At 41.6% G+C, this 144179-nt stretch overlaps 3 protein-coding genes across 3 annotated transcripts; 1 reads left to right on the forward strand and 2 right to left on the reverse strand.

Moving 5' to 3' along the window:
* Positions 1-25310: 25310 nt before the first annotated feature.
* LOC115458227 (olfactory receptor 5V1-like) lies at positions 25311-26249 on the reverse strand. The gene has a single exon (XM_030188086.1). It carries the CDS (start codon positions 26247-26249, stop codon positions 25311-25313), a length of 939 nt encoding a protein of 312 aa, XP_030043946.1.
* A 20549-nt stretch (positions 26250-46798) lies between these two features.
* On the reverse strand, positions 46799-77510 carry LOC115458229 (vomeronasal type-2 receptor 26-like). Its single transcript, XM_030188089.1, has 6 exons — positions 77326-77510; positions 66893-67184; positions 59578-60387; positions 54748-54975; positions 50727-50850; positions 46799-47718 (listed from the first exon to the last, which is right to left on the reverse strand). Exons 1-6 carry the CDS (start codon positions 77508-77510, stop codon positions 46799-46801), a joined length of 2559 nt encoding a protein of 852 aa, XP_030043949.1.
* An 8940-nt stretch (positions 77511-86450) lies between these two features.
* Positions 86451-87380, forward strand: LOC115458230 (olfactory receptor 24-like). Its single transcript, XM_030188090.1, has one exon. The coding sequence runs from the start codon at positions 86451-86453 to the stop codon at positions 87378-87380; it is 930 nt and encodes a 309-aa protein (XP_030043950.1).
* Positions 87381-144179: the final 56799 nt, after the last annotated feature.

The following is a 144179-nucleotide window of genomic DNA, read 5'->3' on the forward strand; positions in this document are numbered from 1 at the left end:
GAAGGGAAGAAGAATTCTTGTAGGGCTGTACTACTGTCCGCCGGGACAGAACAAAGAGACAAATGAAGAAATGTTTAAGGAAATTAGGAAATCTGGCAAATTGGACAACAATATAATAATGGGTGTTTTCACTTACTCCAATATTCATTAGATAAATGTTACATCACAGAGCACCAGGAAGATAAAATTAATAGATGAAATAAATAACTTCTTCTTGGAGCAACTGGTCCAGGAACCAACAAGAGGGTGATCCATTTTAGACCTAGTCCTTGGTGGCATGCAGGGAATAATTCAAGAATCAATAGTGTTGCGTCCCATAGGAAACAGTGATCATAACATGATCAAGTTTGAGTTACTATCTGGAATAAAGCCACTGAGGAAACATACTGTAGCAGCATTTAATTTTCAGAAGGGCAACAATAATAAAATGAAGAAAATTATATAAAAGAACCTAAAAGGGCTGCATAGGTTAGGACACTAAGAAAGGCATAATCGAACGGGGCGCCCAAGTTTTCCTGAGGGCGTCCTCGCAGGACGTCCCTGTGAAGGGGCGGGGAAACCCGTATTATCGAAACAAGATGGGTGGCCATCTTTCGTTTCGATAATTTGGGGACACCCAAATCTCAACATTTAGGTCGACCTTAGAGATGGTCATCCTCGATTTTCGGCGATAATGGAAACCGAGGACGGCCATCTCAGAAACGACCAAATCCAAGCCATTTGGACGTGAGAGAATCCAGCATTCATAGTGCACTGGTACCCCTGACATGCCAGGACACCAACCGAGCACCCTAGGGGGTACAGCAGTGGACTTCAAAAAAAGCTCCCAGGTGCATATCTCCTTGTGTGCTGAGCCCTATTACCCCCCCCCAAAAAAAAAAAAACCCACTCCCCACAACTGTACACCACTACCATAGCCCTTAGGGATGAAGGGGGCACCTACATGTGGGTACAGTGGGTTTGTGGTGGGTTTTGGAGGGCTCACATTTACCACCAAAAGTTTAACAGGTAGGGGGGGATGGGCCTGGGTCCGCCTGCCTGAAGTGTACTGCAGTACCCACTAAAACTGCTCCAGGGACCTGCATACTGCTGTCATGGAGCTGGATATGATATTTGAGGCTGACATAGAGGCTGGAAAAATATTTTTTTTAAATTTTTGAGGGTGAGAGGGGGTTAGTGACCACTGGGGGAGAAGGGGGAGGTCATCCCCGATTCCCTCCGGAGGTCATCTGGTCATTTAGGGTACATTTTTGTAGCTTGGTCTTAAAAAAAAGGACAAAGTAAAGTCAGCCAAGTGTTTGTCAGGGACACCCTTCTTTTTTCCATTATCGGCCGAGGACGCACATGTGTTAAGCACGCCCAAGTACCACGCTATGCTTCCGGCATGCCCCCGTGAACTTTGGTTGTCCCCGCGGCGGAAAGCAGTTGAGGATGCCCAAAATCGGCTTTCGATTATGCCGATTTGGACGACCCTGGGAGAAGGATGCCCATCTCTCGATTTGTGTTGAAAGATGGGTGCCCTTCTCTTTCGAAAATAAGCCTGTAAGGGCCCCTTTTAACAAGCTGTGGTGAAAGGGGGCCTGTGCTGGTGTTGGCGTGTGTTTTTTATGTGCATCGAGGCCCTGTTTTACCGCAGCGGGTAAAAGGGAAGTCTCTCTTTCATGAAGGAAATGGCCATGCAGCATGTAAAACCCTTGCCGCGTGGCCATTTTGGCAGGGGGGGGGGGACTCTTTCCACCACCCAATGATGTGGCGGTAAGGGTTTCCGCTCTAACCCAGCGGTAACCGGTCAGCACACAGCACTGTTCGATTACCGCTGTGTACACTCTGGCGCTACAAAATGAATATATTTTTGTAGCACCAGATATGACGGCATGCTAAAGGTGGAAAGTACCGCTGGGCTGCAGTGGTAGCCTGGCGGTACTTCCTGTTTAGCTAGCAGTAAGTCTGCAATGGGCTTACCGCTGCTTAGAAAAAGTGCCCCTTAACTGGATATATGACAATATTTAGCCCAGACCGGATGCATTCCACTTATTTACAAAGGTTGAAAGAAGAGAAAATGACAGACAGCATGGTTAAAAGGTGAAATGAAAGAGGCTGTTACGGACAAAAGAATGTCCTTAAAACAATGGAAAATGGACCCAAATGAAGAAAATAAGAAACAACATTAGCACTGGCAAATTATATGCAAATCATTGATAAAGAAGGCTAAAAGAGAATATGAAGAGAAACTTGCCACAGAGGCTAAAATTCACAGTAATAACTTTTTATAGTACATCAGAAACAGAAAGCCTGTGATGGAATCCATGGGGCTGTTAGATCATGAGGGAACAAAAGGGACTCTGAGAGAGGACAAAGCCATAATGGAGAAACTGAATGAATTATTTGCTTCTTTCTTTACAGAAGAAGATGTAAGAGACCTACCTGTATCAGAAATGGTTTTTAAGGCTGATTATATGGAGGAACTGAAAAACAAATATCAGTGAACCTGGAAGATGTAATGAGCCAAAAGACCAACTAAAGAGTAATAAATCACCTGAACCAGATGGCATACATGCAAGGGTACTGAAGGAACTCAATTATGAAATTGCTGATCTGTTGTTAGTAATATATAACCTTTCATTAAAATCATCCGCAGTACCTGATGATTGGAGGGTGACCAATGTTACGCCAGTTTTTAAAAAGGGTTCAAAAGGGTGATTCAGGAAATTACAGTCCAGTAAGGCTGATGTAAATTCCTGGTAAAATAGTGGAAACTATTATAAAGAATAAAATTATAGAATACACAAATAAACATTGTTTAATGGAACAGAGTCAGCATGGGTTCAGCCAAGGGAAGTCTTGCCTTACCAATGTGCTTGATTTCTTTGAAGCATGAATAAACATGTGGATAATGGTAAGCCAGTTGATGGTAGTGTATCTAGATTTTCAGAAAGCTTTTGGCAAAGTTTTTCATGGAGACCCTTGAGAAAATTAAAGAGTCATGGGATAGGAGGCAATGTTCTGGTGTGGATTAGGAGTTGGTTATTAGACAGAAAACAGCGGGTAGGGTTAAATGGCCATATTTTTCAATGGTGAATAGTGGATTGACACAGGTATATGTACTGGGACCAGTGATATTTAACATATTTATGAATAATATGGAAATTGGAATGACGAGTGAGATGATTAAATTTCAAGATGACAAACTATTCAAGTTTAGTAATATAAAGGCACACTGTGATAAGTTGCAGGAAGACCTTAGGAAATTGGAAAATTGGACAACCAAATTGCAGATGAAATTTAATGTGGACAAACGTAACATTATGCACATTGACTAAAATAATTCATATCATTGTTACCAGATGCTAGGGTCCACCTTTTGGGTAAGCACCCAAGAAAAGGATATATGTGTCATCGCAGATAATATGCTGAAATCTTCTGCCTTGTGTGTGAAGACAGCCAAAAAATAAACAGGATGCTAGGAATTATTAGGAAAGGAATGGTAAATAAGACTGAAAATACTAAAATGCCTCTGTATCGCTCCATGGTACAACCTTACCTTGAGTATTGCATTAAGGTATGATCGCCGTATCTCAGAAAGATATAGTAGAATTAGAAAAAGTTCAAAGAGAGACCAAAATGATAAAGGGGATGGAACACTTTTCATATGCAGAAAGGCTAAATAGATTAGAGTTAGCAACTTGGAAAAGAAATGCATGAGGGGAGTTATGATTGAGGTCTACAAAATCCTGCATGGTGTAGAATGAGTAGACGTGAATCAGTTTTTTACTCATTCAAAAAGTACAAAGACTAGGGGACACGCAAGGAAGTTTAATGGAAATACTTTTATAACAAATAGGAGGAAATATGTTTTAAAAATAGTTATGCACTGGAACTCTTTGAAAGAGGATGTAGTAATAGTGGTTTAGAAAAGGTTTGGACAAGTTCCTGGAGGAAAAGTCCATAATCTGCTGATGAGATAGACATGGGGAAGCTACTGCTTGCCCTGGAATTCCTAGCATGGAATGTTGCCACAATTTGGGTTTCTTCCAGGTACTTGTGACCTGGCTTGGACACTGTTGAAACAGGATGCTGGACCAGTATCCTGATGGACCAGTATGGCTATTCTTATGTTCTTAAATAGTAGCTTTCTAAAATGTATACAAGCATATGCAATATGCATTTCTAAATGCTTTCATTTACACATGGATATGTCTCTAAAATAATGATCATATTGTTCACAGAAGATAGTATAAAATATTTCATAAATGGTATATGATGAATTTTTCATGAATGTTATTGACCTCTATAGAAGGTAGGTGTCCAAAATTAGTCTTAAAAATAAATCAGATAATAGTCTTTGTGTCTATGGATTTTGTCTCCAATGAATAGATGCACCATCTTAAAGACTCCTAACTCATTAAGTGGATCATACTAGAGATGCAAAATCCTTTGGACAAAACGGTAAGAGATGGGATCAGTCCTTTCTTTACTTTAGAGCAGACCGTGTACTATTCTATTTTAATATAATGCTTCTTTAGATACAAATTGTGAGTGTGACTGTCATAATAATCTTTGTATAACTGTAATATTAAAGTATAAATTCCAACTAGATAATTTCTGATAATTTGTTTTGTCTAGTTAATCATTGTGCCTAGATATAAATGTGTCCCTTTCTTATTTGTAAGAGAAAAATAACTGTTTTTTTATTAATGGGTAGAAGCTCAAAAGGTGGTGCAACTACTTTAAAAATAAACACCATTAAAATCATGTTTGTTTTAGAGTTGAGAAATCTGAAGCAAGGCAAAAAGATTCACCCGTGACACGTTGGAACCCTCAATGAAAATCAGCTCACACCAGCTACCTAAGAAATACAGAAGGGGTTGAAAGCAGCTTACTGCTTTTACAATTTTTATACTTCATCAAAATAAATATTAGTGCAGGAATTATGATGATAAATCCTTGAAGAGAAAGATTTTCAAAATGCCTAAGTTGGTTATCAATGTATTTTTTTAATAAGGCTAAGCTTACAATTTATTCTATGGCATTACTACTACTACTACTTAACATTTCTAGAGCGCTACTAGGGTTACGCAGCGCTGTACAATTTAACAAAGAGAGACAGTCCCTGCTCAAAGAGCTTACAATTAGCTACAATTTATTTTAACATTCAATAGAGCAAGAGGTGCCAAAGAGAGTGTGTGTCTAGCTATCTCTCGCAAAGCACCTGTCAACTTACTTTTAGTATTAATTTGTTTATTAATTTTAAACTTTTAACAAGAGTACCCTTGTCATTTGCTATACAGCCAAATACATAACAGAAAGAAAGGAAAATTACAAAAATTTAAGAGAAATATTCTCATCAGAAAATTGCACTGCAAGAAAAATATTACTTTTCACTTTATAACATATTGTTCTGCTTTCTTAGACCACAATCTCGTGGGAGCGATAACGAATTAGAGAAGATTACAGGAATAACAGTTATAGCAAAACAAGGCTGCATGCCCCCCCCCCCCCCCCCCCCCCCTTAACAGTTATTATTTCAGTTGTTTCAAATCCAGAAAAGATTTCAGCTGATCAGGAAGATAGAAAACATACTTCGTCTGACCGAACCTTACAATACATTTACAGGGATAAGCGAGTAAAAAGGTTCCTCCCACTTCCATTGTCCTTGTTTTCATAGCCAAAAAGCCTTTCTCTTCTGTTGAGTTATCTTTGTTACATCAGGGTATATCCATGTTTTCTCACCTCCAAAATGAGAATTTGCATTGTTGAAGTAAAGTCTCAAAACAGAATTAAGATCTTGTTCAAAAGCAAAGGAGACTAAGAGTGATGTCCGCTCTGTTACATTATCTAAAGACTGTTCCAATATAGCAGATATGTTATTAACATCACAATTCACATTTTCTGCGTTTCTTATTTCTCCTTTTTCCCCTTTGGGGCTAATAGGTAGATAGAAAATCTTGTTTATTGGAGGAATAGCTTCAAGTGGTATGTTTAAATTAACTTACTTTTAAATGTCTCAACTCCCTCCCTACCTCTTCACTCCAGTGTACCCCAAAATATCTTTAATATCTTTTAATCCCCTCGCCTGCCATTCGAGACCACACATGTATCCATTTCTGCTATAAAGAAGATATTCAGATATGTCCCATTGCTGACTCTTCACCTATAACTCATCTGAATTCCTCCCTCTAGTCTGTCTCTTCCTGGCTGAAATCAAACTTAATTTTCCTTAACTCTTCCTAGTGTGAATCTATTCTCGTCAGCCATTGTTATGGCTTACCCACTCTTGTTCCCTCTCTTGATGACCTCATCTTTGACTCAAAACTCACTTTCAAGCCCCAGGTAGATGCAATAGTTTGTTCCTCTCTTTTCGCACTTCATTGCATTCATTTTGTTTGCCCTTTCCTCCCTCTTTCTCTCCTTCATCCTTTACTTGGCTCTTATCATGTCACTTGCAGACTACTGTAACTTGCCTAGTGCTGGAATTCCCTTACTACATACTCAAATAACTCCTTTACTACATACTCAAATAACTCCTTTACTACATACTCAAATAACTCCAACTAATTCAATCCATGGCTGTCAAACTCCTTCACAAACGCCACAGTTTTAACCATGTCACCCCAATTCTTCGGTCTGAACACAGGCTTTCTGCCATTTCTCAGTTCAAATATTAAATTATTCTGCTGGTATACAAATCCCATTTGCTTTCTGCTCCTTTCTATTTTAACAAGTTACTCATTCCCTATACACCTGTCCGTTGCTTGCACTCTGCTGACTGCAATCTGCTTTCAGTCTTCTCACTGTCAGCTTTCCATCTCACCATTTCATTCCTTTACCTGTGCCCCAAACTATGGAACAAACTCGCACTTCACATTAGGAATCAAACGACTGTTATAGCCTTCAACCAACTACTCAAAACTCACCTCTTCCTAGAATATTTCTGCTCTTCCTCCTAATCCCCTTTCATTTCTACCCTTTCCTTTTCTTCATTCAATCCCTCTTTCAATTTTTTCTCTTTTACTGACTTTCTGTCCTCTTGTATTTTTTAAAGTTTTTAAACCACCTAGATGCCTATCCAAGACCGTTGCAGTATATCAAATGGAATGTATAAACAAATAAATAAATAACTCCAAAGATGAGACATACTTTTGATGTGCCCACTTTTTACATGTATATACCCCAGGAAGATGTTAGAAAAGGCTTTTTTCTACTTGTACATCAGGCTTTACATATGGAAATTTTGCAATAATTTTACCCCCTTTAAAATCTACCTCAAAGAGAAGCTAATGTATATTTAATTTTCTATTTGATGTTACTACTACTACTACTACTACTACTACTACTATGTATCATTTCTATTGTCATTTCTATAGCGCTATTAGACATACGCAGCATTGTACACTTGAACATGAAGAAACAGTCCCTGCTCAACAGAGCTTACAATCTAATCAGGACATACAAACAGGATAAATAAGGGATAAGGGAAATACTAAGGTGGGAATGATAAAACGGTCATGGATACCGAACAAATGAATAGGGATTAGGAGTTAAAATTCAGCATCAAAATGGTGGATTTTTATTCTAGGTTGGAAGACAGCCAAAGATGGATCTTGGCTTACTGGCTCAGAAAACCTATTCCAGGCATATGATGCAGAAAGGTAAAATGAAAGGAGTCTGGAGTTAGCAGTGGAGGAGAAGGGTACAGATTAGAGAGATTCACCTAATTAGGGTTCCTGGGGAGGAGTGCAGGGAAAGATAAGAGTGGAGAGGCACTGAGAGGCTGCAAAGTGAATGCACTTGTAAGTTTTAACTGTATGCAGAAACGATTAGGGATCCAATGAAGTGACCTAAGGAGAGGACAAATATGAGCCTAATGACACTGGCAGAACATAAGTCATGCAGCAGAGTTTTGAACAGATTAAAGGGGAGCGAGATGACTTTGGGGTAGACATGTGAGAACCAAACTGAAATAGTGATAAGAGTGTGGATAAGGGTTTTGGTAATGTGCTCAGAAAGGAAGGAAACATTTTGGTGATATTATAGAGAAAGAAACAGCGGGTTTTAGTAGTCTCTTGAATATGTGCAGTGAAAGAGAGAAAGGAGTCAAAGATGGCTCAAAGGTTACGAGCTGATGAGACAGATAGAATGAGAGTGTTATACACTGAGGGAGAGAATGGGGGAAGAGGAGAGGTTGGTTTAGGGGAAAAGATAAGAAGCTCAGTCTTGGTCATGTTTAGTTTCAGATGGCAGTGAGACATCTATGCAGCAATGTTACACAGGCAGGCCTTGATTCCTGCTGAATTTGCTGGTGTGGAGAGGTAGATAACATAACATAGTAACATAGTAGATGATGGCAGAAAAAGACCTGCACAGTCCATCCAGTCTGCCCAACAAGATAACTCATATTTGCTACTTTCTGTGTATACCCTACTTTGATTTGTACCTGTGCTCTCGGAATCATAAGCATAAAAGTGTTACTGAAAACCATGGGATGAGGTCAGAGCACAAAGGGAAGAAGAGATCCCAAGACAGATCCATGAGGTACACAAACTAATAGTGGAATAGAAATGGAGGAGGATCCACCAGGGTATACACTAAAAATGCAATGGGAGAGATAAGAAGAAACCCAGGAAAGAACAGAGCCCTGAACTCCAAGTGAGGGCAGTGCATCAAGGAGTAGGTGGTGATCAACAGTGTCAAAAGTAGCAGCTAGATTGAGAAGGATTAGTATCAGGGCTTTTTTTGAGGGGCTACTTGGGGGTACTGAGTACCGTCACCTTTTTCTTTGTCTGCTAAAATTGACCCATGGTCCCCAAGTTTTAATGAAAGAGCTCAGGCTCTACACACCAATTCTGCCTTGTTGTAGATTCTGTGACTGGTTGCAAGGGGCCTGGCTATTGTGGGGTGGGTCCCTCAGTGATTACCCTACCCCTGAAGGGTAGCCTGGCATTTGAGTACCGGCACCTTTTTTGCTAGACAAAATGCACTGATTAGTATAGAATAGAAACCTTTGGATCTGGCCAGGAACAGGTCATTGGAGACTTTAGCAAGTGTTGTTTCAGTTGAATGAAGAGGGAGAAGGTCAGATTGAAGTGGATCAAGAATAGCTTGAGATGAAAGAAAGACAAGACATGGCTTTGTTGTCTGCAGTCTCTACCCCGCCAGATCTTTTGCTATTGGGGAAAATAAATATTTCTTAAATCCTATGATACTGGTGATGAACTGCATGAATGCACTTGAATCATTTTTTAGGAGCCATACTTAAAAAAAAGGTGTGTAATAATACTGATATTGTATAATCTAACGACCTATAATATAAATCCATAATTTTTACAATTCTGCATGTAATATTATATTTAGCTCAACATAGGAAACCTCTAACTCAAGACTACTTCTACTTCAGAACCATATACTCATTCTGTACCTGGACGTCCTAGTTACACACACTGTAACATAGGTCAGTTCCTTATATCTTTTTTTAACTGTACAGAGTACTTGCCTGAGTTTAGCCACCCATTTATTTATCAAAAATGACTCTACCACCCATTTTGTCCCTTTCTATATATCTGTACTTGGCCCCTCAGTTACATAGTAAACTGTATTGTAGAAAAGCATTAGTATCATAACTATGTTATTTGAATGTTCTAATGCGTGCTTATTAGATGTTTCATTAGTATTATGCTGACATTGTATTATATCTCTGTTAAATTGAATTCAGTGCTATTAAATCTGTATATTTTTTAATACTATTTCATTGCTGTCTTATTGTTAGGCTTCAATTTCCTCTTTTCAAGTATACCTTATTTATTATATTTATATTTGGTTATATTACTATTGCTATGCCATTAAGAAATTAATACATTTTACAATTGTAATTTAATTGTAAAGATAAAATGTACATGTTGTACAGCAACTTGGGTGAATATCTTCATAAAGATGTTTAATAAATCACAACAAAAACATATTGCATTTTTTTTTAAATATTCACCTTAGAGACAAAAGACTGGGTTTCCCACTGTCTGTTTCGCTACTGTTAGAAATCAGTCAGGAGGCATAATGAAAAGGGTTTCATGAGAAGTTTTAATAATCATCTATCAGAGCAAGAATATAAAGTTTATGTTTATCATCTATTAAGACAGATAGAAAAGAGAGTTATCCTGTTGCTCCAATGTCATATCATCCTGGTATATAAGTTTATATAGGCACAGACAAATAGGTGATCTTTAAAAAGCAGGACCAACATATGTGATGAAGTACCTTTTCCGACTAAATACTGTGTTATAAAACTAATACCAATATGATTTGTTCTCTGTATTGCTTGTTTTTTTTTCATACATTTTCCCTAATTCTACTCCTCCTACTCATTTTAGCAGCTCAGAGACTGTGAATACAGGGAAATGGGCAATCAAAGCAGTGTGACAGAATTCCTGATTCTTGGATTCTCAGAATTCCCAGATCTGCAGCCTCATCTCTTCACTCTCTTCTCACTCCTCTACCTGATGGCAGTGCTGGGGAACCTCCTCATTATCTGCATAGTTTGTGCTGATCGACATCTCCACATCCCCATGTATTTCTTCCTGCTCAACCTGGCCTTCATAGATATCTGCTCCATGACCTCCATTATTCCAAAGCTGCTTGCAATCCTAATAACAAATAATAATCACATCTCTTTCAGTGGATGCTTTTTGCAGATGTACTTTTACTTTGTCTTTATTGGTGCAGAATTTTCGCTCCTTACCGGGATGGCATATGACCGTTACGTGGCAATTTGCAATCCCTTGCGTTATACTATCATCATGCATAAGAGGTTCTGTGCTCTTCTGGCAGCTGTATCATGGTTAACAGGTGTATTCGAAACATTGCCACACATTATTGTTCTATCCCAGTTTTCATTCTGTAACTGCAATATAATCAATCACTTTTTTTGTGAAATCGCAGCCCTGAAGAAACTTTCCTGTACCAATACTGTAGTTATTTTAATTATGACTTTTACAGGAGGGATCTTTACAGTCTTCATGCCATTTCTCCTCACCCTGACATCCTATGTGTTTATCATCTCTACTATCCTGAAAATTCGTTCTAGAGAAGGGAAAAGCAAGGCCTTCTCCACCTGCTCCTCCCATCTCACAGTCATTATCCTTGCCTATGGGACTATGGTAGGAATGTATATGCAGCCTGGGTCATGGAACTCTGAGAATCCAAACAAGATGCCTATGGCAATGTATATAGTCACTCTCCCACTCTTGAATCCTCTGATTTATAGCTTAAGAAGCAAAGAATTAAAATTGGCTTTAAAAAAAGTTTTTTTTAAGAAAGAAAACATTTTGCATCCACTAAAAAATAATGGGAAGTTTTTTTTAAACTAATGTGTACTACGTTTTTCAATTATTGCACATTAACAACAAAAAATAATAGTGTGCTTTGTGAAAAGGCTGTGCACTAATTGTTGACTCAATAATTACAACAAAGGAAAGTTGATTAGCATGTGCAGATTTTGTCTCAATTAGTGTGAAGACACTTAGAACCAAATTTTATATATAGGGGGAGAATCTATATATGTGGATCTAAAAAAATCGGTACTGAGCATATTCTAAAATTGAAACTAATAAAAATAATACAAATATAATTGGTGCCTAAATGTAGGCGCTGATTAGTGAATACGCTTAGTTGATAATTCAGAGCCTAAATCTACATGCATCTATTTACACCAATGAAAATGTGGAATAAATCCCAACATGTAAATTTAAGCATATTGGGCCATATTCTATAAATAGGCACATACGTTTCAGAATGCCCATGAAATGCCCATTCCCCCAACCATAATCATGCCCCTTTTATGCCTGCACACAAAATGGATATGCGTAGATTTAGGTGTTGAAATATGAACTAAGCATATTCTCTAATCCGTGCCTAAATTTAGGCTGAAATTATAGAATACGCTTAGTCATCACTGATTTCATTGGTACATTCTAGGTGCCATATATTTATTTATTTATTTATTATCTCATTTATACCCCACATTTTCCCAACTGTGTCAGGCCCAATGTGGCTTACATCACACTGCAAAGGCTGACGCCAATGCAGTAAATTAAGCTAATACATCATGAAACCTACATAAGAAATAAAGGAGACGATGGGAAAGAAACGAAAGGAACAGGGAAATCAGGGGAGAGAAGGGAAGGGTGGATGTGTCCAAAATTGTCATTATATTGTCATTATATATAGAATCTCCCCCTACATATAGAATCCAGGGTTTAGCCCTGGATTCTATAAATGTCACTCAAAGTTGCATGCTGAAACTAATTAGTCAAAAAGGTGCCAACAATTATTGCAGTTAATTGGCAATTGATTGAGACTAATTATAGAGTAGGCACCACACAGCGAAGGTGACACAAACAGACGATGTCAATGCAAAATGTCCAAAGGACTCAGTTAGTTCAAATCAGATGATTATTCAAAAAATATAATGGGCTCAACACGAATCGTGTTTCGGCCACAAAGGAAATTAGGAACTGTGATATAGAATACTTAGATTTCTGCATTAAAGTACCATCAGTTGGGCGTGAGTATTTACACTAGATGTAAGTCCTCATGCCTACAGTTGTGTGCAGGAATCTGCTCTAAGTTAAGCAACCTTGATAACTGGATCTTAACAGTGCCTAACATTGGGTGCCATTTACTGAAATCAGCCTGTAGTGCCTCCTATTGAGGAGGTGCTAAGCAATCCCATGTTAACAGTGAAAGTGACACCACGCAGTAAAAATCAGGCACTAAGGGTCCCTTTTACAAAGAAGCACTGAAAAATGTCCTGCGATAGTGTAGATGCACGTTTTCGGTGCACACAAAATCATTTCTCAGCACAACTGTAAAAAATGCCTTTCTAAAATGTTTGCGAAAAATGGACATGCGGCAAAATGAAAATTGCCATGCGTCCATTTTGGGGCCTTAGACCTTACCACCAGCCATTTTCCTAGCAGTAAAGTCTCGCGCGGTACCCAGGCTGTAATGACCTACGCACGTCAAATGCCACTTGGTGCGCATCCAACACGCGCGTCCAAAAAGAAAAATTATTTTTTGCACGTACTTATCAGACACGTGCCAAAAATGACATTACCGCAAGAATCACACGTTAGCCAGGCAGTAACTGCATTTTGGCATGCGTTGGGTGCGCGTAGACACTTATGCAGTTTCGTAAAAGGGCCCCTAACTGTTATATTCAGTCCACACCCATTACCTGCTTACTTGCCACCTCATGGTGAAAACAACTTATGATCACCTAAAATTCAGAAAAATTATTAAAGACTCACCTATTCGGAAAGGCATATCCGAATGACCCAACGTAGGTGACTCAACCCTGCAACACTTCACTATCAAAGATCGTATTGAACATTGACAAACCCTTTTACCTCAAACCCAACTTGATTGAATCTTATCTTCCCTATCCCACTATAACATTTTGTACTATTCCCATACTGGACTTGGCGAATGCCTTCACGGTATTATGTAAGTCACATTGAGCCTGCAAATGTGTGGGAAAATATGGGATACAAATGTAACAAATAAATAAAATAAATGATAATATGTGGTTAATGCACTAACACGAAATAAGCCCTGTAGGAAAGAAGTTTATAAAAATGTTTAAATGAGGTACACCTAAGAAACATTCGTATTTTGAGTTGGAAATCTTTGAAGTGTTATACCGACTTGTAACTTGGTCAGGAAACTAAATGTTTGGTTAGTAAAGAAATTAGAGTGTATACTGGATCCAGTAGGGAGTCAGCAGTTCTACTGGTCTAATCCTGTACAATCTAACTAAAGAGTATTTCTTTCTGTTTACCAGTACAGTCAAATAATTCCATTCCACTTAAATAAATCAATAGAAATCAAACAAAATAAAACATGGAAAAGAAAATAAGATGATACCTTTTTTATTGGACATAACTTAATACATTTCTTGATTAGCTTTCGAAGGTTGCCCTTCTTCCTCAGATCGGAAATAAGCAAATGTGCTAGCTGACAGTGTATATAAGTGAAAACATTCAAGCATTACTATGACAGTAAAATAGATACCATTGGAGATTCTACATGGAATGTTGCTACTATTGGAGATTCTACATGGAATGTTGCTATTCCACTAACAACATTCCATGTAGAAGGCTGTGCAGGCTTCTGTTTCTGTGAGTCTGACGTCCTGCACGTACGTGCAGGACGTCAGACTCACAGAAGCAGAAGCCTGCGCGGCCACATTGGTGATCTACAAGGGCCGACTTCTACATGGAATGTTGCTAGTGGAATAGCAACATTCCATGTAGAATCAATAGAAATCAAACAAAATAAAACCTGGAAAAGAAAATAAGATGATACCTTTTTTATTGGACATAACAATACATTTCTTGATTAGCTTTCGAAGGTTGCCCTTCTTTGTCAGATCGGAAATAAGCAAATGTGCTAGCTGACAGTGTATATAAGTGAAAACTCCTCCAATTAAATAAATAATTTATTGTTATATATAAGGGAGTAGTATCTGGATTTATTGTAAATCAAATTGATTCCATTCACAGGAATTCATATTCACCTTTTTGCATTGATCCGGTATTATCTTTTAAGGATGATGTTGTATTTTATGGTCACTCAGTTTATGTTGTGAGCTGAGCACAGTTAGTTTCCTCGGCTGGCACGACTACAATCCAGAGGCATTTTGATACTGTGTGAAGTCTTACAACGGACAGGGTGACACTATTCTAGAAGGAAAAGTATATGCTTAATTTCCTTTAATGAATACTACTGTACCGGTGAAAACACTTACATATAATTTAGGAACAATTCACTTCAACCATCTGTAGAGTTGGTGTTAAATGCTTGTGCCCAGATTGCTAAAAATAAACACATAACTTATAGTATTCTATAAAGTACATGTGTTACTAGATGTCCCACCCACATTCTTCCCATAATCTACTCAGGTGTATGCCCAACTATGGGCACGGAATCAGCTCAAAGGGTTATTTTATAAATGCTCTTCAAATTTTTTGTAGAACAGTGCTCCACACCAATTTTTTGGGCACTAATTTTTCAGCATGTTTATAGAATTTATCCCTATATGTATGTTTTTCTCACATGATGCTGTTCTTTTTTTATTCATTTATATTTATAAATAGCCTTATCTCTTATGCTTTGTGTTAAATATATGAGTATTTTCAGCTGTGTTATAGATATTTTCTAAATGGCTAGCTGGGCATTTTATAAAATAGTTGTCTAGTTTTAAACAGGTAAACTACACAACTCATATAAAGTTTTCCTCCATACTTTAAGTATCAAATTTATTTCATACATATATTCATAATACAGGTTTGTTTCATAAATAATGGTGCAGTGTCTGATGAATTCAGAAGAGAGTTGTGGAAGGCAATGTTCCAATTTTTAACATGGCAGATCACGTGACCCTTGTGTCTTCCCAAAATTGTGGTTTTGTTTTCTGTGGCTATTAAGAATTCTTGAGAGAATGAAACCCATTTTTACTTAATTATTTAGATTTTTGGTCACACTTTTGCAGAAGTAGCTGAAGGTGAGTTATATTCAGGTACTCATGGGGGCCCTTTTACTAAGCTGCGTAGGCACCTATGCATGCCCAACATGCGTCAAGTTTGAGTTACTGCCCAGCTACCACACTATCACGCTTATTTTCAAAAAAGAAGGACGCCAATCTTTCGACACAAATCGGGAGACGGGCATCCTTCTCGCAAGGTCATCCAAATCTGCATAAACAAAAGCCGATTTTTTGACACCCTCGTCTGCTTTCCATCGCGGGGACGACCAAAGTTCATGGGGGTGTATCGGCAGGGTAGCGAAGGCGGGACTGGGCGCGATTAGGAGATGGTCGTCCTCGGCCTATAATAGAAAAAAGAAGGGCGTCCCTGAAGAGCACTTAGCCGACTTTACTTGGTCCAATTTTTTTCATGACCAAGCCTCAAAAAGGTGCTCGAACTGACCAGATGACCACCAGAGGGAATCGGGGATCACCTCCCCTTACTCCCCCAGTGGTCACTAACCCCCTCCCACCATAAAAAACAAGTTTAAAAATACTTTTTTGCCAGCCCCAAATGCCATACTCAGGTCCATCGCAGCAGTATACAGGTACCTAGAGCAGTTGTAGTGGGTGCAGTGTACTTCAGGCAGACGGACATGGGGGGGGGGTTAGGGGGCTCAGCACCCAAGGTAAGGGAGCTATGCACCTCGAGCAATTTCTGAAGTCCACTGCAGTGCCCCCTAGGTTGCCCGGTTGGTGTCCTGGCATGTGAGGGGGACCAGTGAACTACAAATGCTGGCTCCTCCCATGACCAAAGGGCTTGGATTTGGACGTTTTTGAGATAGGCATCTTTGGTTTCCATTATTGCCGAAAACCGAGGACGACCATCTGAAAAACGACCTAAGGATGCCAACTCTAAGGTCGACCTAAATGTCAAGATTTGGGCGTCCCCGACCGTATTATCAAAATGAAAGATGGACGTCCATCTTGTTTCGACAATACGCATTGCCCCGCCCCTTCACGGCACCGTCCTTAGATATGGGCGCCCTTAGAGATGGTCGTCCCCGTTCAAAAATGCCCCTCCACATGCGCCGGAAAAATATTTTTATTTTCTGGTGGGCGGGCAGTAATATGGTGGTAATCAGCATTTTACACATGTAGACCATTACCGCCGAGTTACCATGTGAGACCTTACCGCTAGGTCAATGCCTGGCAGTACGGTCACAGAGCCAAAATGGACATGCAGCAATTTTCATTTTTCCACACGTCTATTTTTGGCAAACATTTTTAAAAAGGCATTTTTTACAGGTGCGCTGAAAAATGATTCTGCGTGTGCCCAAAACATACGTCTACACTACCACAGCACACCTATGCAAAAGGGCCCCTATTTCCCTATCTGTAGAGGTACATGGGGAAATGAAGTAAGATTAAGGGGGTCATTTACAAAGGCTTGCTCCTGTTTTTAGCGTGTGCTAAAAATAGACACATGCTAAATGTTAGAGACATCAATGGATTCCTATGGGCGTCTCTCAAGTTTAGTGTGCGCTTTAGTAAAAGACCCCCTAAGTGATTTGCCCAACATCACAAGGGGGAGCAGTGGTATTTGAACCAGCCATCTCTGGATGCTAAGACCACTGCTCTAAGCAATAGGCCACTCCTCCACTCTGTGATTGGACATAACAACTAGAGGCTTACAAATAAAGCCACGAAGCAAAGTAGAAGCAAGAGGATAGTTATACTCTGGGCATCAGATAGTGAAACACACCCTGAAGGAACCCATAAAGAAAAACAATCTTTAATGGTTTATGATGTACTTATTACACCAAAATTTACATAGGAAATATTGTCATAACATGCACATTTCTGTATGAAAGATGAAAAGTACTTATATCATTTCATTAAATATTACGGTTATCGTCAGACTCACAGAAGCAGAAGCCTGCGCGGCCACATTGGTGATCTACAAGGGCCGACTTCTACATGGAATGTTGCTAGTGGAATAGCAACATTCCATGTAGAATCAATAGAAATCAAACAAAATAAAACATGGAAAAGAAAATAAGATGATACCTTTTTTATTGGACATAACTTAATACATTTCTTGATTAGCTTTCGAAGGTTGCCCTTCTTCCTCAGATCGGAAATAAGCAAATGTGCTAGCTGACAGTGTATATAAGTGAAAACATTCAAGCATTACTATGACAGTCTGACAGGGTGGGAGGATGGGGGTGGGTCGGAGGTATGCATGGGGACATCAAAGCATATCATTGATATTCTAACAGGATGGGTGTGGATAGGTGAGGGGAGGGTGATCAACAGAGACATACAGCTTTATGGTTTATAATGGGCTAGGAACCCCAGATCCTTGTTAAGTCCTTTCTGTTGGGTGTTAAAATATTCAATCATTCTGACTTCAAAGGTCTTACGTTCTTGTATGGTTTTAAAGTTACCTTTCAGTATTCTCACTGTGAAATCACTGGTACAGTGTCCTGGTCCTGTAAAATGTTGACCAACAGGCGTGGGAACCCTGCTGGCACCAGTATTGTTCATATGATGTCTACCACACGGCTACCACACTCCTCTATTAAATATTAACAACCCAATATTCAAAAGAATCTCAAAATATGGCAGCAATTTTAATTTTTAAAAAGAAAAAGTTTGATTACATATCATCTCTTTTTACAGAGTTTCATTGGCTCCTGCTATAAGCTTGCACTGATTTTGAATAGGCTTGTTTTTATCCCTAAATTTTTAAATGATATAAATCAAATATAAATTTCTTTCTTTGGTGACGTTTTCTAAAGGCATTAAAACAACCAGGTTAAAGCATAATTGTGACCTGGTATTTCCAACCTTCAAGGGGGTTTGTTTCAATAGGGCAGTTCAAAACGTTTTGTAAACATTTTGAAAACTGCTCTCTTTAAAAAGTTCCTAATTAATACTTACATTTATTGTAGTGACATTTTAAACTTTCAGAGGCATCTGTGGAGGAGCTCAATGGTCTGCTTACTGCTAGGGAAGTGCAGTTGGAAATCCATGTGTTGAAGCTCTACTCCACCCAGGTCCAGGGTGGCATAGAGCTTCAACACATGAATTTTTACAACTGCACTTCCCTAGCAGTAAGCAGACCATTGAGCTCCTCCACAGATGCCTCTGAAAGTTTGGGCAGATTAGATCAAGCCAAGTATTCAGCAATGGCCAGATCTCCTGCTGCAGGGGTAGCACGGGCAGAATAAACCTACTGGAAATGCTCCTGAAAGATCATCGCTTTGCCCTCCAACTTCATGGTTACTGGGCCAGCCCACATCTGGAGAATAGGAATGTATCTGGTCTTCCTCCAGGACTTTGCCACCTGTGCCAAAAGCTTACTAGCTTTGTTACCATACTGAAAATTTATATTTCCAATGAAGTAACATTCTAGAAGTTTGCTCATGGAGCAAACTATCGAGAGTGATCCTAGTGGCAGTAAGCATCTCATATAGATGGGGTAAGAGGGGGGTAGTTTTACAAGCTACTGCAAGCACAGTTAATTGGATCTTTAGTGCATTATTATGATCAAATAGTGGGGATGGGACAGTTTCCTCCTCATGAAAATACAGCACTAATCAGTCTCATACTAAAATTTGGTCAGTTCCCTGCCCAACTGAGTGCTTACTGGCCTATCTTCTTGATTAATGTGTACATGAAACTTTTATCCTGGATCTTGGCAGGCAGGCTGGTGACACATTTGCTGACCCTGATACTTGCTGATCAGGTTGATTTTGTTAAAAGCTGGCAGTCTGTTGTCAGCGTTTGGAAGCTGTGCGGGCTTTGAGTGAGCCCGGAGGGTCGGAATGCCTTTGCTGATGACTAGCTTGGACACAGAGCACACTTTTCACCAGGTCAATTGGCCCCTTTTATTCTACACATTGACACATATAGGATTAGAGGGATGGTTTCACAGGGTGGTTGCAGCTCTCTATGCAGCTCCCCAGGATGTATTGTTGGTTAATGGAGTGCATACTTCTCTTTTCTTGATAGCTCAGGGGTACCCACCAAGGATGCCCTCTTTCTTCCTTGCTTTTCATTCTTTCTTTAGAGCCATTGTTGTGCACATCGCGTAGTTCAATGGAAGTCTTGGGTATGCTGTTGCATGACTCTGCCATAAAGTGCTTCCCTACACTAATGACTTATTATTGGTTCTTCAGGACCACAAGCATTCATGTCTGTGGTATTGTGCTTGATTGAGCAATATGGACAGCTGGTGGGCCTCCATTTGAATCTGCAGAAGTCTACAGTGCTTTCCATGGACCCTCAGGTATGTCGAGGGTGGGTAGGGGATTTTCCATTGATCTGGGATGATGGGTCCCTACTCTACTGAGGGATTCATATCCCATCAGATTTGTCCATACTTTATGCCAGTAATGTCCCTCCTTTTTTGTAAGATACCAGTGGTTCGTTGATAGCCTGGTGCAGCTACCCCTTCTTTTTGTAGGTAATATTGGGTTGTTTAATGTAATGTTGCCTCCTCACTGGCTCTATCTTTTTCAGATGCTTCCATTATACTTGATACAGCGAGATTAATGGGCACTGAACAAAAATCTTCAACGCTTTGGAGGTAGCACCGCACCAGGGTGTCTAATGCTGTTCTACAGAAACCATGGGAGCATGGGGGTGGGGACTTTGTTTATTAAACTTGCATTATTTGACAGTTGCATGCTCCAATGTGACTTATTAATGACTGATAAAGAGCCTCTCAGGACTTCTCAATTACTCCATTGGAGATGGCCTTTCACTAGTTACTTCACATGATTCCTGGATCTATGCCTTACTCTTTACAGGGCAATATCTTGTTATGTCCAGCAAGAGCAACTTGGCATTGGTTCTGTAAATGTCAACACTTATGTGCCGCAACAACCCCATTTTATCTCTGCACCATAACCCAGATTTTCCCTCGGGTTCAGATTCTGCAGTATTTCATCATTGGGGCCAGAAGGGAATTTATTACCTTTATCAAGTGCTGACTGATGAGGGCAAGCTGTGATCTTTTGCAGATCTGCAAAGTGAATATACTCTTCCTGCTTCAGATTATCATGCGTATCTGCAACTGCATTATTATGTGAGCAGCTTAGGTTGGCAAAATTTAAGTGAGGATGTACAAGACACTCTGAATATAGCTCTTACCCTAGTGTCTCAGAACAAAGTTCCTCTGACCTATAATCACAGATGTCTCCAAGACAGAATGGAATATTTAGATTTTGCTAAGTTTGTGTTGCAGTGGATAGAGGAACTTGGCACAGAAATTACTGAGACTCAGGTTTGTCAGTGTGTCTTGGCCACTCAGTGTCACTTTCCCAACACTCAGCTATGGGAACTCCAGTATAAATTTGCACACTGATTATCCATTGCTCCAAGCTAGGCGTTCAAGGCAGCCTTCTGTTCTGCTCCAGAGTGCTTGAAATGATGGCTCTCTCTTGCACATCTGAGTCACATGTTCTGGCTGTGCCCCCAGATTAACACATTTTAGACACATATCTCACCCTATTTTTCAACAATTAGGTTGCCGGGTTTTACTTTCACCACATATTTTATTTGAATTACATCTATTTATGCAGATTGCATGTTATTGTACACAGCATCTGATTAAATTTCTGTCATTCTAGAAGTTATTGGTCAATATGCATTAATAACTGGATATAAATATAGTAACATATATGGGCTCATTTTTGAAAGAGAAGGTCGCCCATCTTTCGACATAAATCGGAAGATGGACGTCCTTCTCCCAGAGTCGTACAACGGTATAATCGAAAGCTGATTTTGGGCATCCCCAACTGCTTTCCATCACAGGGACGGCCAAAGTTCAAGGGGGCGTAGCGAAGGCGGGACTTGGGCGTGCCTAACACTTGGATGTCCTCGACCCATAATTGAAAGAAACAAGGATGTCCCTGAGAAACACTTGGACGACTTTACCTGGTCATGTTTTTCTTATGATCAAGGCACAAAAAAGTGCCCACAATGACCAGATGACCACCGGATAGAATGGGGGATGACATCCCTTTACTCCCCCAATGGTCACTAACCCCCTCCCACCCTCAAAAAATATATTTAAAAATATTTTGTGCCAGCCTACATGCCAGCTTCACATGTCATACTCAGGTCCATCACAGTAGTATGCAGGTCCATGGAGCAGTTTTAGTGGGTGCAGTGCACTTCAGACAGTCGGACCCACACCCATCCCCCGTAACTGTTACATTTGTAGAGGAAACAGTGAGCCCTCCAAAACCCACCCCAAACCCACTGTACCCGCATCTAGGTGCCCCCTTCACCCGTAAGGGCTATGGTAGTTGTGTACAGTTGGGGTAGTGGGTTTTGGGGGGTTGGGGGGCTCAGCACACAAGGTAAGGGAGCTATGTTCCTGGGAGCATTTTATGATGTTCCACTGCAGTGCCCCCTAGGGTGTTCGGTTGGTGTTCTGGCATGTTAGCTGGACCAGTGCACTACAAGTGCTGGCTCCTCCCATGACCACCTATGGAACTTTGTAAGTCTAAGTGCTTGGAAATGAGCCCTGATATAAGATAGTATATGACAATCCATCCAGTTTGCCCAACAAGATAAACTCATTACATAAGGTATGATGTGATACTCCGTATGTATACCTGATCTTGATTTGGCCTTGCCATTTTCAGGTCAAAGACTGTAGAGCTCTGCCTGGCACTGTCCATGTTCTAAAATTTCTGAAGTTGTCATTGAAGACCCACTCCAACCCATCCAAATCTACTCATCCACAATCAAGGCACAGACCATAGAAGTCTGCGCAGCACTGGCCTTGCTCTCCAACTTCTGAAGCTGAATATGTCTAGCCACGATCAGGGTGGACCGTAGAAGTCCTACTTCCTAATCTCTGTTAAGCTTCCATTATGTGTCCCCTTGCCTCATCAGCGGTCACCTAATGGAAAAAAAACTGTACTGCAAGGACATCCCCTGATGAGGTGAGGATGAAAAGGGTCCATGTTGGGATTGTCCATATTAAGATAAGTGCCTACCTTCCTGCATTGAAATATTTATTATCAGAAGAATCTCTATACTTTGATCACATATAAGAAAAATAATAAAATATAAATATTTAAACAAAAGTGGATGGTTTTATTGTTAATTACAACTGGACTCTATTGGAGATTTTTTACTGCTCATCCCAGAAATAGTGGATTTTCCCCAAGTCCATTTAATAACGGTCTATGGACTTTTCCTTTAGGAAGCCGTCCAAAACTTTATTAAACTCCGCTAAGCTAACTGCCTTTACCACATTCTCTGGCAACAAATTCCAAAGTTTAATTACACGTTGAGTGAAGAAAATGTTTCTCCGATTTGTTTGTAGCTTCATCGCATGCCCCCTAGTCCTAGTATTTTTGGAACACGTGAACAGACGCTTCACATCTACCCATTCAACTCCACTCATTATTTTATAGACCTCTATCATATCTCCCCTCAGCTGCTTCTCCAAGCTGAAGAGCCCTAGCCGCTTTAGCCTTTCCTCATAGGGAAGTTGTCCCATTCCCTTTATCATTTTTGTCGCCCTTCTCTGCACCTTTTCTAATTCCACTATATCTTTTTTGAGATACAGAGACCAGAACTGAACACAATATACGAGGTGCGGTTGCACCATGGAGCACTACAAAGGCATTATAACATCCTCATTTTTGTTTTCCATTCCATTCCTAATAATACCTAACATTCTATTTGCTTTCTTGACCGCAGAAGCACACTGAGCAGAAGGTTTCAACGTATCATCAACGATGACACCTAGATCCCTTTCTTGGTCCGTGACTCCTATCTATCTATCTGTCTATCAATATTTTAAGCGACTAGTGAGTGGGCAATCTTTTAAGGGAATATCTTCATTTAGGTGTCCCAATGCCATTCAGTGAATGCCTCTTCTACAATAACATCTGGGCCACCAGATTCCATTGTGTAATACTAGGATAACCCAGTATCGACGTGCATCACATGTATGTGCCCACACTTACACAAGTAATAGATCTTTCAGAACTGTGATGGACTGAAAATGGTAGATACATGTGTAACTGACAAATTCAGGGGTAATTTTATAACTGGGCACCATATATTAGGCATTTTAGTTGCAAACATTGACCACCAATCCTATAATGGCATCTTGGTGCCAAAATGCCATACAAATGGTAGTATAATACACAATTGTTATGCTAAACATTTATAAATTGTGTGCGTAACTTACCCCCCCCCCCTCAATAAATGGTCTGCCCATATTCAAACTATGTCTATGCCCCCCTTGACTTATGCATGATGTCACTTATACACAAGCTTAAATAATAGTGTTCAATACACTTATTTGCATTAGCATAAATTTTCTCAACATTTATGCATATAAACAGTGTATTAGTACCAGGGCCACCGAGAGACTGGGCCAGGCCCAGGGCAAGGCAGTTGAATGCAGAAATCCAACTATTCTATAACATGGTGCATAATTTCTGGGAACACCCCTGACTCGCCCAAGCCCATCCCATAGCAACACCCACTTTTGAGTTGCTCGCAATGAGATTTAGGCGGCCATGTTATAGAATATGGTATAGGGCAGGTTCGAGTCTAACCCTATAACTAGTGCCAATCAAGTGCCGATTAACTGCAATAATTGTTGACACCTAATTGACTAATTAATTTCTGCATGCATCTGGGATTAGCGCCCTGGATTCTATATATTGCGACAAAAGTTACTCATGCAAATTGGCATGTGTACCGAATTGCACATATAACTTAATTGAATGAGTCAATCAATGCTAATAATTCAATGTTAACAATCAATTATCAACATTAATTTGGCAAATTAGGATTTAAATGCACTACTTGCTAAGCGTATTCTATAAAGTAATCTGTGTAAATCCTACCATGCGGATCTCAAAAGGGGCAAAGCCATGAGAGGAGCATGGCAGGTTGTGGACATTTCTAAAATTTATATGCAGTGTTATACAATATGCCCAATCTGTGCCTAAATTAGGCGTGGGTATTTACATCAGGTAAACGTAGTCACAGGAATGACTGCTAAACATATTCTAAAAACCGTGCCTATCTTTAGGCAGAGTTTATAGAATACCACTAAATGCATTTTTTCCACGCCAATATTTTAGGAATTATATATATAGAGTATGTTCTTAAATGTCTTCACACTAATTGAGACAAAATCTGTGCATGGTAATGAACTTTTCAGTGCAGTAATTGCTGAGTCAACAATTAGCGGACAGCCTTTTCACTTAGCAAACTATTGTTTTTAGCTGTTAGGGGTCCTTTTACTAAGTTGCAGTAAAAGGATGCCTACACTAGCTTCAGCTCGGGTTTTGATGTGGCCTACTGAGGCCCTCTTTTACCGTTGTGGGTAAAAAGGCTGCTTTATTCTGGAAAGAAAATGACTGTGTGGAAAGTGAACAACTTATAGCGTGGCCACTTTTTTTTTGGGGGGGGGGGGGCACTAACTGCCATCCATTCAAGTGGCGGTAAGAGTTCCCATGCTAACCCACCGGTAAACAGGCAGCATGCGGCACTGCCTGATTGCTGCCAGGTAAGCACCAGCACTACAAAGATAGAAAATATTTTTGTAGCGCTGGAAATGGCACGTGCTAGGAGTGTGAACTACCGCTGTGCTCCTGCTGAAGCCCTGCAGAAGTTCTGGACTGGCGGGCAGCAAGACTGTTGCCACACGACAGCCCTTTAGTAACATGGGCCTCTTCATGCACAATAACTGACAAAAACACAGTGCACCCTAATTAAAAATAACCTCCCATGTAATGTTTTAGAGGATGCAAAATGTTTTCTTTCTTAAAACAGCTTTTTTCAAAGCTAACTTTAATTCTTTGCTTCTTAAGCTATAAATCAGAGGATTCAAGAGTGGAAGAGTGATTATATACATTGCTGTAGGCAGCTTGTTTGGATTCTCAGAGTTCCATGACCCAGGCTTCATATACACTCCTACCACAGTCCCATAGGCAAGAATGATGACTGTGAGATGGGAGGAGCAGGTGGAGAAGGCCTTGCTTTTCCCTTCTCTAGAACGAATTTTCAGGATAGTAGAGATGATAAACACATAGGATGTCAGGGTGAGAAGTAATGGGGTCAATGCTGAAAAAATCCCCCCTACAAAAGTCATAATTAAAATAACTGAGGTATCGGTACAGGAAAGTTTCTTCAGTGCTGTGATTTCACAATAAAAGTGATTGATTATATTGCAGTTACAGAATGAAAACTGGGATAGAACAATAGTGTGTGGCAATGTTTCGAATACACCTGTTAACCATGATACAGCTGCCAGAAGAGCACAGAACCTCTTATGCATGATGATAGTATAACGCAAGGGATTGCAAATTGCCACATAACGGTCATATGCCATCCCGGTAAGGAGCGAAAATTCTGCACCGAGAAAGACAAAGTAAAAGTACATCTGCAAAAAGCATCCACTGAAAGAGATGTGATTATTATTTGTTATTAGGATTGCAAGCAGCTTTGGAATAATGGAGGTCAAAGAGCAGATATCTATCATGGAAAGGTTGACCAGGAAAAAATACATAGGGATTTGGAGATGTTGATCAGTACATACTATGCAGATGATGAGGAGATTCCCCAGCAAGGCCATCAGGTAGAGGAGTGAGAAGAGAGTGAAGAGAGGGAGCTGCAGCTCTGGGAATTCTGAGAATCCAAGAATCAGGAATTCTGTCACACTGCTTTGATTACCCATTTTCCCATATTTACAGTCTATGAGATGCTAAACAGAGTTGAAAGAGTAGAATTAGAGAAAATTATTAAAAAAAAAAAACAAGCAATACAGAGAACACAACACACAGATACTACTTTTACAGCATAGTACTTAGGCAGGAAATGTACAGCTTCCAAAATGTTGGCGCTGTTTTTTTAGAGGTCACCTGTTTGTGCCTTTATAAACTTATACCAGCATGATATGACATTGGAGCAATGGGATTTATTTTAGTTACATTTGTACCCCCATGTTTTTCCCACTCATGGCAGGCTCAATGTGGCTTACATATACAGGTACTTATTTGTACCTGGGGCAATGGAGGGTTAAGTGACTTGCCCAGAGTCACAAGGAACTGTTCCTGAAGTGGGAATTGAACTCAGTTCCTCAGGACCAGAGTCCACCACCCTAACCACTAGGCCACTCCTTGTTTCTGTCTGCCTGTCTTAATAGATGATAACTGTAACCTTTATATTCTTGCTGTTGTACAGCTGATCACATTAAAGATATTAAAACTCCTCATGAAACCCTTCTCATTTGCACCTGCTGCCTGATTTCTAACAGTGGTGAAAGAGACAGTGGAAGACTAAGTCTAGTGTCACTCATGGTGAATATTTTAAAAAGTGCAATATTTATTAATTGGGATTTATTAACCACCTTTATGAAAATAAAATCAACCAAGGTGGTGTACAGCAGGTACAGTTTAACTGTACAATTAAATTAAAATGATTGTTAACAGCATAACAATAGTAAAATGACCAACTATAAACATAAATACGATAAGGGGGTCTTTTACTAAAGCTTAGCTCGAGATATATCTGCAACAGGACCCATTTTATTCCTATGGGCCCTGCTGTAGATAATGCGAGCTAAACTTTAGTAAAAGAGCCCCTAAATGAGGTAAATTTGAAAACAGCAAATTGAAGCCTAACAATAAGACTACCATGAAATAGGATTAAAAATATACACATTAAACAGCACTGGAATTCAAATAGCATCCATTCCACTTATAACTAAACTCATGGGAGATATAGTGACGAAACAACTCACTCACCGACTATCTAGATAAACACTCAATCCTGCATGAGTCTCAATCAGGTTTCCGGTCGAATCATAGCACGGAAACTGTATTAGTGTCTGTAATGAACTCCATCAAACAAACAATTGCCACTGGAAACAACATACTCCTCCTACAATTCGACATGTCCAGTGCTTTTGATATGGTTGATCATGGAATACTATTACATATACTAGAATACTTCAGAGTCGGAGGTGAATTTCTTAAATGGTTCAAAGGATTCCTGACCACAAGATCATACCAAGTAACAATGAACGCAGATTTATCAGCCCCATGAACACCCGAATGTGGAGTACCCCAAGGATCCCCCTCTCACCAACCCTCTTCAGCATGATGATGATACCTTTAGCTAAATTACTAGCTAACCAAAACCTTAACCCTTACATATATGCAGACAATGTCACGATCTACATCCCGTTCAAACATGACCTAAACGAAATCACCAATGAGATCAACCAAAGCCTTCAAATCATGCACTCCTGGGCAGACACATTCCAGTTAAAACTTAATGCAGAAAAAACACAATGTCTTGTACTCACCTCACAATATAATACAAACAACTTCACCTCTATAACCACACCAAACTTTTCTCTTCCTATCTCAAACAATCTGAAAATTCTTGGAGTCACCATTGACCGAAACCTCACGCTCGAGACCCACGTGAAGAACACAACGAAAAAAAAATGTTCCACGCTATGTGGAAGCTCAAAAGAGTAAAATCCTTTTTCCCTAGATCCATCTTCCGGATCCTGATACAGTCACTGGTACTAAGCCACCTGGACTATTGCAACACACGCTACGCTGGCTGCAAAGACCAAACCATCAAGAAACTCCAAACAGCCCAGAATACCGCCGCCAGACTCATATTTGGAAAACCAAAATTTGAAACTGCAAAACCCTTAAGAGAAAAACTTCACTGGCTCCCACTCAAGGAACGTACCACGTTTAAGATCTGCATGATTGTACACAAAATCATCCACGGAGATGCCCCGACTTACATGCTAAACCTTGTAGACCTGCCTCCCAGAAATGCCAAAAGATCATCTAGAAAATTTCTGAATCTACACTTCCCCAACTGCAAAGGATTAAAATATAAGCTTATACATGCAACTTCCTTTTCCTACATGAGCACGCAGCTATGGAACGCTTTACTTGCCAACTTGAAAACAATCAAAGAACTACCTAAATTTCGTAAATCCCTGAAGACGTATCTCTTCAACAAAGCCTACAAAGATGACCCATAGCTTAACTTTACATCCACACTAATCCTCACTAGTCTGAAACTCTTCTTTAATAATTATTTTCTTAGAACTCTTTCCCACTCTCAATCTCTTTACATCACCAATTGTATCTGACTCACTGGAATGGCATTGCCATAACAGACCTCTGTAAGCCACATTGAGCCTGCAAATAGGTGGGAAAATGTGGGATACAAATGCAATAAATAATTAAATAAATAAAATAATGCCATGTCAGCATAATACTAATGAAACATCTACTAAGCATGCATTAGAATATTCAAGTAACATAGATATGATGCTAGTGCTTTTCTACAATACAGTTTACCATATAGCTGAGGAGCCAAGTGCAGATACATAAATGGAGACAAGATAGGTGGTACAGAGTCAGTTGGCATAAATGGATGGGTGACTCAACTCAGGCAAGTTAAACAAGTTACAGTGTGTGTAGTCAAGGTGCAGAATGAGTGTATAGTTAGTTACCCTGGAGTCCTTTTACTAAGCTGAGCTGCAAAATGGCCTGCGGTACTGTAGGCATGGGTTTTGGGCATGCGCAGAATTATTTTTCAGCGCACCTACAAAAAATGCCTTTAAAAAATATTTTGCTGAAAATGGATGTGGGGCAAAATGAAAATCGACGTAGCGGAAACGTCTTACCCAGTAACAGGGTGGTAATGACCTATGTGCCAAATGCCACTTGGCAAGTGTCCAATATGTGTAGCTGAAAAACCTATTTTCCAAACGTGCATAATGGACGCGTGCCAAAAATGAAATTACCACAAGAGCCATGTGGTAGCTGAGCAGTAACTCCATTTTGGTGTGCATTGGGCGCGTGTAGACACTTATTTGGCTTAGTAGAACCCCCCCCCCCCCCCCCCCATGTATTAAATGCTTGGAAGAAGATCCAAGCTTTCACCTGTTTCCTGAAGTAGAGGTAGTCAGTTAGAGGTTTCCTATGTTGAGCTAAATATAATATTGCATGTAGAATGGTAAAAATGAAGATTTTCATTATGGGTTGTTAGATTATACAATAACTTAAAGTATTATTATACAACCTTTTGTTAAAGTGTGGCTCCTGAGAAATGATTTAACATTCTTGCAATTCATCAGTAGTATCATAGAATTTAAGTACAATTTATAATCCCCCAATAGCAAAAGATCTGGCAGGGTAGACAAAGCAGACAATATAGCATCAAAATGTAACCTAAACATGCATTAGCTTCTCTTTGAGGTAGATTTTAACGAGGGTAATATTATAAAAGAATACATTGATAACCAACTTAGACATTTTGAAAATCTTTCTCTTCAAGGGTTTATCACTATAATTCCTGCACTATTTGTTGTGCTGAAGTATAAAAATTGTAAAAACAGTAGGCTGCTTTTATTCCTTTCTGTATTTCTTAGATTGCTGGTATGAGCAGATATCCATTGAGGGTTCCCTGTGTCACTGGAGAGCCTTCTTGCCTTGTTTCAGATATCTCAATGCAGACCCTATTTCCTAAGCTGCGCTAGCAGCTGCCATGTGGGTTGTGTCGTCATTGCCACGTGGCAGCCGCTAGTGTGGCTTATTAAGCAGGGGAGACATTTAATTTTCTCTTAAAAATAAGAAAGGGACATATTAATATCTAGGCACAATGATTAACTAGTTTTAAAAAATTATCAGAAATTATATAGTTAGAATTTGTATTTACTTCAGCCTTACAGTGATATCAAAGAATATTATGACAGTCACACTCACAATTTGTATCTAGAGAAGCATTATATTAAAATAGAATAGTACACGGTCTGCTCTAAAGTAAAGAAAGGACTGATCCCATCTCTTACCGTTTTGTCCAAAGGATTTTGCATCTCTAGTATGATCCACTTAATGAGTTAAGAGTCTTTAATAGGGTGCATCTATTCATTGGAGACAAAATCCATAGACACAAAGACTATTATTTTTAAGACTAATTTTGGACACCTACCTTCTATAGAGCTCAATAAGATTCATGAAAAATTCATCATATACCATTTATGAAATAATTTACACTATCTTCTGTGGACATCATTATTTTAGAGACATATCCATGCATAAATCACAGCATTTAGACATGCATATGAGTTTCAGAAAGCTGCTATCAATAGAAATCAAACAAAATAAAACATGGAAAAGAAAATAAGATGATACCTTGTATTAAGTTATGTCCAATAAAAAAGGTATCATCTTATTTTCTTTTCCATGTTTTATTTTGTTTGATTTCTATTGATAACCTTAAGAGTGGACTAACACGGCTACCACACCTCTCTACGCTGACTAGGAAACAAGACTGTTTAGGAAAAGAATAATGTGCAAATTTGGGCAGAGTGAGGGAGAAGCAAAAGTGAATGGCCAAATGAACAGACCAAGGAACAGGGGTGAACGCAAAGGCTGATGGGGACTAGATGAGACACAGTTTGAAATGACTAGGTCAAGCATATGACTACTCTTATGGGTGGGGAAAGTGATCCACTGGCGGAGTCCAAGATCAGATAGCATTGAGAATAGGAAATGCGAAGAAGGGTGATACAGAATGTCAACATGTATATTAAAGAGCAGCACAGAGAGAGTCTAAAGCACAAAAGAAAGTCCAAAAAAATAAAAAAAAAGATATAGGAACCTTCAACAATGGGACAAGTCCTTTAATTGCACAGCATGAATCTTGTATATTAATCTTGCATCAAGGACTTGACACGGGCCATGTTTTGGCGCACAGCGTCTGCAACATGGGTCTACAGTAAACATGTAGATATAAATCATACATTATAAATCAAACATAATGAAAAACTAACATGAAGAAACCTTAAAAAACCAAAGTACATATATAACGTGAACATGCATATGAAACAACTTGAGTGGAGATAGACCAACGTGCTATAATTGACACGTTCATGAAATGAAAAGTGACGTGAATGCAATTTTGTAAGTGCCAAAATTATTACTTGTAATAGTTATAATACTTGGAATATATATATGGCACCAGTTCATCAGGACTTAAAAAAATTGAAATTAACTACACCAAGAAATATGTATCGTCACCTTTTCATCATTATGTAAGTGCCAAAATTATTTGTAATAGTATTTGTAATATATATTCCAAGTATTAAAACTATTACAAATAATTTTGGCACTTACATAATGATGAAAAGGTGACAATACATATTTCTTGGTGTAGTTAATTTCAATTTTTTTTAAGTCCTGATGAACTGGTGTCATTAATTGATTGATTGAGCAGTGAAGTTTCTTTCAAGAAGAAAGGTTTCTCAATAAAAATAGTGCATAGTACTTTGTGTAGTGCAGATGTGAATGATTTTATCCAAGTACCATAATTTGAATGAGGCAACAGAGAACTATCATAACTCACCATTCAATCTCTGTTATTTAGAGAGGCATTTTCAAAATAAACGTTTAAATCAGAATTTGGACGTTTTACAAAGACGTCCAAATTCCGAATAAGATCATTTTCAAAAAAGATGGATGTCTATTTTTTGTATTTGAAAATACTGTGGACGTCCTATGATTTGGACATCTTTGTGAGTTGAATGTCCTTTGTTTTAGTCCATTTTTGAATAAAAGACGTCCAAATGCAAGATGCCCAAAACAGAGGAGGAGTGACTTAATGGTTAGTGCAGCAGGCTTTGATCCTGGCAACATTGGTTCAACTCACACTGCTGCTCCTTGTGACTTTGAGCAAGTCAAATGCACAAGGGGCATTTTTGGATATGACATCTAAGTCTGAATTTGGACGGGTTTTTTTTTGTACCCTGTGCTTTCCCACTCATGGCAGGCTCAATGCGGCTTAGGTACTTATTTGTATCTGGGGCAATGGAGGGTTAAGTGACTTGCCCAGAGTCACAAGGAGCTGCCTGTACCTGCAGTGGGAATTGAACCCAGTTTCTCAGGACCAAAGTCCACCATTCTAACCACTAGGCCACTCCTCCACTCTAAAACTTCCAAAATCAGAGCAGGAAAGGTCATTTTCTACAAAAATAAGTCTATCTTTTCCTTTTGATAATGCTGTTTGGAAAAATGTTTTGTGATTTGGGGGAGTAAGGGGATGTTATCCCCAATTCTCTCCAGTGGTCATCTGGTCATTTGGGGCACCTACTACTACTACTACTTATCATTTCTATAGTGCTACAAGGCATACGCAGCGCTGTACACCATACACAAAAAGACAGTCCCTGCTCAAAGAGCTTACAATCTAGATAAGACAGGTAAACAGACAGAACAATAAGGGTAAGGGAATAAAGAGGTGAGGATAAAAGGACAGGGCAAGTGAGTAGTGGTTAGGAGTCAAAAGCAGTGGTAAAGAGGTGATCCTTGTATGTATGGTCTTCATGTTTTGCAGGGAAAAAAACTATTTTGAATCCATGTTTCTCCATAGACTAATATAGAAAATTACATTCGCACATGTTTTATCACAAGAAACATTCAAAACCAGTCTATAGTCCATAGTAAATCAAAAACAACCTCCCAGTACTTTTTTTCCAGATTTTTCCGTGCTGTAAGTTGTGTTCGCTCAGTTTCCATCAAAATATACTATGCATTTCATTTAAATTTTTAATTGTGATTAGTTGCGCTATTAAAAATGTTAATCACGTGATTAATCATTAGATTACAATTGGGCCATAGCCAGCTATTCATGGAAGGCAAAGGGATGGACTTGGGGGTACATATTTCCTTTCCCTCCCCACCCTACCCCCTGTTTATAGTGGCGTCTGTAATTAGGCTATGACACGGTCCCCAGAGAATGTCATAATATTCTTCCTTCTGATCCTTCCACTTGCTATAAGAGACATAATAGTTTGGACAGGTGAGGCAGTAGGGTTTCTACATCCTTACGCCCTCCCTGAGTCACAGTGTATAAGCCACCCCCAGGATCTGAGGTGACAGAGAAAACCAAGGCCAGGTTTCTTAGAGGAGGAAAGGTCTTTATTACTTACCAATCTTTGGATGATAATAAAGCAATATGGCAATATAGCAGTTAGGCAAAGTAATTAGAGTAATTAGATAGAGTAAAATAATTACACGATGAAGCAATTAGACAATAGAGCAATTACAGATAGCTATAAAGGCTTATGCTCTGTTGATCATCTGACCCCTCCGGGCTAATACAGTATCACAGTAGCATTATATACACTGGACCGAGCAGCAATCCCCCCTCCCAACTTGCAAGTTCAGCAAAATCATGTGTTACATCAGCTAATTTCTGTGTCACTCTATTGTTTATATAAGATGGCACCTACTATCTCAATGTTTATGAAATTCAGCATCTTAAAATAGGTTCTAGCTTTCTTTTACAGAGGGTTATATAGTGGGGGAAATAAGTATTTGATCCCTTGCTGATTTTGTAAGTTTGCCCACTGACAAAGACATGAGCAGCCCATAATTGAAGGGTAGGTTATTGGTAACAGTGAGAGATAGCACATCACAAATTAAATCCGGAAAATCACACTGTGGAAAGTATATGAATTTATTTGCATTCTGCAGAGGGAAATAAGTATTTGATCCCTCTGGCAAACAAGACCTAATACTTGGTGGCAAAACCCTTGTTGGCAAGCACAGCGGTCAGACGTCTTCTGTAGTTGATGATGAGGTTTGCACACATGTCAGGAGGAATTTTGGTCCACTCCTCTTTGCAGATCATCTCTAAATCATTAAGAGTTCTGGGCTGTCGCTTGGCAACTCGCAGCTTCAGCTCCCTCCATAAGTTTTCAATGGGATTAAGGTCTGGTGACTGGCTAGGCCACTCCATGACCCTAATGTGCTTCTTCCTGAGCCACTCCTTTGTTGCCTTGGCTGTATGTTTTGGGTCATTGTCGTGCTGGAAGACCCAGCCACGACCCATTTTTAAGGCCCTGGCGGAGGGAAGGAGGTTGTCACTCAGAATTGTACGGTACATGGCCCCATCCATTCTCCCATTGATGCGGTGAAGTAGTCCTGTGCCCTTAGCAGAGAAACACCCCCAAAACATAACATTTCCGCCTCCATGCTTGACAGTGGGACGGTGTTCTTTGGGTCATAGGCAGCATTTCTCTTCCTCCAAACACGGCGAGTTGAGTTCATGCCAAAGAGCTCAATTTTGTCTCATCTGACCACAGCACCTTCTCCCAATCACTCTCGGCATCATCAGGTGTTCACTGGCAAACTTCAGACGGGCCGTCACATGTGCCTTCCGGAGCAGGGGGACCTTGCGGGCACTGCAGGATTGCAATCCGTTATGTCGTAATGTGTTACCAATGGTTTTCGTGGTGACAGTGGTCCCAGCTGCCTTGAGATCATTGACAAGTTCCCCCCTTGTAGTTGTAGGCTGATTTCTAACCTTCCTCATGATCAAGGATACCCCACGAGGTGAGATTTTGCGTGGAGCCCCAGATCTTTGTCGATTGACAGTCATTTTGTACTTCTTCCATTTTCTTACTATGGCACCAACAGTTGTCTCCTTCTCGCCCAGCGTCTTACTGATGGTTTTGTAGCCCATTCCAGCCTTGTGCAGGTGTATGATCTTGTCCCTGACATCCTTAGACAGCTCCTTGCTCTTGGCCATTTTGTAGAGGTTAGAGTCTGACTGATTCACTGAGTCTGTGGACAGGTGTCTTTCATACAGGTGACCATTGCCGACAGCTGTCTGTCATGCAGGTAACGAGTTGATTTGGAGCATCTACCTGGTCTGTAGGGGCCAGATCTCTTACTGGTTGGTGGGGGATCAAATACTTATTTCCCTCTGCAGAATGCAAATAAATTCATATACTTTCCACAATGTGATTTTCCGGATTTAATTTGTGATGTGCTATCTCTCACTGTTACCAATAACCTACCCTTCAATTATGGGCTGCTCATGTCTTTGTCAGTGGGCAAACTTACAAAATCAGCAAGGGATCAAATACTTATTTCCCCCACTGTAGATGCCATGGGACAGTTCAGCAAACTGAAGAGCAGCAAATCTCCTGGACTGGATGGTATTCATCCTAGAGTACTGATAGAACTGAAAAATGAGCTTGCGGAGCTACTGCTAGTGATATGCAATTTATCCTTAAAATCGAGCGTGGTACCGGAAGATTGGAGGGTGGCCAATGTAACGCCGATTTTTAAAAAAGGTTCCAGGGGAGATCCAGGAAATTATAGACCGGTGAGTCTGACGTCTGTGCCGGGGATGGTAGAGGCTATTATCAAAAACAAAATTACAGAGCACATCCGAGGACATGGATTACTGAGACCAAGTCAGCATGGCTTTTGTGTGGGGAAATCTTGCCTGACCAATTCACTTCAATTCTTTGAAGTAGTAAACAAACATGTGGACAAAGGGGAGCCGGTTGATATTGTGTATCTGGATTTTCAAAAGGCGTTTGACAAGGTACCTCTTGAAAGGCTACAGAGGAAATTGGAGGGTCATGGGATAGAAGGAAATGTCCTATTGTGGATTAAAAACTGGTTGAAGGATAGGAAACAGAGAGTGGGGTTAAATGGGCAGTATTCACAATGGAGAAGGGTAGTTAGTGGGGTTCCTCAGGGGTCTGTGCTAGGACCGCTGCTTTTTAATATATTTATAAATGATTTAGAGATGGGAGTAACTAGCGAGGTAATAAAATTTGCTGATGACACAAAGTTATTCAAAGTCGTTAACTAGCGACAGGATTGTTAAAAATTACAGAAGGACCTTATGAGACTGGGAGACTGGGCAACTAAATGGCAGATGACGTTTAATGTGAGCAAGTGCAAGGTGATGCATGTGGGAAAAAAGAACCCGAATTATAGCTACGTCATGCAAGGTTCCACGTTAGGAGTTACAGACCAAGAAAGGGACTTGGGTGTCGTTGTCGATAATACACTGAAACCTTCTGCTCAGTGTGCTGCTGCGGCTAGGAAAGCGAATAGAATGTTGGGTATTATTAGGAAAGGTATGGAAAACAGGTGTGAGGATGTTATAATGCCGTTCTATCGCTCCATGGTGCGACTGCACCTTGAGTATTGTGTTCAATTCTGGTCACCGCATCTCAAGAAAGATGTAGTAGAATTGGAAAAGGTGCAGTGAAGGGCGACTAAAATGATAGCGGGGATGGGACGACTTCCCTATGAAGAAAGACTAAGGAGGCTAAGGCTTTTCAGCTTGGAGAAGAGACGGCTGAGGGGAGACATGATAGAGGTATATAAAATAATGAGTGGAGTGGAACAGGTGGATGTGAAGCGTCTGTTCACGCTTTCCAAAAATACTAGGACTAGGGGGCATGCGATGAAACTACAGTGTAGTAATGTAAAACAAATCGGAGAAAAGTTTTCTTCACCCAGCGTGTAATTAAACTCTGGAATTCGTTGCCGGAGAACGTGGTGAAGGCGGTTAGCTTGACAGAGTTTAAAAAGGGGTTAGATGGTTTCCTAAAGGACAAGTCCATAAACCACTACTAAATGGACTTGGGAAAAATCCACAATTCCAGGAATAACATGTATAGAATGTTTGTACATTTAGGAAGCTCGCCAAGTGCCCTTGGCCTGGATTGGCCGCTTTCGTGGACAGGATGCTGGGCTCGATGGACCCTTGGTCTTTTCCCAGTGTGGCATTACTTTTGTACTTATGTACATTTTGTTATAGGAATTTTCTAGTACCCAGGGCTTTTCAAAGTGTTATCTATATCCTCAACACTTCTCCGTCTTCAAACCTTGTGGAGCAGTCTCAGTGGCACCGACTCTGTCAGGGAGGGTGGAATAGTGCTCTTAAGGGTCAGAGTGACCTCGGATACACAGCTTTTCACAGCTCTCAGCAAGATTGCTGCTGTATTACACAGAATGCTGAAGTCAGGGCTTTCAAAAAGATTCAGCCCTTAGCAAAAGTATAGAAAAGTTTGATGCTTATAGCTATGCAGTTCATAGGTCATAAATGACCTGTCAGTGGTCAGAAAGGAGCAAATCAATTCACCCCTCCCCAGTGGCGTAGCCAAGGGTGGGCTTGAGTGGGCCCAGGCCCACCCACTTTGAGCTCAGGCCCACCAGTAGCAGCACACCTATGATGTGGCCGGCAGAGATTCCCAAGCTGAAAACTCCCAACAACTGTCCCTCCTGCATACCTTATAAATAGCAGATCTTCGCCTGCAGGAAGCAGCGACTGATACAAACTGCTTACATTGGCCCCACAGCCTTCCCTGTGACGTATTCCCGCCTATGCGGAAACAGGAAGCTGCATCAATGGGAAGGATGTGGGGTCTACATGAGTAGTGTGTATTAGTTGCACCTCACTGAAAATCTGAAATTTAAAAGGTGTGCAGGAGAGGAGGGATATTTGAGAGACCATATGGCATGCAGGCGAGAGGAGAAACCAAATCACCTATGGGATGGGGTGGGGTTCTTCTGCCCACCCATCTTGGACCCAGGCTCACCCAAAATTGGGTGTCTGGCTACGCCCCTGCCCCTCCCCATTAGATATCGTACCTTTGGCTAATGGGGATGCCGAAACCAGTCGATGAAATCTACTGCCTAAGTGTTCGCCTTCCTCCTTGTGCTGCCTCAGGAGCAAGGAAGTCAGCTGGGTGCCTCCAGCCGCTGATGCCAACACTCCCTGAGCATGCTCAGTTCATGCACAATCTGAGCATGCTTGGAGAGTGCAAGTGTTGGTGGATGGAAGCAGCCCGTTGACATAGGCGGTCGGTGGCCCAACTGTTTGGGGAGGCTAAAGGGGGCGGGGTTGGGGGTGGAGCTTAAATCCATAATTGTTTGATAACACACAGAAAAAATAAATAAAAATAAGTCACAATACCTTTTATTAAATTTAGATATTAGATATGTATCATATGTCAAAGGATAAAGTGATTGCTCAAAGCATATACTAACCACAATCGCTCAACTGCAAAACACTATGCACAACTTTGTGCAAAAACACACTCAGAACCTTACGGTACCATAAATATTACACTGGGCAGAACCTAATACACCAATATACCATCCATACGGAAAATGCAGACCGTCAACAATATGAAACAAGGGATCATGTAGAGCCACAAAACACCCTAATTCATGTTTAATGTGGGATAAAATGCCATAAGTAAGTAAATAAATATAAACTTTTAATGTTGAGCACCTGATCTGAAACTAGCAACTTCCAGTAGTGGTGAAAATCTGATCTTTCGGCTCAGCCTGTCCTTAAAGATCTAGTGAATAGAAAATGCCTACATGCACTAGTGAAACCACGCCCCTGAAGGGCCAAAGACGAATACCAGGACTCATCGAAGTAGGAAGAAAGCAGTTTTTTGTGAAAAGCCTCTCTGCAGCTGCTGCAGGCATACCCCCCCCCCCCCCCCCCCCCATCCTATCCTATCCTGCTTTTTAATTAAAATGAAAGTAGCGCTTCTGTGGCAAAGGTCGCTGAGCACAAGAGACACTATGCCACCAACCCTGGCACGACACAGAAGGATAGCGCCGGCACGACAGAGACGCACCTCAGCCACTGCGGAAGCGTTCACCGCATCACTACAGCATCATCACCAGGGCGGAGAGGAAATCGGCAGTCTGCCGCTCAGTGCTGCGCCCGGCCGTCCACTGCAAGCAGAATGTTCATGTCGTCCCCCGCCCGCCGGTTCAGTTCGCGACTCTTAGATTCTTTCTGCTCCAGCCGCCGCTATTAGAGGCAGCAGCAGGCTCCAGCCTGAGCCTTCCCTCGCATGGTTCTGCCCTCGCGGAAACAGGAAATACGTCAGAAGAAGGCGGAGCCATGCGAGGGAAGGCTCAGGCTGGAGCCTGCTGCTGCTTCTAATGACGGTGTCGCCTGCCAATATTTTAAGGTAGGGCGAGGGCAGGAAGGGAACGAGGGTGGGCAGCAGACGTGACGTGAGATGATTGACGACGGGGAGCGGGGGGAGGCTGGAAAAAGGCAGGAAATGGCAGCTGAGAGCAGACGGGGAAGTCTGCAGCTCGCGGGGTGGGGGCTGCAGTTGGGCTGGGGAGGCTTAGCCTCCCCAAGCCTCTTATACCGGGCGCCTATGCCCGTTGACTTCCTCACTCCTGAGGCAGCAGAAGGAGCTTTGCTAATTGTATTTTTAACAGAATCAGACTTAGGGCGGAGGTACTTACTCTCTCTTTCCCTCTCTCTGTCCAGACTCTGTTCCTTACCTTGGCAATATCATTGTACTAAAGAGTGAATAAATCAATTACATTGCTGACTTGTTAGGCTCATTCTTTGTTTCAACAGCATTATCACCGAAGATTCTATTCTGGGTTCCACAAATTGGTTCACCAGCCTGTAGGAATTCACTCAACTCCGCTACTCCATACAATTTCCACTAACTGTCTCTGAGGCTCCTGGATCAAGGTAAGCACTTGTTTGCTTATAGCAGGGAGGAAGTGTAGTGAAGTTTGTCTGTAGCTTAATGGTACATGGATTGAACCAATTTTTTCTTCTAATATTGCTGTGCCAAGTCAGTCTGTGATTCTTTTACTCTTTCATACAATGAGGGAATTTCCAACTTGTGGCAGTAACTTTCTTTTGGCTTGCTTAAGTGTTTGTTCTCTTATCTGGTTCCTTTTGCTTGTCCATTTTCTTCTCTATACTTTTTCTTTCCTTTTCTGTGTTTTCAATCGGTTTCTGCCACGTTAATGCTGCAAATGTTTTGTACCTAATATGCTGCTAGTTGATGTTTTATACAACACTGTCACCTTGTGTCCAAGTTGAAAACTGCAGTTTAATTTTTCATTCTTGTTGTAGCCATGCAATATTAATGTGTTATAGTTGCTGAACACAAATTGTAAAGGAAATGCCAGTTGTTTCATACCAACCTGTTGAAATTTGGTAGTCCTTATCTCCTGTTATTATCTTGATCATTGAGGTTGTTGATTCTGCTGAGGACTGATTGTTTTTTTTGGTTTTTTTTTTAAGGGTGGTATTTAAAGTCAATTTAAACATTTGACCTGATTATAGTGTCTTTGTGGAATTCTTATTTTCTCAGTGCAAGACCATTTGTATTTTGTTTATGATATTACTGCACATTTTCTTTAGCAGTAGTACTCTATCTCCCACCTTATCTTCCTCTCTCTATCACCTGTCTCTACCTACCTATCCATCCTATTATTATGTTATACTTAATTTCCTACTTTACATAACAAAATTCTGCGTTACCTATTACTATGTAAGCCGCATTGAGCCTGCTTTTAGTGGGAAAGTGCGGGATACAAATATAATAAATAAATAAATACTATAATGAGTTTTTGAAGGGTTTCATTTACTTTGGGTACTACTTGTTTGGATACAGCTAGTTTTGGGTTGTCGATCCCTCTTCTGTAAATAAATCCAAATCTATAACCGGTCAATGTGAATTAGTCATTTATTTTAGAATTGCATAAAATAGCCTGTTAACAGGAAGGAAAACCCAACAGGGACATTTCTTTCCTGCTAGGTTCTCATGGCCAACATTCAAAATGAATACATTTTTATAGGCTAACCAACAGATTTGGTAATAAATCCATTCCATTCAAGGAATGACATATACAAACATGGGAGGGTTAGGCAGAATACAGATGCCCTATCTCTGTATCATAAATATATCACTCGCCAGCTCATTTTCGAAAGGGATCGCCGGCGATCTTCCAACACAAATCAGGAGATCGCTGGCGATCTCTTGATCCCGGCCAAATCTGTATTATCGAAAGCCGATTTGGCCGGCCCCAACTGCTTTTTCATCGTGGCACCAGCGAACCTTCAAGGAGGCGTGTTGGTAGGGTTGCGAAGGCGGGAAGGGGTGGGGAGTGGTTAAGAGATGGCCGGCTTCACCTTATAATGGAAAAAAATGCCTGGCACAAACAAACATTTTGCCGACTGGACTTGGTCCATGTACTTTTAGGACCAAGTCTGGAAAAAGTGCCCCAACTGACCACATGACCACCGGAGGGAATCGCGGTTCACCTCCCTTTACTCCCCCAGTGGTCACCAACCCCCCTCCCACCCCAAAAAAATTAAAATAAAACATTTTTTGCCAGTCTGTATGCCAGCCTCAAATGTCATACCCAACTCCCTGACAGCAGCATTCAGATCCCTGGAGCAGTTTTTAGTGGGTGCAGTGCACTTCAGGCAGGTGGACCCAGGCTCATCCCCCCCTACCTGTTACACTTGTGGTGGTTAATGTTGAGTCCTCCAAACCCCCCCCCCCCCCCAAACCCACTGTACCCACATGTAGGTGCCCCCCTTCACCCATTAGGACTATGCTAATGGTGTAGAGTTGTGGGGAGTGGGTTTGGGGGGGATTTGGAGGGCTCAGCATCCAAGGTAAGGGTGCTATGCACCTGGAAGATATTTTTGGGTTTTTTTAATGTTTTGAAGTGCCCCCTAGGGTGCCCGGTTGGTTTCCTGGCATATCAAGGGGACCAGTGCACTACAAATGCTGGTTTCTCCCACGCCCAAATGCCTTGCATTTTGCCAGGTTTGAGATGGCCGGGCCCAGTTTCCATTATGGCTGAAAATCGGAGCTGGCTATCTCATGTAAACCCGGCGATCTGCCGGCGATCCTACTCTAAACCCGGTGAGCTATTTGGCCGGCGCCAAGCGAATTTCGAAAATATTCTTGGCTCCGCCCTCTTGCGGAGCCAGCCCCGAAGATGGCCGGCCAGCGATTTTACCGGCGCCGTTCAATTATGCCCCTCTCTGGTGCCTAAGTAAGAAAAAGAAAACTTTCCTACAGACAGCTTATCTCTTAGTTCTTGCCTGTAGCTGCCTGGGCAAATCAGAGGTTAATAGGTGAAGGCTGAGAGAACAAGTCATCAATTGTAAAATATTTTAACCCTTGAATTCAACAGTACTGAAAGTTCAGGTTTGTAGGCTAAGATGCTAGTTTAGATTTATTTTTGGGCAATAAGTATTTTGATGTTCATAAACTGGTTTTTTTTTTCTATTTTAGAGGGCCATACCCTGTGGTGCTAAACTTTTTATATAAATATTTAAAAATTAAAAAAGTTAGAGGGTCGTTTACTAAGGCACGCTGACATTTTTGGTGTACAGTAAAATTGTGGATGTGCTAAATGTTAGAGACACCGATGCATTCCTATGGGCATCTCTAATGTTGAGCGCACCCACAATTTTAGCGTGTTCTAAAAACATAAATGCGCCTTAGTAAAAGATGCCCTTAGTTATCAGAAAGGTTCAATAAATAGAATTACTGACCATGTTGGCAATCCATAGGACTGCAATCCTATGTGAAAACAACCACCACTGGGGTCACAAGTTATGCTTTAACTTTGCACTTTTAGCTATATGAATTTATATTAAGAGTGAGTTTAGCGTTGGTATAAAGTCATTCATTCATTTGATCCCCACTATTAAGTCCTAAGAACCTGATTAATTTGTTTTTACAGACCAAACAAAGGCAAATAACACAGAATTCTTCTATAACTTCCAAAATTTAGAATCTTAGAATCTTAAACATAAAAGTAGCCATACTGGGTCAGACCACTGCTTCATCTAACCCAAGATCCTGTTTTCCAAACAGTGGCCAAGCCAGGTCACAAGTACCTGGCAGAAACCCAAATCGTGGCAACATTCCATGTACAGTGGGGGAAATAAGTATTTGATCCCTTGCTGATTTTGTAAGTTTGCCCACTGACAAAGACATGAGCAGCCCATAATTGAAGGGTAGGTTATTGGTAACAGTGAGAGATAGCACATCACAAATTAAATCCGGAAAATCACATTGTGGAAAGTATATGAATTTATTTGCATTCTGCAGAGGGAAATAAGTATTTGATCCCCCACCAACCAGTAAGAGATCTGGCCCCTACAGACCAGGTAGATGCTCCAAATCAACTCGTTACCTGCATGACAGACAGCTGTCGGCAATGGTCACCTGTATGAAAGACACCTGTCCACAGACTCAGTGAATCAGTCAGACTCTAACCTCTACAAAATGGCCAAGAGCAAGGAGCTGTCTAAGGATGTCAGGGACAAGATCATACACCTGCACAAGGCTGGAATGGGCTACAAAACCATCAGTAAGACGCTGGGCGAGAAGGAGACAACTGTTGGTGCCATAGTAAGAAAATGGAAGAAGTACAAAATGACTGTCAATCGACAAAGATCTGGGACTCCACGCAAAATCTCACCTCGTGGGGTATCCTTGATCATGAGGAAGGTTAGAAATCAGCCTACAACTACAAGGGGGGAACTTGTCAATGATCTCAAGGCAGCTGGGACTACTGTCACCACGAAAACCATTGGTAACACATTACGACATAACGGATTGCAATCCTGCAGTGCCCGCAAGGTCCCCCTGCTCTGGAAGGCACATGTGACGGCCCGTCTGAAGTTTGCCAGTGAACACCTGGATGATGCCGAGAGTGATTGGGAGAAGGTGCTGTGGTCAGATGAGACAAAAATTGAGCTCTTTGGCATGAACTCAACTCGCCGTGTTTGGAGGAAGAGAAATGCTGCCTATGACCCAAAGAACACCGTCCCCACTGTCAAGCATGGAGGTGGAAATGTTATGTTTTGGGGGTGTTTCTCTGCTAAGGGCACAGGACTACTTCACCGCATCAATGGGAGAATGGATGGGGCCATGTACCGTACAATTCTGAGTGACAACCTCCTTCCCTCCGCCAGGGCCTTTAAAATGGGTCGTGGCTGGGTCTTCCAGCACGACAATGACCCAAAACATACAGCCAAGGCAACAAAGGAGTGGCTCAGGAAGAAGCACATTAGGGTCATGGAGTGGCCTAGCCAGTCACCAGACCTTAATCCCATTGAAAACTTATGGAGGGAGCTGAAGCTGCGAGTTGCCAAGCGACAGCCCAGAACTCTTAATGATTTAGAGATGATCTGCAAAGAGGAGTGGACCAAAATTCCTCCTGACATGTGTGCAAACCTCATCATCAACTACAGAAGACGTCTGACCGCTGTGCTTGCCAACAAGGGTTTTGCCACCAAGTATTAGGTCTTGTTTGCCAGAGGGATTAAATACTTATTTCCCTCTGCAGAATGCAAATAAATTCATATACTTTCCACAATGTGATTTTCCGGATTTAATTTGTGATGTGCTATCTCTCACTGTTACCAATAACCTACCCTTCAATTATGGGCTGCTCATGTCTTTGTCAGTGGGCAAACTTACAAAATCAGCAAGGGATCAAATACTTATTTCCCCCACTGTAGAACTCCAAAGAATAGCAAGATTCTGGAATCCTAAAGCGTAACAAGAGTCCATGTAGAACCCCAAAGAATAGCAACATTCCATGCAGAACCCCAAAGAATAGCAAGACCAAACTCTGGGAGAATTCAGCAAGTTCCCCCCTTGTACCTCTGCATGTTTGGTCACAACACCCATAGGTATCATCGAGAGAATGAGATATCTGGAAGCACCATATAGCCAGTATGGATTTTCCAGCAGTTTAGTGGATGCAAGGTGCACCCAGCCAGTCTCCAAATATTAAATTACCAATTATAGTACAAAATAATTAAGAAAAGGGGACACCAAATACATAATCCTGTAATATAGTTCAAATAAATAAGAATTGCTCAGAGACATAGCTGTGCAAGAATTTAATAAAAATGGAGTAGATATTCAGCCAGCGGTGATCAGTGGGGGTTTTTTAAATGTTGACCATGGCCAGCTAAATTTTGCCCAGATATTCAGTGCCAGGCAATTGCGCGAATCCCAGCACTCAATATCCAGGGCTAAATGGTACTGTGCTGTATGCTGGAGATTATAAGGATCCTGTCTAATATTCAGCCAGAACCTGAATAACTTTCTTTAATCCCTCCATGGTCTCTCTGAGCTGCCCAAGGCAGCCCACCTCCTTCCCTCCCCCTCCACACAGCCCACTGCCATCCTTAACCCCTTGCCTCCTCATGGTCTACATTGGCCCCACTGGGCCTACCTGTAGCCCTGGGGGGCCAGTGAGGGGTGATAAAGACTGGAGCAAAGCTCACTTGCTCCTGCCCCTTGTGTCTGCATTAGGTATAAGTTCCAGTATTCTATACAAGGGCATACAAATGTGGGTGCCTACATTATAGAGCTGCCCCATAGTACTCCAAAATGCTTCCATTAAACAACTTAATTTTCAAATAATCAAATATTTGTCAATGTTTTCTGTTTCCTCTGCCAATCCCAAATTCTACCCAAGTTGTCCTAAGGCAGGGGAGCTGAAAGAATAAGGGGACCATCAAAAGCTCTTTCTGACATGGAGCTGCAGTGATATTACTGGGGGTACAGTGAATATAAAAATGACTTTATACTCAATTCTTCCGCTTTACTCAACTTCTTTTTCCTTCTTATACAAATTCTCTTCTTTTTTCTAAGCCAGAATATTGTTCCTCATGCAGCAAATCATAAAGACAGTCAAGTACTTTCAACAATTCCACACATAAATTCTCATTTATTTTATTGATTGATTGCTTGGAATTTATTTAACCCCCTTCTTTGAAGAAGTTCACTCAAGCTGATTTACAGCAAGAATAAGCCAAACATAGACAATAGATAATGACAGAAATAAATATATTCAGACTAGTAAAAAGGGCCCGTTTCTGACACAGATGAAACGGGCGCTAGCAAGGTATTCCTCGGAGTGTGTATGTTTGAGAGAGTGTATGTGAGAGTGACTGTGTGTGAGAGAGAGAGAGAGCGAGTCTGGGTGCGAGTGTGTCTGTGAGAGAGTGTGTGTGTGTGAGAATGAGAGTGTGTGCAAGTGCATATGTGAGACAGTGTGAGAGAGAGAGTGTGTTTCACACAGATACAGTGTGTGCGAGAGAGTGTGTGTGAGACACAGACTCTCTGTGAGACTGAGTGTATGAGACCAAGAGAGTGTGTGAGAGACAGTGTGTGAGAGTGAGAGAGAGAAAGACATTGACTGTGAGAGAGTGTGTGTGTGACAGAGATACCTCCCCCCCCCTCCCTCTCTCTGGTGTCTGAGCATTACTGTGCAGGACGCTGAGCTCTGGCTGTGCTTCAAGGAACTGACCAATCCTATTTAATAGAATGCACCTCCAACATTCTGAAGCTGAGAAACCTCATGTGGTTGGTCACTTCTGCTTGTGACGAACCCGGAAGTACATGATGTCAATTCAGGAGATGGATACAGAGAGCAGGAATGCCTCAGCCATGCAGTCAGCTTCAGAATGTTGGAGGTGCATTTTATTATATAGGATAATAATACACATTATGATGTAGCTTGCTACTTACAATGTCAAACATTTTTGTAGATTAGAGGAAGCATGGAAACCAAGGTCAAACAGACACTTCCTTTACCATTTAGCTTTGTTAGAAACATTTTTACCAATTAAATAACACTTTATGTTCAGCTCAGGCCTCAGCAGAATAATGTAGCACTTGGGAATGAATATACAGCCCAACAGTCCAGCACTGGAAGCCAGGATGGCAAATATCTCCACAGCCACCATGTATTTGCCTTTGGTGCTCAGGTAGGCTGGGATGAAGGACACCCAGACACTGCAGAACACCAGCATGCTGAAAGTGATATGCTGAGCTTCATTGAAACTGTCAGGCAACTTCCTTACTAGGAAAGCCACCATGAAACTTAGAAGAGCCAAAAAACCAATGTACCCAATCAAACTATAAAATGCAATGGTGGATCCTTCATTACACTGTAGTATCATCTTCCCTTTTTTAGCTTGTGTGTCATAGCCTGGAAATGGTGGAGAGATAAGCAGCCATGTAGTGCATATCATGACTTCACCTAAGGAGCAGAGAAGGACTAGATAGCTGGAGAATCTTCTCCCAACCCATTTGCTGAGCTTGCTGTTGGGTTTGGTGGCTTTGAAGGCAAGGAGAACTGTGATACTTTTTGCCAGCACAGAAGAAATAGCAATAGTAAAAATAATCCCAAAAGACACTTGTCGAAGCAAACAGGTCACTCGTCCAGTATGGCCAATGAATAGCATGGGACAAAGGAAAGATAGAATGAGGGAGATGAGGAGGATGTAGCTTAGATCCCGGTTATTGGCCCTCACCACAGGAGTGTCTCGATATTTAATAAAGATTCCAAGTACTACAGCTGTGATGATGGAGAAGAGAATAGCAATGCAAGCCAAAGCTGCTCCCAAAAGATCATTATAGGAAAGGAATTCTATGGCTCTTGGGAGACACTGGTCCTTCCTCTCACTTGGCCATTGATCTTCAGGGCACTTCATACAGTTTTCTGCATCTATGGAAGAAAGTATACATTAATTCTTATTTCTTGAGCATTTTCTGTAGAGATTTGTTTCTTTCATCTGGTCCACCCTGTAGTAAGGATGTTCCATCTATGATCCCAAGCCTCATTGATGAAACTTTGAGCCCTCTCCACTTGATATAATCTGGAATGAACCATAGGAGCAGGTCTGGAACAAGGTTTATTCCAATGATTGGTTAGCGTTCTTGCATCTCTTTCTTTCCTCCTCCTGGAAGTTGGCCTCTTTTTAACTGTGAATCCATGCTTGACATGGTGAAGGTTCCACATCCCATGGCAGAACACTTCTGTGCAATCTGAAAGACTTTGTAACTACCATGATCCTGATGCAGGGTCTTTCTGGTTGTATGTTCTGAAAGAGGAGTCCCAAAAGGATCACCCCTTGGGAACTCTTTAGTGAGTGAGTGAAAGTAATTTGGAACGAGTTGTTTTTTGGGAGGGGCATCATTTATCTTTTTGTCATATTTTTGATTAGTTTAGTTGTGTTGGGCTTGGAATGCTTGGCCTCTTTATCTGGTCAATTTATTAGCTATATTGAAAGGGGGGGTGGTTGGTTGGGATATTATCATGGGGATTGTTTGGGATACATCAATAAGTAGTTCTGTTATTTCTGTCACCCAGTGGCTAACCTTCCTATTGTCTCTAAGACAATAGAACATATGAGAGCAATTCTATAACTGGGCACCACATATTTGGCACCTAATACACTGAGGACCAGATTCTGTTATAGAACACTAGCATCAATCAGCATCTACGCACCTACCCTTAAATGCACAGAAATACACCCTGTCAATTGCAGACAAGAATGCAGGGGAATGGGCTGTGTCAGCTTTAGCATGTCACCAGCAACTAGCACGGCTTAGTAAACAGGGAGGTAAGTAAGTTGCTCACCAGATATAGAATACGAGTGCAACTGAAACAGTCACGTGCATAGCTAGTATTCTATAGCTTACAAGCACACTAGATGTATAAACAAAGGTGCCAAGTTACAAATGAGGAGGATAGAGGCAAAAAAATTAAATACATTCTCAAAGAAAACCAATATTCTAAATCCCAATTAATTGGGTTTCTGTAAATCACTTAAGCACAGAAACGGCCCTTCTTGGTTTGCTTATATATTGATCAGGTCAAATTTGATGTTTTGCTATCCTTGATCCACAACTTTTGATCTGGTGAACCATGGATTACTACTTCAAAGACTTCAATTGATTGGAATCACTGGAATGGTTTGACCTGGTTTGCCCTTATATGTTTGATGCACTAGTTGGAGGTACAGTGATATTAAATATTCACTTGAACAATCCTAGCTCTCATTTTGATCTTATTTCTGCTAGGGAAGTCCCTGTCTAGTAGCTGCCACACCCTGGCTAGGTACTCTGTAACAGAATAAGGCAGCTAGAATAAAGGTACTGATAGACTGGTTCTGTAACTTAAATTTTAAAAAGCTGATAGAAGGATTCAGCTAAATGTGATTGCAGCTTAAACAGAGCTTCCAAGTTACCCAGTTCTCAGTTTTAAATGTATATGCCATAGCTGTGAGGAATTTGTAGTTCCTGGTTCTACCTACTGAAATCAGTTTTGCAGTTCCTGTAATACACCAGAATGAAGCTGTCAGAAATCCAGGGCTAGCCTAGACTCTGCTTCCTGGAACAGCTCATGCATTATGCTGGGTCAGTTCCCCGTGGAATAACAGCAGCCCACTTCTGTGCAATCTGAAAGACTTTCACGTAACTACCATGATCCTGAAGGTTGGGGTTCCCTCACCTGCTCCAAATATTAAATATGTGACTTTAAGCTGTGTTTTGAAGCCACCTACTTCCAAGATTCCAGCCTTTCCTTTGCTTTAGTGTTTTCAGTTTCCAAGACTTCACCTCCTGGTATTACCATCCCTATTGCTTCACTGCAATACAGATGAAGTAAAGGAGGATTGCTTCGTCCTTGACACTATACTACAATTTCCCCAGCAAGTGTAGAGGATCATCTACCTCTTAGGTGGGTGGTGGGGATGATATATTGCCTAAAGCTAGTACCAGGAGAGTTCAATGGGGGTTGGGGTGGGTTGGGTTATATAAGTACATAAGTAATGCCACACTGGGAAAAGACCAAGGGTCCATCGAGCCAGTGGCGTACCAAGGAGGGGGGGCTGTGGGGGTGGTCCGCCCCGGGTGCATGCCGCTGGGGGGGTGCCGTGCACCGGTCAGCGTCGTTGGTTTCCATGCTCCCTCTGCCCTGGAACAGGAAGTAATCTGTTCCGGGGCAGAGGGAGCATGGAAACCAACGACGCTGACCGGCGCGTGGCACCCCCCCAGCGGCGGGCACCCGGAGGGGTGTCCCTTCGCTGGGGGGGGGTCATGCTGCACAGGGGGGGTGCTGCACCCGGGGGGCGGAGCGCATCGCGATCTGCCCCGGGTGTCGGCGCCCCTCGGAACGCCACTGCATCGAGCCCAGCATCCTGTTCACGACAGCGGCCAATCCAGGCCAAGGGCACCTGGCAAGCTTCCCAAAAGTACAAACATTCTATACATGTTATTCCTGGAATTGTGGATTTTTCCCAAGTCCATTTAGTAGTGGTTTATGGACTTGTCCTTTAGGAAACCATCTAACCCCTTTTTAAACTCTGCTAAGACACTGTGAGTTATCATTAGTAGTTCAGAATGTGATCCAGAGTTTGGGGTGGTTTGCCATAAGCTGTTTTTCGTTGTCTGGTTATTTGGGGCACTAGCAGCATATACCTCCTAATTAACAGAGGCGGACTGACCATTGTGACAATAGGGCAGTGCCCATGAGCCCATAGCAGTAGGGGGCCCATTCTCCCCTAGCTTCAATCTAGTTTAATTATTTTTGATAGGTGGTTAGGGGCCTATGACCCTTAGTGACAGGGGCCCAGATTACTGCCAATCCACCCCTGCTGCCCACAATTTTTTGAATTTAAAAAATGCTGACTGCCACCAGATGAATACTATCTAGGAAGCATTTGTGTCTACCTGATGTGTTGGAGAATTCTCCTTCAGAGCACTGGACACAGTCAAAGCAGCAGCTTGGCTTCCCAGGTAGAAGAATTTTCCTGTATCCAGGAGCACAGCTCTCAGAGCACACCGAACGAGGTGTCTGAGGAGAGGAAGAATGAGAGAAATATTCTCATATTCCCTGACAATGGCAGAACTCATTGTTCTATCATCAATGGTGGTTGGGAGGCGGGGCTAATGCTGGGCAGACTTATACAGTCTGTGCCAGAGCTGGTGGTTGGGAGGCGGGGCTAGTGCTCGGCAGACTTATACGGTCTGTGCCCTGAAGAGCACAGGTACAAATCAAAGTAGGATATACACAAAAGTAGCACATATGAGTTATCTTGTTGGGCAGACTGGATGGATCGTGCAGGTCTTTTTCTGCCGTCATCTACTATGTTACTTAATCTTTTCTAAAGCAAAAAGAACATACTCTATGCACTGCCAAGCTGGTATGTGCTACCTGTTAGACTCAAGCTTGTGCTACCTGTTAGCCACAGCACTCTAGAATACATTTAAATACATCCATGACATACTGCACAAGAGGCAGGCCTAGTTCAATTGAAAAGAAGCTGTAAAAAAAATTTCAAGAAAGCTTGCAATCATCGTTGCTTTTCCTGTGCTTTCTTGAAGTCCATTAACCTTTTAGCTTCCATCCCCGATTCTGGGTGTTCATCCCTGTTCTAGAAAGTATTTAACACTACAAATGGTTTGTTTCTTGTGTAGTATTAAATATCATTCAAGTATTTTAATGTCTACCATGTCTCTGTGCTTCAGTATACACATTTAGGTCTCTAAAAATGATCATCTATGACTTCTGGAGCAGATCCAACATCATTTTGGTAGCACTTCTCTGGATCACCTCCAGTACTCCTACTTCCACCTTGAAGTACAGTTTTCGAAACTGGAGACACTCTTGCTGGGGAGATGTCACCAGTACCTTTACAAGCATTTGTGTCACCTGATGCGTAATTAAACTCTGGAATTCATTGCCGGAGAACGTGGTGAAGGTGGTTAGCTTAGCAGAGTTTTAAAATGGGTTAGACGGTTTCCTAAAGGACAAGCCCATAAACCGCTACTAAATGGACTTGGGAAAAATCCACAATTCCAGGAATAACATATATAGAATGTTTGTACGTTTGGGAAGCTTGCCAGGTGCCCTTGGCCTGGATTGGCCGCTGTCGTGGACAGGATGCTGGGCTCGATGGACCTTTGGTCTTTTCCCAGTGTGGCATTGCTTATGTACTTATGTAATACTGTAAAGACTTCCATTTTTTGACTAGTTATTGTTCTTTCTTAGTACCCTAGTAATCCTTTGGCTCCAAGTACTGCCTTGTTGCACTGGCTCATCACGATGAGATCATCACACACAATCACCTCCAGATCTCTTTCCTATTCTGTGGGCCTCAGTATCGCACTCCCTACTGTATACCACTCATAGTAACACAGCAACAAAGTAGATGATAGCATATAAAACCTGCACGATCCAGTCAGTGTGACCAACATATGCATACTTAGACTTGATTTGTCTTTGTCATTTAAGGGGCACAGACCGTAGAAATCACCTGGCACTGGATTAATTTTCAGCTACTGGAGTTGCAGTCAAAGCCTGCTCCTGCCCAACCAGATATATCTGTCCATAATCAAGACACAAACTATAAAAAGTCTGCCCGGCACTAACCTTAACTCCCTACTACTGGATTTGCCGCTTAAATACAGCGCAGTTCATTTTATCTCATTCTGTTTCCATTTAATAAAGCTTTGTGCTTATCCCACCTATTCTTGAATTTTGCTAAAATTCTCATCTGCATTCACTGGCATTCGTGTAACCAAAATGCATACCTGAAAATGTAAATTTTAAAACTTAGCTGACATTAACTGACCAGGTCCTCCTTTGGACCTGCCAGAATTTTTCTTAAATTCCTTAATATCTAAGGCTGTATCCAATGATATTCCTGGAATTAGTCTAGTTTCAGATTTCTTAGTCATCAGAAGAAACCATGTTGTATGTAAATGTAAAGACGTGCATGGTCACGCTAGAAACATCCTCTCTGCCTGCACATGTGTAAGGACATTCATAAACATGCTGAACGGCCATATATGGCACTGCACATGTAAGGACATTCATACATGTGCTGAACAGCCATATAAGGTGCTGCACGTTTCAGAACGTTTATTCAGAGAGCAAAATGGCACTCAGGCGAAAGCCAAACTATAGTCTCTCTGAGACTCTTTACCTTGTTCACCTCTGCATATGGCACAGAATTTTGTCCCCCCTGTCCCCCCCTCTCGGCGGCCCTGAGACAACAGTGGCCAGGGCACCCTGGATTAATTTCTACCGCAGCTCATTGTGTGTGTGTTTTTTTAAATGCGTGCCCTCCAGGGGCAGACACATACCTACTGTACTTGGTACTTGCTAAAACTGTACTCCCACCAACCACCTTCACCCCTCCAAACTTCTTTGTTATCTCCTCCCCATGTCCTCTATCTGATTTCCCCAAACCTGGCTCTGTCTGATGTCATCCAACCATTTGTAAACCACACTGAACTCTTAATGGGGATTTTAGTGGTATATAAAACCAACTTTGTATTGAATTGACTTGAATGCACACTGTTTCAATAGCCTTTGGCTTATATAGACGTGCACATTCAGGCACAGTAGGTCTTTTCTGTCCCTAGAGGGTTCACATTAAAAAAAAACATTTCAGAAAGAGCTACAGTGAGATTGGAATTGGGGTTTCATGGTTCTTAGATCACTTTTTTAAGCTATTAGGCTATTCCATATAGAGGTCTAGCTTCCCCGATATTCAAAACTATTTAATCGGTCAGACATGACCACTGACCAGTTAAATAGTATATTCGTGCCTAACTGCTAATATTCAGCAGGAGATAAGCATTTATCTCTGCTGAACATTTCTGGTTAGCGCCTCACACGTAACCAGCTATATCTCACATCATAACCAGTTAGGGGCAGATATTCATCCCTAACACGCCTATGTTTAGCAGTTAAAACTGGTTAACTTTTTAGCAGTTAAAAATCCTTAATATTCAATACCTGTCACCGGAAATAGCCCGGCACTGTATATCCAAATTTAACAGTGACTGTGGACAGCAAAAGCACTTTCCACCGCTGTCTGAATATCGGGTGCTAGATGACCATTTTATATAACATGAACATCCATAGTTCCTGAAGCTGTCCCAGCCCCCAGTATCTCATGCCAGTTTTACATTCAGGGTGACTTCCCTTAATCCCTCCAGTGGGATTTGATGGGTACTGGGTCTCAGTGCCGTAGCGAGGGCGGCTGACACCCGGGGCGGGTCGCCGCTGCACACCCCGCACCCGGGTGCAGTACGGCAACCCCCCCGGAGCGCATTCATACTTGCATAGGGAAGCGGCGAGGGGCGATCCGCCTCGCGTGCACATTGCTGGGAGCTGCGTCGGCTCCGCTGGTTCCCTGCTCTCTCTGTCCCGGAACAGGAAGTAACCTGTTCCGGGGCAGAGGGAGCAGGGAACCAGCGAAACCGACACCCCCCCCCCCCCAGCGGCGTGCACCTGGGGCGGACCGCCCCACTGCCCCTCCTTCCTGCGCCACTGCTGGGTCTAAATATCAACAAACATCTTTTTGGATATAGACTTCCCTTCCCCTTCTGAAATTGGAAATCTACATTTTGTCCTCTCCCTAGCCCTGTCTAAATCAGAATTTGGATGTCCATGCATTATGGATGTCTAAATGCCTGTTCTCAGACAGCCAAAACATGAATAGAACTTCTAAAATAAGAGCCACAGAGGTGTATTTTCAAAGCACTTCGACTTACAAAGTTACTATGGAACTTTGTAAGTCTAAGTACTTTATAAATTAGCCCCATTGAGGTGTATTTTCAAAGCACTTAGCCTTCCAAAGTTCCATAGGTTACTATGGAACTTTGGAAGGCTAAGTGCTTTGAAAATACGCCTCATAGTCTATTAAATATAATATAAAATAGTGTAATAGTTAACTGCCTCATTAAAGTGGGGGTTCCAGACGATGGTACTTGGGTTCAGAAAGAATTGATGATCCTCTGGAGCAGGTTGATTGAAGCTTCCAACTTTGACACTCCTTAAGGTACCATTGGTAAACGGGACCCAGTTAACAATGTCATAGTAAACTGGTACATTTCCTTTGTCATCAAAGATGATCTCATGTCCATTGGGGGATTTCAAGTGAACATTTTTAATGTATTGGTTGAACTACAAATGGAATAAAATGGTTATAAAATTGTATCTGAAACTAGATTTGAAGCCTCCACAATTGTCAAACATTTATTTGTTTTAATTGGAGTTAGCTCATGCCATTTCCATAGTATTCAATGAGTTAAATTTAGGAGTAGCATGTATTTCCTTGTCACCAGTTGGCCTACAATCATTGGATTTGAATTACTAAAATATGGTACCATATTTATTATTATATTTTAATTATTTAGATTTTGCTCACACCTTTTTCAGTAGTAGCTCAAGGTGAGTTACATTCAGGTACACTGGATATTTCTCTGTCCCAGGAGGATTCACAATCTAAGTTTGTACCTGAGGCAATGGAGGGTTAAGTGACTTGCCCAAGATCACAAGGAGCAGCAGTGGGAAATTCACGAGTAGTAGATATTTCCCTGTCACCAGTTGGTCTACAATCATTGGGTGTTATGATTCTGCTAGACAGGCAGGGGAATGACTGGGACTCGCTTCTGATTGGCCTGGTAGGATTGAGCTGACATCTGAGGCAGCAGACGTCAGAAGCCAGAGCTATTTAAACCTACCTTTCCCTACAGTCCATGCTTTAGTGTTGATCCCTGTCAGCTGAAGCCTGTTACCCTCTCTCTGTCTGTGCTAGTGCACCCCATTCTTTCATGGGGTCTGTTTACTCCTCTCATTGCTCATAGCTTCTCTGTATGCTGGTTGTTCCCAGCGTGTGCTTATTTGTTTCCCTAGCTAAGCTGCTTTTCTTGATTACCTTGTTCCCCTGCACCTGTAGGTGCTCCGTTGCTCTGTCTCTGTATGCTGTCTGAGATCTGGTAAGAACATTGTTTGTTTTCCTCCTTTGTTAGCATTATCCTTTAACTGCTGTGTAAGCCCTGCTTCTTCTTGACTTGTGTTCAGCCACCCTTCCCTTTCACCTGCCCTTACGCTTTGTTTGCTGTGCTCCTGATTCTTGTGAAGTTTGCCGTTATTTGTTTGGTGTATGTAAAGGCAGCCTTTCCTGTTTGCTTGCTTTTCCCTTTGTCTCTAGTGTCTGTTATTTGACTCTGTGGCTCTGCCTTGTGTATTCCTAAAGGTGACTTCCCTTTACTCTTGAGTGCTACATAATACAGCCTAGAGTGTTCCTGTGAGTGACTTCCCTATTTCCTTGAGAGCTGTGTGGGACAGCTTGGTGTATTTGTATGCTATATGGTATAGCCTAGAGTGTTCCTGTGGAGCTTCGGTCTTAATAAGTCTGTGTCCCATTCTGTCCTCGGCTTTCCCTTTTTATCTGTGGGCTTTGCCTCTGCAACTCGTGTTTCTGCTTAGCCTTTGTTTGCATTCTCTTTCTCTGGTCGTAGCCTGTACCTGCCAGCTTTTGTCTCTTGTCCTTCCCTTGTGGCATTAGCCAGCGCTGTGTGCGTTGCGTACGCTTCAGGCCCTTTGGGGCCCCTTGTTGTTCTTTCTCCCTTCCCTCATGTGTGACTCGGTTCCAGATTGGCCGTGAGACCTGTATGCTTGGACTCTGTACGAGTGGGTTCCTGATCGGTCGTGAGGCCCGCCTGAGTGGTCTATCTCCATTTTCTGGTGGTGCTAGTGGATTGTGCTGAGTTTGTGGGGCTTTGTGGCGTAATACTGCTGTGCGCCTGGTCGGTCTACCCTAGGCCTTGGCCAAGATCCTTCCTAAGCCTCGGCCTAGGCACAAGGGCTCATGAACAGTTTAACATTGGGTTTGAGTTATTAAAATATGGTACCACATTGTCATGTCTAAGATGTATTATTTGCCACTGTCCTACTTTATAGAACTATATGCTCACTGAGAGGAAAACCCATAAAAGAAATGAAGTGAAACATGCCTGTCTCTGCAAGCTGACCCAGGGTGTGAATAAGGAAGAAACACTGTTAACAGCGCAAGCACACTTTAGTAAATCTAGGTATATGTACATAAGACAGTGGAGGGTTAAGTTACTTGCTCAAGGTTAGAAGGAGAATCAGCAGGATCCTCTGGATAACGGCTCACCAACCACTCTGAAACTGAAGAATAGTAAGTTACCAACTCAAAACAGATTTTAAATAGGTTTTAGAGAACATGAAAATAGGGGGAAAAGATTCTTCTAAATTTCAGAGCTGTAAGGAGTTAACCTTCTAAGTTACATAATAAAAAAAACTGTTTTAAAAGGAATTGATACATAGATAAATGAGAGGTGGAATGGTGCAGGGGAAAAGGGAAAGCAAATTTTTGAAATATTTACTGTAGCGCAAGCAAATCTCAATCAGGAACTTGATTTACAAGTCTTCCTTTATTTTCTTTTTGTTTTCCTGTTTTCTTCCCCTTTCCCTTCCCCTTCCCCTCTGATCACATCTACCCCCTCTCCACTTTTCCATCCCTCTTCCTTCACTTTAGTCCTCTTTCCTCCAGTCTTCCTTTACTTTTATTTTTCCCTCTCCTTTTCTTTTCACTCCCCCTCTTTCTCTGTTCCTTTTTTTGATGGTTCTTTCCCCATTCCATACTTTTGTTTTGCCCTAGAACAAAACCAAGGAAAGAGGAAATGCACACAAACATTTCAAAAGATGAAATGCAGTTTACGTCTATCTAGCACCAAGTTTTTAAAAGCAAACGCAATATAGGTTTTTACAGCTAATAATAATAACAATATATCACCACAATAAATTGCAATATCCTGGCTCAGTCACTTTATTCAGCTCAACCTGGGGAATATACTCAGACCAATGTTGAAGTCAGGAGTAATATTGCAGGAAGCCCGGGGGCTTTGCAGTCCAATTAAATAACAGTGGGGTCCTTTTACCAAGCTGCAGGAAAAAGGGCCCTGCGCAAGCAATGGGGGCCATTTTTCCTGTGCACCAGGGCCCTTTTTACTGCAGTGGGTAAAAAAACCCCAGACACACATGACCATATGGTAAGAGAATTCTTACCATGTGGCCATGCGGCAGTGATCCCTTACCGCCACCAATTAAGGTGGCGATAAGGGCTCCCGCGCTAGCCCGGCGGTAACTGGGTAGCATGTGGTGATGCCCGATTACTGCTGGGTTATTGCCATCCAAGCTATTTCTGGGATTTTTCTTTTTCCTCGTGAAATGGTGCGCGCTCGGGGCAAGACGATCGCTGGCAGCCTCGTTAGTCCTGGAAGAGCATGCACTCTGTAAAGGGCCCTAGTGTTTCTTTCTCATTCACTTCCTGCCTGTCTGGGTCAGCCAGCAGAGACCCAGACAAGCATGCCTCACTTCATTTCTTTTATGGGTTTTCCTCTCAGTGAGTATATAGTGATCATGCATATACTGTGTGATCTGAAGAAAACAACTTATATAACATAAAGCCACAGAGCATGTGCAAGATACTAGGGTCAATTAATGACAGCAAATATTCTAAGAGTCAGCTGACCTGTTTACATTCTTCCTCTAATTGCCCTCTTCTTTTCCCTTCTCTTCAAATTTATTTATTTATTACATTTGTACCCCGCTCTTTCCCACATATAGCAGGTCCAGTGCGGCTTACATAGTAAAAGAAAGTATCTTACACGGTAGAGAATACAGAAAAACAAGGAAATGTAGGAAGAGTATTATAAATTGTGATGATCATAACTACTTACATTATGAAAAGCATTATAAAGGACATGTGAAAAGAATATAATGAACTGAGAAAAAAAACACAGTGGCAACAGTGTCTCGGAATATATTAGTTAGAATAGGGAAGGTAGACAAGGATATGATAGGTGAAAAGGAAGGAGAATAGGAGGGAAATGGTAATGGATGGAGGGAAGAAGTTGAGGGATTGAGTATAAGGGATTAGTGAAAAAAGGTCAAATGTAATATTTCCTCCCCAATCTTTTTCATTTTACTTTTTCCCACATTCATGTCATTTTAGTTATTTTTTTTTATCCAACTACTTATTTAATGCAAACATTCATTGATTTATCTCTTTTTGTATAACATAAGAACATAACAAGTGTTTTTGTTTCATGGAAAAAATTAATTTATGTATAGATCAGAACTATTAACAACAATAGAAAAATGGTCAACACAATTTCTTCTTTCATTTTTATCAATGGCAAATGAAAACAGGCAGAAAAATAGGTGAGTTTTTTTTCTTTTGCCAATGACAGGAGGCTGCCAGCTGCCATATAATGTGGCTAAGGCAAATATTCAGCCTGAACTATGAATATATACCACACATAAACCTAATGTTTATGTGTGGTAGTCTGAATAGCAGTCATGGCGTCATCAGCTGTGGCTGTGATCTGGGACAGCCCCCCCCCCCCCCAGCTCATCCCCTCCCCTAACCAGGATCCAGTGCCATTCTTCTGCTCCCCTTGATCAGGCAATCCTATCCCACAAGCCCCCACCCCTTGTAGGACCCCAGGCCAACCTGAATATCCCTGGCTACACTGAATCCAATATAGTGACACTATCTCTCGCCATAGTCTTGAGTACAAAAGTGACCCCTAGCAGTACTTCAATACAAAATTATAATTTTCAGGGTGCCTATCCCTAGTTACTAATAATGAGTCTGTTTTACTAAGCGTTATCCTTTAAATTAAGCCCATGGAACATTACAATACAAGCAAAAGGTATTATACTTACTAGAAAATAATCAGTAGCATTTACCTGCCATGGCTGGAATTCCTGTTTCAGATCCCTCCCAAGTTGGGACTTGGCTATATACATGTTATGCAAAGCATGAGCCAGGACATACACTGAGGTGTAGACACTGTAAGTAAACTGAAAATTATCCACATCAAACTGCAAAAGTGAAAGGTTTGACAGCATCTCTTGACCTGTGCATTTGGATAAATTGGACAATGGGTCACAATTGAATGCATCCTTCCAGAGTGGCTGCAGTAAGGAGGGTTCTGGGAATGTGGATGGATGGATACTGTGGAGGAAATCTTTGAATCTTGGAATCTCTCTTTTAGCTATGGTAAATGCGAGAGAACCACTGAATGTTTTACAATTTGAAATTATACCACGGAAGTTTATGTTTGCAAGAGAAGACGAGGCAGCAGAGATGATCCACACTTTACCTTCAATGTTGCGCCAAAATGAATTACTGCAGATTTGTGTTATCAAGTAACTAGTACTGCTGTAGAAAATAATCACATTGGCCAATGAATCGGAGACAGTGTCAACAATTGCCATTAGTGTTATCCAGTGTTTAACTGTCATGAAGAAGAGCAAGGGTATCACTTCCACAAAAGCTACACAGTTGCCACTCCTGATAATCTCCCTCTTCAGTTCCTCAGTGTCCCTCTGATCACTATCATCATCTGAGGTGAGAATCCCCACCCAATTCCATCTGAAGAAATTCAGGAGATGAATCAAACCCTGATACTGAGAATAACCATTCGGCACAATGCGATAAAAGAATGGAAACTCTACTCGGTTATCAAAGAGTCGATCCATCATTCCATAACTGATCTGTGATTAAAAGATTAAAAACAAATATAAACAAATGAGTTGTCTCTCTCTTCACACTTTAGCTCTTGTTTCCACAATGTTATATGCTGTGCACAATTTTTCATCTGAGGGAAGTAGGCATATTGATGAACCAGATATCTATCTATCTATCTATCTATCTATCTATCTATCTATCTATCTATCTATCTATCTATCTATCTATCTATCTATCTATCTATCTATATATATATAATGATAAAGTCACATCCAGGATAGTTGGGTTAAGGCAGCTTCAGTCTGAACTACAAGTCCCAGAAAGCATTGTAGGCAAGGAGCCAGGGGGTGAGATGGAAAACCCGGACTGGACTCCTAGTGGCAATAAGGTGTAGATTGGCTGCCACTAGGGGGAAAGAGAGCTAGGAAACCCTGTGTGCAGGAGCTCCTCATTAGGCTCATGCTCAACTCAGCTGGTATGGGTGTGTAGAGAAGCTAATGAGTGGAGAAGGATTGGTTGTGAAGGCAGAAGCCAGGGATTGATTAGGCAGGTGGGAAGGAGTCTCAGGAGTTCAGTTCAGGGAGAGCAGCAAGGAAGGCGAGAAGCAGTTGCAGGCTGAAAACTTTTGGACAGGGAGGTCCCTAAAGTACTGAAGTCTGAGAAGTATTTGCAGGCTGAAAGTCCTTGGGGTAAGAAGAAGTCCCTAAAGTATTGGCCTTACTAGTGACGCTGTTGCAGGGGGAATCCCTTGGGTGTGAGATGTCCCTAAAATATGGAGCTCATTATGAGGGTGAAGAGAATAGAAGTATAACTGCTGCTTTGTGATTGAACTATGATGATGAATTGAATGAACTGCTGCTGTTTGGAATTGAACTTATGTTTATGGTGCACTAGATAAAGAGCCTAGACTGAAGCCGACTGTAGCCTATATTAAATCCTGACATGTGCTAAGAGCCTTCTGCTTAAAGGGGACTACTGGCCACACACTTTCAGGTGGCTTATAGGTGCTTAGGATTGAAGGTGAATGTTGCTGTTGGAACTGTGTACTAGAAACCTGCATGGAATAAAGTTCTTGAGTTTGAAGTTACTGGTGGATATCTGTTTCTTCATTGTACCGGGAGCCTGTGGTTAGAGGAGATTGTTCTATCCCTGGCTGCACAAGAGAGGCGCCTGGTTACATGAGTTGTCTTGTTGGGCAGACTGGATGGAACGTGCAGGTCTTTTTCTGCCGTCATCTACTATGTTACTATGTACTGTATATCTATCTATCTATCTATCTATATAATAATTTGCACCATGAACATTCCATGAAGATGCGCCTGGGTCCGTGCCTCCATTCTGATTGGCTGTGCCTGGGACTGAAGCCTCGGATGACGTCATCCAGAGAGCCCAAGCAACAGCAGCATTCTGACAGAGAAAAAAAAAAGTAACACCCTGAGTGGAGGAGTGGCCTAGTGGTTAGGGTGGTGGACTTTGGTCCTGGGGAACTGAGGAACTGAGTTTGATTCCCACTTCAGGCACAGGCAGCTCCTTGTGACTCTGGGCAAGTCACTTAACCCTCCATTGCTCCATGTAAGCCGCATTGAGCCTGCCATGAGTGGGAAAGCGCAGGGTACAAATGTAACAAAAATAAAATAGATACTATTGGAGATTCTACATGGAATGTTGCTATTCCACTAGCAACATTCCATGTAGAAGGCTGTGCAGGCTTCTGTTTCTGTGAGTCTGACATCCTGCATGTACGTACTTGCAGGACGTCAGACTCACAGAAGCAGAAGCCTGCGCGGCCACATAGGTGATCTGCAAGGGCTGACTTCTACACGGAATGTTGCTAGTGGAATAGCAACATTCCATGTAGAACCTCTCAAGTGGAGGAGTGGCCTAGTGGTTAGGGTGGTGGACTTTGGTCCTGAGGAACTGAGTTCGATTTCCACTTCAGGCACAGGCAGCTCCTTGTGACTCTGGGCAAGTCACTTAACCCTCCATTGCCCCATCCATGTAAGCTGCATTGAGCGTGCCATGAGTGGGAAAGCACGGGGTACAAATGTAACAAAAAAAAAAACCTCCCCTGTCTCGCACATACACACACACACAATTACTGACATACACACACTCATGCAACATCTAAAACCTAACCCCCCCCCCTCTGTCACACAGAAAAAAAATGTAACCCCCACAAAATGTAACCCCCACCTCTTGCACTGTCAGACAGACACACACGATAACTCTCTCACATACACAATCACTGTCTGTCTCATAGACACACACACTGACCCCTCCTTGGAGAATACAACACAGATGATGAACACTTTGGAACTCCAATACAAGCTCAACACTGACACAGACCACTTCACCACACCCATCACCCCACCCCCCCCCCCCCTCTCTCATTCTGACAGAGAAAAAAAAACTGTGCCACCCTCTCATAATCCCTCCCCTGTCTCACTTACACATAAACACAAGATCTCTCTCTGTGACACACAATGCACACAGTTCCCCAACCCCCCCCCCCCCCCCCACAAGGTAACTGTCACACACACACAATTACTGATTCACACACACACACACACACACACACACACTCATGCACCATCGCAGTTCATCATACCCACCCCCACCACTGTCACTGACAGAAATACACAAACACACACAATCACATCACATACACAGTTACTGTCTGAATCATATACACACACACTGAAAAAGCCAAGAACTACACAAACAACTACCCCTCCTCTGTCAATAGAACAATGATGTACAACACATAGGAACTCCACTCAAACAAAAACTATCAATAATAATAAAAAAACATATTAAAACAGTGCAGATCAAAACAAACACAAATAGATAAAACCTTTGCTAGCGCCTGTTTCATTTGATTGAGAAACAGGCCTTTCTTACTAGTATATATATAAAGGGAAAATTTCCAGAACGCATAACTAAGTAAACAGGCTTCAAAATGGAAGATAAGACTGTTTTTTTGCTTCAGTTTTGTGATAGATAAGTACCTGCCATTTGATATTATATTTCTAACATAATGAAGAGATCTGTTTTTTCACTCTTAAGACAACTTGGAGCAACTCACCCTCTTTTAGATGAAATGGTCTAAAATCTTCTAATTCACTCCCTGATTTTCCATGATTGGATTACAGCTATGCTAAAATCCACAAGATCACTAAAACTATGTACTTTTTCATACACAGAGCTTGTTGGACACCTAACAAACTTGCTATAATAATCAAACCGGAAAACAAGGAATGTTGATTGCATCACTCAGCTGAAAAATCTAATATTTGTATGCAATTGAAACACTATTGGAATAGTATTTGGAAAATTGTATGCAGGATACTTTATATTTCTGACAACCTAAGTTATAAATCCTCTTGCTAGGGTCACAGGGTCTTTCTGTGTGTCCCTAAAGGAAGAAAACTGCAAACTCTTGCACATTCTGTTAAATGTTGCTATTAAGCTAATACTTCAATACTGGAAGGGGTTTTCTAAACTAGAATGTATCCAATGGTGGAGCACTGTTTACCTTATTGCAAAATATGAGCTTTTTGCAGCTGTGAAAAGCAGATCATTACGTGCTTATGGCAAGACTTGGACTCCTTTACAGGAATATATCAGGGGCGTATCTGCATGGGGCCTCAGGGGCCTGGGCCCCCACATATTTTGCCCTGGACCCCCCTACCGCCATCAACCCTCCCCCGCTGCCGTTGCTTACTTTTGCTGGCGGGGGACCCCAACCCCCGCCAGCCGAGGTCCGCTTCCACCTGCCGCTGCCTTAAAAACTACTTCTTCAGCCGGCGGGGGACCCCAATCCCCCGCCAGCCGCCCCGAGGTGTTTAAAATTCATCTTCAGCCTCCGTGGCCGTGCTGCTGTTGATAGGAGCTGTTGAATCCACTTCGGAGTCTGACGTCGCAGCACGCACAACGTACAACGACGTCAGACTCCGAAGTGGATTCAACAGCTCCTATCAACAGCAGCACGGCCACGGAGGCCGAAGATGAATTTTAAACACCTCGGGGCGGCTGGCGGGGGTTTGGGGTCCCCCGCCAGCAAAGGTAAGCAACGGCAGCGGGGGAGGGTTGGTGGCGGGAGGGGGTGGAGAGAGTCATTGGTGGCGGTGGGGGCTCTGACAATGGCGGGGGGGGGGTCGGTGGTGGCGGGGGGGGGGGCTAAAATGTGCCCCCTCCCTCTGGCTCTGGCCCCCCCTACCGCCGGAGTCCAGATACGCCCCTGGAATATATTGCCTCAAATTAAGGTTTATAATCATATAAGCACTTGTATCATCATATATAACTTATTTGCCCTGTACTGCCCACATATATACCAGCCACATAGCCACTACCAATCATTCTCTTCCTCCCTTTCTGAGTGTGAGTTCAGTCTTCAGTGTCACCCATTCCAGTATCATTGCTTCCCGATGCAACAAGTCACTGAGGGGTCCTTACTAAGGTGCGTTGAAACATGGCCTGTGCTAGTATAGGCACATTTTTTGGATGTGTTCAGATCCATTTTTCAGTGTGCCTGTAAAAAAGGTTAGCGCGGGAGCCCATAGGCGTTTGACAAGGTACCTCATGAAAGGCTACAGAGGAAATTGGAGGGTCATGGGATAGGAGGAAATGTCCTATTGTGGATTAAAAACTGGTTGAAGGATAGGAAACAGACAGTGGGGTTAAATGGGCAGTATTCAAAATGGAGAAGGGTAGTTAGTGGGGTTCCTCAGGGGTCTGTGCTAGGACCACTGCTTTTTAATATATTTATAAATGATTTAGAGATGGGAGTAACTAGCGAGGTAATTAAATTTGCTGATGACACAAAGTTATTCAAAGTCGTTAAATCGCTACAGGATTGTGAAAAATTACAAGAGGACCTTACGAGACTGGGAGACTGGGCGGCTAAATGGCAGATGACGTTTAATGTGAGCAAGTGCAAGGTGATGCATGTGGGAAAAAAGAACCCGAATTATAGCTACGTCATGCAAGGTTCCACGTTAGGAGTTAAGGACCAAGAAAGGGATCTGGGTGTCGTCGTCGATAACACGCTGAAACCTTCTGCTCAGTGTGCTGCTGCGGCTAGGAAAGCGAATAGAATGTTGGGTATTATTAGGAAAGGTATGGAAAACAGGTGTGAGGATGTTATAATGCCGTTGTATCGCCCCATGGTGCGACCGCACCTTGAGTATTGTGTTCAATTCTGGTCGCCGCATCTCAAGAAAGATATAGTAGAATTGGAAAAGGTGCAGCAAAGGGCGACTAAAATGATAGCGAGGATGGGACGACTTCCCTATGAAGAAAGACTAAGGAGGCTAGGGCTATTCAGCTTGGAGAAGAGACGGCTGAGGGGAGACATGATAGAGGTATATAAAATAATGAGTGGAGTGGAACAGGTGGATGTGAAGCGTCTGTTCACGCTTTCCAAAAATACTAGGACTAGGGGGCATGCGATTAAACTACAGTGTAGTAAATTTAAAACAAATCGGAGAAAACTTTTCTTCACCCAACGTGTAATTAAACTCTGGAATTCATTGCCGGAAAATGTGGTGAAGGCGGTTAGCTTAGCAGAGTTTAAAAAGGGGTTGGACGGTTTCCTAAAGGACAAGTCCATAAACCGCTACTAAACGGACTTGGAAAAATCCAAAATCCCAGGAATAACATGTACAGAATGTTTGTACGTTTGGGAAGCTTGCCAGGTGCCCTTGGCCTGGATTGGCCGCTGTCGTGGACAAGATGCTGGGCTCGATGGACCCTTGGTCTTTTCCCAGTATGGCATTACTTATGTACTTATGTACTTATTGCCACCTCAATGGGTGGCGGTAAGGGCTCCCTGTTGCATGGGCATGTGGTAAGAGTTCTTTTACCACATGGTCATGTGTGCCGGGGGCTTTTTTTTATCTGCTGCTGTAAAAAGGGCCCTGGCATGTGGGAAAAACGGCCCCTGCCGCCAGCGCAGAGCCCTTTTTCCAGCAGCTTGGTAAAAGGGCCCTTTTGGGCTTCTTTTACAAAGTTGCACTAGCAATTCCTGTGCGGCAAATGGGAGGAAGCCGATTCAATTCCTTTGGGCTTCCTCTCATTTGCCACAAGGGAATCGCTAATGTGTCTTTATAAAAGATTTTTTTTCCCTTCTATATCTGTGGAAAAAAATCAAGTTGTTGGTTCTCTCATTTGACTGGATAATGTCTACTCTATTGATGAGGAGTAATTCTATTAAGTCATGTGCTAATCTTGCTGATGCATTCTGAATGGACAGACTGGATTGACCATATGGTCTTTATCTGCCATCATATTTTCTGTTTTATGCTACACATCTCTTTGGCTGTCACCAGGAAACTTGTCTTGTGAAATTCTTATATGAATTCAGGATTCTAAACAAAAGTGGTGAATCATTGCAAAAATACACAATCTCTGTACTTTCATAAACTCAAAAATCATCTTTATTAAACCAAGTTTGCCAAACAAGGACAGGACAAAATGGGCAATGATGCAGCAAACTCCAAGATTATAAACTGGCACTGCTTCTGACTGTACCTGCGGATATCTGTAGACTCCTGTAAATCTGGCTATGACATTTGATGTCATTGGAGAGAGACTTCCAATGAAACCAGTCAAGTGTCCTTGCTGGTGACATCTATATCCCGGAACAGGGTTCTCTTTCCCTGATAACGTAACCAGACCAGCACACTGTGAAATAATTGCAGTAGAGCATGAATCAAATATATGGAAGCCAAGGGTGATGTTGGGCAATATCTTAGGGTTTTGGTTGATTTCCTCGATGGCAAAATAAAAGGCTAAGAGATGCCGATAGTAACGGAGTTTTGACCTGTGAGCAAGCAAATATGTTTATAATCAAGGGTTTGATAATTTTGTGACTCACTCATATTCAAACTGAGAAGCATACACTATAAACAATATACATTATATGCTAATTTTCCATAATCTATCTGTTGCACCCTCTCCCATTCAGTACTGAAACCCAACATGTGAGGAGGTAATTTAATAAAGGCTTTCTATATATAAAAGTAGGGTTTTCACATATAACGAGCATTGTATAAAATTCACTGCCATATATATATATCAACTTATGAAATGAGCTAGACTATACAGACATTTGTACACATTTAAAGTGGTCAGTCCCAGAGAGAGAGATCTCAGTGGAATTTCAGTTTCACATGTATATTCTAACAAATGCAAAAGTATACATGTATAATCATCATGCCTACAAATAAATATTTATGCATGATTTGGAGCCAGTGAAAATACATTTATTTTTCTCTTTAAATAAAATCACACCTTTTCCACTGGTGTCATCCATTTATGCCTGTGGTTATAAAATTATATTCAGTCTTTAATGTACCTCAATCCTTGGCCTTTGCACATTGTACTTCTTGGGTTTTAAGACCCCACAGATCTGCTGATACTTCTAAATCTTGACCTACATCACCCTTTACTATTTCTTTATTGGAACCCTCAAAGTGGTGAATCTTAAAAGCAAAGGGCTTGATATTCAGCACTACTTAACAGAGTACAAGAAGCTATTGGTTAAATAGCACTGATTGGGTCACTCTGGGATTTTCAGAGTGGTATTTTCCAGTTACTGCTGTGGCAGTCTATAAGCAGAGTAGGGGCAGAATTGGGAATTACGCTGGCAATGCTGAAATTCAGAAAAAGGGCAGTCCTAAGTTGCCTGGGTAGCTATTGAGGTACCACCAGCTGTTGTACCCACTTAAATCCCAGCCGCTGCCCTGTTCATAGCTATTCAGTGCTGGTATCTGGAAAGGGTCTGGCACTGAATATTGAGGTACAACTCAGCCACCAATATTTATATGGTTTTCACCCAAAGCAGATAGTACAAGTGCTTCTGAACACTGATCTTTTATCTCCCAGTCCTCATATAGATTTCACAAGTAACTACCTCAAGAACTTCTAGTTCCATATATACTTGGCCAACTACTTAGATTCTCACATGTAGGTTTAATTAAAAAAAAACATGTTTGAAAGAAGCTAGACTGAGTTCTACATGCACACGGAGTTTATGCCCATATCTATGGCATCAGTTGATCTTCAAAATGCAGGTTTTAGAAGGTTATTTAACTTTTAGGATAGAATTTAAGGCATGACTTATTTGTAAACCTTCATTTTTTAAATAATTAGGGCCTGGCTTCTTATTTGTCTCTGTAAGTTTTTGATTGGGATCTATAAATGTTTCCAAATGTATTTATGCAGGATTCTTATATCTAATTTAGGCTTAGAATTTGGTTTGTATTGTATAACTGGGCCCACGTGGGCCAATTGATTTTTCAAGGATGTTTTTTTTTTTCTGTTTTTATTGAGTAGTTTTGGACTGTTATTTATAATTGTTTTTATTTAGTAAGATCACACCCAGTGTAGCCTGGCTCACTGAAGTTCAATCTTGCCTTAGTGTATTCAAATTAAACCTGTTGGGAGAAAGTTTCACAAGAGATAAACTGAGCTTAAAGCAGTGTAAACATTTCCTAATAAACTAAAACCATTCATAAAATACTAACCGGTGATTCCCCCCCCCCCCCCCCCCCCCCCCAAAAATCAGAATACTACTTACCTAATGCATTTAATTAATGTATGGACCTCTGCAAAACTACTTTCAACGTTAAAAAATGTAGAATCAGACATCTGAATTACTCCACCAATGATCAGATCCCCTCCCTTGAAGTAATTATGTGCATAATGATATCCAGGGAAACAAATAGACCTCAGTGCATGGATTTGAATTTCTGCTGCCAATATGAACATTAAGACCCCACCCAGTATCAAGAACATAGGATGCAGAATCATTTCCTCTTAAAAACAACAACAAAACCTTCTGTATTTGTTTTAGTTTCACTTTTTTGTTTTACTATTTTGTCATATCATTGCCTGAATGGGCCACAAGCTGCTTGTATTGCAAGCAGAAGGAATACAGAAATTGCCTTTAAAAGATTCTTAATTTTCAGCTTCTATGAAACCAGCGATTGTTTCTCTTGATCCAAATAGACATACAAGTCAGGCAAGTGAAATAAGTAGTTCCACACTTGGTCCCAGAGGATGGTCTAATTATAGGGAAGATACTAACATGGTGCACAGCTGTGATGACACATTTCATCAAATCTCTTGTGATCAAAAATCAAACTATTAATTATATGACAATATATGTAATTTCAGCAAATCCATGGGATAAAACACAACTTCTAAATTTGTATGGCTATAAATTGTTTTGAAACCTGTATTTCATTGGATTGTATTTAAGTAATAAAGGATACAGTGACCTTGAGACTAGAGGAAAACACTCACCCTTTTACCAAACAGTGGTTAAAAGTTGCCTTAGCATGCACTTAAGTGGGTCATTCCCATGTACTAAGGTCATTTTTACCTGCGGGGTAATATGGCCAAAATGTCTATTTTTAGTATTAATGGTCATGAGCTAATTTTTTCCTTAGATGCTCACAAAGCCCCTCCACTAACTAATATTAAATTAGCTTTTCCTGTATTCCTGACTGGCTTGGTAGTGTAATTCCATATGCAAGCCATGGTTACATTGCTGGTTGCCTCCCTGACTCCTCTGAATACGATTTGGGTCTGAACTCTGCTATATATGCCCAGATCTGCCTGGAAACAACCCAAAAATGGCCATACTCAGCGCAACACTCCCCCCCCCCCCCCCCCCCCCCCCACACCAACCCCATTGGGAGACCCCGGGAAGATAGTGTGTACTCTTTTCCAAATTTTTTAGAAATGACATGGGAAATGACACAAAACAAAGATTTTCTGACTGCCCATCCCTAATAATTGCCAGCTATATTATTATTATTATTATTATTTGTTACATTTGTATCCCACATTTTCCCACCTATTTGCAGGCTCAATGTGGCTTACATAGTTCCGTTGAGGCGTTTGCCAACTCCGGCAGAGAAAACAAATACATAGAGTTATTGTGGTCGAATAAGGTTATAAAGGTTCATGTGTTGTAGACACATTGGGGAATCGTAGAGAGGAAGAGTTGTGCAGTGTCAGATCCGGCTTGGTTTGGTTATTACTGAAAATTGATCTGTCAAGAAGGCATACCATAAACATCCATCTTAAACAGTAGATAATAAGACTTAACACGTTCTAGACAAAACTGAAATTCTATCATTTGACTGATTAACTTATTTGCTATCAATGAACAACCATTAATACTTTAATCCTTGCATCAAATATGATCTCTATAGTCTATGACCTAATGTATGTTACAATCCAATTTATTATTCAGGAACCTTCATGCAATACCATTTGTAATTCTGTTACCTGGAAATGGCAACCGCCATAACGGCAAATGTAAGCCACATTGAGCCTGCAAATTGGTGGGAAAATGTGGGATACAAATGCTACAAATAAATAAATAAATAAGTACATAAGTAATGCCACACTGGGAAAAGACCAAGGGTCCATCGAGCCCAGCATCCTGTCCACGACAGCGGCCAATCCAGGCCAAGGGCACCTGGCGAGCTTCTCAAACATACAAACATTCTATACATACTATTCCTGGAATTGTGGATTTTTCCCAAGTCCATTTAGTAGTAGTTTATGGACTTCTCCTTTAGGAAACCATCTAACCCCTTTTTAAACTCTATTAAGCTGACCGCCTTCACCACGTTCTCCAGCAACGAATTCCAGAGTTTAATTACGCGTTGGGTGAAGAAAAAGTTTCTCCGATTTGTTTTAAATTACTACACTGTAGTTTCATCGCATGCCCCCTAGTCCTAGTATTTTTGGAAAGCGTGAACATCCACCTGTTCCACTCCACTCATTATTTTATATACCTCTATCATGTCTCCCCTCAGCCGTCTCTTCTCCAAGCTGAAAAGCCCTAGCCTCCTTAGTCTTTCTTCATAGGGAAGTCGTCCCATCCCCACTATCATTTTAGTCATGTAGCAAGGTTTAGGCATTTAGGCTGGGTCGATGGGGTATGCCTTTTTGAACAGGTTGCTTTTTAGTGATTTCCGGAAGTTTAGGTGGTCATACGTTGTTTTCATGTCTTTTGGTAGATTGCTAAAGACCAATTGGGTCGCTATGTGCTTGTGCATCTTTGGCTACAGAATACAGAATTCCTTGTGGTAGCCATTTATGGGCCAAATACATATCAAGCGTTTTATAACCATCTGATACAATTGTGTACTCCATACCTGAACCTCCACTTACTGATTTTGGGGGACTTTAATATAGTAGCAGACCCCATGCTAGATTGTTCAGTGCCTAGGAAAGCGCACATAGGGGGCCTAGATCCCGGGCGTTATTGATGTTTATGAGTTCCTTAAACACAGTAGATGCATGGCGTACTCTTCACTCGGGGGAGCAGGATTTTACGCACCTGTCTTGGGCTCATGGCACTCTTTCCCGCATTGATTATATATTAGTAGATAGGAGGCTATTTCCGAGGGTACGAGAGGTAGAAATAGGACCGGAAGAAGTGTGGCTGGACTTGGAAGCACCAAGCTTTTACCAGGGTCAGGTGGGGTGGAGGTTCCCTTCCTATCTATACTTAGACAGAGAATTTGGGGAATTCATTCAAAAGAAATGGGAAGACTTTACACAGTTTAATAAAGAACATGAAAAACAACCCACTTTATTTTGCTCAACAGCTAAGGTGGTGTTAAGAGGGGAGGTGATGGTGTTTTGTACAAGGTCGCAAAAAGAAAGTAACAGCAGCCATTTTTAATTTGGAAGCACAAGTCAAGAGGGCCAAGCACAGATACATTAACACTCCTAACAGAACTACGTGTGAACAATTACTGGTGGCTCAGATAACATTAAATTCCTTATTGCAAGAAAGAGCTACTAGAGGGCTTATATATCACAAATATAGATTCCAAAGGTTTGGAAACAGAACAGGTACAATGCTAGCTCATGTGGTAAAATATTGGGGGGGGGGGAATAGAGTAATCTCAGCAATAACAGATAGTGGAGGTACCATACACAATAGTAGTGGAAAAAGTGGTGCAGATCTTCAAAGAACATTTTAGTCAGTTATATGAATCACACAACGTGATAGGGAAGGTAGAATTACAGGACTATTTAACATCAGCAGGGTTACCACGATTGAGCCCACAAGAGGTGCAAGATTTGAATGCCAGGGAAAGAAGTGCAAGAAATGATTAAAGCACTACCTAGACACTCGGCCCCGGGCCCTGATGGGTTTACGGACAAATTTTATAAGTTGCTACCCCCAAAAGCCCTGGGATCGCTGCATGCATTCTTAAAGGAGGTGGTTGAGGATGGAGAGTTCCCCCCACATGGCAATAGGGTGCTTATAACTTTACTCCTGAAGCCAGGCCGGCCAGAAGACCGGGCGGATTCATTTCGCCCGATCTCCTTATTGAACCTAGATGTTAAGATTCTAGCCAAGATATTGGCAAACCGATTGGCAAAGTGTTTACCCCAGCAAATAGGACCCAAACAAGTTGGATTTGTCAAAGGGCGCCAATCGGTGGCTAATGTGCGTCGTTTGTTACTGGCAATGGCTCAGAGCCAAAAGAACAACATCTCTGCAGTGCTTATAAGTTTAGACGCAGAAAAGGCTTTTGACAGGGTGAGTTGGGATTATTTGTTTGGGGTGCTGTGGTTCTTGGGAATCAACGGTTGGTATTTACAGGCGATTCAGGCACTATATTCAGATCCCAAAGCCTCACTGTTAATTAATGGCATACGGACGGGGCAGATATATATCAGACGCGGTACTCGACAAGGGTGCCTTCTATGTCACGCTTCTCCCGGAAGCACTGGGTTGTGAGCCCTTGGACCACTGCCGTGAAGCGGCAGTGGCAGGCAAAATCACCTCCAAACCCAGAGACAAGGCAAAACAGGACTGTAACCCTGGACTGGAGTACTGAACTGGAACACACTGGACTGGAACGCACCGGACTGGTCCTAGGTTTCACCTACACATAGCCGCCGTTCCCCGGGGGTTGAGCCCCTGGGTGCAGGCAGCCGGCAGGACTTGGAGGAGAACGGGCAGGAACACCAGGAATCAGGATTCAGAAGTGCCCACAGGTGCCTAGACAAAAGCATGGCAGACAGGGGTGCAGGGTTATGGCTGGAGCTCCAGTAGCTGAGAAATACAGGCAGATGACAGGACAATGGCTGAAGCTCCAGTAGCTAGAAATACTGACAGGGAGCAGGGCTATGACTGGAGCTCCAGTAGCTGAAAAAAACAGGCAGAGAACAGGACTAGGGCTGAAGCTTCAGTAGCTAGAAATACAGGCAGGGAGCAGGGCTATGGCTGGAGCTCCAGTAGCTGAGAAATACAGGCAGAGAACAGGACTATGGCTGAAGCTCCAGTAGCTAGAAATACAGGCAGGGAGCAGAGCAATACTGAAAGCTGCCAAGCGGCCACTAAGAAAGAAACCCAAGCCAGGAATACAAACCAGAGGCAAAACTAGGACATAAGCAATAGAACACAGACTAACTAGAATAAGCTACACACAAGCTAACTAGATTCAAGCAAGAAACTCTGGACTAGGCAGAAGTGCATAGCACACCCCAACATACCAGGGACCTTAGATGATGCAAAGGCAAACACAGAAGTTTCTAGGTGATTAATAAAGCCCATCAGCACCTGAGGCTCAGCTGCAGCAATCTCAAGGCAACTACGGGTGCTGTTCAGGCACAAACAAGAAAGACAAGTCTGGCAGCCTGGAAGATCTGAACCGGACTGAGCTGAAGCCTGGAACGGGTAGGGGCAGCAACAGTCTATGGCAGCCACCGGTTCTGGCCACCAGAGGGCGAAAGGAGCACAAACCAAGAAGCAGGCAGAAAGCATACTGAAGCATAGAGAGGCTCAACATACACAGGTGCAGCACAGAGGGGCAATCAGAGCCATGCTGGAAGCAGCCAGCACACAGAAACAGAGACAAAGCTAACTTAGAAAGAACAGCCAGAAGCCAGCTTAGAAGCTGACCACCAGAAATAAGGTAAGCCTGAGAGGGGTCACGACCACGGACGTGACACTCTATCCCCTTTATTATTTTTGTTGTCAATAGAACCATTGTTAAGTACATTGAAATGGGAAAAGGGGGTGGCGGTGATGGAAGTGGATGGAGAGATAGTGAAAACCCTAGCGTTTGCAGATGATTTGCTGGTGGTGACGGTCAATCCGTCTTCTTCTCTGACGATATTATTAGACAGGGTGGATCAATACAGAAAATGACCCGGGCATTTTCGAACACGGACGGCCATCTCTAAGGGCGCCCATCTGTAAGGACGGTGCCACGAAGGGGCAGGGAAACTATATTATCGAAACAAGATGGGCGTCCATCTTTCGTTTCGATAATACGGTCAGGGATGCCCAAATCTCAACATTTAGGTTGACATAAGAGATGGTCGACCTAAATGTTGAGATGGTCGACCTTATAGATGGGCGACCTCAGTTTTCGCCGATAATGGAAACTGAGGACGCCCATCTCAAAAATGACCAAATCCAAGGCATTTGGTCATGGGAGGAGTCAGCATTCATAGTGCACTGGTCCCCTTCACATGCCAGGACACCAACCGGGCACCCTAGGGGGCACTGCAGTGGACTTCACAAATTGCTCCCAGGTGCATAGCTCTTTTACTTTGGATGCTGAGCCCCCCCCAAACCCACTCCCCACAACTGTACACCACTACCATAGCCCTTAGGGATGAAGGGGGACACCTACATGTGGGTACAGTGGGTTTCGGGTGGGTTTTGGAGGGCTCACATTTACCACCACAAGTGTAACAGGTGGTGGGGATGGGCCTGTGTCCGCCTGCCTGAAGTGCACTGCAGTACCCACTAAAAACTGCACCAGGGACCTGCATAGTGCTGTGATGGAGCTGGGTATGACATTTGAGGCTGGCATAGAGGCTGGCAAAAAATGTTTTTTAAATTTTTTGGGGGGGGGTAGGAGGGGGTTGGTGACCACTGGGGGAGTAAGGGGAGTTGATCCCAGATTCCCTCCGGTGGTCATCTGGTCAGTTCAGGCACCTTTTCAAGACTTGGTCCTGAAAAAAAGGGACCAAGTAAAGTCGGCCAAATGCTCATCAGGGACGCCCTTCTTTTTTCCATTATCGGCCAAGGACACCCATGTGTTAAGCACGCCCCTGTCCCGCCTTCGGTAGACTGCCGACACGCCCCTGTGAACTTTGGTCATCCCCACGACAGAAAGCAGTTTAGGATGCCCAAAATCAGCTTTTGATTATGCTGATTTGGGTGACCTTGATAGAAGGACCATGCAGGTCTTTTTCTGCTGTCATCTACTATGTTATGTTACTATCTCCTGATTTGTGTCGGAAGATGGGCGCCCTTCTCTTTCGAAAATGCTCCTGAAAGCCAACATGGATTTAATGAAGAGAAATCTTGTCTCACCAATCTATTACATTTCTTTGAAGGGGTGAACAAACATGTGGATAAAGGTGAGCCGGTCGATATTGTGTATCTGGATTTTCCAAAAGGCATTTGAGAAAGTACCTCATGAAAGACTCCAGAGGAAATTGGAGAGTCATGGGATAGGAGGTAGTATCCTATTGTGGATTAAAAACTGGTTAAAAGATAGAAAACAGGGAGAAGATTAAATGGTCAGAATTCTCAACGGAGAAGGGTAGATAGTGAGGTTCCCCAGGAGTCTGTGCTGGGACCTCTACTGTTTAACATATTTATAAATGATATAGAGATGAGAGTAACTAGAGAGGTAATTAAGGTTGATGATAACACATAGGCACTCCTACAGCTCGGCTTAGTAAACAGGGCCCTTAGTGTTTTTCTAGTGTTACTCTTCTCTTCATTCTGTCTCTGGTGTAGTAGTCATTTATCTGTAGAACTTTGGTCTTCACTTATCTGTAGAACTTTAGCCTTTCTTGTTTTCTTCTCTCTTCTCCTTTTTTTGCTGTAGGGGCCCAATCTCTTTTCTTCTGTAGGTGATCAAGTGCTGTACCTACATAATAATGCTGTTTTTAAAACACAAAAAGAAGACTAACTTTCTCAATAAATGTGACTTTCCTCTATCTGGGAGTATAAGGAAAACTACCTTTTGAGTTCTGAGAAAAAAAACCATTTACCCCATGATTCTATAAAATACATTTATTTATTTTTATTTATTTATTGTATTTGTACCCCACATTATCCCACCTTTTTGCAGGCTCAATGTGGCTTACAGAGTGGTGTTATGAATCAGTCATTACATGGTCTTATATACTGTCACTAACAAGCTAAGATATGAGGTGATTTAGGTGGAGATGTGTAAGTTAGTGTCATAAGGGAGGTGTTTTTGATGTATTTGTGTAGGGAATGCATACAAATTTAGATGCATTCCCAATTTTCTTGCAAAATTTCATAGAATAATGCAATTAGTGCCAATAATTAGCCTTTTAACAAGCAATTATTGGCGCTAATTAGATGTAATTGGGACCTATGTGTGTAAAGTTATGCATGAGATTCATGCCTAAAATTTATATGCGGCCAGAAAATGAATGCTGATGCCAAACTGGAGGCCTACCTTTGCCAAGGCTCAATGAACTCATCAAAAGACTTGGAGGATCCCAGTTCATATCAACACTGGACCTGACCAAGGGGGACTTGTAGATGTCCCTCACTCTGGCTGCCAAGGAAAAGACAGCCTTTGTGACTTCTCAAGGACAGTTCCAATTCATCTTACTGCCTTTTGGCCTTTATGGGACTACTTTACATTTCAAAACCTTGTTGACCACCTGCTAAAGCCGTGTGGTGGTTAGGATACTGCCTACTTAGATGACATCGTCATTTACAGCAAAGACTAGATCACATATTTGATCCAGGTTGAAGTGGTACTGGATATTTTAAGGACAGCTGGATTGAGAGTAAATCCAAAGAAATCTTCCTGGCAGAACAGAAGGTCCAGTACATAGTATGCACTGTCTGGAAAGAGCAAGTGAGACCCCAGGTCAAAAAAGAAGAGGCGATAATGCAAGTGCTGTACCTCAAACCAAAAAGCAGGTGCAAGTCTTCCTGGAGCTCATTGGTTATTACCAATGGTTCATCCCAAGATTTGCTGACCCTCCTCCTGTAGAAGAATGCCCCTGAGAAGAAGCATTGAACATCAGAACTGGACACTGTTTTCCAGATCTTAAAGAAAGCCATCTGCTCAAACCCAATGCTGGTCATCTCAGACTTCAGCTAGTCTATTGTGGTAAAAATTTAGACCCCGTCTTCAGTTTGTGCCTATTGGAGCTCCGGAGCACTCAATCATACATGCACAAGAATCAATACGTGCTCTGAGGTTCTGGAGACCCAGTCTCTGCAGCCTGCCTGCACTGCCCTAGCTTTTCCTGTATTCCTGACTGGCTTGGTAGTGTAATTCCATGTGCAAGCCATGGTTACATTGCTGGCTGCCTCCCTGACTCCTCTGAACACGATTTAGGTCTGAACTCTGCTATATATGCCCAGATCTGCCTGGAAACAACCCAAAAATGGCCATACTCAGAGCAACACTCCCCCCCCCCCCCCCCCCCCCCCCCCCCCACCAACCCCATTGGGAGACCCCGGGAAGATAGTGTGTACTCTTTTCCAAATTTTTTAGAAATGACATGGGAAATGACACAAAACAAAGATTTTCTGACTGCCCATCCCTAATACTTGCCAGCTATATTATTATTATTATTTGTTACATTTGTATTTCACATTTTCCCACCTATTTGCAGGCTCAATGTGGCTTACATAGTTCCGTTGAGGCGTTTGCCAACTCTGGCAGAGAAAACAAATACATAGATTTATTGTGGTCGAATAAGGTTATAAAGGTTCATGTGTTGTAGACACATTGGGGAATCATAGAGAGGATGAGTTTGGTTAAAAGGTTCATGTGTTGTAGACACATTGGGGAATCGTAGAGAGGAAGAGTTGTGCAGTGTCAGTTCCGGCTTGGTTTGGTTATGTAGCAAGGTTTAGGCATTTAGGCTGGGTCGATGGGGTATGTCTTTTTGAACAGGTTGAGATTTAGTGATATCCAAATGTTTAGACGGTCGTATGTTGTTTTCACGGCTTTTGGTAGTGCGTTCCAAAGTTGTGTGCTGATGTAGGAGAAGCTGGATGCATAGGTTGAGTCCTTTTTGGTTTAAGGGTTCCTTATAGAATTAACCATAGAGGGACTATCTTTAAAATGTATTTGCTAGAACCAGGGATTTTTCTCTCAATCTGAATGGACATATATTTCAGCAATTGCTTTAAGTAACCTAATTCTTGTTTCCTGTTGCACTTTAATTACAGAACAGATGCAAATAAGGTTCACAGCATTGTTGATGTATATCTGAATTCTTCCATCTTACACCTCTCACGGTAGTGGGATAAATATGCATGCTATCCATAGAGCCCTGACATTTCTCTATGTAGAAAAGAGGCCAGGATCAGCTGGGACTAGAATGGGTCCATCCAAGCAAATGCACATTAGTAATTTTCAACTCACCATGCATATTTTCAAACTAAAATTCTACAAGTTGCTTCCCTTAGACCGTGAAACTTACTGACCGACAGTTACAGGGCACCTATGGGAAAGCAAGTTACTTAGGGAATCTGCAATGATGTTAGTCAAGATTCAGAAGACAAAGTCAGTGTATCCAGGGATCATATCCCTAAAGAAACTATTAACCAACATAAACACTCCCAGCTCATCAGGTTCTTCATACCAGAGGTGCAGGATTCATTAACCAAAAATGTAAGCGAATGGATCAGACCTTTATTTCCATTTCTAGACTAGAATATATTATATCCTCAGATTGTCTATGGAAATGCTTTTCTAGTGAATCTGCTTCACATTAATTCATTGCTGGTGTTGTAACTACAAAACTGATGTGTTCTAGCTAAATCATTTCTGAAAATGATAATCAGTAACCTCAAATATTAATGTGTTGTCTTCTAATACCACACAGTGTAGAATAAGTAAGGGCAATTTTTGTTTTACTTTATATGTGGATAGTATTGGCCTGCCATTCAATATCCGGTATAACTCAACCCACAGCTATAGATTTCATTTGTTTTTATTTAATTACTTTATATACTGCTTGGCACCAAAGTATTAAAGTGGTTTACAGAACAAAAGAAGAATATAAAATACACAAATCGGAAGATGGGCATCCTTCTCACAGGGTCGCCCAAATCGGCATAATCGAAAGCCACTTTTGGGCGTCCTCAACTGCTTTCCATTGCAGGGACGTTCAGAGTTCACAGGGGCGTGTTGGAAGCGTAGCTAAGGTGGGACTGGGGCATACCTAACACATGGGCATCCTCGAACGATAATGGAGAAAAGAAGGGCATCCCTGACGAGCACTTGGGCGACTTTACTTGGTCCATTTCTTTTATGACCAAGCCTCAAAAAGGTGCCCAAACTGACCAGATGACCACCGGAAGGAATCGGGGATGACCTCCCCTTACTCCCCCAGTGGTCACTAACCCCCTCCCACCCTCAAAAAAACATCTTTAAAAATATTTCATGCCAGCCTCTATGCCAGCCTCAGATGTCATATTCAGGTCCATGACAACGCATGCAGGTCCCTGGAGCAGTTTTAGTGAGTACTGCAGTGCACTTCAGACATGCAGACCCAGGCCCATACCCCCCTACCTATTACATTTGTGGAGGAAACAGCGAGTCCTCCAAAACCCACGAGAAACCCACTGTACCCACATATAGGTGCCCCAACTGGTGTACAGTTGGGGGTAGTGGGTTTGGGGGGAGGTTTGGGGGGGGGGGGGGTTCAGCACATAAGGTAAGGGAGCTATGTTCCTGGGAGCATTTTATGAAGTCCACTGCAGTGCCCCATAGGGTGCCTGGTTGGTGTCCTGGCATGTCAGGGGGACTAGTGCACTAGAAATGCTGGCTACTCCCACATCCAAATGGCTTGCATTTGGATGTCTTTGGTTTCAAAAATTGCCAAAAGTCAAAGATGTCCATGTCTAAGGACCTCTAGAGGACATCTAAATTCAAGGACGTCCTTGATATTTTTGAAACGAAAGATGGACGTTCATCTTTTTTCAAAAATACGGTTTTCCCCTCCCCCAGATTTGGACGTTTTACATAGACGTTTCTTTTGAAAATGCCCTTCCACGGCTTGGAGAAAAGACGGCTGAAGGGAGGTATGATAGAGGTCTATAAAATAATGAGTGGAGTGGAACGGGTAGACGTGAATCGCTTGTTTACTCTTTCCCAAAATACTAGGACTAGGGTTCATGCAATGAAGCTACAAAGTAGTAAATTCAAAATAAATTGGAGAAAATATTTCTTCACACAACATGTAATTAAACTCTGGAATTTGTTGCCAGAGAATGTAGTAAATACGGCTAGCTTAGTGGGGTTTTAAAAATGTTTGGATGTCTTCCTAAAGGAAAAGTCCATAAACCATTATTAAATGGACTTGGGGAAAACCCTCTGCTCTCTAGGATAAGAGCATAAACTGTATTGCACTTTTTGGGTTCTTGCCAGGTACTTGTGACCTGGATTGGCCACTGTTGGAAACAGAATGCTGGGCTTGATGGACCTTCGGTTTGTCCCAATATGGCAATACTTATGTACTTATGGTTCAGTCTTTTATGTGGTAGTAATACATGTCTTACACTACTGAGTATTTTTGGCAGCAGAATGTACCTTTTATAGTCATAATTTCTATTCTAACACATTTCTGTCTGAGAACATTCCTCAGCCCTCTGTACTATATTCATTCTTTACATATGTGATGGAATCCCTGTATTAAGCTCCAATATAAATGGGCTTTTCAGTTGTCTGCTGATTTTAAATGAATATCCATTTGTTTTAGAAGAGCAATTTTAAACTACATGAAATTGACTGTTAGTGATCTGTTTCATTGATTAAAAGTCTAAGAATAATATTTCATTAACATGTATGAGGACGTTTCCTTAGGTTATTTTCTATAGATCCGTGTTCTTGATTAACTTGTATTTATGTTTCCTATGTATCAATGTAATCCATGCATAAGGTCTACTTATTTTAAAAACAAAACCTTTCCGGGACCTTATTCTTATGAAGGCAGGCGATTATAGGAAAGATTTCAAATATTTTAAGAATAATGTTGAGCCTGTGTCTTAATGGGTATAATTCTATAAGGAGCCATGAGATTTAAACAGCATGAATGTGTGAATAGTGTGAAAAGGTCCTGCATCACCTGTTCAGAAAATACTACTACTACTATTTAACATTTCTAAAGCACTACCAGGGTTACGCAGCGCTGTACAATTTAACAAAGGAGGACAGTCCCTGCTCAAAGGAGCTTACAATCTAAAGGACAACAAGGACAAAAAGTGCAGTCAATCAAGTTGGGGGCAGTCTGGATTTCCTGGATAGAGGTACAATGGTTAGGTGCCGAAAGCGACATTGAAGAGGTGGGCTTTGAGCAAGGATTTGAAGATGGGCAGGGAGGGGGCTTGGCGTATGGGCTCAGGGAGTTTATTCCAAACATAGGGTGAGGTGAGGCAGAAAGGGCGGAGTCTGGAGTTGGCGGTGGTGGAGAAGGGTAATGAGAGGAGGGATTTGTCCTATAAGCGGAGGTTACGGGTAGGAGTGTATTTCTCTTTCTCCTACTGTATGAATTAATGAAACCAAATTCATATATTAAGTTCATAAGTAAGTTGTAAATTCAATTTTGCATGTACTTAGCATTGAACTTGTTTATTACTTTAGCATCATCTATCATATTTTTGAGCCATGCATAGTATTTATGCTAAGTGTATTATGTATATCGAAAGTTCAAGTGTTAGAGTAGCACTGTTAAATTACTTTTTTATTAATTATTTTTTTTATTCTGTGGCCCTGAAAAGGACCGTTTGAAACAATTTATCAACTTTAATACTTGGCTAAAAACTGAAGCATATTTATTGGTCAGAAAACTCTCAATGCCATTGGTTCATTTCGATCAGAAAATGTATCAAATTTAGAAGCTCCTAATGGATAAAAACCATTACAGGCATCAAAACATATCATAAAAACACATACAACTGATGTAAACTTGAATTCTGAATAAAATGGCATATAATATGCAATATTTTCCACCTTACATTTGGGCAGAAAGCTGGTCAGAGATCATCATTATCGCACAGGTGATGCAGGACTTTTTCACACCACTATATGTATTCATGACCATTTTGTGGCTATGTGATATTCTGTAAGTAAGCAGTAGTATTCGATGGTATATACTTTCAAGGAGGGTGTTCACATGGGTGCCTCCAGTTTGGGTCATGCTAGACCTGTTAAACTATAATTCTGTAAAGAACATTAAGTATATACTATTCCTTATAGAAAAGGCTCCAGAAAGGTGCATTCTAGTCATCTAAAAATAGGTCCACTTTTATAGAATTCGTCTTATAAAAGACATTTCTACATGTATAAAGAAGGTGCGTACAGTTAGGTGCCATATATGCACATGTTTAGAATACTGGCATATATGCACATATATGAACACACATGCAAATAAATGCTGAAATTCCACTTACACTCTTATCCAATGTTTCCTCTAAGGAGTGGCCTAGTGTGTACAATTTGTTTTGTGTGTATGAGCAACACATTTTAAAAACCAACAATTTTTGAATGCCAGTATTGACGATATATTTCTGTATATAGACACAAAAACCCATTTTTGTGAGCAAGCATGTAAAATCTGTGAACTATGCTACTAAAATGCATTAGCAATCGCTCATGTGCTCAGCTTAGACAGAGCATTGTTGTTATCCCCTAATTCTACAGACTTGCATGCGTAATTTGATGCTTAATATGCAAAGTTGCATGTGCAGTTTATAGAATAGTGTTGGTTATGTGCATAACTTCATTGTTAGATTAGCTGCTAACTGGCTCTAGCAAGGAATAATAGATCATCATTTTTGTTTTTAATTGGCATTAATTGGCACTAAGAGGCATATTTTCAAAGCACTTTGGGAGGCTAAGTTCCATAGGTTTCTATGGAACTTTGGGAGGCTAAGTGCTTTGAAAATATGCCTCTTAGTATTCTACAAATTGAATACGCAACATCCACAGCACACAAGTGCAAGGGGTTTAGTCCTAGGAAGTCTCTCTTATCTGCACCCTTCTCCTCCACTGCTAACTCTAGACTCTGTTCCTTTTATCTTGCTGCACCTTAAGTCTGGTATAGACTTCCGGAGCCTGTATGTCAAGCTTAATCTCTGGCTGTCTTGAAATCTAGACTAAAAGCCCACCTTTTTGATGCTGCTTTTAACTCCTAACCCGTATTCACTTGTTCAGCACCCATTTTTTATCATTCCCACCTTAGTAATTCCCTTATCCCTTATTTGTCCTGTTTGTCTGTACTAATTAGATTGTAAGCTCTTTCGAGCAGGGAATGTCTCTTCATGTCCAGTGTACAGCGCTGAGTACGTCTAGTAGCGCTAAAGAAATGATGAGTAGTAGGAGGAGGAGGGACATGGATGAACCAGGGGCATTTGTAGCACTTATGCATGCAAATTATAGAATCCTATTAGTTACAAGCCTAACTAACAGCAGTTAGTTGTATCTACACCAGCCATTGAGCTAGCTTAAGTGCTCACATCTAAAATTAGGTGCATGACTATGGACGTAAACTGGTATTCAATAATGGCAATTATACGTCTAATTGCCGATATAAGATTAATGCTTAGTGTGCATCATCCTGGTGCCTAATCGTTGGTGATATGAAGAAGATTACCCCCTATGGGCCTTATTCTATAAAGGTTATGCTCCTAAAATGTATGCTACTAATTTATAAATTTTAGCAGTATAAATTTAGGAGTATAACCTTTATAGAATAAGGACCTAGCTGCCTGTCTCCCATTATGCGTAAATTGAGTAGGTATACCCATAGGTGAAGCTGGAGTAAAGTGACCCTTACACATGTACCTTATACAATACCAAAAGTTATGTGTACCTGTCATATTTAGGCACAATCATTAACAATAGTTCTATGTCTGGCATATGTACTTGTGGCATCTATCAGGAGTGGGCAGATGATGGTTTGTTCAGGTCTTTATCTGCCATCATCTACCATATTACTATGCTGGCAGTTTATAAAGGAAAATAGGCGCCTACCTTTATTTATAGAGTAGGCCCCTACCACACAACAACTAGATGCTTATATATGGGCCCCCATTTCTAGAATTGCCCTTATAATGCATAATGTTAAGCCACCCTTTTGGCTTTTATGTTTATTTTCAGAGATGCCAGCCACTTACACACCACCTCTGAATATTCAAATGAACAGAATCACTGCCATTGATCATATGTATAAGTTAGACCTGCTTATTTTCTGGTCCAACTTAGGTTTGAAAGTTATATTTGGCTTCAGATTGTCACATAGTACGGAAACATTGCTGCTAGTTCTAACTACATATGTCAAACAACACCTATGCAAAGGTGACCAAGTAATTCTTCTCCAATATGATATATCGGAGGCGTTTGATGCGGTTCACCACACATTGCTACTCGAACACCTGGACCAGATAGGAATAACAGGGACTGTGATCAAATGATTCAGTGAATTCCTTTCAAATTGAAGCTATTCTGTCAAGCAAAACAACCAACTTTCCAACTATTGGTCTCCTAACTGTGGAGGATCTCCCCTCTCACCTATCCTGTTCAATCTATGTCTTCCCTTGCCTCAATACACCTGGGACTTAATGAACTACTATTATCCTACGCTGATAACATCCTGCTTCTCTTACAAATGACAGCATCATACAAAGATACAACTCAGTCTGTAACAAATGGTATGACGGCTGTTAGCACCTGGGCTCTGACCAATAAACTGAAATTGCGCAAAAAAAACAAGGTCCTGTAGTTCCAAAATCAGGGAGTTGAGGTCCCATCATTAATATCTTTGTCCAATGGTCAAAGCTTTACAGTCATGTCTGAAACCAGAATACTACAGGCCTTGCTTGATTCTTCATTCACCTTCTCTTCCCATATTAACCAGCTATGGAAACAAGCACTATTCGAAATGAGCTACATCTAGTCAGATCATTCTTCGACCATAAAGCCTTTGCATTACTAGTCCAAATGTTAGTCCTACCTTGCTTGGATTACTGTAACATTCTATTTCTTACTATTAAGTGTCAACATCAGAAAAAAAAAAACTGCAAATCATACAGAATACAGCTGCTAGACTAATATTCAGATTGAACAGATATACTATTGTTTCAACTCGTCTTGAACTGCACTGGCTTCCCATAGCAGAAAGACTCAGGTTCAAAGCTACTTGTTTAGTTTTTCAAATCTTACATGGTTTCTGAACTGCTAAGACCACTTCACTACGTTTGGTCCAGTCTGACTGAATGAACAAGTGATGTTAGCCTCACTGTTTCAAAAGATTTAAAGCTCTCCATTCCCTGTACTTGGAGTCAAAATATGGAACTCTACCTTTTGCCATCAGAACAGAAAACAGCTAACTTAGCTTCAGGAAGAGGCTAAAAACCTTTCTCTTCCCAAAGACTACTTCATAACAATCCATTTGACTTCTACCTCCTAGTATCATCCATTATCCTTTATTATAATGTTTTGGTCTCTAATTGTTTTCATACCTCACACTAACATTATCGGCTTTCCTCTCACCTACTGTAGAATATCAACTGCACTGAACCCTGGAAAGGGATATGCAGACCTACTGAATTTTGTCACCCACATAAATCTTCTGGCTTGGTCCCTGGCATGTGTCCCACCTCTCCTCTTCCTATGTAGATACATTTTATGAGGTCACTTATTGAGAAGGCAGTTGTCAATGTTTTTCTAAATGCTTAACCATCTGGTTAACTGTCACTGAATATTAGTGGATAGCTCCACACAGGTGTTTTGACTGGGCAGGAGATTGTCCTGCCTGGTTAAATCAGTTTGGGTCCCTCTATCTTTATGGAAAATGTTTGCATTTTTGTTTTCTCTTATGTAATTGTGTGACCGTTTGACTATGTGATTGTATATGAGTCACTATTCAGCTGTATTTCTTATGTAGATCTATCGCTTTGTAAATACATAACTGTGATAAATTTTATTGTCTTATGTAGACTTTTTACTTTTTTCATTCTTTTACGTATTTTATATTTCAGCACACCAAGATATAAGAAACCACAGAAATGAGAAATCACAGCAATGTGACAGAATTCCTGATTATGGGATTCTCAGAATTCCCAGAGTTGCAGCTCCCTCTCTTCACTCTCTTCTTACTCCTCTACCTGATGGCTGTGTTGGGGAACATCATCGTTATCTGCATAGTATATGCCGATCGACACTTACACGCTCCCATGTATTTCTTCCTGGCCAACCTGTCTCTCTTAGACATCTGTTCCCTTATGGTCACTGTACCAAAGTTATTGTCAGTTCTTTTAAAGAAGACTAATACTGTACCCTTCAGTGAATGTATTGCACAGATGTATTGTTATTTGGTCTGTCTTGAAGTAGAATATCTGCTTCTTGCAGCCATGGCCTATGATCGTTATGTTGCAATATGCAATCCCTTGCATTATCCCGTTATCATGAATAAGAGACTCTGTGCTCTTCTGGCAGGTGCCTCATGGGTAACTGGTTGTTTAGAAATATTGCCACATACTATTAGTATATCACAATTTTCTTTCTGTGACTCCAATGTAATCAATCACTTCTTCTGTGAAATCATAGCACTGCTGAAACTTTCCTGCACTGACACTTCATTAATTCAAATTTTTACTTTTGGAATATCAGTGCTTACAATCTTCACTCCATTTTTCCTAACCTTGACATCTTATGTATTTATCATTTACACCATCCTAAAAATCTCTTCAAAAGAGGGGAAAAGCAAGGCCTTCTCCACCTGCTCCTCCCACCTTACTGTAATCCTTCTTTCATATGGGACTATAATAGGGGTGTATTTGCAGCCTGAATCAGGAAACACAGTGAAATCAAACAAGCTGCCTACTGCAATGTATATAGTCACTCTTCCGCTCTTAAACCCGCTTATTTATAGCTTGAGAAGCAAAGAGTTAAAAGTGGCCCTGAAAAAAGCAATAAATGGAAAGTCAATAATTTAAGCCACTTAAGACTTTTTGAAGTCTGACAAAAATATGCTATTCTGTACTGATACTACAGCCATAATACCAGCACCAGTATCACTCCACTCCATCAGACGGCATCTAATGGTCCTCCACCCTTGTTTCTAACCCTACCAATATCATCAATTAAGCAGTGTAGTGCTTAAGTCCTTTCTCCAATACCACCTGCCCCTTGACGTTCTTTCGATAATACACATGGCCTGAGTTCATCAGATACCATTGGATCTATCAAAGCAAATGGACAAGGAAGCAGCAGTGATCACTAATGCTCCATTGCCCTCTGGAAGACTTTTGAATAGGAAGACAGAGTCAGTGATAATGACTTCAGATTTGCAAGCCTGGGCACTAAAATAGGGATTTGGACTGATTGAGAAAAAAATGGGTACTCCTATATTTTTGAATACTGTGTTTTGAAAAAATGACAAGAAAATCCCTCTTTGCAAAGAGTATGCACTTTTGAAGATTGTGTGTACTCTTTTGGAAAAAGGTTTGCATTCTTTTATAAGAGTAAGCACTATTTTTCAATTGTGCGCATATGTGAGATCAGTGCATGTATGCTGCATGAATATTGGGAAATAATACACCAAAATAGAGCACATTTTTCCAAATAGTGTATATTCTTTACACATATAGGGGTCCTTTTACTAAGCTGTGGCAAAAGGGGGCCTATGCTGGTGTCAGCATGTGTTTTTGATGTGTGCGCTAAGTCCCCCTTTTATCGCAGAAGGTAAAAGGTAGGGGTTTTTTTGAGAAATGGCTGTGCAGCAAGTGAAGTGAGGGCTCCCGTGCTAACCTGGCAATAACCGGGCAGCAGTGACACTGCCCAATTACCGCCAGATAAACACTGGCGCTACAAAAATAAAAAAAATATTTTTATAGTGCTGGAAATGGTGTGCCCTGGGGGTGGGAACTACCGCTGAGCTGCTGCGGTTGCTCAGCGGTACTTCTGGTTTAGCGAGCGGTAAGTCCGCAATGTAGTGCTGGAAATGATGGCACGCTAGGGGTGGGAGGTACTGCCGGGCTGCTGTGAGCGGTAAGACAACATTGGACTTACAGCCGCTTAGTAAAAGGAGCTCTAATTTTTGTACCTGGGGCGATGGAGGGTTAAGTGACTTCCCAAGGTCACAAGGAGCTGAAGGGAATTGAACACAGATTGCCAGGATCAAAGCCCACTGCAATAACCGACGCCGTAAGCGGGAGGAGCCAAGCGCATTTTCGAATACGCCAAATCGCTCACCGGGTTTAGAGAAGGATCACTGGGTTTATATGAGATGGCCGGCTTCGTTTTTCAGCCATAATGGAAACCGGGCCCGGCCATCTCAAACCCGGAGAAATGCAAGGCATTTGGCCTTGGGAGGAGCCAGCATTTGTAGTGCACTGGCCCCCCTCAAATGCCAGGACACCAACTGGGCACCCTAGGGGGCACTTAAAATAAAAGAAAATAGCTTTCAGGTGCATACGACCCTTACCTTGTGTGCTGAGCCCCCAAATCCCCCCCCCCCAAACCCACTCACCACAACTCTACACCATTACCATAGCCCTAAGGGGTGAAGGGGGGCACCTACATGTGGGTACAGTGGTTTTGGGGGGGGGGGGTTGGAGGGCTCTACATTAACCACCACAAGTGGAACAGGTAGGTGGGGGATGGGTCCACCTGTCTGAAGTGCACTGCACCCACTAAAAACTGTTCCAGGGACCTGCATACTGCTGTCAAGGAGCTGGGTATGACATTTCAGGCTGGCATACAGGCTGGAAAAAAAAGTTTTTTTTGTTTTTTTTTTGGGTGGGAGGGGGTTGGTGACCACTTGGGGGAGTAAGGGGAGGTGATCTCCGCTTCCCTCCGGTGGTCATCTGGTCAGTTGGGGCACTTTTTCCAAACTCAGTCCTAAAAATAAATGGACCAAGTCCAGCCGGCTTAATGCTCGTTCAAGCCGGCCTCTTTTTTTCCATTATAAGGTGAAGCTGGCCATCTCTTACCCACGCCCCGCCCCGTTCCTCATCCTGCCTTCGCTACCCTACCAACACGCCCTCTTGAAGGTTGGCCGGCGCCGCGATGAAACAGCAATTGAAGCCGGCCAAAATTGGCTTTTGAGAATACCGATTTGGCCGGGATCGGGAGATCGCCATGGCCATTCACTTGCCGCATGGCCATTTCCTGCAGGAAAGGAAGAATTCGCTTTTACCTGCTGCAGTAAAAGGGGGGCTTTGGTGCACGTGAAAAACACATGCCGATGTCAGCACAGGCCCCCTTTTGCCTTAGCGTTGTAAAATGAGCTCTATATTAATTAAAATAGAAAAGGTTAGAAATTGTGGTTTTATATTGAGAAAAAGATATTAGGACCACCAGTAGGTAGGGGAGTTACTTTTGTAGATCAAAGACTTCCATGCTGTTGGTCCTCCCTCTTCTTTACCCTCATGATGTCTTCTGTCCCTCCTATACAATGATGGGGAAATACCTACAGTCTAGCAGAAGACATCTTCCTTAGTCAAAGTTATGTTACCGCCCCTTCATCCCCCCTTCTTTACCCTCTTGCTTCTTTCTCCCTGCTTCATTATATTTATGTCAGGCCTGACTTTCTCTTCCTTTCATTTATTTAGTTAGTTACCCCCATGTTTACTAAGCTGTGCTAGCAGCTGCCGCATGGCAGTGTCAACATTAGTGCTCAGCAGCCGATAGCGCGGCTTAGTAAACTGGGGAGGTTAGTTAGTTATTCCTTTAACTTGTAATTGAACACCATGAACTTTATATAACTTCCCTCTTTATGATTCCCTAATGTGTTTGTACATATCTATTTCATTGACAATAACATTACTCTGCATTTGTTTCTTCACCGTACATGGCTATCGCTTCACGGTACTATGTAAGCCACAAAGAGCCTGCAAATAGGTGAGGAAATGTGGGGTACAAATGTAACAAATAAATAAATAAACTATCTAGGTTAATTCTTCCTTAGCTTAATCCCATTTCTTTCCCTTTCCCATTGCCAATCTAGTGCCTATATGATGGCATTTGTTGATTGACACTCCCAGTGTGGAAGTCATTGTGTTATCCTTTACTTTCTTGTTTGCTTTGGTTCCCACGTAGAGGTCATCTCCTATTTTTCACCATTTAGGTACTAAGGTGCAAGGGGCTATAGACACCACCACTCAGCTCACTATTAGGTCATTTTACTAAAGGGTGTATAGCCCTAATGCGTGCTTAGCGTAGGAAAACAGGCTACCACAAACTGTATTAGTGTTCTGCAGTATTTTGACTGCTTCCACATGTTAACTGGTTTGTTAGCTATTTTGTTTCAAATATTTTTTGGAGTGGGTGTGCCATGGGTGGAAAATGAATGCAGAAGCATTAACAAGCTAGTAACGTGGAGGCATATTTTCAAAGCACTTAGACTTACAAAGTTCCATAGTAACCTATTGAACTTTGTAATTCTAAGTGCTTTGAAAATGAGCCTTGTTACATAGTCATATAATAGATGATGGCAGATAAAGACCCTTATGGTCCATCAGTCCATAAGGTATGATGTGAAACTACATATGAATACTTGATCTTGATTTGTCCTTGCCATTTTCAGGGCCATTTTCAGGGCATAGACTGTAGATGTTTGTCTGGTACTAGCAATGTTCCCTCTAAGCAGAGCGCATGAGCTACTGCTTATACATTTGAGGAGCATCACTCACAGATTTTACATGGTTGTTCACAAAAATTATTTTTTGTGCTGTATACAGAAATGCATTGCTAATATTGGTGCTTAAAAATAGCTGTTTTTTAAAACATGTTGTTCCCATGAAAAAAATGTGCACACACCAGGCCACTCCTTAGCCTTACTCTCCAACTATTGAAGTTGTCATCGAAGTCCACTTCAGTCCATCCAAATCTCTACAGCCACGATCAGCGCACAGACTGAAGAAGCGTGCCCAGCACTGGCCTTGTTCTCCAACAACTGAAGCTGAATCTGTCCAGCCATGATCAGGGCACAAACTGTTGAAGTCTGCCTAGCATGGGCTTTGTTTACCAATTACTGGTGTTATCATCTATTCACCACTATGCTTCTCAGTTACTGGTGTTGCTATCTAATCACCACTAAACTTATTTGGTTCCATACTTTTCATGAAGGATTCCTGTGTGTTTATCCAATGCATTTTTGAATTCTGTTACTGTTTTCATCTCCAGCAAACAACAAAGTGAGGTAGACACAAGAAGGATATCAAGGAGTCTTTATTCATAAAAACCATGAAAACCACCCGACATGGCTGTGTTTTGGCAGAAAAGGCCTGCCTCAGGGATCAAATGAATCTAAATGAAAAATAATTAAAATACAAACATCTATGAATATCCTATATAATAATTCTCACCTCCAATGTTCTGAGGCTGCCTGGGACCATGGCTTCCTTCTGCTGGAAGTGGTCTGCTTCATGGAGTAGATCAAAGTGACATCAGCAGCAAACAGCGACCCAGGCAGGGAGAGGAGTAACTGTAAATAATTTGCGTGTTCCCACCAACTATTCTGATCTCATACTCCCCCAGACTGCTCTTTACACAGTCCAGGAATTAACAAACTCCATAATCAGAAGGACTCGCTGGGAAATAAGAATATAGTTTATTACAATCTCACCAACAGCAGTACAGGCAAATCAGGCATCCATCTCTTGATCACACAGCAGGTGCAATCTGATCCCCCTCTTCTGCTGTCTAGAGCCTTCTAGCGCCCAGTACCCTTCAGACTGCCTTTTTTTATACCATTTTGGCCCCCCATTGATTCCAATGGACCCCAGCTTTCTCACCAGAGCTCTTTGGCTCTGATCAGTTGACCAGAATGACTTCACATGTTCCCAAACCTTCCTCTAGCCACCCCCTTTGGATGTTCTCACCCGGGGTGCAGCTGACCCAGTACTATCTCTACAAAACCATAACAACCCTTGCTCATGACGTCTTGTAGGTGCCAGTCTCCTCATTGTTCACAGAGTAGATTTTCCCCACCCTCTGTCAGCTCTCAATTACCTCATTTCAGCACTTGCCATAGTGAAATGTAACTGTGTAATGGTGCTCTGATTTTTAAAGGTCTAGCTCTTAGCCTGAGCCTGAGCCATTGACCTGTATTATACTGAGAACAAGTGACAGTATATTTCTACATTCCCCTCTTGCCAGACCTCCAAAGGGCCGGCACACATGACTACTAGTGGGTGTGGGGCCATCCTTTCCAGAGGGCTCTTAGAGTCCTGTGGGGGGGGGGATGTATATATCTGAGGTGACAGGGGTGCTCTGGCACAATAAGGGATGAGGCCATTGCAAGAGTCAGCATGTGGATACATAATTATATGCTGGATGAAATGCAGCATTGGGATTCCCCTTTTATCATAACCAACCCAAGGGGCCTAACTATCCTACAACTACCCCTCTAGGGTGGAGCGAGACTTTGGAAGCATGAGAATTCAATTAAGTCTGCTGTGTGTCATACAATGGAATCAATAAGGTTGAGTGCATATGATTGTGATTAACTAATATATCATGATTACAAACTTGATCATTAGTCAAACTTTGATTGAGTAAATATAGCTTAAATTGGTGTTAATAGGGAACAAATATTTAATTTTAGCATTTAAAAAGGATTAATATTGGCCAAATAATGAATAACTACTGCAAACTCAAGAGCATCAAACTCGACAACATCAGCCACATGGACACCTGAATGCGGCGTTCCACAGGGATCCCCCCTCTCACCGACCATATTCAACCTAATGATGACACCCTTGGCTAAGCTATTATCGAATCAGAATCTAAACCCATACATAAATGCTGATGATGTAACAATCTTTATCCCATTCAAACACAATCTAAGAGAAATTTCCGACGAAATCAACCAAAGCCTACACATTATGAACTCCTGGGCAGATGCATTTCGACTGAAACTAAAAGCCGAAAAATCCCAATGCCTAGTACTCACCTCGCAATACAACAAGAAGGAATTCACCACCATCAACACACCTAATCTAAGTCTACCAGTCTCAGACACCCTAAAAATCCTTGGAGTCACCATTGACCGACACCTAACACTTGAGAACTATGCAAAAAAACATAACTAAAAAGATGTTCCATTCAATGTGGAAACTAAAACAAGTCAGACCATTTTTCCCAAGGAATGTCTTCCGATACCTGGTACAATCACTGGTACTTAGTCATCTGGACTATTGTAATTCACTCTACGCCGGCTGCAAAGAGCAAATACTCAAAAAACTCCAAACAGCCCAGAACACGGCAGCCAGACTTATATTCGGCAAACCAAAATACGAAAGCGCATCACCCCTTCGCGAAAAACTACACTGGCTCCCACTCAAAGAACGCATCACGTTCAAACTCTGTACCTTGGTCCATAAAATCATCCATGGTGACGCCCCAACCTACATGTTGGACCTAATAGAACTACCACCCAGAAATGCAAAAAAATCCTCCCGCACATTCCTCAATTTTCATCCTCCCAAATGTAAATGCTTGAAATACAAATCAATGTATGCATCAACCTTTTCCTATACAAGCACACAGCTCTGGAACTCACTGCCACGTAACCTGAAATCGGTTTACAAAATGACCAATTTCCGCAAACTCCTGAAAACTTATCTCTTCGACAAAATATATCATAAAGAACAACACGCGTAACTCTACTTTCTTTAAGATATCCAGGAATGTTCTTTAATGTCTTTTGCTTTCACACTATCATGCACCTAATGTCTATGGCTTTAACACTATCATGTATCTCACCATCATGTAACCAAAACTTCTGCTAAAACAAATGTATACTCTTTTCTATTTCCAATATTATGTATTTCACCATCATGTACCCAAAACTTGCTGTAAAACCAAATGTACATTCTTTTCTATTTCCAGTATCCACGATGAATTGTAAGCCACATTGAGCCTGCAAAAAGGTGGGATAATGTGGGATACAAATGTAATAATAATTATTATTATAATTATGAGTGTTGCACTGTTTAACCTGCAGTAGTTTTATAATTATGGGCAAGCTAATGGCAAAACTCTGAGTGTAATAGATCTAGATCGTATATGAAGGCACTGTTGTATTATAGTGTTTTTGGAAAATACATAGGAACATAATCTTCATCTTCCTTTGTACAGAAAATAAAGCAAATCAATTGAGTGAGCAATATTTGCTCCTGATCCCAGCACCCCCATTGGACCACAAGGTATGCCTGGGAGATCCTATTGGGATTGGGGTTGAAGGGGATTTCATTTTTGCTAGGGGGAGGAAGGATTGGGAGAAGGGAGGGGTGCTTTGATAGGGTGGGAGGAGGATCAGAGTGGGGCATTCCAGGTGGGAGGATCAGAAGACCTGGACCATTATTAGAAACCTATCTTGGTTATGGCTGATTATTAGCTGGGGCCTGCATAGCTAACTAGCCAGCTCATTTTCGAAAGTGATCGCCGGCCATCTTCGGACACAAATCGGGAGATGGCCGGCGATCTCCTGATCCTGGCCAAATCGGTATAATTGAAAGCATATTTTGGCCGGTGCCAACTGCTTTATGTCGCGGAGCCGGCGAAACATCAAGGGGGCGTGTTGGTAGGGTAGTGAAGGTGGGATGGGGGCGTACTCTCGAGCTGGCCGGCTTCGCCCAATAATGAAAAAAAAAAAATCCAGGCTTGTAGAGCATTTTGCTGACTGTACTTGGTCCCTTTTTTTTTCATGACCAAGCTTCTAAAAGGAGCCCCAACTCACCAAATGACCACCGGAAGGAATTGGGGATGACCTCCCCTTACTCCCCTAGTGGTCACCAACCCACTCCCACCCCCCAAAAAAATTAAAAAACATTTTTTGCCAGCCTCTATGCCAGCCTCAAATGTCATACCCAGCTCCATGACAGCAGTATGCAGGTCCCTGGAACAACTTTTAGTGGGTGCAGTGCACATCAGACAGGTGGACCCAGACCCATCCCCCCTACCTGTTACACTTGTGGTGGTAAATGGGAGCCCTCCAAAAACCCCCAAAACCCACTGTACCCACATGTAAGTGCCCCATTCACCCATAAGGGCTATGGTAATGGTGTAGAGTTGTGGGGAGTGGGTTTTGTGGGGGATTTGGGGGGCTCAGCACCCAAGGTAAGGGAGCTATGCACCTGGGAGCTATTTTTATTTTTTATTTTTAGAAGTGCCCGGTTGGTTTCCTGGCATATCAGGGGGACCAGTGCACTACAAATGCTGGCTCCTTCCACGACCAAATGCCTTGGATTTGGCCGGGTTTGAGATCGCCGGCATTATTTTCCATTATGGCCGAAAACCGATGCTGGCCATCTCAAACCCGGCGAACTCTGACATTTGGCTGGGCCCAACCGTATTAGTGAAGAAAAAGATGGCCAGCCATCTTTTTCGAAAATACGGTTGGCTCCGACCACTTACGGCGCCGGCCCCAAAGATGGCCAACAAGCTATTTGGCCAGCGCCGTTCGATTATGCCCCTCCACGTGAATTATGGCAGCTTTGAAGCTGTTCTAAATTTAAAGGTTAACTTTGCAGGTGCAGACACTTAATAATATTGGTACTCATTTAACTGTGGGCTTTTCCCAAACTCCACCACCTGTGCTGCCTCTCACCTGCCCACTTTAAACATGGCCTGTCTGAGCTGATATTTATCAGCACTGCCCAGTTATGTGCAACTGAATATCAGCATTTGAGTGGCACCAAGAAATTTAAGTGTGCAAGAGACTCTCCTTCCTGCTTAAATCACTTTGAATATTGAGTGAACTATGTCTGTTTGGCTCACATAATGCATTTTCTTTTCTTATGCCCAGGCTGGGGTGACTGTACAAATGTATGTTATTGCTCACAATGTCAAAGCCATGACTGTGTCAGTAGCTCACTTGGGGTGAGTCACCTTCAAGGAGATTTGCAGAGCTTCAACATGGGCTTCAGTCCACACATTCACTTCTTACTACTCACTACTGCCTAGTGCAGGACCCCTGTCATGACTTCAGGTTTGATCAGGCAGTCCTTCAGAACTTATTTGGAATCTAGAATCCAAGTTCACCCCCTAGGCTCATTTTTTTTCTGGGAAAGAAAGAAAGAAAGAAAGAAAATTAATTTCTTTGCAAGTGTATGCTTCATTTCTTTTTCCTTTTCTTCTAGACAGGCTGGTATCTAGGGATTCACATCAATAATAATGCTAGGAGAAAGCATAGTTCCTCACCTGTAGCATAGATTCTCGGAGGACAGCAGGATAAACATTGCCTACCTCCCCTTGGAGTTGTATTCTTATCAAATATTTTAATGTACTGAGCTCTCCCAAGTGAGGATAGCAGGCTGAAAGATATGCACATACTTGGTCAGCTACTTTCAAAATATTCTAGGAGAATGCTGGAGACTAGAGCACTTGCCAAACCAGGCTCTGTCAGATGATACAATCCATCAGTGAGAATATTCATCATTCTGTCCTCAAAGAACACCAGCTACAGGTGAATAGCTTCACTTTACTATACTCAAAGTTGCTTTTTCATTGTAAACCATTCTGATACCCAAGAAAATGAGTGTAATATCAAAGAATTAATAGAAATGAATGTGTACATCTATAAAGAAAGCCCCTTTAAGTAGTTCCACACACACAGATGCACACAAACACAAACATATCTCCCTCTAGTGCGAGGAAACTATGCATGCTGTCTATAGAACACTTCTATTTTCCCAAATATAAAAGGAGAAGAAATAAGCTCAAACTGCATTTTTAGCTCATCATGTATACCTTCAAAGGGAAATTCAGCAGGCTATTGCCCTCAGCAAATGAAGCTTGCTGACCCATAGGCAAAAAGCAGAATTACATAACGATATTAGTCATAAGATTCAGAAAATAGTTAACAAATACTATACATCCAGGGATCACAACACAAAAGAAACTATCAACAAACATAAACACCCCTAGTATATCAAGCTTGTCGTACTAGAGATGCAGAAACTATTGGCCAAGACTGTAAGTGATGGGATCAGAACTCTCTTTACTGTAAATTAGAACCCTTTGCTAATGTTCTCCAATGTCTTATATCTTCAGATTCTGTCTGCAAATTTACTTCTGGTGAAAGTGTTTCATTTATCATTCTTAGCTACTCTTGCAACCCAAGAGTACAGATGACCTGTGCAAGCAAGATCATTTCAGGAAAAAAATCAGAAGGCTCAAATATAAATGTATTGTCTTCTGTCAGCATTCTGTGAAAAAAGGGGGGGGAAGCATATTGCTTTGATGTTTACAAATTGATTCCTATCTCCCTATCCACAAACCCCTGATAATCAAGCAAAGAGTGAAGATTCTACTTATATCACAAAGTCATAAAGAGTAAGAAAATATTGTCCTGGGTTGCCAGGGAGATATTTAGTGTGGATGACTTCCTGACCTGCACTGAGGACAGATAGCAGCAGAATTGGATACTGGGCCAGCATGATCAGAAAAAGTCACCAGACAACAAAGGTAGAAAAGATCATTTTATTTTCATTATAGTGTTTAGAATATGTCCACTTTGAGAATCACGTGCGCAACATTAAAATTTTATATTTTATTTATTTATTTACTTATTTATGGCATTTTATCCCACATTAAACATGAATTAGGGTGTTTTGTGGGTCTACATGAGAATTGTGATGATATGATCCCTTGTTTCATATTGTTGACGGTCTGCATTTTCCGTATGGGTGGTATATTGGTGTATTAGGTTCTGCCCAGTGTAATATTTATGGTACAGTAAGGTTCTGAGTGTGTTTTTGCACAAAGTTGTGCATAGTGTTTTGCAGTTGAGCGATTGTGGTTAGAATATGCTTTGAGCAACCACTTTATTCTTTGACATATGATACATATCTAATATCTAAATGTAATAAAAGGTATTAATTGTGACTTTTATTTTTATTTATTTTTTCTGTGTGTTATCAGACAATTATGGATTTAAGCTCCACCCCCGGCCCCGCCCCCTAACCCCGCCCCCTTTAGCCTCCACAAACAGCTGGGCCACCGACCGCCTATGCTTAAATGCAAGCATGAAGTTGATTCTATTTGAAGCTGGTAACTACAGGTGTTCAATAAAAACGTAGAGTAACATCGTCAATGACAACGAATTGTGAAGCAACTTGACTGCTATATTTTGATATAAAGCCATAGTATAATATCACAGAAAAAAATACATATATTCACTTGCCACACAATCATTTCAATAAAAAATAAAAGGAGGTGTGAATATGAATCTGAAAATTAATAAACATATTTTGTTTTAATATTCATCAAATTTGGTTGGTTTCAAGTTTTTTGGATAGCCTGGCTCATATTCACTTCTCCTTTTATTCTCATTTTATGCTTCGTGGGATCTATTGAGTTCACGCACGTGGATTCTCTTTAGATTTTAAAAAATAAAACAAATCAAAGCAGCCTTTTACCCACTGCAGGAAAACAACATGCACTGACACCAGCACAGGCCCCCTTTTTCTACAGCTTAGTAAAAGGACCCCTGTACCTCATAGGTTCAATTGTAATGCATGTTTGTTCACATTGGAGTAATTTAAGTTTGTGGTCCCCTCTTCTGATTAAACCCGGGTACAATCCGGCGCTATAAAAAGAAATGAATTTTTGTAGCTCCAGAAGAACCACCGAGCTCCTGCTGTAGCCCGGTGGTGCTTCCTTTACAACGAGCTGTAAATCTGCGTTGGGCTTATCGCCATTTAGTAAAAAGAGCCCTTAGAACTGTGAGTCCATATGTGTTATGTTATTTTATGTGATCATTTGCAAGAGCTCTGTTCACTTTGGGCCCTGTTCACTAAGAGGGGCATAATCGAACATCGCCGGCGAAATAGTTCGCTGGAGATCTATTTTGGCGGCGGCACTACAGCTGGCCGGAACCGTATTATCGAAAAAGATGGCCGGCCATCTTTTCTTTCGATAATACGGTTTAGCCCGGCCAAATGCCAGAGTTCGCTGGGTTTGAGATCACCGGTATTGTTTTTCAGCAATAATGGAAAAAACTGCTGGCCAGCAAAATCCAAAGCATTTGGTCATGGGAGGAGCCAGCATTTGTACTGCACTGATCTCCCTAACATGCCAGGACACCAACCGGGCACCCTAGGGGGCACTTCTAACAATTTTTAAAAATACAAAAAAACCTCCCAGGTGCATAGCTCCCTTCCCTTGGCTGCTGAGCCCCCCAAATCCCCCCAACCCCAATCCCCACAACTCTACACCATTACCATAGCCCATATGGGTGAAGGGGGGCACCTACATGTGGGTACAGTGGGTTTTGGGAGAATCTGGGGAGCTCAACACTTAGCACCACAAGTGTAACAGGAGGGGGGGGATGGACCTGGGTCTGCCTGCCTGAAGTGCACTGCACCCGTTACAAACTGCTCCAGGGACTTGCATACTGCTGTCAGGGAGCTGGGTATGACATTTGAGGCTGGCATACAGGCTGGTAAAAAAGGTTTTTATTTTTATTGTTTTAGTGTGGGAGGGGGTTGGTGGCCACTGGGGGACAACAGGGAGGTTATCCCCCATTCCCTTCAAAGATCATCTGGTCAGTTGGGGCACCTTTTTGAGGCTTGGTAGTGAAAATAAAAGGACCAAGTAAACCCGGCGAAATACTGCTTAACGCCGCTTTTTTTTCCCATTATCCACGAAAGCCGGCCACCTGGTAGCCACGCCCATGCCCGCCCATGTCCCGCCTTTGCTAAGCCGCCGACACGCCCCCTTGAACTTTCGCCGGCGAGGTGACGGGAAAGCGGCGATGCTGTCAAAAACGCCACTTTCGATTATACCGATTTCGGCACTTTCGAAAATAAGCCTGTAAGCCGCGCTAACTTTTTAGAGTGTGCTAATACTATAGACACCCATATATTCCTATGGGTATCTCTAGCGTTAGCCCATGCTAATTTTTAGCACATGCCTACAGCGCGGCTTAGTAAACAGGGCCCTTTGACTTATATTTCAAAAAGGGCAGCATATTAAATTCAATAAATGATAAACTATCAATATCTCTATATCTGTATCTATCTATATCTCTATACTATATGTACACCATGGTGGACAGGGTCATATTAAATGCTGACTACTGTGGGCAAAAGTAATCCAGATATTCAGTACCAGGGTATGTCCAGTCACTGGAATTCAATATCTGGGGCTAATTTGGAATGTGCTAGATGATGCAGCTCATTCAGATCCTAGCCAATATTCAGAAGGAACCCACCTAAAACACTTATGCAGGCCTAAATATTGCATAAGGTATGCAATGCCCTCATCACTTCCAATTCCCTCTCCTTCCCCCGTGATCCACATCCCCCACTCTCACATCCATGATGACTTGAAGACCCCAAACAATGACCCCACCCACCCACCTCTACCTTCTTAGGCTCTTCCCAGGCCTACCTCATATATCCCTGGTGATCTAGGAGATCCTACTGCAAGACTGCCCCTAGGATTAATGGCAGCAATTTTGTGATTGGAGCCACAATTAGCAGGAGTAAATGGGTATCACTCCTACTTATAGGACCACCAAGAATATATGATGTAGGTCTGAGAAGCTCAGTCAGGGGCTTAAGTTCATTGAGGGTGGAACAGGAGGGGGTCCATATTTCATGGTAGAGAGGGAGCACCAGAATGCTTGATGCTACTACTCGGAATTTAACTGGGCAATGGCCAATATTCAAACTGGTGCTTAGCTCAGCACCTAAAGTTAGGACAGCTATTTTGCTATCCTAACTTCAGTTCCTTACTTAATTGGTTAGAGGTCTGAATGTCACTGCTAACTGGTTAAGTTGCAGTTCCAACTAAGCTTCACCTAAGCTCCACCCACAGAGTGCCCCAGCACTAATTGGAAAGTGTAAGAGTATTTAGTGCTAATATTTAGCAGTGATGTCAGGTTGTGCTGCTGAATTTCAGCAGTTAGGCAGGCATAAGCAATTTAATGGTGCAGGAATCTCTCCTGCTTCGAATGCTGATCAGCTACTATTTAAATTCATAGGGGTGCAAATTGAAAATGAATATGTTTTTTTTATACTTTTGTTAATATTATATTATAGATTGGCTGTGCCTCTCTGATTCCAGGCTTCGTTCCTTTTCCCTCGCGACACCTTATGCCTGGAATGGACTTCCTGAGCCTGTATGCCTAGCTCCATCTCTACCTGTTTTCAAATCTATACTGAAAACCCACCTTTTCACCACTGCGTTTGGCTCCTAACCACTACTCAATTCCCCTATCCTTGTTCCTTCTCACCCAGTACTTTCCTCTCCCTTAATTGTCTTGTCTGTCTGTATTTTTAGATTGTAAGCTCTATCAAGCAGGGACTGTCTCTCTGTGTCAGGTGTTCAGCGCTGCGTGCGTCTGGTAGCGCTATACAAATGTTAATAATAATAATAATACATATAGGGCCCCTTTTACCAAGCTGTGGCATAAGGGGGCCTGCGCTGTAGGAATGGCCATGCGGCAAGTAAAGCACTTGCTTTGCGGCCATTTTGGGGGAGGAGCCCTTACCACCACCCACTGAGGTGGCGGTAAGGACTTCCACGCTAACCCGGCAGTAACCAGGCAGCACGTGGCACTGCCTGATTACCACCAGCTGCACACCAGATATGACAGAGCGCTAAGGGTGGGAAATACCAGTCTGCTGCAGTAGCTCAATGGTACTTCCTGTTTAGTGAGTGGTAAGCCGCCGTTGGGCTTACCACCGCTTAATGAAAGGGGCCCATGCACTTTTTATTAGTTTTATTGTCTTACTAGTAAAAAAGGCCCATTTCTTAACGCAATGAAATGGGTGCTAGCAATGTAATGAGTTCCTGCCATTAATGTTTCCATGGTTGTATTCTGAATATAATATGTGTAAGATTTCTTTATATACAATATTTTTTGTATAAACTGTGTTACAATGTGGTAAACGTTTTCCTTGTTCAGGCCCTTCAATCAGTTTAACAATCACATCAGAATAGCTCCTAACTCGTGAGAATGCAACATACAGTTGCCCATGTGAGAAACTGAGAATGACAGTGTGTTTTACAGACAGTGTAAGAGAGAGATACACAGAGTGATTGAGTGTGTGTGTGTGTGTGTGTGTGTGTGATGTGTGTGAGTGAGTGGCAAAGTGATTAAATGTTTGTCTTCCCTTCCGTTCTGTGCACTTGCCTGCACTGATGTTCGTACCTCCCTGTATATAATTGTTTGTTAGAGATTCAATCCACTCTACTTCCCTCCTCCAAGTTTCATTCTGTCTGATTGGTTCTTCGTTCCTGTGATGTCACGTTTGGTTGCTTGGCAACTATGCAGCATTCCGTTTCCTCGACGTGAGGGCGGGGACAGTGAGAGCCAATGAAACGCTGAAATACAGACTTACGAACCCTACACTGCCACAGTGCCACGGAGTCAGCTTCGGAATGTTGGAGGTGCTTTTTATTATATAGGATTATATAAAAACATCAATGTAGCATTGATACTGCAGTTATCTTACATTGCTGTTTTTATATTAAATCTTACATTCAGTTTCATTTTTATATGTATGAGCTTTATTGCTTACTTTTGGTTCGTGTTTTCTAATGGTTTAATTTGGTCTCCTATTTTTCCATTATCTGTTACTGATTATAATTCATTTCTTAAATATTATTCTTACATTTAAAATCTTGTGTATTTAGCTTTTAGTAATATATATTTTTATGACTTCAGCATTTAGGCCCCCTTTTAACAAGCCACACTAGAGGCTGCTGCTGCAGTAATGCCAGCAAAGCCCATTCAAATTGGCATTACTGCGTGACATCAGCTAGCACAGCTTTGTAAAAGGGGGTTAATTATTTATTGTTATTATGATTTTAATGTATATTTTATTTATATGGATGCTTATATGTGCTTATATTAAAACTCCTCGGGTATCTAACAAATCCAAAAAACCCTTTTACTATGTGCAACTCAAATTATATAAATGCTATTTTCTAATACTAAAATAAAAATAAGAAAAATGTGTAAATAAATAATAGGTCTTTTTATGAAGCTGCGAGAAAAGGGGTCTGTGCTGGCATCGCTGCATTTTTTTGATGCATGACGAGACCCCCTTTTACCGCAGGAGGTGAAAGGCAGGTTTAACTTTTCTTAAAGAAATGGCTGTGCGGCAAGTGACCCACTTGAAGTGTGGCCATTTTGGGGATGGGGTGGGGGAAGAGCGCTTGCCATCATCCAAGGAGGTGGCGATAAGGGCTCCCTCGCTAACACGGCAGTAACCAATTACCACTGGGTACACAACGGCCCTACAAAAACTGAAATACTTTTGCAGCGCTGGAAATGGCGTGCTCTGGGGGAGGGAACTACTACTGCGCCAGCCCAGCGGTACTTCATTTTTAGCGAGCAGTAAGTCCGCATTGGGCTTACTGCTGCTTCATAAAAGGGTGCTCAAAACTTGTGCAATCATGCCACAGGGGCTTTTGATGAAAGTCAACCACACCAAAGAAACTGTCATACGCTAAAAATGCGTGTGTTCTATGGGCATCTACATGGCTAATGCACGCTAATTTAATGCACATGATAGAAACACTAGTGCGCCTTTGTAAACCAGGCCCTTAATATCCACCACATCAATCTTTTCAATTAAATCTGTTTCTTAGAAATTGCATAAGTTCTGACACCATTTTATGTATTTATTCATTTATTTACACATGTTTTTATTTTAATTATAATATTTGAAAATAGCCTTCATATAATTTGAGTTTTTATGTGTGTATAAATATTTACAATAGGACTTCTACAGCAGGGTGCATGCCGAATGGTCACATCAATAAAACATTTTTAGCCCATTGTAGCTCCTTACCTCTGAATTAGCAGTTTCTGATTGTGGTACTGCAGAGTGTCCGTATTCTTTAGGTTTCTCCTTATATATCCAAATATGACATGTTAAATTATGTGACAATTTGGCTGTGCAACTGTGTAGTATATTTGAACTTTCTCCCTTAAGTGAGTCTTTATATTCTCACAATTATGTTTCATTTATCTCAGTTTGTCATCTTTTTTTTTTATAGCTCGCCATACTCTGAATACAGGAAAATGAGAAATCACACCAGAGTGACAGAATTCCTGATTCTGGGATTCTCAGAATTTCCAGAGCTGCAGCTCCCTCTCTTCATTCTTTTCTTACTCATTTGCCTGATGGCTGTGCTGGGCAACCTCCTTGTTATCTGCATAGTATGTGCTGATCAACACCTGCACATCCCTATGTATTATTTCTTGGCCAACTTGTCTATCATTGACATCTCTTCTTTGATGATCACTGTGCCTAAATTACTAGCAGTTCTCCTAAAACAGAGTAGCACCATATCTTTTAATGAATGTATCACACAAAATTTTTTTTCTACATCTTGTTTTGCGATAGAACTTCTGCTTCTTGCAACCATGGCTTATGATCGTTATGTTGCGATATGTAATCCACTGCGTTACCTTATTGTCATGAATAAGAGAGTCTGTGCTCTTCTGGCAGGTGCCTCATGGGTATCTGGCTTCTTGGAATGTTTGCCATACTCTATTACTCTATCTCAGTTTTCTTTCTGTGACTTCAATGTAATTGATCACTTTTTTTGTGACTTTTTAGCAGTGCTGAAACTTTCCTGCACGGACACCTCAGTCATTCAAACTATGATTTCAATAGGATCAGTGATTTCAGTATTCATCCCATTTCTTCTAACCATGACTTCCTACGTGTTTATAATTTCTACCATCCTGAAAATCCATTCTAGAGAGGGGAAAAACAAGGCCTTCTCTACCTGCTCCTCACACTTTACTGTTATCATTTTCTTGTATGGGACGATGATAGGAGTATATGTATTGCCTGAGTCAGGAAACCAAGTAAAATCAAAAAAGCTGGCTACTGCAATGTATATAGTCACTCTTCCACTGTTAAACCCCCTGATTTATAGCTTGAGAAGCAAAACGTTAAATGTAGCTTTGAAAAAAACAATAAGCAGAAAGAAAACATTTTGAACCATTCAAGACTTTTGGAACTCAAAATAATCTATTGTGCAAAATGTTTGATATGTATTGATGTCAGATATCAGAATATGAGTGTTCATACTAAACCCATGCTATAATCAACTGAATTGTACTGTGGTCATTCCCCATTACTTTCCCATGATAAATGTATCACTAAGAGGGGCATTTTGATAAGACATCTAAATCCGACTTTGGACGTTGTACAAAAAAGTCCAAAATCTGAATAGAAAAGAACGTCATTTTCAAAAAAGAAAAACATCTATCATTTTTTTTTTCAAAAATACTGTTTTGAACAAGGCTTTGTTATTTGGACATTTTGTTTATTGATCCATTAAAAAAAAAGTCCAAGTGCAAAATGCAGAAAATCAAGTCATTTGGATGTAGGAGGAGCCAGCATTTTTAGCGGACTGGTCCTCCAGACATCTTAGGAGATAAATGGGGCACCTAGGGGGTACTGCAGTGGACTTCAAAAACATGCTCCCAGATACACATCTCACCATTGCTCCCATATTTTGTCTGCTGAGCCCCCTAAAACCCACAGAAAACGCACTATACCCCCAACTGTAGCTCTTATAGGTGAAGGGGGGCACCTATTTGTGGGTACAGTGGGTTTCTGGTAAATTTTAGAGGACTCACAGTTTCCACCACAAATGTGACAGGTAGAGGGAGATAGGGACCTGAGTCCCCCAAGCCAGGGTGCACTGCACTGACCACTACACTATTCCAGGGACCTGCAAGTTGCTCTAATAGACCTGGCTCTAACTTCTGAGGCTGTCATAGAGGGTGGGAAGTCATATTTTATTCACATTTTTGGGGAGTGGAAAGGGGTCAGTAACCACTAGGGGGTATTGGGTGTTCACCCCTGATCCCTTCTAGTGGCCATCTGGTTATTTAGGACATTCTTTTGTGCCTTATTCGTTATAAAAACTGGTCTAGCTCAAAATATCTTAGTTTTAGTCCTGTATGGATGGACCGTGCAGGTCTTTTTCTGCTGTCATCTACTATGTTACTATGTTCCATTATGGCTGTAAAACATCCAAGCCTTAGGAACAGCAAAATCCCGCCCTTAACACCCCCGGCACACCCCCCTTGTTTTTTGTACGCACTTCTGACAGACTTCCTAGAAAAACGTCTAAAAATTGGTTTTGAAAATATTGATTTGGAAATTTCTGTGAGAAAAAAACTGCCAAATGCTGCTTTATGCCACTTTTTAGACAGTTTTCTCTTTTGAACATGAGCCACTATATTATAGCCATATGCACTGTAGTCAAAATGCCATCACCAGTAACAAATCTTCATTATTAGTAGATATATCTCCACTCCTCCACTCAAAAGTAAACCCCCCTTTGCCACCCACCATCCTACTTCCACAACTACCAATTAAGTGGCATGGCTGTTGTTAGCCCATCCCACATCCTTGCAACATCTCCTATCCCATATCTTTATTAAATTGACCCCAATGTGGAGAGGGGAATCCACATGTCCAATTCAGTACATAGGGAATTTTCATACTATTTTACAAGAGGCTCTGCTAAACTACTACTACTTATCATTTCTATAGCGCTACAAGGCATACGCAGCACTGTACACCATACACAAAAAAGACAGTCCCTGCTCAAAGAGACTGAAACATTGATTCTATTGTAAAATAAGCAGTGAAGTGAGGGTTAAAGGCCCTGTATGTATAGAGGTAGCAGTGATTTTAGAAAGCATCATGTCTGGAAAACCAACATACAAACTCCAACCCCCAACACATACAGAGAGAGAGAGAGAGAGAGCAGTAGCTTTCTTAAATCACTGCTCCCTCTGGAATGCACTATGATTCCAACATCAGCTGCTCTCCAAAGGTTTCCTCCACCCCATTGCCAGCTTGTTCCCCCTCCAAAGAAACCCCCCACTCCCATGGTAACTGGTCTGTCCATGGAACCCCTCCCCCCAAGCCACTCCACCCAGCTAGCAGTATCAATGCCTCGATGCCCTCCATATTAGATGCCCCAATTTTCATCATCCAACCCCCTAAGCAGGTGTCATCTAGTGATATTTGACCTCTATTCAGGCTCCCCCAGTGGAGAAGGCACCTATATATGGGCAAGAGCCTGACAAATGGCACCAATCCCCCTTCCTGGTTCCTAAGCCCCTCACAGAACCTAGCCCAGCAGCTCCCATCCCTCCTGACCCTATCTGTGAGCTTATTCAGGTGCCCAATGTTTAGTGGAGCAGAAATAATTCCCACTCACTTTCACCTCATAGCTCCAGCTCCTCAAAATAGTCACCGATATCTCTAATGGTGATATGATATCACAGCTAGGAGTCAGGGTTTCATTTTTCATTGGTTGATAATAGATGAAGATGTTGCTATATAAATTATTCAAACTTCCAAGTGAAAGTGTGGTTGTATAGAATAAGGTGAGTCAAAAGAGGGGTCATGGCCACAGTCATGACAGAATGAAAAAATGAAAAAGTAAAATATAGTACTTAGCATATCCATATATTTCTTCAACAGTGTATACTAAGCCTGACCCAATACCAAGTTTCAAATCCTACACCAGGGGCTCAGCATTGTGAAGGATTTGAAACTTGGTATTGGGTCAGGCTTAGTATACACTGTTGAAGAAATATATGGATATGCTAAGTACTATATTTTGCTTTTTCATTTTTTCATTCTGTCATGACTGTGGCCATGACCCCTCTTTTGACTCACCTTATTCTGCTGGTCAGCTCAAGAGCCGGCTTCTTTTCTGCATGGTTGTGTTTGTCCTGTATGTTCCAAGCCTCACTTTGGTGTTGAGTGTGTATTTCCTGTCTCTGCCCTGTAGGGTTTTCCACTTCCTCTGTGTTTCAAGCCTCACTTTGGGTTCTGTGTATTTCCTGTCTCTGTCCTGTTATAAGGAAGTGGTTCACTTGCATTCAGGGCCTTTGCAACGCCAAAGGTCCCCAGGTTAGTCTGTGTGCTTGTGAGCACTTCTGCCTAGATCCTTTTTGCCTTGTTCTTGTCTGTGTGTCTGTGGGCACTTCTGTGTCTTGTCTTCTTAATTGTGGTGTCTTAGTTCTGTTGCTTGTCTGTTTGCTTTGTGTCCAGCCTAGACTGCCTTGCTTGTTCTAGTCCCTTCTACCATAGCTTTAGCCTTTGTTCTGTTGTTTGTCTGTGTGGGTTAGCTTTGTGTCCCTGCTTGTCTGTCTTTACCCTGGTAGTCTTTAGCTTCAGTTTCCTTCCTGCTTGCCTCAGCCTTTCAAGCCTTCAGCTTTGGTTTTGTCCCTGCTTATCAATAGGAGGGGCATGGAGATAGTGAGAAGGTTAAGATCACTAGACAAGGTACATTTAGGCTACTAACTATAGGAGCATGGACTTCCATCTGTAGACTGCCTTCCCATTGGATTAAGTCCTGTGGTGCAAGTGGCTGCCAGGCCTTGGCTATACAATTTGAAATCTGAGATAAGGTACTGGATATTGAAGGAAACACAAGAAACTAGAGTGATGAACTAGAATTTTTCTAATTCCAGAGAAACCATTTCAAGTGTCTCCAGGAACATAATCAACCTGGCAATCTTTAAATTAACCTCCTGAAAAAAACTGTCTTCACCTGTTAACTTTGAGGTCCTTTTACAAAGGCGCGCTTAAAAATGGCTTGCGGTAGTGAAGCCAGACCTGGGTACCAGAAGAACTGAGAACTAATGGGCTGTGTTTGGGGTGCGGTTGCCCACCACCCACAGACTGGTCTGCCAGCCAGAGGCATGCTGAAGACTGTTTATTGAACTGTAGAGACTTTTACACATGATATTCCTGGCCTATGAAGTAACAGGTCTCAGGGTGCAGCTAAATAAACCATTTAATATTTATATACCTTTCTGGCTTTGTTATTCACAGAGCCACCTTACAACCCTCACCCAGGGTGTCACACCCTCATGTTACCAAAATCAGCATGTCTGAAATTCAGTACTTTGAATTTTGTGTATTTGTAATCCGCTTTTGCTCCTATATCTAATATCGTGTGATGATTACTATTGCCTAGGTAACTGATTAATGTAGAGTTAACACAGTAAGGGCAACTGCATTAACTTTTTACAAGCAATGCACACTAATTGAACATTAGCACATGACCTGAAATAACTAGTGAGGTAATTAAGTTTGATGATAACACATAGGCACTCCTACAGCTCGGCTTAGTAAACAGGGCCCTTAGTGTTTTTCTAGTGTTACTCTTCTCTTCATTCTGTCTCTGGTGTAGTAGTCATTTATCTGTAGAACTTTGGTCTTCACTTATCTGTAGAACTTTAGCCTTTCTTGTTTTCTTCTCTCTTCTCCTTTTTTTTTTTTTTTGCTGTAGGGGCCCAATCTCTTTTCTTCTGTAGGTGATCCAGTGCTGTACCTACATAATAATGCTGTTTTTAAAACACAAAAAGAAGACTAACTTTCTCAATAAATGTGACTTTCCTCTATCTGGGAGTATAAGGAAAACTACCTTTTGAGTTATGAGAAAAAAAACATTTACCCATGATTCTATAAAAGACATTTATTTATTTATTTTTATTTATTTATTGTATTTGTACCCCACATTATCCCACCTTTTTGCAGGCTCAATGTGGCTTACAGAGTGGTGTTATGAATCAGTCATTACATGATCTTATATACTGTCACTAACAAGCTGAGGTATGAGGTGATTTAGGTGGAGATGTGTAAGTTAGTGTCATAAGGGAGGTGTTTTTGATGTATTTGTGTAGGGAATGCATACAAATTTAGATGCATTCCCAATTTTCTTGCAAAATTTCATAGAATAATGCAATTAGTGCCAATAATTAGCCTTTTAACAAGCAATTATTGGCGCTAATTAGATGTAATCGGGACCTATGTGTGTAAAGTTATGCATGAGATTCATGCCTAAAATTTATATGCGGCCAGAAAATGAATGCTGATGCCAAACTGGAGGCCTACCTATTGCCAAGGCTCAATGAACTCATCAAAAGACTTGGAGGATCCCAGTTCATATCAACACTGGACCTGACCAAGGGGGACTTGTAGATGTCCCTCACTCTGGCTGCCAAGGAAAAGACAGCCTTTGTGACTTCTCAAGGACAGTTCCAATTCATCTTACTGCCTTTTGGCCTTTATGGGACTCCTTTACATTTCAAAACCTTGTTGACCACCTGCTAAAGCCGTGTGGTGGTTAGGATACTGCCTACTTAGATGACATCGTCATTTACAGCAAAGACTAGATCACACATTTGATCCAGGTTGAAGTGGTACTGGATATTTTAAGGACAGCTGGATTGAGAGTAAATCCAAAGAAATCTTCCTGGCAGAACAGAAGGTCCAGTACATAGTATGCACTGTCTGGAAAGAGCAAGTGAGACCCCAGGTCAAAAAAGAAGAGGCGATAATGCAAGTGCTGTACCTCAAACCAAAAAGCAGGTGCAAGTCTTCCTGGAGCTCATTGGTTATTACCAATGATTCATCCCAAGGTTTGCTGACCCTCCTCCTGTAGAAGAATGCCCCTGAGAAGAAGCATTCAACATCAGAACTGGACACTGTTTTCCAGACCTTAAAGAAAGCCATCTGCTCAAAACCAATGCTGGTCAGCTCAGACTTCAGCTAGTCTATTGTGGTAAAAATTTAGACCCCGTCTTCAGTTTGTGCCTATTGGAGCTCCGGAGCACCCAATCATACATGCACAAAAATCAATACATGCTCTGAGGTTCTGGAGACCCAGCCTCTGCAGCCTGCCTGCACTGCCCTAGCTTTTCCTGTATTTCTGACTGCCTTGGTAGTGTAATTCCATGTGCAAGCCATGGTTACATTGCTGGCTGCCTCCCTGACTCCTCTGAATACGATTTGGGTCTGAACTCTGCTATATATGCCCAGATCTGCCTGGAAGCAACCCAAAAATGGCCATACTCAGCGCAACACTCCCCCCCCCCCCCCCCCCCCCACCAACCCCATTGGGAGACCCTGGGAAGATAGTGTGTATTCTTTTCCAAATTTTTTAGAAATGACATGGGAAATGACACAAAACAAAGATTTTCTGACTGCCCATCCCTAATACTTACCAGCTATTTTATTATTATTATTATTATTATTATTTGTTACATTTGTATCCCACATTTTCCCACCTATTTGCAGGCTCAATGTGGCTTACATAGTTCCGTAGAGGCGTTCGCCAACTCTGGCAGAGAAAACAAATACATAGAGTTATTATGGTCGAATAAGGTTATAAAGGTTCATGTGTTGTAGACACATTGGGGAATCATAGAGAGGATGAGTTTGGTTAAAAGGTTCATGTGTTATAGACACATTGGGGAATCGTAGAGAGGAAGAGTTGAGCAGTGTCAGTTTCGGCTTTGTTTGGTTATGTAGCAAGGTTTAGGCATTTAGGCTGGGTCGATGGGGTATGCCTCTTTGAACAGGTTGGGATTTAGTGATATCCAGAAGTTTAGACGGTCATATGTTGTTTTCACGGCTTTTGGTAGTGCGTTCCAAAGTTGTGTGCTGATGTAGGAGAAGCTGGATGCATAGGTTGAGTCCTTTTTGGTTTAAGGGTTCCTTATATAATTAATCATAGAGGGACTATCTTTAAAATGTATTTGCTAGAACCAGGGATTTTTCTCTCAATCTGAATGGACATATATTTCAGCAATTGCTTTAAGTAACCTCATTCTTGTTTCCTGTTGCACTTTAATTACAGAACAGATGCAAATAAGGTTCACAGCATTGTTGATGTATATCTGAATTCTTCCATCTTACACCTCTCACAGTAGTGGGATAAATATGCATGCTATCCATAGAGCCCTGACATTTCTCTATATAGAAAAGAGGCCAGGATCAGCTGGGACTAGAATGGGTCCATCCAAGCAAATGCACATTAGTAATTTTCAACTCACCATGCATATTTTCAAACTAAAATTCTACAAGTTGCTTCCCTTAGACCGTGAAACTTACTGACTGACAGTTACAGGGCACCTATGGGAAAGCAAGTTACTTAGGGAATCTGCAATGATGTTAGTCAAGATTCAGAAGACAAAGTCAGTGTATCCAGGGATCATATCCCTAAAGAAACTATTAACCAACATAAACACTCCCAGCTCATCAGGTTCTTCATACCAGAGGTGCAGGATTCATTGACCAAAAATGTAAGTGAATGGATCAGACCTTTATTTCCATTTCTAGACTAGAATATATTATATCCTCAGATTGTCTATGGAAATGCTTTTCTAGTGAATCTGCTTCACATTAATTCATTGCTGGTGTTGTAACTACAAAACTGATGTGTTCTAGCTAAATCATTTCTGAAAATGATAATCAGTAACCTCAAATATTAATGTGTTGTCTTCTAATACCACACAGTGTAAAATAAGTAAGGGCAATTTTTGTTTTCCTTTATATGTGGATAGTATTGGCCTGCCATTCAATATCCGGTATAACTCAACCCACAGCTATAGATTTCATTTGTTTTTATTTAATTACTTTATATACTGCTTGGCACCAAAGTATTAAAGTGGTTTACAGAATAAAAGAAGAATATAAAATACCATATATACTTAGAATCACTAAGAATCATTGAAATAAAATAAAAAAACAATGTGATTAAAAAATTGCAAATATATTTAAAAAAATGAACAAATCGGTCTTTATAATAACATTCAAGATATGTTTCCAGTAGAAATCATACTAAACAGTTCCAATCCATATTTTAAAAACATCTTCCTACTGTACCAAACACAATAAAATAACATAATCCACAGTGCAATCTACAAACAGGTCCATTAAAAAAGGCTGAGTGGTGCAGGCTGAATATCATCCCTTGATATCTATAAATCTGTAAAGTTGTTTATTAGTATACTGCTAATAAGGAAATCTTAGGTGACCAAGTATTACATTGGTCACTATCAGGCTTATTTTCGAAAGAGAAGGGCGCCTATCTTTCGACACAAATCGGAAGATGGGCGTCCTTCTCACAGGGTCGCTGAAATTGTCATCATCGAAAGCCGATTTGGGGCGTCCTCAACTGCTTTCCATCGCAGGGACGACCAAAGTTCACAGGGGTGTGTCTGAAGCATAGCGAAGGTGAGACTGGGGCGTACCTAACACATAGGCGTCCTCGACCAATAATGCAAAAAAGAAGGGCATCCCCGACAAGCACTTGGGTGACTTTACATATTCCATTTTTTTTACGACCAAGCCTCAAAAAGGTGCCCGAACTGACCAGATGACCACTGGAGGGAATCGGGGATGACCTCTCCTTACTCCCCAGTGGTCACTAACCTCCTCCCACCCTCAAAAATCTTTAAAAATATTTCATGCCAGCCTCTATGCCAGCTTCAGATGTCATACTCAGGTCCATGACAGCGCATGCAGGTCCCTGGAGCAGTTTTAGTGGGTACTGCAGTGCACTTCAGACACACGGACCCAGGCCTATACCCCCCTACCTGTTACATTTGTGAAGGAAACAGCGAACCCTCCAAAACCCATTAGAAACCCACTGTACCCACATATAGGTGCCCCCTTCACCCGTAAGGGCTATGGTAGTGGTGTACAGTTGGGGGTAGTGGGTTTGGGGTTTTTTTGGGGGGGAGGGTTCAGCACATAAGGTAAGGGAGCTATGTACTTGGGAGCATTTTATGAAGTCCACTGCAGTGCCCCCTAGGGTGCCCGGTTGGTGTCCTGGCATGTCAGGGGGACTAGTGCACTAGAAATGCTGGCTATTCCCACATCCAAATGGCTTTCATTTGGACATTTTTGACATGGACGTCTTTGGTTTTGAAAATCACCAAAAGTCAAAGATGTCCATGTCTAAGGATGTGCTTGGTATTTTCAAAATAAAAGATGGACGTTCATCTTTTTTCGAAAATACGGTTTTCCCCTCCCCCAGATTTGGACGTTTTACAGAGACGTCCAAAGCCAAACATAGATGTTTCTTTTGAAAATGCCCCTCCACGGCTTGGAGAAAAGACGGCTGAAGGGAGGTATGATAGAGGTCTATAAAATAATAGTGTAGTGGAACAGGTAGACGTGAATCGCTTGTTTACTCTTTCCCAAAATACTAGGACTAGGGTTCACGCAATGAAGCTACAAAGTAGTAAATTCAAAATGAATTGGAGAAAATATTTCTTCACACAACATGTAATTAAACTCTGGAATTTGTTGCCAGAGAATGTAGTAAATATGGCTAGCTTAGTGGGGTTTTAAAAATGTTTGGATGTCTACCTAAAGGAAAAGTCCATAAACCATTATTAAATGGACTTGGGGAAAACCCACTGCTTTCTAGGATAAGAGCATAAACTGTATTGCACTTTTTGGAATCTTGCCAGGTACTTGTGACCTGGATTGGCCACTGTTGGAAACAGAATGCAGGGCTTGATGGACCTTTGGTTTGTCCCAATATGGCAATACTTATGTACTTATGGTTCAGTCTTTTACATTTTCTATGTGGTAGTAATACATGTCTTACACTACTGAGTATTTTTGGCAGCAGAATGTACCTTTTATAGTCATAATTTCCATTCTAACACATTTCTGTCTGAGAACATTCCTCAGCCCTCTGTACTATAATCATTCTTTACATACAGTGGGGGAAATAAGTATTTGATCCCTTGCTGATTTTGTAAGTTTGCCCACTGACAAAGACATGAGCAGCCCATAATTGAAGGGTAGGTTATTGGTAACAGTGAGAGATAGCACATCACAAATTAAATCCGGAAAATCACATTGTGGAAAGTATATGAATTTATTTGCATTCTGCAGAGGGAAATAAGTATTTGATCCCCCACCAACCAGTAAGAGATCTGGCCCCTACAGACCAGGTAGATGCTCCAAATCAACTCGTTACCTGCATGACAGACAGCTGTCGGCAATGGTCACCTGTATGAAAGACACCTGTCCACAGACTCAGTGAATCAGTCAGACTCTAACCTCTACAAATGGCCAAGAGCAAGGAGCTGTCTAAGGATGTCAGGGACAAGATCATACACCTGCACAAGGCTGGAATGGGCTACAAAACCATCAGTAAGACGCTGGGCGAGAAGGAGACAACTGTTGGTGCCATAGTAAGAAAATGGAAGAAGTACAAAATGACTGTCAATCGACAAAGATCTGGGGCTCCACGCAAAATCTCACCTCGTGGGGTATCCTTGATCATGAGGAAGGTTAGAAATCAGCCTACAACTACAAGGGGGGAACTTGTCAATGATCTCAAGGCAGCTGGGACCACTGTCACCACGAAAACCATTGGTAACACATTACGACATAACGGATTGCAATCCTGCAGTGCCCGCAAGGTCCCCCTGCTCCGGAAGGCACATGTGACGGCCCGTCTGAAGTTTGCCAGTGAACACCTGGATGATGCCGAGAGTGATTGGGAGAAGGTGCTGTGGTCAGATGAGACAAAAATTGAGCTCTTTGGCATGAACTCAACTCGCCGTGTTTGGAGGAAGAGAAATGCTGCCTATGACCCAAAGAACACCGTCCCCACTGTCAAGCATGGAGGTGGAAATGTTATGTTTTGGGGGTGTTTCTCTGCTAAGGGCACAGGACTACTTCACCGCATCAATGGGAGAATGGATGGGGCCATGTACCGTACAATTCTGAGTGACAACCTCCTTCCCTCCGCCAGGGCCTTAAAAATGGGTCGTGGCTGGGTCTTCCAGCACGACAATGACCCAAAACATACAGCCAAGGCAACAAAGGAGTGGCTCAGGAAGAAGCACATTAGGGTCATGGAGTGGCCTAGCCAGTCACCAGACCTTAATCCCATTGAAAACTTATGGAGGGAGCTGAAGCTGCGAGTTGCCAAGCGACAGCCCAGAACTCTTAATGATTTAGAGATGATCTGCAAAGAGGAGTGGACCAAAATTCCTCCTGACATGTGTGCAAACCTCATCATCAACTACAGAAGACGTCTGACCGCTGTGCTTGCCAACAAGGGTTTTGCCACCAAGTATTAGGTCTTGTTTGCCAGAGGGATTAAATACTTATTTCCCTCTGCAGAATGCAAATAAATTCATATACTTTCCACAATGTGATTTTCCGGATTTAATTTGTGATGTGCTATCTCTCACTGTTACCAATAACCTACCCTTCAATTATGGGCTGCTCATGTCTTTGTCAGTGGGCAAACTTACAAAATCAGCAAGGGATCAAATACTTATTTCCCCCACTGTATATTAAGTTCATAAGTAAGTTGGAAGTTCATTTAGCATCATCTATCCTATTTTTGAGCCATGTATAGTATTATGCTAAGTGTATTTAATATATCACAAGTTCAAGTGTTAGATTAGCACTGTTAAATTTATTTTTACTTTTATATTAATTATTTTTTTGTTATTCTGTGGCCCTGAAAAGGATCGTTTGAAACAATTTATCAACTTTAATACTTGGCTAAAAACTGAAGCATATTTATTGGTCAGAAAACTCTCAATGCCATTGGTTCATTTCGATCAGAAAATGTATCAAATTTAGAAGCTCCTAATGGATAAATACCATTACAGGCATCAAAACATATCATAAAAACACATACAACTGATGTAAACTTGAATTCTGAATAAAATGGCATATAATATGCAATATTTTCCACCTTACATTTGGGCAGAAAGCTGGTCAGAGATCATCATTATCGCACAGGTGATGCAGGACTTTTTCACACCACTATATGTATTCATGACCATTTTGTGGCTATGTGATATTCTGTAAGTAAGAAGTAGTATTCGATGGTATATACTTTCAAGGAGGGTGTTCACATGGGTGCCTCCAGTTTGGGTCATGCTAGACCTGTTAAACTATAATTCTGTAAAGAACATTAAGTATATACTATTCCTTATAGAAAAGGCTCCAGAAAGGTGCATTCTAGTCATCTAAAAATAGGTCCACTTTTATAGAATTCGTCTTATAAAAGACATTTCTACATGTATAAAGAAGGTGTGTACAGTTAGGTGCCATATATGCACATGTTTAGAATACTGGCATATGTGCATATATATGAACACACATGCAAATAAATGCTGAAATTCCACTTACACTCTTATCCAATGTTTCCTCTAAGGAGTGGCCTAGTGTGTACAATTTGTTTTGTGTGTATGAGCAACACATTTTAAAAACCAACAATTTTTGAGTGCCAGAATTATAGATATATTTCTATATATAGACACAAAAACCCATTTTTGTGAGCAAGCATGTAAAATCTGTGAACGATGCTACTAAAATGCATTAGCAATCGCTCATGTGCTCAGCTTAGACAGAGCATTGTTGTTATCCCCTAATTCTACAGACTTGCATGCATAATTTGATGCTTAATATGCAAAGTTGCATGTGCAGTTTATAGAATAGTATTGGTTATGTGCATAACTTAATTGTTAGATTAGCTGCTAACTGGCTCTAGCAAGGAATAATAGATCATCATTTTTGTTTTTAATTGGCATTAATTGGCACTTAGTATTCTACAAATTGAATGCGCAACATCCACAGCACACAAGTGCAAGGGGTTTAGTCCAAGGAAGACTCTCTTATCTGCACCCTTCTCCTCCACTGCTAACTCTAGACTCTGTTCCTTTTATCTTGCTGCACCTTAAGTCTGGTATAGACTTCCGGAGCCTGTATGTCAAGCTCCATCTTTGGCCGTCATGAAATCTAGACTAAAAGCCCACCTTTTTGATGCTGCTTTTAACTCCTAACCTTTATTCACTTGTTCAGCACCCATTTTTTTTATCATTCCCACCTTAGTAATTCTCTTATCCCTTATTTGTCATATTTGTCTGTCTTGGTTAGATTGTAAGCTCTTTCAAGCAGGGAATGTCTCTTCATGTGCAGTGTACAGCGCTGAGTACGTCTAGTAGCGCTATAGAAATGATGAGTAGTAGGAGGAGGAGGGACATGGATGAACCAGGGGCATTTGTAGCACTTATGCATGCAAATTATAGAATCCTATTAGTTACAAGCCTAACTAACAGCAGTTAGTTGTATCTACACCAGCCATTGAGCTAGCTTAAGTGCTCACATCTAAAATTAGGTGCATAACTATGGATGTAAACTGGTATTCTATAATGGCAATTATACGTCTAATTGCCGATATAAGATTAATGCTTAGTGTGCATCATCCTGGTGCCTAATCTTTGGTGATATGAAGAAGATTACCCCCTAGGGGCCTTATTCTATAAAGGTTATGCTCCTAAAATGTATGCTACTAATTTATAAATTTTAGGAGTATAAATTTAGGAGTATAACCTTTATAGAATATGGACCTAGCTGCCTGTCTCCTATTATGCGTAAATTGACTAGGTATACCCATAGGTGAAGCTTGAGTAAAGTGACCCTTACACATGTACCTTATACAATACCAAAAGTTATGTGTACCTGTCATATTTAGGCACAATCATTTACAATAGTTCTATGTCTGGCATATGTACTTGTGGCATCTATCAGGAGTGGGCAGATGATGGTTTGTTCAGGTCTTTATCTGCCATCATCTACCATATTACTATGCTGGCAGTTTATAAAGGAAAATAGGCACCTACCTTTATTTATACAGTAGGTCCTTACCACACAACAACTAGATGCTTATATATGGGCCCCCATTTCTAGAATTGCCCTTATAATGCATAATGTTAAGCCACCCTTTTGGCTTTTATGTTTATTTTCAGAGATGCCAGCCACTTACACACCACCTCTGAATATTCAAATGAACAGAATCACTGCCATTGATCATATGTATAAGTTAGACCTGCTTATTTTCTGGTCCAACTTAGGTTTGAAAGTTATATTTGGCTTCAGATTGTCACATAGTACGGAAACATTGCTGCTAGTTCTAACTACATATGTCAAACAACACCTATGCAAAGGTGACCAAGTAATTCTTCTCCAATATGATATATCGGAGGCGTTTGATGCGGTTCACCACACATTGCTACTCGAACACCTGGACCAGATAGGAATAACAGGGACTGTGATCAAATGATTCAGTGAAATCCTTTCAAATTGAAGCTATTCTGTCAAGCAAAACAACCAACTTTCCAACTATTGGTCTCCTAACTGCGGAGGATCTCCCCTCTCACCTATCCTGTTCAATCTATGTCTTCCCTTGCCTCAATACACCTGGGACTTAATGAACTACTATTAACCTATGCAGATAACATCCTGCTTCTCTTACCAATGACAGCATCATACAAAGATACAACTCAGTCTGTAACAAATGGTATGACGGCTGTTAGCACCTGGGCTCTGACCAATAAACTGAAATTGCCAAAAAAAAAACAAGGTCCTGTAGTTCCAAAATCAGGGAGTTGAGGTCCCATCATCAATATCTTTGTCCAATAGTCAAAGCTTTACAGTCATGTCTGAAACCAGAATACTACAGGCCTTGCTTGATTCTTCATTCACCTTCTCTTCCCATATTAACCAGCTATGGAAACAAGGACTATTCGAAATGAGCTACATCTAGTCAGATCATTCTTCGACCATAAAGCCTTTGCATTACTAGTCCAAATGTTAGTCCTACCTTGCTTGGATTACTGTAACATTCTATTTCTTACTATTAAGTGTCAACATCAGAAAAAAAAAACTGCAAATCATAGAGAATACAGCTGCTAGACTAATATTCAGATTGAACAGATATACTATTGTTTCAACTCATCTTAAATTGCACTGGCTTCCCATAGCAGAAAGACTCAGGTTCAAAGCTACTTGTTTAGTTTTTCAAATCTTACATGGTTTCTGAACTGCTAAGACCACTTCACTACGTTTGGTCCAGTCTGACTGAATGAACAAGTGATGTTAGCCTCACTGTTTCAAAAGATTTAAAGCTCTCCATTCCCTGTACTTGGAGTCAAAATATGGAACTCTACCTTTTGCCATCAGAACAGGAGTGTGGTAGCCGTGTTAGTCCACTCTTAAGGTTATCAATAGAAATCAAACAAAATAAAACATGGAAAAGAAAATAAGATGATACCTTTTTTATTGGACATAACTTAATACATTTCTTGATTAGCTTTCGAAGGTTGCCCTTCTTCTTCCGATCTGACGAGGAAGGGCAACCTTCGAAAGCTAATCAAGAAATGTATTAAGTTATGTCCAATAAAAAAGGTATCATCTTATTTTCTTTTCCATGTTTTATTTTGTTTGATTTCTATTGATAACCATCAGAACAGAAAACAGCTAACTTAGCTTCAGGAAGAGGCTAAAAACCTTTCTCTTCCCAAAGACTACTTCATAACAATCCATTGACTTCTACCTCCTAGTATCATCCATTATCCTTTATTATAATGTTTTTGGTCTCTAATTGTTTTCATACCTCACACTAACATTATCGGCTTTCCTCTCACCTACTGTAGAATATCAACTGCACTGAACCCTGGAAAGGGATATGCAGACCTACTGAATTTTGCCACCCACATAAATCTTCTGGCTTGGTTCCTGGCATGTGTCCCACCTCTCCTCTTCCTATGTAGATACATTTTATGAGGTCACTTATTGAGAAGGCAGTTGTCAATGTTTTTCTAAATGCTTAACCATCTGGTTAACTGTCACTGATTATTAGTGGATAGCTCCACACAGGTGATTTGACCGGGCAGGAGATTGTCCTGCCTGGTTAAATCAGTTTGGGTCCCTCTATCTTTATGGAAAATGTTTGCATTTTTGTTTTCTCTTATGTAATTGTGTGACCGTTTGACTATGTGATTGTATATGAGTCACTATTCAGCTGTATTTCTTATGTAGATCTATCGCTTTGTAAATACATAACTGTGATAAATTTTATTGTCTTATGTAGACTTTTTACTTTTTTCATTCTTTTATGTATTTTATATTTCAGCACACCAAGATATAAGAATCCACAGAAATGAGAAATCACAGCAATGTGACAGAATTCCTGATTATGGGATTCTCAGAATTCCCAGAGTTGCAGCTCCCTCTCTTCACTCTCTTCTTACTCCTCTACCTGATGGCTGTGTTGGGGAACATCATCGTTATCTGCATAGTATATGCCGATCGACACTTACACGCTCCCATGTATTTCTTCCTGGCCAACCTGTCTCTCTTAGACATCTGTTCCCTTATGGTCACTGTACCAAAATTATTGTCAGTTCTTTTAAAGAAGACTAGTACTGTACCCTTCAGTGAATGTATTGCACAGATGTATTGTTATTTGGTCTGTCTTGCAGTAGAATATCTGCTTCTTGCAGCTATGGCCTATGATCGTTATGTTGCAATATGCAATCCCTTGCATTATCACGTTATCATGAATAAGAAAGTCTGTGCTCTTCTGGCAGGTGCCTCATGGGTAACTGGTTGTTTAGAGATATTGCCACATACTATTAGTATATCACAATTTTCTTTCTGTGACTCCAATGTAATCAATCACTTCTTCTGTGAAATCATAGCACTGCTGAAACTTTCCTGCACTGACACTTCATTCATTCAAATTTTGACTTTTGGAATATCAGTGCTTACAATCTTCACTCCATTTTTCCTAACCTTGACATCTTATGTATTTATCATTTCTACCATCCTAAAAATCTCTTCTAAAGAGGGGAAAAGCAAGGCCTTTTCCACCTGCTCCTCCCACCTTACTGTAATCCTTCTTTCATATGGGACTATAATAGGGGTGTATTTGCAGCCTGAATCAGGAAGCACAGTGAAATCAAACAAGCTGCCTACTGCAATGTATATAGTCACTCTTCCGCTCTTAAACCCGCTTATTTATAGCTTGAGAAGCAAAGAGTTAAAAGTGGCCCTGAAAAAAGCAATAAAAGGAAAGTCAATAATTTAAGCCACTTAAGACTTTTTGAAGTCTGACAAAAATATGCTATTCTGTACTGATACTACAGCCATAATACCATCACCAGTATCACTCCACTCCATCTGTCTGCATCAAATGGTCCTCCACCCTTGTTTCTAACCCTACCAATATCATCTATTAAGCAGTGTAGCGCTTAAGTCCTTTCTCCGACACCACCTGTCCCTTGAAGTTCTTCCGATAATAGACATGGCCTGAGTTCATCAGATACCATTGGATCTATCAGAGCAAATGGACAAGGAAGCAGGAGTGATCACTAATGCTCCATTGTCCTCTGGAAGACTTTTGAATAGGAAGACAGGGTCAGTGATAATGAGCTCAGATTTGCAAGCCTGAGCACTAAAATAGGGACTTGGACTGATTGAGAAAAAAATGGGTACTCCTATATTTTTGAATACTTTGTTTTGAAAAAATGACAAGAAAAAACCCCCTTTGCAAAGAGTATGCACTTTTGGAGATTGTGTGCACTCTTTTGGGAAAAGGTTTGCATTCTTTTACAAGAGTAAGCACTATTCTCCAATTGTGCGCATATGTGAGATCAGTGCATGTATGCTGCATGAATATTGGGAAATAATACACCAAAATAGAGCACATTTTTCCTAATAGTGTATATTCTTTACAAATATAGGGATCCTTTTACTAAGCTGTGGCAAAAGGGGGGCTGTGCTGGTGTCAACATGTGTTTTTGATGTGTGCGCTAAGTACCCCTTTTATCGCAGAAGGTAAAAGGCTAGGTTTTTTTTTAAAGAAATGGCCGTGTGGCAAGTGAAGTGAGGGCTCCCGTGCTAACCTGGCAATAACCGGGCAGCAGTGACACTGCCGAATTACCGCCAGGTAAACACTGGCGCTACAAAAATAAAAAAATATTTTTATAGTGCTGGAAATGGTGTGCCCTGGGGGTGGGAACTACCGCTGAGCTGCTGCGGTTGCTCAGTGGTACTTCTGGTTTAGCGAGCGGTAAGTCCACAATGTAGCGCTGGAAATGATGGCACGCTAGGGGTGGGAGGTACTGCCGGGCTGCTGCGGTAGCCCGGTGGTACTTCCTCTACAGCGAGCGGTAAGCCCACATTGGACTTACAGCCGCTTAGTAAAAGGAGCTCTAATTTTTGTACCTGGGGCGATGGAGGGTTAAGTGACTTGCCCAAGGTCACAAGGAGCTGAAGGGAATTGAACACAGATTGCCAGGATCAAAGCCCACTGCAATAACCATTAGGCTACTCTTCCTCCTACAATATTTGTATTGAGATGGGGTGACTAGAATTGCACATAATACTGAAGGAGTGGTCGCATCATGGATCTATATGAAAGCATAATGATATTCTTTGTTTTGTTTTCCATTTCTTTTGAATAATCCCTGGCATTCTTTTTACTTCTTTGGATGAAACTTTCAATGTGTTCTCCGCAATGACATCAACATCTTTCTTTTTCAACTCCTAACTTTGTACCTAACATTTTGTAGCTGTAGTTGGGATTACGTGGAGGGGCATAATCGAATGGCGCCGGCCAAATTGATGGCCGGCCATCTTTGGGGCCGACGCCGTAAGCGGGAGGAGCCAAGTGTATTTTCGAATACGTCAAATCGCTCACCGGGTTTAGAGAAGGATCGCTGGGTTTATATGAGATGGCCAGCTTCGTTTTTCAGCCATAATGGAAACCGGGCCCGGCCATCTCAAACCCAGCGAAATGCAAGGCATTTGGCCTTGGGAAGAGCCAGCATTTGTAGTGCACTGGCCCCTCTCACATGCCAGGACACCAACTGGGCACCCTAGGGGGCACTTAAAATAAAAGAAAATAGCTTTCAGGTGCATACGACCCTTACCTTGTGTGCTGAGCCCCCAAATCCCCCCAAAACCACTGTACCCACATGTAGGTGCCCCCCTTCACCCCTTAGGGCTATGGTAATGGTGTAGAGTTGTGGTGAGTGGGTTTGGGGGGGGGGGGGTTGGAGGGCTCTACATTAACCACCACAAGTGGAATAGGTAGGTGGGGGATGGGTCCACCTGTCTGAAGTGCACTGCACCCACTAAAAACTGCTCCAGGGACCTGCATACTGCTGTCAAGGAGCTGGGTATGACATTTCAGGCTGGCATACAGGCTGCAAAAAACGTTTTTGTTTTTTTTTTTGGGTGGGAGGGGGTTGGTGACCACTGGGGGAGTAAGGGGAGGTGATCCCCGCTTCCCTCCTGTGGTCATCTGGTCAGTTGGGGCACTTTTTCCAAACTTGGTCCTAAAAATAAATGGACCAAGTCCAGCCGGCTTAATGCTCGTTCAAGCTGGCCTCTTTTTTTTCATTATAAGGTGAAGCTGGCCATCTCTTACCCACGCCCCGCCCCGTTCCTCATCCTGCCTTCGCTACCCTACCAACACACCCTCTTGAAGGTTGGCTGGCTCCGCGACGAAACAGCAATTGAAGCCAGCCAAAATTGGCTTTTGAGAATACTGATTTGGCCGGGATCGGGAGATCGCCATAGCCATTTACTTGCCGCATGGCCATTTCCTGCAGGAAAGGAAGAATTCCCTTTTACCTGCAGCAGTAAAAGGGGGGCTTTGGTACACGTGAAAAACACATGCCGATGTCAGCACAGGCCCCCTTTTGCCTTAGCGTTGTAAAATGGGCTCTATATTAATTAAAATAGAAAAGGTTAGAAATTGTGGTTTTATCTTGAGAAAAAGATATTAGGACCACCAGTAGGTAGGGGAGTTACTTTTGTAGATCAAAGACTTCCATGCTGTTGGTCCTCCTTCTTCTTTACCCTCATGATGTCTTCTGTCCCTCCTATACAATGATGGGGAAATACCTACAGTCTAGCAGAAGACATCTTCCATAGTCAAAGCTATGTTACCTCCCCTTCACCCCCCCCCCCCCCCCTTCTTTACCCTTTTGCTTCTTTCTCCCTGCTTCATTATATCTATGTCAGGCCTGCCTTTCTCTTCCTTTCATTTATTTAGTTAGTTAGTTAGTTACCCCCATGTTTACTAAGCTGTGCTAGCAGCTGCCGCATGGCAGTGTCGACATTAGTGCTAAGCAGCCAATAGCGTGGCTTTTAGTAAACTGGGGAGGTTAGTTAGTTATTCCTTTAACTTGTAATTGAACACCATGAACTTTATATAACTTCCTTCTTTATGATTCCCTAATGTGTTTGTACATATCTATTTCATTGACAATAACATTACTCTGTATTTGTTTCTTCACCGTACATGGCTATCGCTTCACGGTACTATGTAAGCCTCAAAGAGCCTGCAAATAGGTGGGAAAATGTGGGGTACAAATGTAACAAATAAATAAATAAACTATCTAGGTTAATTCTTCCTTAGCTTCTCACCCTATCTTAATCCCATTTCTTTCCCTTTCCCATTGCCAATCTAGTGCCTATATGATGGCATTTGTTGATTGACACTCCCAGTGTGGAAGCCATTGTGTTATCCTTTACTTTCTTGTTTGCTTCGGTTCCCACGTAGAGGTCATCTCCTATTTTTCACTATTTAGGTACTAAGGTGCAAGGGGCTATAGACACCACCACTCAGCTCACTATTAGGTCATTTTACTAAAGGGTGTATAGCCCTAATGCGTGCTTAGCGCAGGAAAACAGGCTACCACAAACTGTATTAGTGTTCTGCAGTATTTTGACTGCTTCCACATGCTAACTGGTTTGTTAGCTATTTTGTTTCAAATATTTTTTGGAGTGGGTGTGCCATGGGTGGAAAATGAATGCAGAAGCATTAACAAGCTAGTAACGTGGAGGCATATTTTCAAAGCACTTAGACTTACAAAGTTCCATAGTAACCTATTGAACTTTGTAATTCTAAGTGCTTTGAAAATGAGCCTTGTTACATAGTCATATAATAGATGATGGCAGATAAAGACCCTTATGGTCCATCAGTCCATAAGGTATGATGTGAAACTACATATGAATACTTGATCTTGATTTGTCCTTGCCATTTTCAGGGCATAGACTGTAGATGTTTGTCTGGTACTAGCAATCTTCCCTCTAAGCAGAGCGCATGAGCTACTGCTTATACATTTGAGGAGCATCGCTCACAGATTTTACATGGTTGTTCACAAAAATTATTTTTTGTGCTGTATACAGAAATACATTGCTAATATTGGTGCTTAATAATAGCTGTTTTTTTAAAACATGTTGTTCCCATGAAAAAAATGTGCACACACCAGGCCACTCCTTAGCCTTACTCTCCAACTATTGAAGTTGTCATCGAAGTCCACTTCAGTCCATCCAAATCTCTACAGCCACGATCAGCGCACAGACTGAAGAAGCGTGCCCAGCACTGGCCTTGTTCTCCAACAACTGAAGCTGAATCTGTCCAGCCATGATCAGGGCACAAACTGTTGAAGTCTGCCTAGCATGGGCTTTGTTTACCAATTACTGGTGTTATTATCTATTCACCACTATGCTTCTCAGTTACTGGTGTTGCTATCTAATCACCACTAAACGTATTTGGTTCCATACTTTTCATGAAGGATTCCTGTGTGTTTATCCAATGCATTTTTGAATTCTGTTACTGTTTTCATCTCCAGCAAACAACAAAGTGAGGTAGACACAAGAAGGATATCAAGGAGTCTTTATTCATAAAAACCATGAAAACCACCCGACATGGCTGTGTTTCGGCAGAAAAGGCCTGCCTCAGGGATCAAATGAATCTAAATGAAAAATAATTAAAATACAAACATCTATGAATATCCTATATAATAATTCTCACCTCCAATGTTCTGAGGCTGCCTGGGACCATGGCTTCTGCTGGAAGTGGTCTGCTTCATGGAGTAGATCAAGCAAACAGCGACCCAGGCAGGGAGAGGAGTAACTGTAAATAATTTGCGTGTTCCCACCAACTATTCTGATCTCATACTCCCCCAGACTGCTCTTTACACAGTCCAGGAATTAACAAACTCCATAATCAGAAGGACTCGCTGGGAAATAAGAATATAGTTTATTATAATCTCACCAACAGCAGTAAAGGCAAATCAGGCATCCATCTCTGGATCACACAGCAGGTGCAATCTGATCCCCCTCTTCTGCTGTCTAGAGCCTTCTAGCGCCCAGTACCCTTCAGACTGCCTTTTATTATACCATTTTGGCCCCCCATTGATTCCAATGGACCCCAGCTTTCTCACCAGAGCTCTTTGGCTCTGATCAGTTGATTAGAATGACTTCACATGTTCCCAAACCTTCCTCTAGCCACCCCCTTTGGATGTTCTCACCCGGGGTGCAGCTGACCCAGTACTATCTCTACATAACCATAACAACCCTTGCTCATGACGTCTTGTAGGTGCCAGTCTCCTCATTGTTTACAGAGTAGATTTTCCCCACCCTCTGTCAGCTCTCAATTACCTCATTTCAGCACTTGCCATAGTGAAATGTAACTGTGTAACGGTGATCTCTGATTTTTAAAGGCCTAGCTCTTAGCCTGAGCCTGAGCCATTGACCTGTATTATACTGAGAACAAGTGACAGTATATTTCTACATTCCCCTCTTGCCAGACCTCCAAAGGGCCGGCACACATGACTACTAGTGGGTGTGGGGCCATCCTTTCCAGAGGGCTCTTAGAGTCCTGGGGGGGGGGGGGATGTATATATCTGAGGTGACAGGGGTGCTCTGGAACAATAAGGGATGAGGCCATTGCAAGAGTCAGCATGTGGATACATAATTATATGCTGGATGAAATGCAGCATTGGGATTCCCCTTTTATCATAACCAACCCAAGGGGCCTAACTATCCTACAACTACCCCTCTAGGGCGGAGCGAGTCTTTGGAAGCATGAGAATTCAATTAAGTCTGCTGTGTGTCATACAATGGAATCAATAAGGTTGAGTGCATATGATTGTGATTAACTAATATATCATGATTACAAAGCTGATCATTAGTCAAACTTTGATTGAGTAAATATAGCTTAAATTGGTGTTAATAGGGAACAAATATTTCATTTTAGCATTTAAAAAGGATTAATATTGGCCAAATAATGAATAACTACTGCAAACTCAAGAGCATCAAACTCGACAACATCAGCCACATGGACACCTGAATGCGGAGTTCCACAGGGATCCCCCCTCTCACCGACCATATTCAACCTAATGATGACACCCTTGGCTAAGCTATTATCAAATCAGAATCTAAACCCATACATAAATGCTGATGATGTAACAATCTTTATCCCATTCAAACACAATCTAAGAGAAATTTCCGACGAAATCAACCAAAGCCTACACATTATGAACTCCTGGGTAGATGCATTTCGACTGAAACTAAATGCCGAAAAAACCTCAATGCCTAGTACTCACCTCGCAATACAACAAGAAGGAATTCACCACCATCAACACACCTAATCTAAGTCTACCAGTCTCAGACACCCTAAAAATCCTTGGAGTCACCATTGACCGACACCTAACACTTGAGAACTATGCAAAAAAACATAACTAAAAAGATGTTCCATTCAATGTGGAAACTAAAACAAGTCAGACCATTTTTCCCAAGGAATGTCTTCCGATACCTGGTACAATCACTGGTACTTAGTCATCTGGACTATTGTAATTCACTCTACGCCGGCTGCAAAGAGCAAATACTCAAAAAAACTCCAAACAGCCCAGAACACGGCAGCCAGACTTATATTCGGCAAACCAAAATACGAAAGCGCATCACCCCTTCGCGAAAAACTACACTGGCTCCCACTCAAAGAATGCATCACGTTCAAACTCTGTACCTTGGTCCATAAAATCATCCATGGTGATGCCCCAACCTACATGTTGGACCTAATAGAACTACCACCCAGAAATGCAAAAAAATCCTCCCGCACATTCCTCAATCTTCATCCTCCCAAATGTAAATGCTTGAAATACAAATCAATGTATGCATCAACCTTTACCTATACAAGCACACAGCTCTGGAACTCACTGCCACGTAACCTGAAATCGGTTTACGAAATGACCAATTTCCGCAAACTCCTGAAAACTTATCTCTTCTACAAAATATATCATAAAGAACAACACGCGTAACTCTACTTTCTTTAAGATATCCAGGAATGTTCTTTAATGTCTTTTGCTTTTACACTATCATGCACCTAATGTCTATGGCTTTAACACTATCATGTATCTCACCATCATGTAACCAAAACTTCTGCTAAAACAAATGTATACTCTTTTCTATTTCCAATATTATGTATTTCACCATCATGTACCCAAAACTTGCTGTAAAAACAAATGTACATTCTTTTCTATTTCCAGTATCCACGATGAATTGTAAGCCACATTGAGCCTGCAAAAAGGTGGGATAATGTGGGATACAAATGTAATAATAATAATTATTATTATAATTATGAGTGTTGCACTGTTTAACCTGCAGTAGTTTTATAATTATGGGCAAGATAATGGCAAAACTCTGAGTGTAATAGATCTAGATCGTATATGAAGGCACTGTTGTATTATAGTGTTTTTGGAAAATACACTTTGTACAGAAAATAAAGCAAATCAATTGAGTGTGCAATATTTGCCCCTCATCCCAGCACCCCCATTGGACCACAAGGTATGCCTGGGAGATCCTATTGGGATTGGGGTTGAAGGGGATTTCATTTTTGCTAGGGGGAGGAAGGATTGGGAGAAGTGAGGGGTGCTTTGATAGGGTGGGAGGAGGATCAGAGTGGGGCATTCCAGGTGGGAGGATCAGAAGACCTGGACCATTATTAGAAACCTATCTTGGTTATGGCCGATTATTAGCTGGGGCCCGCATAGCTAACTAGCCAGCTCATTTTCGAAAGTGATCGCCGGCCATCTTCGGACACAAATCGGGAGATGGCCGGCAATCTCCTAAACCTGGCCAAATCGGTATAATCGAAAACATATTTTGGCTGGTGCCAACTGCTTTCTGTCGCGGAGCCGGCGAAACATCAAGGGGGCGTGTTGGTAGGGTAGTGAAGGTGGGATGGGGGCGTACTCTCGAGCTGGCCGGCTTCGCCCAATAATGAAAAAAAAAAAAAATCCAGGCTTATAGAGCATTTTGCTGACTGTACTTGGTCCCTTTTTTTTTCATGACCAAGCTTCTAAAAGGAGCCCCAACTCACCAAATGACCACCGGAAGGAATTGGGGATGACCTCCCCTTACTCCCCTAGTGGTCACCAACCCCCTCCCACCCCCCCAAAAAATTAAAAAAAACATTTTTTGCCAGCCTCTATGCCAGCCTCAAATGTCATACCTAGCTCCATGACAGCAGTATGCAGGTCCCTGGAACAGCTTTTAGTGGGTGCAGTGCACTTCAGACAGGTGGACCCAGGCCCATCCCCCCCTACCTGTTACACTTGTGGTGGTAAATGGGAGCCTTCCAAAACCCCCCAAAACCCACTGTACCCACATGTAAGTGCCCCATTCACCCATAAGGGCTATGGTAATGGTGTAGAGTTGTGGGGAGTGGGTTTTGGGGGGGATTTGGGGGCCTCAGCACCCAAGGTAAGGGAGCTATGCACCTGGGAGCTATTTTTATTTTTAATTTTTAGAAGTGCCCCTAGGGTGCCCGGTTGGTGTCCTGGCATATCAGGGGGACCAGTGCACTACAAATGCTGGCTCCTTCCACGACCAAATGCCTTGGATTTGGCTGGGTTTGAGAACGCCGGCATTATTTTCCATTATGGCCAAACACCGATGCTGGCCATCTCAAACCGGGCGAACTCTGACATTTGGCTGGGCCCAACCGTATTAGTGAAGAAAAAGATGGCCGGCCATCTTTTTCGAAAATACGGTTGGCTCCGACCACTTACGGCGCCGGCCCCAAAGATGGCCAGCAAGCTATTTGGCCGGCGCCGTTCAAATATGCCCCTCCACGTGAATTATGGCAGCTTTGAAGCTGTCCTAAATTTAAAGGGTTAACTTTGCAGGTGCAGACACTTAATAATATTGGTACTCACTTAACTGTGGGCTTTACCCAAACTCCACCACCTGTGCTGCCTCTCACCTGCCCACTTTAAACATGGCCTGTCTGAGCTGATATTTATCAGCACTGCCCAGTTATGTGCAACTGAATATCAGCATTTGAGTGGCACCAAGAAATTTAAGTGTGCAAGAGCCTCTCCTTCCTGCTTAAATCACTTTGAATATTGAGTGAACTATGTCTATTTGGCTCACATAATGCATTTTCTTTTCTTATGCCCCGGCTGGGCTGACTGTAGAAATTCATGTTATTGCTCACAGTGTCAAAGCCATGACTGTGTCAGTAGCTCACTTGAGGTGAGTCACCTTCAAGGAGATTTGCAGAGCTTCAACATGGGCTTCAGTCCACACATTCACTTCTCACTACTCACTACTGCCTAGTGCAGGACCCCTGTCATGACTTCAGGTTTGATCAGGCAGTCCTTCAGAACTTATTTGGAATCTAGAATCCAAGTTCACCCCCTAGGCTCATTTTTTTTCTGGGAAAGAAAGAAAGAAAGAAAGAAAGAAAATTAATTTATTTGCAAGTGTATGCTTCATTTCTTTTTCCTTTTCTTCTAGACAGGCTGGTATCTAGGGATTCACATCAATAATAATGCTAGGAGAAAGCATAGTTCCTCACCTGTAGCATAGATTCTCGGAGGACAGCAGGATAAGCATTGCCTACCTCCCCTTGGAGTTGTATTCTTATCAAATATTTTAATGTACTGAGCTCTCCCAAGTGAGGATAGCAGGCTGAAAGATATGCACATACTTGGTCCGCTACTTTCAAAATCTTCTAGAAGAATGCTGGAGACTAGAGCACTTGCCAAACCAGGCTCTGTCAGATGATACAATCCATCAGTGAGAATATTCATCATTCTGTCCTCAAAGAACACCAGCTACAGGTGAATAGCTTCACTTTACTATACTCAAAGTTGCTTTTTTATCGTAAACCATTCTGATACCCAAAAATGATTGGAATATCAAAGAATTAATGGAAATGAATGTGTACATCTATAAAGAAAGCCCCTTTAAGTAGTTCCCCACACACAGATACACACAAACACAAACATATCTCCCTCTAGTGCGAGGAAACTTTGCATGCTGTCTATAGAACACTTCTATTTTCCCAAATATAAAAGGAGAAGAAATAAGCTCAAACTGCATTTTTAGCTCATCATGCATACCTTCAAAGGGAAATTCAGCAGGCTATTGCCCTCAGCAAATGAAGCTTACTGACCCATAGGCAAAAAGCAGAATTACATAAACGATATTAGTCATAAGATTCAGAAAATAGTTAACAAATACTATACATCCAGGGATAACAACACAAAGAAACTATCAACAAACATAAACACCCCTAGTATATCAAGTATATTTATAAATGATCTAGAGATGGGAGTAAATAATGAGGTAATTAAATTTGCTGATGACACAAAGTTATTCAAAGTTGTTAACTTGCGACAGGATTGTGAAAAATTACAGAAGGACCTTATGAGACTGGGAGACTGGGCGGCTAGATGGCAGATGACGTTTAATGTGAGCAAGTGCAAGGTGATGCATGTGGGAAAAAAGAACCCGAATTATAGCTACGTCATGCAAGGTTCCACGTTAGGAGTTATGGACCAAGAAAGGGATCTGGGTGTCGTCGTCGATAACACACTGAAACCTTCTGCTCAGTGTGCTGCTGTGGCTCGGAAAGCGAATAGAATGTTGGGTATTATTAGGAAAGGTATGGAAAACAGGTGTGAGGATGTTATAATGCCGTTGTATCACTCCATGGTGCGACCGCACCTTGAGTATTGTGTTCAATTCTGGTCGCCGCATCTCAAGAAAGATATAGTGGAATTGGAAAAGGTGCAGCGAAGGGCGACTAAAATGATAGCGGAGATAGGATGACTTCCCTATGAAGAAAGACTAAGGAGGCTAGGGCTTTTCAGCTTGGAGAAGAGACGGCTGAGGGGAGACATGATAGAGGTATATAAAATAATGAGTGGAGTGGAACAGGTGGATGTGAAGCGTCTGTTCACGCTTTCCATAAATACTAGGATTAGGGGGCATGCGATGAAACTACAGTGTAGTAAATTTAAAACAAATCGGAGAAAATGTTTCTTCAGCCAACGCATAATTAAACTCTGGAATTCGTTGCTGGAGAACATGGTGAAGATGATTAGCTTGTCAGAGTTTAAAAAGGGGTTAGACGGTTTCCTAAAGGACAAGTCCATAAACCACTACTAAATGGACTTGAGAAAAATCCACAATTCCAGGAATAACATGTATAGAGTGTTTGTACATTTGGGAAGCTTGCCAGGTGCCCTTGGCCTGGATTGGCTGCTGTCATGGACAGGATGCTGGGCTCGATGGACCCTTGATCTTTTCCCAGTGTGGCATTACTTATGTACTTATGTAAGCTCTTCATACTAAAGATGCAGAAACTATTGGCCAAGACGGTAAGTGATGGGATCAGAACTCTCTTTACCGTAAATTAGAACCCTTTGCTAGTGTTCTCCAATGTCTTTTTTTTATTTTTATTTTATTTATCATTTTACTTAATTACATTCACATTTATCACATAAATGTAAGGAAATACAGAAGTTAATATAAAAAGGAAAACATTTTCTCTCAACAATATATATTTACATAATTGTCCATAATTGGAAGATCCAAGATCAGGAAAACAATGTTAAAGAAAATAAGAAAAACTCAAAATGGTTAATCTTACACTTCACATTTTCTGAGCGAGGAAGGTTAATCGGTTATTGCAGTGGTAACTGAAGGAAGTTGCTGCAGAGGATTCTTCATCTGTTTCCACAAGCTCTTATAATTTCTTAGGTTCAAACTCCAATGTCTTACATCTTCAGATTCTGTCTGCAAATTTACTTCTGGTGAAAGTGTATCATTTATCATTCTTAGCTACTCTTGCAACCCAAGAGTACAGATGACCTGTGCAATCAAGATCATTTCAGGGAAAAAAAAAGTCAGCAGGCTCAAATATAAATGTATTGTCTTCTGTCAGCATTCTGTGAAAATGGGGGGAAGGTATATTGTTTTGATGTTTACAAGTTGATTCCTATCTCCCTATCCCCAAACCCCTGATAATCAAGCAAAGAGTGAAGATTCTACTTATATCACAAAGTCATAAAGAGTAAGAAAATAACTTCCCAAATGTTCTAAATTATGCTTCTGCTTAAACATATTGTCAATCTTGCTATATTATAATTCAAATTCAAACATAACTTGGTACTCGTTTAATGAATATAAATCAATATATTGATATAGTGACAAGGCGGTGGCTGTATCTAGAAGGTTGTTGGGCTGTATAGAGAGAGGTGTGACCAGCAGAAGAAAGGGGGTGTTGATGCCTCTGTATAAGTCGTTGGTGAGGTCCCATCTAGAGTATTGTGTTCAGTTTTGGAGGCCGTATCTTGCTAAGGATGTAAAAAGAATCGAAGCGGTGCAAAGAAAAGCTACGAGAATGGTATGGGATTTGCGTAACAAGACGTATGAGGAGAGACTTGCTGACCTGAACATGTATACCCTGGAGGAAAGGAGAAACAGGGGTGATATGATACAGACGTTCAAATATTTGAAAGGTATTAATCTGCAAACGAACCTTTTCCGGAGATACGAAGGCGGTAGAACGAGAGGACATGAAATGAGATTGAAGGGGGGCAGACTCAAGAAAAATGTCAGGAAGTATTTCTTCACGGAGAGAGTGGTGGATGCTTGGAATGCCCTCCCGCGGGAGGTGGTGGAGAGGAAAACGGTAACGGAATTCAAACATGCGTGGGATAAACATAAAGGAATCCTGTTCAGAAGGAAAGGATCCTCAGGAGCTTAACCGAGATTGGATAGCAGAGCCGGTAGTGGGAGGCGGGGCTGGAGGTTGGGAGGCGGGGATAGTGCGGGGCAGACTTATACGGTCTGTGCCAGAGCCAGTGGTAGGAGGCAGGACTGGAGGTTGGGAGGCAGGGATAGCGCTGGGCAGACTTATACGGTCTGTGCCAGAGCCGGTGGTTGGGAGGCGGGGCTAGTGCTGGGCAGACTTATACGGTCTGTGCCCTGAAGAGCACAGGTACAATTCAAAGTAGGGTATACACAAAAGTAGCACACATGAGTTGTCTTGTTGGGCAGACTGGATGGACCGTGCAGGTCTTTTTCTGCCGTCTACTACTATAATATCCACACTCACAAGTACTTCTTTCTCTGTAATGTTTGTAGGGGATAGAGGAAAAGACTTCAGATACCCGGTAACCCCTTATTGTGTTTTCAATAGTGGGCTGTGCTGCTTAGCACTTATACATGAAATAATTTTTTTCCTTTTTGCAAGGCTGCTAGTGAGCATCGTCATGAGTCAAAAAACCTCACCCTTTATATTCTTTTTTCGCTTGATGCTTCATAATTCTCAAATTTGGTGGCAGATTTCTTGCTATTTAATTATGTTAGGTAAATCTGTATACAACAGCAAGTCCCCTATGACTATTAATCTATATTAAGCCATATGCTAAGGAGGAACAGACCTCAGATGTTCGGCTGTTTCGTGTGAACTTTTATACACTGAACTGCCGATGGAGCCTTTTCACTGGTCTTGAAAACCTCCTGGATTATTTATAGTTCTTTTTTGATTTAGAAAATATATTTCTTTAGTTTATTTATTATATTATCATTTACTTATTAAGTAGGATTTTCCACTGAAAGGACTTCATATAATGTATTGAAGAGAATGAATAAACACTTATCTTTGTGTAAAGGTTTTTTCAGCGGTTATCTCAACAGAGCGTCTCCATTTCACAAACTGCTTCCTCGGGAGACAACCAACTCTATGTGAGTTGCTGTGGTACAGACTCTCCAGCTTACTGGTCCTGTCGATTAGGTAATATAAAACAAGAATTAACATGGTTTAAACTTAAAGTATATTTTTCATGGTTTGTAGTGGCCGTTACCTGTTCACTAGCTCGCAGAATTTTCAGCGAGTCAAGTTTAAAGATGGCGTCTGCTTTTTTTTTTTTTGAAGGGATGCTGAAGCAATGTGACCAATCAGCTGTATTACCTAGGTTATGTAGCTGTCAGTATTGCTATAATGAGCAAAATCGTTGCTCCGTATTAGTTTACTAACGTAGACATGGAGGTTACCAAGAGAACAACATTGGATATATCAGTTAGAATCTATATCTCCAAAGGTGTACGTTAGCATGGATATCTCTAACTGAATATATATTAGGGAGAGAGTTCTATAGTGGACTCTGGCAGGCTCACCTTCATTACCTTAAATGCAAGCATGAAGTTGATTCTATTTGAAGCTGGTAACTACAGGTGTTCAATAAAAAAGTAGAGTAACATCGTCAATGACAATGAATTATGAAGCAACTTAACTGCTATATTTTGATATAAAGCCATAGTATAATATCACAGAAAAGAATACATATATTCACTTGCCACACAATCATTTCTTTAAAAAATAAAACAAATCAAAGCAGCCTTTTACCCGGTGGTGCTTCCTTTATAGCGAGCTGTAAGTCCGCGTTGGGCTTATCGCCATTTAGTAAAAGGAGCCCTTAGAATTGTGAGTCCGTATGTGTTATGTTATTTTATGTTATCATTTGTAAGAGCTCTGTTTACTTTGGGCCCTGTTCACTAAGCCGCACTGTAGGCGTGCTAACCTTTTAGCGTGTGCTAATACTGTAGACACCCATATATTCCTATGGGTATCTCTAGCGTTAGCCCATGCTAAGTTTTAGCACATGCCTAAAACGCGGCTTAGTAAACAGGACCCTTTGACTTATATTTCAAAAAGGGCAGCGTATTAAATTCAATAAATGATAAACTATCAATATCTCTATATCTTATCTATCTATATCTCTATACTATATGTACACCATGGTGGACAGGGTCATATTAAATGCTGACTACTGTGGGCAAAAGTAATCCAGATATTCAGTACCAGGGTATGTCCAGTCACTGGAATTCAATATCTGGGGCTAATTTGGAATGTGCTAGATGATGCAGCTCATTCAGGTCCTAGCCAATATTCAGAAGGAACCCACCTAAAACACTTATGCAGGCCTAAATATTGCATAAGGTATGCAATGCCCTCATCACTTCCAATTCCCTCTCCTTCCCCCGTGATCCAGATCCCCCACTCTCACATCCATGATGACCTGAAGACCCCATCCAAGGCCCCACCCACTTCTACCTTCTTAGGATCTTCCCAGGCCTACCTCATATATCCCTGGTGATCTAGGAGATCCTACTGCAAGACTGCCCCTAGTGGTAATGGCAGCAATTTTGTGACTGGAGCCACAATTAACAGGAGTAAATGGGTATCACTCCTACTTATAGGACCAACAAGAATATATGATGTAGGTCTGAGAAGCTCGGTCAGGGGCTTAAGTTCATTGAGGGTGGAACAGGAGGGGGTCCATATTTCATGGTAGAGAGGGAGCACCAGAATGCTTGATGCCACTACCCGGAAGTTAACTGGGCAATGGCCAATATTCAAATTGGTGCTTAGCTCAGCACCTAAAGTTAGGACAGCTATTTTGCTATCCTAACTTCAGTTACTTACTTAATTGGTTAGAGGTCTGAAGGTCTGGTTAAGTTGCAATTCCAACTAAGCTTCACCTAGGCTCCACCCACAGAGTGCCCCAGCACTAATTGGAAAGTGTAAGAGTATTTAATGCTGATATTTAGCAGTGATGTCAGGTTGTGCTGCTGAATTTCAGCAGTTAGTCAGGCATAAGCAATTTAACGGTGCAGGAATCTCTCCTGCTTCGAATGTTGATCAGCTACTATTTAAATTCATAGGGCTGCAAATTGAATATGAATATGATTTTTAATACTTTTGTTAATATTATATTATAGATTGGCTGTGCCTCTCTGATACACGTAGGGCCCCTTTTACCAAGCTGTGGCATAAGGGGGCCTGCGCTGGTGTTGACATATATTTTTTTACGCTTTCTGAGGCCCCCTTTTGTCACAGCAGGTAAAAGGGAAGTCTCTTTTTACTGTAGGAATGGCCATGCGGCAAGTAAAGCACTTGCCTTACGGTCATTTGGGGGAGGGGATCCCTTACCACCACCCATTGAGGTGACGGTAAGGACTTCCACGCTAACCCGGCAGTAACCAGGCAGCACGTGGCACTGCCTGATTACCACCAGCTGCACACCAGATATGACGGAGCACTAAGGGTGGGAAATACCACCAGGCTGCTGCAGTAGCTCAATGGTACTTCCTGTTTAGAGAGTGGTAAGCCGCCGTTGGGCTTACCACCACTTAATAAAAGGGGCCCATGTACTTTTTATTAGTTTTATTGTCTTATTATGTAAAAACATCAATGTAGCACTGATACTGCAGTTATCTTACATTGCTGTTTTTATATTAAATTTTACATTCAGTTTCATTTTTATATGTATGAGCTTTACTGCTTACTTTTCGTTGGTGTTTTCTAATGGTTTAATTTGGTCTCCTATTTTTCCATTATCTGTTACTGATTATAATTCATTTCTTATATATTAATCTTGTGTATTTAGCTTTTAGTAATATATATTTTTATGACTTCAGCATTTAGGCCCCCTTTTAACAAGCCACACTAGAGGCTGCTGCTGCAGTAATGCCAACAAAGCCCATTCAAATTGGCATTACTGCGTGACATCAGCTAGCACAGCTTTGTAAAAGGGGGTTAATTATTTATTGCTACTATGATTTTAATTTATATTTTATTTATTATTAGAAAAGGGATGGAAAACAAGCATGGGGATGTTATAATGCCGTTATATCGCTCCATGGTGCGACTGAACCTGGAGTATTGTGTTCAGTTCTGGTCGCCTCATCTCAAAAAAGATATAAAGGAATTGGAGAAGGTGCAGAGAAGGGCGACGAAAATGATAAAAGGGATGGGACGGCTACCTTATGAGGAGAGGTTAAGAAGGCTAGGACTCTTTAGCCTGGAGAAAAGGCAGCTGAGGGGTGATATGATAGAGGTCTACAAAATAATGAGTGGGGTAGAGCGGACAGATGTGAAGTGTTTGTTTATGCTTTCTAACAATAATAGAACTAGGGGACACAAGATGAAATTAGAATGTGGTAGGTTTAAAGCAAATTGGAGAAAGTTTTTCTTTACTCAACGCGTGGTTAGACTCTGGAACTCATTGCCGGAGAAGGCAGTGACGGCAGCTGGCCTTGCTGAGTTTAAAGGGGGTTTGGACAGATTCCTGAAGGAAAAGTCCATTGATCGTTATTAAATTTTGGGTTTTTTTGCCAAGTTCTTGGGGCCTGGATTGGCCGCTGTCGGAGACGGAGTGCTGGGCTTGATGGACCTTTGGTTTTTTCCCAGCGTGGCAGTGCTTATGTACTTATGTACTTATATGGATGCTTATATGTGCATATATTAAAACTCCTCGGGTATCTAACAAATCCCCCAAACCCTTTTACTATGTGCAACTCAAATTATATAAATGCTATTTTCTAATACTAAAATAAATATAAGAAAAATGTGTAAATAGGTCTTTTTATGAAGCTGCGGGAAAAGGGGCCTTTGCTGGCATCGCTGCATTTTTTTGATGCATGACGAGACCCCCTGTTACTGCAGGAGGTGAAAGGCAGGTTTAACTTTTCTTAAAGAAATGGCTGTGCGGCAAGTGACTCACTTGAAGTGTGGCCATTTTGGGGGTGGGGTGAGGGGAGAGCGCTTACCATCATCCATTGAGGTGGCGGTAAGGGCTCCCTCGCTAACACGGCAGTAACCAATTACCACTGGGTACACAACGGCCCTACAAAAACTAAAATACTTTTGCAGCGCTGGAAATGGTGTGCTCTGGAGGAGGGAACTACTACTTTGCCAGCCCAGCGTTGCTTCACTTTTAGCGAGCAGTAAGTCCGCATTGGGCTTACCGCTGCTTCATAAAAGGGTGCTCAAAACTTGTGCAATCATGCCACAGGGGCTTTTGATGAAAGTCAACTACACCAAAGAAACTGTCATACGCTAAAAATGCATGCGTTCTATGGGCATCTACATGGCTAATGCACGCTAATTTATTGCACATGATAAAAATACTAGTGCGCCTTTGTAAACAAGGCCCTTAAGATCCACCACATCAATCTTTTCAATTAAATCTGTTCCTTAGAAATTGCATAAGTTCTGACACAATTTTATTTATTTATTTATTTGTTACATTTGTACCCCACATTTTCCCACCTATTTGCAGGCTCAATGTGGCTTACACAGTGCCGGAAAGGTGTTTATAGACTACGGCGTAAACAAATACAAGGTAGCGCTATATAAGTGTTAAGTAGTAGTAGTAGTTGTGATGTGGTAGGATAAGGTTCATGTGGTAGAACCACATGACGGATCATTTATTTACACATCTTGTTCTTATTTTAATTATAATATTTGAAAATAGCCTTACCTCTGAATTAGCAGTTTCTGATTGTGGTACTGCAGAGTGTTCGTATTCTTTAGGTTTCTCCTTATATATCCAAATATGACATGTTAAATTATGTGACAATTTGGCTGTGCAACTGTGTAGTGAATTTACTCATGAACTTTCTTCCTTATGTGAGTCTTTATATTCTTACAATTATGTTTCATTTATCTCAGTTTGTCATCTTTTTTTTTTTAATAGCTCGCCATACTCTGAATACAGGAAAATGAGAAATCATACCAGTGTGACAGAATTCCTGATTCTGGGATTCTCAGAATTTCCAGAGCTGCAGTTCCCTCTCTTCATTCTCTTCTTATTCATTTGCCTGATGGCTGTACTGAGCAACCTTCTTGTTATCTGCATAGTATGTGCTGATCAACACCTGCACATCCCTATGTATTTCTTCTTGGCCAACTTGTCTATCCTAGACATCTCTTCCTTAATGATCACTGTTCCAAAATTACTGGTAGGTCTCCTAAAACAGGGTAATACTATATCATTTAATGAATGTATTACACAAATGTTTTTTTGTTTAGCTTCTATTGCAGTAGAATACCTGCTTCTTGCAGCCATGGCTTATGATCGTTATGTTGCGATATGTAATCCACTGCGTTACCCCATTATCATGAATAAGAGAGTCTGTGCTCTTCTGGCAGGTGCATCATGGGTAACTGGCTCCTTGGAAGTAATGCCATACGCTATCACTGTATCTCAGTTTTCTTTCTGTGACTTCAATGTAATTGATCACTTCTTTTGTGAATTTTTAGCATTGCTGAAACTTTCCTGCACGGACACCTCAGTCATTCAAACTATGAGTTTAATAGGATCAGTGTTTACAGTTTTCATCCCACTTGTTCTAACCATGACTTCCTATGTGTTTATAATTTCTACCATCCTGAAAATCCATTCTAGTGAGGGGAAAAGCAAGGCTTTCTCCACCTGTTCTTCACACCTTACTGTTATCATTTTTTTGTATGGGACTATAATAGGAGTATATATACTGCCTGAATCAGAAAATTCTGTGAAATTAAAAAACATGGCTACTGCAATGTGTATAGTCACTCTTCCACTGTTAAACCCATTGGTTTATAGCTTGAGAAGCAAAGAGTTAAATGTAGCTTTGAAAAAATCAATAAGCAGAAAGAAAACATTTTGAACCATTCAAGACTTTTGGAGCTCAAAATAATCTATTGTGCAAAAGGTTTGATATGTTTTGAAGTCAGACATCAAAATATAGGTGTCCATACTAAACCCATGTTAAAATCAACCCAATTTTATTATCGTCATTTCCCAATATTTTCTCCTGGCTTTCACTTTGAAAATATGAAGATTTCAATAAATTTGCCATAAAAGTGTATCTAATGCCACTATATTACAGTCATGGGTACTGCAGACGAAACATTTATCACCAGTAATAAATCTTTATTATCAGTAGATATATTATATATCGTGAACCATTGTCTTTACTTTGGTTCAGGGCTCAAGTCCTCCTAAAAGCTGTCAGGCCCTAAGTTTGTGTAATACTAAGCTTCAGATCAGTACCAAGCCACATGATCAGTTGAGAAACCTAAATGCAAGCTAGAATGAGGAACGGGCATAGGTGGACAGACAGATTAACATAGTACAACATCATATCTTACCCTTCATTATCCAAACTGCAACGGCTTCAAGTACAAGTCCACGTATGCTACCTTCTTCTCTTTCATTAGCACTCAGCTTTGGAATTCTTTGCCGAGGACCATGTTATTTGGAAGTGCTTATCCCACGGCCTCTTCATGTGTCTCCACTGCTGGAAGCGCATTGATCTAGAGACATTTGGACACATCCCCCTTCCCTCTTCCCTCAAAGTTTCCCTTCTCCTTTCGTCCATTCCTACTCTTCTCCAGTATCTCTTGTACGTTTTTTGCTGTATTAGCCTTATTTTACTGCATTGGCGTCTGCCTCTGTGGTGCATTGTAAGCCACATTGAGCCTGACACTGTTGAAAAACCGTGGGGTACAAATGAGATAATAAATAAAATAAATTATAGTGGTCACAGATGTTCTGCAGTTGCAGAACCTGATAACTCCAAAGGAAGATGACTTTCAGGCTTATTTTCGAAAGAGAAGGGCGCCCATCTTTCGACACAAATCAGGAGATGGGCATCCTTCTCTCAGGGTCACCCAAATCGGCATAATCGAAAGCCAATTTTAGGCGTCCCCAACTGCTTTCCGTTGCGTAACGAAGGCGGGACTGAGGCGTGCCTAACAGATGGGCGTACTCGAGCGATAATGGAAAAAAAAAGGGTGTCCCTGACGAGCACTTAGGCGACTTTATTTGGTCCATTTTTTGTTATGACCAAGCTTCAAAAAGGTGACCGAACTGACCATCAGCCTTATTTCTGAAAGTGATGGGCACCCATATTTCGACCCAAATTGGGATATGGGCACCCATCTCGCAAAGGCGCACAAATTGGTATAATCGAAAGCCGATTTTGGGCGTCTTCAACTGCATTCCGTTGCGGGAACAAACAAAGTTGATGGGGGCGTGTCGGAGGCGTGGTGAAGGCGGGACTTGGGCCTGTTTATCGGCCGAGGAGAGATGGGCGCCTTCGGCCGATAATCAAAAAAAAGGGCGGCAGAAGCGAGAATTTGGGTCGCTGTTGCTGGACCCTTTTTTTCATGGCCCAAGTCCCAAAAAAGTGCCCCAACTGGCCAGATGACCAGCAGAGGGAATCGGGGATGACCTCCCCTGACTCCCCCAGTGGTCACTAACTCCCTCCCACCACAAAACAAAGAACTTTAAAAACTTTTCTTGACAGCCTGTATGCCAGCCTCAAATGTCATACCCAGCTCCCTGACAGCAGTATGCAGGTCCCTGGAGCAGTTGTTAGTGGGTGCAGTGGACGTCAGGCAGGCGGACCCAGGCCCATCCCCCCTACCTGTTCCAATTGTGCTGGTTAATGTTGAGCCCTCCAAACCCCCCCTTAAACCCACTGTACCCACATGTAGGTGCTCCCCTTCACCCCTTAGGGCTATAGTAATGGTGTAGACTGTGGACAGTAGGTTTGGGGGGTGGGGGGGCTCAGCACACAAGGGAAGGGTGCTATGCACCTGGGAGCTATTTTAATTTTTTTTTAATTTGTAAAAGTGCCCCCTAGGGTGCCCAGTTGGTGTCCTGGAATGTGAGGGGGACCAGTGCACTACGAATCCTGGCCCCTCCCATGACCCAGTGCCTTGGATTTGTTCATTTTTCAGCTGGGCACCTTTGGTTTCCATTATCGCTGAAAACTGATAGCGCCCAGCTCAAAAACACCCAAATCCTAGGCATTTGCCCTGCACAACCCATATTATCGAAAAAAAAAAGATGGGTGCCCATCTTTTTTCAAAAATACGGTTTGTCCCGCCCCTTCACATGACCACCCACGGAGATGGGGACCCACTTTCGATTATGCCCCTCCAGATGACCACCAGAGGGAATCGGGGATGACCTTCTCTGACTCCCCCAGTGGTTACTAACCACCTCCAACTCAGAAAAAAACAACTTTAAAAACTTTTTTTGCCAGCCTGAAATGTCATACTCAGGTCCATCGCAGCAGTAAGCAAGTCCCGGGGGGGGGGGGGGGGGGGGTATGTGTGTGTCAGCGGAGGCATAGCGAAGGTATGGACATCCTTCTTTCAAAAATTTTGGATGTCCTGAACTGCCCCCACCCCCACAGGGACGGCCAAAT

Source organism: Microcaecilia unicolor, chromosome 14 (assembly GCF_901765095.1).
Source record: "Microcaecilia unicolor chromosome 14, aMicUni1.1, whole genome shotgun sequence".
Lineage (NCBI taxonomy): Eukaryota > Metazoa > Chordata > Amphibia > Gymnophiona > Siphonopidae > Microcaecilia > Microcaecilia unicolor.

What these genes read in the sequence shown, in the direction of transcription:
- LOC115458227 (XM_030188086.1), bottom strand. Translation starts at nt 26,249, where the DNA reads ATGGGTAATCAAAGCAGTGTGACAGAATTCCTGATTCTTGGATTCTCA.
- LOC115458229 (XM_030188089.1), bottom strand. Translation starts at nt 77,510, where the DNA reads ATGACCAGCATTGGGTTTGAGCAGATGGCTTTCTTTAAGATCTGGAAA. An exon ending in CACCTGCTTTTTGGTTTGAG is followed by an intron (nt 67,185 to 77,325) that starts GTACAGCACTTG and finishes GCTTGCTCACAG; the next exon opens with GTCAAAACTCCGTTACTATC. An exon ending in GAGTCTACAGATATCCGCAG is followed by an intron (nt 60,388 to 66,892) that starts GTACAGTCAGAA and finishes TTTTAATCACAG; the next exon opens with ATCAGTTATGGAATGATGGA.
- LOC115458230 (XM_030188090.1), top strand. Translation starts at nt 86,451, where the DNA reads ATGAGAAATCACAGCAATGTGACAGAATTCCTGATTATGGGATTCTCA.